General features: G+C 46.1%; 1 protein-coding gene across 10 annotated transcripts; it reads right to left on the bottom strand.

Moving 5' to 3' along the window:
* Window positions 1-2629: 2629 nt before the first annotated feature.
* RPH3A (rabphilin 3A) lies at window positions 2630-101024 on the bottom strand. Of its 10 annotated transcripts, XM_060311089.1 has the most exons (23): window positions 100521-100888; window positions 100268-100388; window positions 93544-93588; window positions 65152-65240; window positions 61095-61106; window positions 52596-52742; window positions 35526-35655; window positions 34041-34127; window positions 31496-31661; window positions 28231-28269; window positions 27979-28131; window positions 26676-26762; window positions 24907-24969; window positions 23611-23850; window positions 21351-21430; window positions 18573-18647; window positions 16898-17007; window positions 12969-13095; window positions 10890-10946; window positions 10036-10190; window positions 6727-6808; window positions 5312-5408; window positions 2630-4272 (listed from the first exon to the last, which is right to left on the bottom strand). In XM_060311089.1, the coding sequence occupies exons 4-23, from the start codon at window positions 65220-65222 to the stop codon at window positions 4142-4144; spliced, it is 2109 nt and encodes a 702-aa protein (XP_060167072.1). In that variant the 5' UTR covers window positions 65223-65240; window positions 93544-93588; window positions 100268-100388; window positions 100521-100888; the 3' UTR covers window positions 2630-4141. The 10 variants fall into 10 exon arrangements, with proteins under 10 accessions (XP_060167072.1, XP_060167073.1, XP_030716346.1 ...); XM_060311090.1 differs by lacking the exons at window positions 93544-93588; window positions 100521-100888 and adding an exon at window positions 100895-101024; XM_030860486.2 differs by lacking the exon at window positions 93544-93588.
* Window positions 101025-121896: the final 20872 nt, after the last annotated feature.

Genomic DNA, 121896 nt, shown 5'->3' with positions numbered 1-121896 from the left:
GCATAATTGGAAAAATCCAGAATTAGGCCCTCATGTCTTTGCAGGTGACTTTACGTTCTTGTTTTCTTTAAAGAAACAGGAACAGGAAATTATAGATTGCTCATTCTTGTGTGTTTTATGCAAAACACATAATGCAGGACTGCAGTCAGGGGATCTGCCCTCAACGAGGTCTAGGTCTTCTTTGAATGACTGGGAAATGAAGGCATTATGAGTGGGCCCGGGGGACCACAAACGATGTCCTGCCTATACAGTTGAAGACCCACAGGAGGAAGGGACTTGCTCAAGCTCACATATCGTCCCCATTTTCCAGATGAGGAAACCGAGACTCAGAGAGGTTAGGCTCCACAGCTAGTAAGTGACAGTCAGGATCTGAATGTTGCACTGAGTGGATTAAAAAGCTGGTGTGCTTTTCTGGTCAGGTGATTTCTACCACACCACATTGCCTCTTACACTATGTTTGGTTTCAGTGGGGAAAAAAAGAAAATTAGTCAAGTTAGGTGTACTGATATTTATGAAAACTTTCCTCATGTGTATTCATCTCAGCCTGTTAAGCATGTCCCACGCCGAGGGAAGGAGATCTACCATTTCAGAGGTGGAAATTAGGCTTCTTCTCAGCTGCCTATGACTGACTGGCGGTGGCTGCCAGGGGTAGACTGCTGTGTTGAGAAGAATGCAGATGCTGCTAGTGGGTTCTGTGGGAAAAATGCCATATTGATTAGTGATCCACCATGAGCACAGGGAAAGAGCACAGCAAGTAGGGTTTCCTGCCATTCCGAAAGGCCTGTGTGGCCCTAGCTGGCACCCCTCTCCACTTAGTGGCAGCTGACTGAATCGTAGGTAAAATGATGGGCTTTTAGGGCAGTGGTTTGCAAAGTCACGATAGAGGTGGGAAGCCCAAGCCATCAACCAGGAAATATTTTCAAATATACCTCTGGTCCCCGGGGTGTAGCAGAATCTGCAGGAAGGGGCGATGGTGGCAGGGAGAGCATGGGTAGTTTGAAAAATATATCTCCCCAGGTGATTCTAATATGCCAACTTCTGCCCCCAACAGTGAGAACCACCCTTCTGGGAGTGAGAAAAGGAAATTGCCTCAAACTTGGCATGGAAGAGAAATTTCCGTTGGATGGAATTGTCAGCTCCTTCTGAGAAGCAACCGATCTTCCTGATGAGTTGCTTAAGCTCTTTTGATGTAAGCTGAAAATCTCACTTGTAGTGAGTTTAAAAATCCTTCTGGAAAGTTAGTTACTCACTAGCTCACTTTCAGGACTGTTGAGAATCTCAAGTAAGGGGTCATTTCTGAAAAGGCTCATCGCAGGATGGAAAGTGCTTCAATATAAAAGAGGTGTTTGGTGATCTGCCTTCTTATCATCAGTGCGTTAAGAGCATTGCACAGGGGATCCAACGATCTAGCTCCTTTCCTGGCACTGCAGCCATGAGATGTTGGATGTGCCCATTCCCTTCTCTGGGCTTTGGGTTATTCATCTGTCAGATAAGTGAGCTGACTGAACCAGGCTCTGGCTCAACTCTGTGGTCTCTTTCAGCCTTGAAATTATCTCATTCCATGACCACTAGGGAGTTTTCCCCAAGGTTAGGTTAGTCGGGAAAAGATGAGGATGCTGCCTTCTTATTGGGTGGACACCAGCAAAAAGCATTCTTCCAGGAGGGCGTGAGGTCAGTCAAGTTGGCTGGAGCCCACCTTTCCAAGATGATATCCATCAGAAAGCAAACTTCACGGGGGCAGGGACCGCATCTGCCTTGTTTACTGCTGTATCCCCAGTGGCTGGAACATGGTAGATGCTCATTAACTACTGACTATCCAGGTACGTCATGTGTGTTGGTGGGGAGAAAAAGCTTCCAGAAACCAGAGAGGAAAAACCCAGGCCATCAGTTTTCCTGGATAGTCCTACTTTATTTTTGGCTACATCATCACAAAGAAAGGCGATGGGTGGTTCTGCATGCACCAGAGGGCGTGTGTGTGTATGTGTGTAGTGTGTGTGTGTGTGTGTGTGTGTGTGTGTATGTGTGTAGTGTGTGTGTGTGTATGTGTGTAGTGTGTGTGTGTGTGTGTGTGTGTGTGTGTGTGTTCTAGCAGGAAGGTGCTTACACTTACCAGGGAGGGGGCGCGCCTGGACAGAGGCACTGTGAGCTAGCCGCATGCTGAGTCCAGCACCAATGCCAGCGTTAGGCCTGGGAGACACAGCCAGCATGCTTTCTCCTAAGGGCAAACCATGAACAGGAGGCGGGCTGAGAGTGGGCACTCCAAGGGGGCCACTGGAGAGAGAGGGTCAGGAGGGAAGATGGCAGCCAGGAAGCTGCTGGCCATCGTGGAGAAGGCGAAATACCTGGGGTCTAGAAAATGGTTATTCAAGGCAAGAAATCAATGACTTCCAATGACTTGTCAAGGGAGCTAGGGGTGGAGGGCCCAGAAATGGAAGGTTAAAAGATGTGTGTTTGGAGAAAGTGAGAGTTTTAGTGTCCCTCTGGCTACTTCTATAGATAATGGTGGGGTACTGGGGGGGGGCAATTTTCATGAAGGAAGACTGACTGGAAATTGGGAAAAATCAAACCTTTCTCACAGGGCACTGAAGATGACCTAACCGTGAACCTTATAATGTTTGTCCTCGTTGCCTTTTCCTCCTTTGAAAAAAAAATTTTTTTTCTTAATTTTTAGGAAGAAAGACTGAACAATTCATGATGGAACAAAAGCCTTTGGTGTCAGGATCTGTCACTCTCTAAAGTTTTATGTCCATGATGGTGTTTTGTTCTCCTGACACAATGAAGAGGGTGCAAGAGATAGAGAGACAGAGAGACCAGAGGCGATTCTGAGTGAGAGACAGGATGCAAGAGAGTCTGAGAGAGAGAGAGAGAGAGAGAGAGAGAGAGAGAGGGGTGGGGGTGGGGGTGGGGGTCATTTGTTCATTTAGCTAAGAGCAAAGGAAGGAGAAAGGCTAGGGGCTTTGGAGAGGCCTCCTGGAACCCAGACCTCTGGTTTAAGCACGTTCTGCGCCCACTTGGGGAGGCCAGGGGCTGAGAAAGCCCCTCTACGGGGTGTCTACACAGCTTGCAGGATGCTGCCATGCACCCAGGGCAGCGCCAGCAGCAGCCCAAGGCCCGAGGACACCCGGCTCTGCCAAGGGGAGAAGTGGGTGGTTGTAGAAGCTTAGACCTACATGGAAGTTCAGGGATTTGCCAGTTTCTCAGCATTTGCTGGTCAGGCTGATGAGAGGCGGCGAGGAGGCGAGGCTGTGTTAAGATACACTTTTCTGCTTTTGCTATTTTACCCCCTCAGAGAGGGAGAAAGGAGAAGGGGCAAGAGGTGGGAGTAGAGAGAAGAGGTGAGAGGGTGAGGAAGGGAGCGGTGAACGTGCCCTTGGGCTAAGGGAAGGGGAAAGAGGAGAGGGGGGGAGGTGGGTGGTAGAGAATGGGAGCTCGTTTCTGCTAGGAAGCAAATAGGGGACATCCTGAAAGGGGGGGGGGGGCTACCCAGTTCCTTTGGGTATTCTGCATGGTCACTTCTTGATGCACCTGGAGCCGGGAGGGTGTGTTCCTAGTCACCGGGGAGTTTAAACATGGGGGTCTGTTTTGTGGCAATTGGGGTGTATGATGTGAAGAGGTGGAGGGACCTGAGATGCTCTATTTCTGCCCAAATGCTTATCCTCACAGCCTTGTCTGGCTCTGCTGACAACTGAGGGTATAGGTGGATGTCGACATAGGAAACAAGTTGTGCGTGTGTGTGTGTGTGTGTGTGTGTGTGTGTGTGTGTGTTATGTGCGTGTGTCCAAGGCCAGGAGGGTCTAAAAACAGTCCTAAATGATGAAGAGCCTCTGTAATTTACCCAGGCTGAGAGGTTGTTAAATTAACAACCTCCTTGTGAAAAATCTCCCCATCCCCATCCCTATGGCTCCATCCTGGAGGGATCAGAGAGGGGCTGCATTCAGAGCCCGCATCGCAGTGTTGAGGAGAGGGGAGGTTTTTGGTGGCAATGTCCAAGGTGCGGGGGAGACTTCAAAGGCAGGCTCCAGGAGTGATGGGGTTGGGGGAAGCGTAGAGAAGAGAGACCAGAGTGCAACGGGCAGCTGGGACAGGCTGTGGGGTGACGGGGCATGGGCTGGGGCATGGAGGTGGGGACCTGGGCGCCATCCTAATCGCTTGACACGTGGTTCTCATTCTGTAGCTGGTGCCAGCGTTCTATCTTCTTGTCCTTGTTTTTCAGACACTCGTACCAGTGTTTTAAGCGCTCTCCCTTGGCTGAGATCCCCAGCTGGCAGCCTCCTGGAGGACAAGATGGGAAGATAGGGGCAGGCAGTCAGAGTGGAAGGATGCACGGGAATCTCATTCTGGACCCAAGTGTCTAGTTGGGGAAAAACTGCCACCAAGCAGTGACCCACCCCCGCTCCAGCCACTTGGGATCCATTCTCTCTGGAGGTTGTGGTTATGATGTTATTATTACTACTGGCTTTCTCTGCCTACAGACTACCTATCAAGAACCTGCAATGGCTCCCTACTGTGGCATCAAGTCACAACTTCATTGTCTATTTTTAAAGACCTTCTTTAAGTCATCAACCCACTCACTGAAATTCTCTCGCACTACTTCTGGTACTCATCATCTATTTCCAGAGTCAGTTTCATCACCCTGCTCAATCCTGCCTGCACATCTTTGCTCTTGCTGTATCCGTTGTCTGGAATTCCCTCCCTACTCCACCTGTAATGACTCCTACTCCACCTCATTATTTGGAGGGGGACTGGGAACAGGAGAACCTTCATTCTGGACTTGCAAATAGATTAAGGAGACTTCATTTGCACCCTATTTTCTCTTTTCCTTTTTCTTTTTTTTTTTTTTGCGGTATGCGGGCCTCTCACTGTCGTGGCCTCTCCCTTTGCGGAGCACAGGCTCCGGATGCACAGGCTCAGCGGCCATGGCTCACGGGCCCAGCCGCTCCGCGGCATGTGGGATCTTCCCGGACCGGGGCATAAACCCGTGTCCCCTGCATTGGCAGGCGGACTCTCAACCACTGCGCCACCAGGGAAGCCCTACACCCTATTTTCTGCAGAGGCCACACGCTCCACTCTTCTGTAATTTAATTATTCTGCTGGAGGTGATTTGTTCAGCAAATAACCAATCGTGATCCAATCTTCCCAGCTTTGTAAGCCAAATTGGACCCAAGTGAGGACCATGGGTCCCGACTTAGCGTTTGGACAATGTAATTACCAAAGTAAAGCAGTGCCCTCAACCCTGTGCATCCCTGGGTAAGGCTCCCCCCTCCTGGGAGGATAGAGGATAGGGTTTTCCCCGGGAGCTGGGAGCACTCACCGATGTAATCATTGGACTTGCCAATGTCATAGTCCCAGACTGAGATGTCCAGTGACTTCTTCGCCAGGTCACTATGTTTGATGTCGTAGAAAAATTCCTAGATGCAGCAGAGGAAGACATGTGAGTGACAGGGTCCTCTGAGCCTTCGGCATCGGAAGCTAAGAGGCTGAGTCTTAGGGGTTCATGGACCAAGAGGAGGACCTTGTACTGGGTATCTGGAATCAAAGGGGCCTTTACCCCAGGCCTGAAGAACCCCTCTCAACTAACACTCCGTATAATAAAGCCCCCCAGACCCTATAATTCTCTTTTCAATGACACTGCTTGAAGTTGAGAAGACTGGTGGGGTGTTTCTAAGAGGGCTGGTCCTGGTCAAGTTTCCTTAAAGGCAGATAGCCATGAACTCAGTCCTTCCATTCTGATAGCTTCTGAAGTGGTTTTCCTCACTCTCCATTGTTCAGAGATTAAAGGTAGTTGAGGGTTAGGTGCCTATGTTTTCAGATAATCTGATTTTGTCAATAACTCTTCTGCCTAATCACAAAATTCATTCCTGTTCATCTTTAAAACGAACAAGGAAGCAAAAAAAAAAAAAAAACCCCACAAAAACCCATAACCAAAAACTTGTTATCTATCTACCCAAGAATGACCACTGTCAACATTCCCCATGTGTGACCATACTGGTGTCTGTTTTGAAAAATTAATATGAATTTTATACCATATGAAATATATGAATATTGTATTATAGAAATATAATATGAATATACTGTACTGTGGCTTCCTTTTTCCATTTTATAACATATGGTAAAAACCAACTTTGTATGTTAGCAGGTTTTTTTTCCTACATCACCACTTTATTTTTATTTTTAATTGTTTTTCTGCATCACCACTTTTATGGCTTTGTCTAAGAGCTGTGTGGCTGGACCTAACCTAGTGCTCAACATTTGAGTATTTAGATGCCTGACAAGTCAACAGTGTGAATACAGAGGAATAAGCACATTCAATGGGTATCTAATAGTGGCTTTAGCAGGACTGGATGCACTGAGGATGGAGGGAGAGGGAGAGGGAGAGGGCAGTGGCAACTGGGTGGGTGGTAAAGGGGACAACTGCCCCTATTTATTTGCTCAAATATCAGTATTATATACTATTAGAGTTGGTAAAGACATTGGTAAAAGACATTAATTCATTCTCTCTCCAAATATAGTGTCTTCCCTATGACATTCCAAATCTATAGGCTTTTGTTTTAGGCTTGATTTCCTCCAATGATGAGGAACTCATTCCTTCTTTAGATAATTCAAGCTGATCTATGTAAGAAAAAATTTTTTTTTTTTTTGTGCTTTACAACTTTCTAGCAGGGAATTTGTTCCTCCCTCACATATAGGAACTATCCCAGAGCATGGCAAAAAATGGGGCAGCCTTACCTCATTAAATTCAGGATTCAACGTTTTCTTCTTAATTTGAGTCTTATGTTTGGCTTTCTTTCCCATATCTGGTTTCAGCCAGCTGAGAGGAGACATGAGAGGCTATTATGGATGAAGTTTAATGAATAAGAACAGCCTCTTAATGACCCCAAAGGTCCTCCCAGTGTCAGGAGAATAATGAACAGATCAGAAAGTGAATCAACATTAATAATGACCAACGTGCATCAGAGCATCTACTTGGTGCCAGGCATTACCTAAGCACCTTATGCATATTTAATCCTCAACAAACCCTAGATGGTACAACCACCCATTTACATATAAGGAAACTGAGCGTTCAGAGTGAAGTTGAGACATGTGCCTCTGGTCACACAGCTGGGGACTCAACCCAGCTGTTGCCTCTGGAGTCTGTGCTCTTAGCTAGGACTTTCTCCCAATGGATCATTGAGAACCTGGAAGACGGTGCCTGGGGCTTCACTACTGATTATCTCTTAAGCTGCCCCCAGGTCCTGGGGAGATGATGAGGATATGGACAAAAGGGAGAAGATGCAAATCTGATTACGATCAGTCTCCTGTTCAAAACTATTCCTGGCTCTCCTTTGACCTAAAAGTGAAGTTCAAAATCCTTAATGTGGCCTTAAGGCTCTACGTGGTTGGGTCCCTGCTCCTGTCCAGCCTGATCTTGTGCCACGTGCTTCACCCCACACCCCATTCACTCTCCTTTCCATCCCAGGGCCTTTGCACATACTATTTCTTCTGCCTAGAAGGCTCTTCCCCCAGTGTAGACACAATGCATGACACGTAGTAGGTGCTCAATCAACATTTTCTGGGCGAATAAATAAAATGGGCTAAAAACTCTTTAAGAGTTAGGACAATTGGATTCTGATGCAAGCTGTCACTAGCTGTGCAACTCTCAACATGAGTGTAATTTCGGCATGCCTCAGCGTCCCAATCTGTAAAGAAGGCAAACTTTTCTTTCTCACTCACAGAACTGCTTTTGAGGATAATCTGAAAGAAGAGATACAAAAGGGGATTTGAAAGGTACCAGATGCTGAACAAAAATAAAGGGCAATTCTGACTTTAAAAAACTTTGTTGGATCTTAAGTTGGTTAATGATCTCCTGTTTTCTTTTTTACAATGCCCACCAGGGCAGCTGATTCACTGGTGACCACTGCAACTCTACTTCTTCTGGAGGGTTGGGTAGATGGGAGAAGGGGTGGTGGGGAGAGTTATTTAAGAAAAACAATTTGCATGTGTCTGGGATTCAGTGGAGTACAGGACAGGAGCCCAGGAGCTAATGTTCTCTATTGGACCATGTGGGAAAATTAGAAAATTACACAAAATTACTCCTAGAAATCAAACGCGTTCCAGACATGTGTGTTCTTTTGTTAACTAAAATCCTCTTTCAAAGAAAATCTGGAGCAAAGTCCACTGTGGCCTGATTTGTAGCCATGACCTTAAGGGAAGCATTGATTTCTATTGTCAGAGGCAGTGCGGATGGGGGAAGGAGTGTCTCCCAGGTTGGAGAGATCATTAATAAACACTCTTTGCCATGAGTAAGATAGTGATAGTAATTATTTATACAATAATGGCAGGTATTTGTTGAGCACCGACTCCATGAAAATGTATCTCTCAGGTCTCCAACTGCAGGGGGAGACTGACAAGCTGCTGGGCTCTGAATTCACCACTATGTTTTCATGTGGCCATGCTCCCCACAGGCTACTCTCAGCAAGTACCTGAGCCAGCAGCGACAGTAGGCAGCCCCATTTCTGGGAGATGCGGGGCTCCTCTAATGGGCGACTGCGCTCAAGGATTCCGCACCACAATGGTTGAAACTTAACAGAACTGCACTGCAGTCTAAGACTCTTCCTGCCCAACCATCCCCCCACTACCCCCCACTACCCCCCAGGAAGCAGACGTGCACCAGGCCTGTTGTCTCTATGGTCCTCCTCCAGCTCTCTCTCAATTTTCCTTCCCAGGCACTTTCCCCAGCAAATCTCTTAGCATCTCATCTAGTCTTGGTGTCTGCTTCTTGGAGGACAGGACCAAATGACCAATACTACTCTTCCCATTTCATAGATGAAGACATAGAGGCCCAGAGATGTTAAGGCATGAGCCCAAGGTCACACAGCTGGAGAATATTGAAGACTATTGGATCTGGGATTCAAACCCGGGCAGTCTGGATCCAGACCTCAGGCTCTCAACAACAACCACATAAACACACATTTTACTGCCACAAGCAAGGCAGAATTCTATTCAGAGTAGCTAAATGTTTCTGTACCAGGCGTAATTTTATTCCTTTTATATGGTATCTCATTTGAGCCTTATGGCCACTCTTGGAAATAAGTGGACTTGTTTTTTCCACTTTACCAATGAAGAATCTGAGGCTCAGAGACATCACATAACTTGCTTACAGTTACATAGCTGGTAGCTGGCAGAGATGGGAGGTGCATCCCATGTCTGATTCAATGGCGGCTTGGAGAATGTGCCTGAAGGACCTCCAACTACAGGGAACATAAATGACCAAGGCCCCAGCTGCCACGCTTGGAAATCCATGCCATGTTTGTGCCAAGCCACACTCCCAGCTGACTACCGAACATGGCAGGGATACCTATGGCAGGCCTACTCCTAGGAGACATGGGCCTCATGTGATGGCCAATTTTGGCTTGAGGACTTCCTGATGGCTTTGCTGAACTTGCATCTGGGATGCTTCCACCCATCCCTCCCTCCCTTGTCCCCTCACTTAGGGTCAGACTCGAATGGCCGTCTAACTGCTGTCCCATTTCCCCTGACTCTCCCCCTACTTTCCCTCACACAGGCATTTCTCCTCTGTTTAATCCCCTCTTGGCATCTTCTCAGAGGACCCAGAACACAAAGTCTCTCTTATTCCCCATGACTGAGATAACTGGAATAACCCCAAAGCCTAAGGTCTTTTCTTTGAGCATTTCCAGACTGAATCCAGAAAAAGTCAGGTTGCTTCTTTGGTGGTGGGGCTCTGGACTCTGGAGGGATGTGTTGCTGATTCCCAGGTGCTACAAATGGGATTACTGTAACCTTGCTGACCACTCCTCTCCCACAGGAGGAGAGCCACAAAACTTCTCACATGGGTGGGTGACACACCAGGCTGACTGAGACTCCAGACTCACACTCACCGGTTCTGGGCATCCGTCTCACTGTGTGACCTTGGGCAGGTTCTTTGCCCTCTCTGGGCCTCAATGTACAATGATCTTGGGGAAGCTCTCTGGTTCTCTCTTTGCAAGGATCTAGGACCCCCCTCTGGGGCCCATTTACAGTCCCCAGACATTGACTCACAGCTTGACGAATGGATCTGAGTAGCCATTGGCGTCCATGGCCGCCAGGTGCACGCAGCGTATGATGCCCACAATGAGGCCTCCCTGCTGTGTGCTGTACATGAGGGACACCAGGATCTTGCCGCGTTCCTCTGTGTCACCAATACGCTCCACCTGCTGCAGTAGGAGAAGAGGGTGTGTGGGCCTAGGAGGGAAGGGGTCTGGGCAACGTGGATGGCGATCATTAAAGAGAGAGTCTGTGGAAAGTAGGAGGAGGTGGGCCAGTGCTAGTGCAATCAGCACTACAGACAGAAGACACCCCAGACTCCAGGGAGGAGCAAATGATGAAAGCCACGGGGCCCAGTCCTAGGCACATGGGGGCCAATGGCTTTACTCTTAGACACGGACTGACCCTGACTCTGATCATAGGCTGAGCTTGACCCTGATTCCAACGTGACTCAGCTCAGACTCCCCCCATCCACCCAGTTTTCTCAAAAGTGCAGTTCTTGGGGCCGAGGGCATGGTTGTGAAGCCAAACTCCAGCCTCTGCCAGACACACAGCTCAGAGAACCTACCCTACATCCCCATGGAGGGAGCGTGGCATTGCTCGAGTGCAGCAGAACTGCCAGCAGAGCTTCTGCCAAGGTCAAGGGTGTTTCTCGGTTATGAGAGGATGGGGCTTCCCCCACCTTGGGGGCTCCAGGTGTGAAAAGCATGCTCCTGGTCTCATGTTCTAATGCCTTGGGCAAGGGCACCTCTCATGGTGAACCAACAGGCAGGTGGTTTGGGGTAAAAGAGTGGGAAAGGGGCCAGGGAGGGAGAGAAAAGGGAGATGCCAGACCCCGACTGTGGCTTCAACACCCACTCAGCGCTCACCTCCTCCTCATAAAGGGCCATGCCTCGGGCTGACCCGGTGGTTCCAGCACGCTTCATCTTGAGGAAGGAGACAGAAAGGAAAAATAACATTGTCAATGGGGCTCATCTCCCTACACAAGAAAAACCAGAAACACCTTCTCCCCTCCACTGGCATCCAGAGCCATGAGGATGGGTTCTCCAAGCTTCTGTGGCCCTCCAGCTTTCCCCCATTCAGCTAAAATGTATATAACATTAACCATTTGAGAGACCATGTTAATGCACAACAGCCTATTGACGTAGGTTGTATTACTATCCCCATTTTACAGATGATGACACTGAGGGTCACAGTGGTTAAACCACTTGCCACAACCAATAAGTGGCAAAGTAGCCCATACACAAAACAGATAAGATTTTGTCTGCTCTGGATGAAGTGGCACAGGGGCCACCAGGTGCTTCTTCCCCCATGGCTCCTAAGGCCTTTTGCAGGATTCTAAGGCTCTGGGGAACACAATGTGAAAAGCACTGGTTAAATCCAACCTCTCCACTTTAGAAATGAGGAAAACTGAAGTCCAGAGGAGAGGGGTCAGAGCTTATGAGGTCCCTGTCCTTAGTGGGGCGTAAGAGGGGAGTTGGTGGTGGGAGGTTTAAGAGCAAAGGAGATGATCAGCAGGGTTGTGGGGCCAGTGCGGGCCTGTCCTGCCACCTCTGTGCCTCTGAGGCTGGCTGCGTCCATCACAGTGAGATGGCAGACCCAGGAGCTGACCAACTGGACTCACTGAGTGACGGAAGGATGACAAAGCCTGAAGAGCCAACTGTTACCAGGCAAAGACCCAGAGGAAAGGCTTCATCCCTAGGCACATCTAATGATTTATTGGGAGCCTGGCATTCGGTGTAAATTCTTCCTTGCAATTCTCCCTGTTGTGTCTTCCTTTGTCTGTGCTATAAAATATGGTGCAGCACACAGATAGTCCATCCTCAGGCTGGCCATCTGGTGGGAGGATGCTGCAGGAGTCCCCCTCCCACCCCCCACGGCTTCCCAATGGGGCGCTGGCCCACTGCCCAGGGGGAGCAGGCACGCAGGTCATTGCAAGAAAGCTGGGCTCTGGCTGGTGCCTGAGAACACGGTCCCTGACTTGCGGTATGACCTTGGCAACTCGCTCCTCTTTTTGGGCCCCAGGTGGCTCAGATGTAAAAAAGGGTAGGTTGGATTATGTCTAAAAATACAGATTGCTAGGTCTCACCCTATCTTGCTAAGTCAGAATATCCAGGGAGATCCCCCACAGAATCTATTTTGTAAACTCTGGTTTTAAAATCTCTAGTTGATTCTGAGGTGTAGCCCAATTGGACAACCTCGATTTGGTTCTTGTTCTTTCTCAAAAGGTGAGTATCACATCTAACAATAACAGTTTTAATGCTTTACATGTACTTTTACATTAATCCTTAAAAGACCCTATGAGGTTGGTACTATATTATCCCATTTTACAGACAAGAAAACTGAGGCACAGATAGGTTAAGTCATTTGACTCAAGTTATACTATAAGTGGCAGAAACTGGGACTCAATCCCAGTCTGGCTCCAGAGCCCATGCTCTTACGTGCTATGGTATCCTGCCTCCTGTGTATCTCTATGATTCTTTATGACTTCTTGACTGACAGGTGGCTAAGGCAGTATTATTTACTATAATAACAACAGTTAATTTATGAGTGCTTATTAGGTACTAGGTTCTGCCTCCTATGAGGCAGGTGCTGTTGTAACACCCATTTTAGAGACAAGAAAAACTGAGGCCCAGAATAGTTCAGACCCTTGGTGAAGGCCAGGGAGCAGGGAAACGGCAGAGCTGGCTTTGAACCCAGGCAGGCCACTCTGCCACACCACTCTGACCTTCAGAAGTGATGCTAACACAGGGTTGGTAGAAGGCATAGCCAGGATGCAACCCCCATGTTCTGACCTGAAATCTTCACCCTCCCTCCAACAGCTGCCAAAGCCCCTCTCCTGTCTGGCACCCTACAGATCTATCACATCCTTTACAGCCCCAAAAGAAGGCAGCACCCACCTCTCCAACTCTTCTTCCCCATTGAACCCTTGGGGCAAAGGCACTCACCGGGATCACCCGCTCCAGACAGATATTGAAGTTCTTCCTCTGGTTGGGCTTCAATTTTTTGAGCGAGAATCTGGTCTCACCAATAAACTCGTTATGGCCAAATTTGTCCTCATCACAGACAGAGATCCTGCGATTGACATAAAGGATGGAGAAAGAAAGAAGAGCATATATTGAGCTCCTACTATGTACCAAGAGCTCTGATTGATGCTGGCAAGGAACGTGTAATGTGCACAGGAATAATACAACTTCATATTTATTGAGCACTAGGCCAGGTACTTCTAATTTCTTCTTGATCACAGTATAACTTAACAAGCAATAACATACACAAATCTTAAATTTCTAGCTTGTTGGATTTTTGAATTTGCATACACCCATGTAACTACCACTCAGATAGATCAAGATATAGAACACTCCAGCTCCCAGAAGACCCTCATGATCCCTCCTAGTCACTACCTCCCTCAGAGATAATCACTATCTTGTTCTCTTGGCAAGATTCAGTGTCTTGTTTTTGACTTACATTTAAATAAAATCAGATGTATACCCTTTTACATTTGGTTTCTTTTGTTCAACATTATGTCTGTGAGATTCATCCATGTCTATAGTTATTTGTCCCTTTTTTGGTTGTATAGTATTCTATTGTGTAAATACGTTGTAATAATTTTGCTAATTATGGGCATTTGGTTTTGAGCCATTTCTAGCTGTTATGAATAAAGCTGCAATGGAACATTCATGTTCATGTCTTTTCTATATGCATAGATACATATTTCTGTTAGGTATCTTCCTAGGAGCAGAATTGCTGAGCCATGGACTACACACAAGTTTAACCTCAGTAGAAACTTCTAAACAGTTTTCCAAAGTGATTCCACCAGTTACACTCCCACCAGCAGTTTATGCAGGCTCTGGTTGCTCTTCATTCTAACTTCGATTTTGTCGGTCTTTAATTTTAGCCATTCTGAGTGGGCCATAGTATCTCCTTGTAGTATTAATTTATTAGTATTCCATAAGATGTTCTGGAAAAAACCCAAATGAACTTTTTGGCCAACCCAATACATTTCCCTGATGATTAATGAAGTTCAGCCCCCTTTACATCTACTTTATGGTCATTTCAGCATCATCTGTTGCAAACTTAGGCTAGGAACTTAGCTGACTCTTCTCATTTAATTCTTTCTCCCCCCAGACCTCTGAGTTTCCCACTTTGGAGAGGAGACTGGGGCCCAGATATGTTGAATAATTTTTCCCCAGTAAGGGGCAGAACCAGAATTTGAAGCTCCTGATTTCCAGAACACTATATTGTCTTTTGCTATCTACTTTGCACAGCATTGAGTAGACCAGAGGCACAAAAAGGGGCAGGTCATGAGAAAGGTCCCTCAGGAGGCCAAAAGGACCAATCGAGGCATGATAATTCATCCTGACATATACTAAGAGGAAGAAAGGACTTTTCCCCCCATGGGGGACAGACAGGAACTAACAGCACCTTGCTTCTTGGCCATTAACATTTGTTGAACAAGGTTCAAAGTTCTGAAGGGTCAGAACACCCTCCTGCTGAGCCCCACACTGTACACAACTGGAGAAAGAAATTGTCTCCATTCAGCCAGTGGGGGTGTAAACACCACCATCCTTTCTGCAGGACAGTATGTCTCCAAAGACTCACGAATAATCACCATTTTTGACCTAGTAACGCCACTTCTAGGAATTTACCTTGAAGACATAAGTGAAAAAATACGTAACTACAAAGATCTTTACCACAGTTTTGTTTATAGTTGTGAAAAAGCAGAAATAACATAAGTATTCTATAATGGGGGGACTTCTCAAGAAAATTATGAAGTAACCCTAAAAATGTAACAGTATGCATTGAAAATAATGTTGTAATTGCTCATCAGGGAAATGCAAAACCACAATGCGACACCATTACACAACCGCCAGAGTGGCCAAAATGGAAAAGTGTTGATGAGGATGTGAAGCAACTGGAACTCCCAGACATTGCCGGTAGCAGTGTAAATTGGTGCAATCACTATGGAAAACTGGCAGTTTCTAATAAAGCTAAACATATACATACACCATGGCTCAGCCATTACACTCCCAGATGTATATACAACAGAAATGTATGCAAGAAATAGCTACTAGAATGTTCCCAGCAGCACTATTTGTAATAGCCCCAAACAGAAAACCAACCAAATGCCAATTAACGGTAGAATGAATAAATAATATCGTGTTATATTCACACAATGGAATACTAAATAGCAATGAGAAAGAACAACCTACAAGTACCCACAACTCGGATGAGTATCACAAATATACTATTAACTGAAAGAAGACAGACATAAAGGAATTATGTGGTATGATTTCATTTGTATAAAGTACAGAACTAGATGAAATTAATTTTTCCTGTTAGCAGTTAGGGTAGTGAATCCCCTGGGGGAAAAGGTCCTCACTGGAAGGGGGCACAAGGGGAGGGCTTCTGTAGCCTGGGAATGTTCTGTTCTCTTAACCCAGTGTGTTCACTTGGTGAAAATTCATCAATCTGTACACTTTTTCTGTGTGCACTTTTCTAAATGCATGTTATTACATTGCAATAAAAATGTTTATGTTTCCTTAAAATAATATTGTAGCTGATAGGAATGTACTTGGAACAGCCCAGTTTGTATGCCTTGCCAAATTAAAAAGACCCACACTCCATATTCTGTAATCCAGCAAATATCCCTTCTTAGTTTCTGTCCTAAGGAAATACTCATATGAACACAAGGAAGCATGAAGAATGCTCATCGCAAATTTGTTTGTAATAGAAAAAAGGTAGAAGCTATCTAAATGTCTGTCCACAGGGAACTGGATAAAGTGGTAAACAGTTACATAAAATTTTAAGACATGCCAACAATACCATATATTGTTTATAGATACATAATTAAGTAGCTGAAGCATAGGACACACTTGGAAATGATACCCATAGAATTCAGGATAGTGTTTCGCCCTGGGGAGGAAAGAAGAGAAAGGGGTGGGGGATGAAGTATACAAAAGGAGCTTCAATTTGCATCTGTAGTGCTTTATTCCTTACAAAAAAGAGCTGAAGCAAATACAACAAATATTAAGATTTTTGAAAGACTGAGTATTGGGTTCACGGGTATTTGTTTTTATTATATCCTATATTTTTCTGTATATTCATAACACTTAATAATAAAACACTAAAAAAATCTGTGATAGACCCATGCTATGGAGTACTCTGAAGCAGTTAAAAATTAGGTAGATCTAAATGTCTTCTCATGGCCACAGCCCCAAGATATATTGTTAAGGAAAAAGACACGTTCCAGATATATTCAACATGATATTTCTTATATTGTAAACGACAGTGTGTGCGTGTGTATATACACACACACATATATAGGGTATGCATGTATATAATGAATATACACACGCTCACAGAAGGAGAAAGGCAACCCAGGCTGAGGGAGGGGCTAGCATTTGAAAGCAGCTTTGTTTTCTCAATAATTCTTTACAAGAACAATGTACTCATTTATTACTTATATAATTTAAAATGCATTTTAATACACTGTAGAAGAATATGAAGTGGCGTCAGTATATTGTTAAGTGAAACTGGCTGATTACTTAATAGGATGGTCCATCTTTATAAACACTTTTAAAAACACTCAACTTTATTAAAAAAAAAAACTTGCGCACACACACACACACACACACACACAAACACATACACACAAATATAGACACACGCTAAACCCAAATGTCCAGACACCAAGATGTTAACAGTTTCACTTATCTGTATTTTCAAAAGTGTCTATCAGGAATATATATTGCTTTTTAGAAGAAAAAAAGAAACAAAAAACTACTCTGAGATGTTTTAAAGCGCTGCCCCCAGGAACCACGCATGCCTCAGTCTGCCCAGCCTCAGGCCCCTCTCTGCCCACCCTCCCGGCAAGCACCTGAGGGTCTTCCTCTGCATGTCTTCATCCGTGATGCCATGATAGACCAGAGTCTCATTCCAGATGGGATTTCGGGTGTTCCGCAGGGTTTTTGTACGAAGCTTGTTGGACTAGAACCCAGACAGACATCTGTCTCAGTGGGGAGTCAGCCCTGCAGCTCCATCCCTTGGGCTCATTTGCGATGGGTGGGTGACTTAGGAGTCCACTTCCCTCAGGAGTGTCCAGGGGCTCTGTTGCTCCCAAATGCATGTTCTCAGGGAGTGGGGTCATCTTCTAGGGTGCATCACCAACACTGGATACTGGGCCAGCCCTCCCTCCAGGCACTGGGCCCCCTCTTTGAACTCTTTATAAAGATTAGAAAGCAAAGATATTTTTCTTTGAGAAAAAGTATTGTTTCTAGGCCAGGGAAGCAGAAATGAGAGTCTCCCATTCCTAGGCAGTGAAGAAATAATTTCTGGGGATATTGGGATGGTCCCCTCTGTTTCCCCAGATAGCATCCTCCATGCCTGAAATTCCTTAGAGAGGACAAAATTTTTCATTTTACTCTAAGAGAGAAGGTTAGAAACGCACCTGGTAGCCTGGTGTGAAATCTAATTCATACTAACATGTAAGTGACTGATTGGATTCTTTGGCAAAGCAGGTTTGGATTTAGGAGTGGGCAAAGAAGTGGGTCAAGGAGAAGCAAACGTCGCTGGGGAGTCAGAAGGAGTCGTGGCCAACAAGTTTGGCCATGGCCAGGTGGGACTGTCTTTCCTTGATCCAAACAAAAAAAGAGATAAAGTATATGTGCCCGTGCGTGTGCGTGTGTGTGTGTCCTTTTTTGTCTTATGGGGCATTTGATACTTGCAGAGATTTTTTTTTTTTTTTTTTTTTTGCGGTATGCGGGCCTCTTACCACTGTGGCCTCTCCCGCCACGGAGCACAGGCTCCGGATGCGCAGGCCCAGCGGCCATGGCTCATGGGCCCAGCCGCTCCGTGGCATATGGGATCTTCCCAGACTGGGGCACGAACCCGTGTCCCCTGCATTGGCAGGCGGACTCCCAACCACTGCGCCACCAGGGAAGCCCTTGCAGAGATTTTTGAAAGGCATTTTTCTAAGATCATGTAACCAAGTATATAGGCAGCCTTGTTTTTAGGACATCCATGTCAAATTAACACAACAAAGCAAAAAATAAAGCCCAAGAAGGCACACGTCCATTTCTAGCCATGTGCTCTGAGTGGGTCAATCCAAAGAAAGGAGAATTAATCTCACTTTCCCTCCCAGAAAGGTGGAAGGGATGGGGGTAAATTTTCTCTTAATAATAGAACCTTTTCTCAAGTTATCTGGAAAGAGTTAGTCATTTCTGTTGAGAGATGTTTGGCTGGGGCAAAAAATGGGTGGGGGAGGTGGACCATGGTCAGCACTGGGGAGCCCTGAAGGTGTTTGAGCAGGTCAAGGGCATAATCGGGGTATCTGCTTCTCTCCTGGATCCCAGGTTTCTGAGTTAGAGAAATGAGCAGAGCCCCTGCCTCTTGAAGGAGAATGGCTCTGGCCCATCCCTTACCCCTTGTAAGAACTTTGCCAATCAGGGAAGAGGGGGTTTGGGGAGGGCTATTTTAGGCTCTAAGCTGGGAACCTTGGGTGCTTTCCAGAGCCCATGTGCCCCCCTTGCCAAGAGGCCCAGGCCATATGGTACCTTGCTGGCTCCCGGCAGGAGGTGCAGCTTAACGTAGGGATCGGCCAAGCCATTGGAATCCATGGGCTTCAGTCCCTGTAAGAGAAGAAGGCAGTGGCGTGAGGGCCTGGGGAGGGCTGGGCGCTCAGCTATCACAGGCAATGGGCACAGCTATCACCCCATCCTGTGTGCTTCCTCTTGCAAAGAAAGAGAAGGGAAATGCAGTATCTTGAAATGAGCACTGGAATCCGGCAGACGGGGTTTAAAGCCTGGCCAAGTCACTTACTGGATGTGTGACCTTAGGCAAGTTTCTTAACCTCTCTGAGTCTCATTTTCCTCACCTGTCAAATGGGATGCTTCATGGGCTGGTGAGATTTAAACGTGATCCCACCGCTAAAGTGCTTGGCACAGTACCTGGCACACAGGAAGTGCTCCAACAAGGCTGGATTGTTATTGCTGGGATGGGAGGACATGTCCCAGAATGGGTGGGAGAGGAGGAAAGGCCAGCGAAAGGAGGCCTGAGTTCTGGCCCTGGCCCTTGCACTCACTTCTGAGACCGCAGTTTCTCCATCCGTATGATGGGGATCACAATCTCTGCCTGGCCCCCCTCACAGAGCTGGCTAAAATGGCTAAAATGAGCCACTGTGGGGGAGAGCAGTTTGTCCGGGGTAGGAGTTAAGCTGGGCTTGTTAACATGAGCAGTTCCAAAATTCCTGGGGCTCAGATACGCTCTGCCCATCCCCCTAGGCCCTGGCTGAGGCAGGTGTCTTATCTCTGGGCTCCCACTCTCTTCTCTCACAGCACTAATCCCCAATCCCATGTATCGTGCCCTGTGATCTCCGGGGACTTCAGTTTCCTCAGCTGTTCAGTGGGGCTGATCACAGACCCTGCTTCATGGGATTCTTGGAGGGTAAAATGAGATCTCACCTGTGAAGGCTGAACTCTGGCCCTGGCACAAGTTCAGTATGAACAACGTTTGCTACTACTAGGTGGGGAGAGGAGGCCACAAAGTGGGGTGCAAGGGGGAAATCTGGCCGGGTAGCCTAGAAGGTAAGAGCATAGGCTTTTGAGCTGGACAACACTGGTTCAAATCCCAGCTCCACCACTTCCTGGCTGTGTGATTTGGGCAAGTCCCTTAATCTCTCTGTGCCTCAATTTCCCCATCTATAAAATGAGAACGATGATGAAACCTTCCTCATAGGTTTGTTGTGAAGATTAAATGGGAAGAAATAACTTGTAGAAAGCCCCAGAGGGTATACTATACTCAGGAGATGCTATAGTGCTGGGTTCTTGTCCATTTCTCCATGAGGGCACAGTCTATTCTCGCTCATTTTAACATTCCCCAACATTTAGGGTAGTTCCTGGTACAGAGTAGGTACTTAATAAACATGTCTGGAATGTCTGTCTGGATTGGGAGGTTACAAATTGGCAGACGCTGTGTTTTTCAAATTTGAACTTGAACATCTTTGTTTGGGTCCTGCTCACATCAGTTTAGTTTACCAAAGTTACTACCATTCCCTAATGTCTCACATGTTTTTCTCATCTCTTTACCAGCCCAGCCCCTGAGCCGTTGAGTTTTCTGTACCCCTGTCGCAAGGAGGCTGTAATGGTGTGGCTTTCCCCCATTTCTGGAGCTGGAGATGGTTACATCTGGATTCAAATCCAGCTCTATCCCTTACCAGCTGAGTGGCCTCAGGCTTTAACTTTCTAAGCCTCAGTTTTCCCATCTGTACAATGGGGCTAATAATAATCTCTTCCTCAGAGGTTCCTATGAAGATGAAATAAGATAACGTAGGGCCTTACCTCACTGTGCTATTGGAGGGCACGTGTAAATGCATCTAAGTGCCTGCTGAAGAAGTGACCTGGGTACGTTGATCTAGAAGTTGTGTTAAGCATTTCATACATTATTGATCATCCAAACTGGGACATTTTGTGAGTGGAAAGGAGAGTTCTTAATTATTTCATCAAGGCAACAGGCATAGCTGGGGACCATCTGTGCAAACTGGGACACCCCGCCACCTTCCACGTAACACTCACCAACATCCTCATGGGAGAGACTCTATTATTATCCCTGAGGCACAGAGAGGTTAACTTCCCCCAAATCCCACAGCTAGGAGGGGCGGAGCTGGTATTTGAACCCAGGAAGTCTGGTTCCTGAACCTTGCTTGTTATTTTCTATAGACCAGACTTGGGGCAGGGGGAGATCCTGGTCAACTACTTCCTGGGATTAGCATTGGCATCATCCAGCTTTCTTTGCGGGCTGCAGTAAAGTTGGCTCACTGCCCCTGGAGCCTGTAGCATGGAGATGCTCTTCCAATCTGGTTTGCCTCGCCCCCGCTCCCCACCCCAGAAGCCCAGATTACTGTCCTTGTATCTGCAACAATAAGTCCTGACTCAGTCTGTAGCTCCAGCTTGACAGCCCCGTCTATAGAAGGAGCTGTTCAGTGGCATGTCAGCTGTCAAGTTAGGCTTTCACTGCTCCCAGGTGACACCTCTGAGATCCCCTCCAGAGGGTGTGGATGGGGCTGGGCAGATCTTGGCTCTGCCCTTGAAGCTTGGTTTCCTCCACTCCCAGGAGGCAGCTGCAGTTAAGTGAAACCCCTCTGGGACCTTCCCCGGAGGAAGTCCTCCCTGCAAAGGAATTGGCCGTGGCTAATTCCTGCTCTTTCCTCATCACTGTCACTGTCACAGATAGACAAGGCAATGACAGGAAACAGACATGGTCACCCATGCCCTCCCCAAGTCCCCTAGAAATGCCAGAACATCCTAAGTGGTCCCCAGCTTGGCCCCCTTACCCACCTTGGCCTTTATGATGGTGCAGTGCAGGGAGCTGTTGTCCTGGTCGTAGAGAAGGCTGAACTCCAGGGCACCCAGGGTGGCTGAAGAAGACAGAGGCAGGTACCAAGAGGACATTAATTCATTCAACAAACATTTCCTGAGCACTTACCGTGTGCCCAGTCTGGGCTAGCCATTGAGCCTACAGAGGAGAGGAAGACTCAGTCCCTCTGGACTCCCCATCCTGGTAGACTCTCCTCTTCTTTGGAACCCTCAGCACACCTGTGATCAGTTAATCATTTGTGCAATTGCCTACTTAATGACTTCCATCTGCTAGGTTGAGAGTCCCATGAGGGCAAGGCTGTGACTGCCCTGTTCACTGCTATGTCCCCGCTGGGCACAGTGCAGGGCACACAGTTTGTGCTCACTTACTTGCTGAAGGAATAAATGAGTCTCAGCATTTGCTGTTGCCTCTGTCTGGAATGCTCTCTCTCTAGATCCTCACATGGCTAGTGCCTTTTCATTATCCACATCACAGCTTAAATGTCACCTCCTCAGAGAAACCCTCCCTGATTGCTCCATCTAAAGCAGCCACCCTCATGGTCATTCGCCCTATTTTATTTCCTTCACGGTGCTCTGTCTTTATTTGAAATGAACTCATTGGTATGTTTCTCTCCACTAGAATATTAGTCCCATTAGATCAGCCATCTTGTCTGTTATTATTTTTTTTCTTTTTTTGCCATGGTAACCCTAGCACTTAGAATAGTTTGGGGGCACCTCGTAGGTGCTCAATAAATACTTGTCAAATATAGAGATGAGTGAGGGAGGGAGTTGAATACAGAGACAGGCTTGTTATAAATCACTAGGGACAGCTCCTAACAGGGACATACACCGGCTGGGAGGGATCTTCTAGGCTTGGCAGGTCAGCAAAGAGACACTTAAGGCAGATGGAAGGAGCAGTGGCCACTGCTCCAGGCAGAAGGACCAGGATGTGGAAAGCCAGGAAGGTGGGATAGACATGGTGCATTTCCAGGGCAGAAACAGCCCCCAGCCAGCGAGGTGGGGGTAGGCTCCGCAGACTCCTTTCCCCTGAGCCTGCAGACTCATGACCCCTGTGAGAGACAGGACAGCTGATATTCCCTCCAGGTCTGGCCTCTGGCCTGCTGCAGCAATGAGACTGTCAGTCCCTCCACTCACTGGCCATATGAACTTGGACAAGTCCCTGAACCTCTCCGAGCCTCTGTCTCCTTATTTGTGAAATTGGAATAGGAAAAGCAACTACTCCCAGGCTCACTGGGATAACTAAATTGAGCATGTGCACGTAACACAGTTAGAAAAGTGCCCGGCACAAAATAAGGGCTCAACAAGTGTTGACTATTATTACCTCAGATGTGCATGTCATATAATAATAATTCCTCACGTGTGTTTCGCACTATATAATAATGATTTCTGGTTTATGAAGCCCTTTCTCAGCAGGTACCTCAGTTTACGACCCCTCAGCCCTGCATGGGAGGTGGTATTTGCTTTCCCTTTTACAACGAGGGGAGGTGACACGATGGGCCAAAGCCATCCCGCCGATTACAGCCCTTGGTCCATTTCTTCTGAGTGGGTCCAGTCTCCCCATCTGACCAGGAGCTCTTAGAACGTTCCCCCAACCCCACAGCATGCATCAGGTCCAGACACAACCCATCTATGCTTCCCTGCAGCTCACAAAGGCCACCCCAGCTCTCCCCTGCTGCTCCCAGCCACACCCAGGAGAAGCGCCACTGGTGTGTGTGTGTGGCACAGAGCAGGCACTTTATAAATCATTGAATGGATGGATGCAAGAGGAAGTGTCAGAAATTTTAAAGTCATGGTTAAAAAATGACTTTTTAGAAGACACACACCAAAGAGTCTGGGAAACAATTAAAATAGATTTCTATCTATATATACACCTAGGAGTGGAATTGCTGAGTCATATGATAGTTCTATGGAACCACCAAATAGAACTTTGTGAATATAGTTGAATTGCACTCTTAAAAAATTATGTAAATGGTTAACGTTGATGTTATGTGTCTTTTACAACAGTGAAAAAATAGATGCGCTTATACTTTAGAAAGCTGATGTCATTTTGTGAATTTAGTAACACGAATTTGTATTTTTATAACTTGGTAAATATGTTTATTAGGTTTGGCATATTGGGGGGCTGGGGATGTACAGAGCTGTCCCCAGAGCCATTCCTATTTCCCTGGGGGCGACCGCTGAAGTGACTTTTCCAGCCACCCCTCCGTTACGCGTCACCTACTTGCTTCATCTGAATCATAGCTGTTGGCTTCCTCCTCCTCCTCCTCCTCCGCTGGGCGTGGGGGCTGGTGGGCTGGGACCACGGCCGGCTGGGGAGCAGCAGCAGACGCTTGGGAATAGGGTGGGTGGCCCGCTCGGTCCTCCCTGGCTCCAAGTGCCGAATAGCCCCCAACTCCCCCCACTCTCTCCTCTCGCGGTGGGGCGGTGGCCCCTGTACAGGCGGGGTCACTCAGAGCCACCTCTGCAGGGGAGATGGGGGGAGAGGGTGGGAAAGAGGCAGCTGAGTCCCTGTGTCATAACGACAGCAGTGACAAATGCTGCAGCATTACCACGAATGATGGGCACCTACTGTGTACCAGGTGCTTGGCGAGCTTTGTGCCAGAATCACCCACTGCCCTGCAATGGGGGACTGCCACTTCCAGTGGACAGGGGGGCCACATCATGCCGTTCACCGGTTCTCAGAATGTTGCCTTTGTCAAAGCCACCCAAGGAAGGCTTGCAAAAATGCAGGTTCCCAGGCTCCATCTAGAATCTGCAGGCCCTGTGGTGGGGCCTTGGAATCTATGTTTTATAACAAGTTCCATGAGCAAAACAGACCTCACTGAGAGCCCTCACTGGTATGGGCTCTGAAGCCAGACAGCCTGGATTTGAATCTCAGCTGGAGCAAGATTACTTATCTCTGGGCCTCAGTTTTCTCACCTGTAAGATGGGAATTTTAAGACCTGAAGGTGCTCAAATAGTATTAGCTATCATTTAAAAAATTTTCTAGTATGTGCACAGCACTTAGCACAGTAGCTGGTGCATTAGAAAGCAATGAATCTGTTGTAGTGATTGGTGCTGCTGCATATATATCATGTGTAATAATCACTGTCACTCGGTGTGGTCTTCATACATTGCAGTCCACGTGCTAAGGTGTTCCATGTATTGGTTTTACTTAATCCTCCCAGCAACTCTGTGAGGTAGGTCCTTGGATTATTCTCCTTTTAGAGATAAGGAAACTGAGGCTCTGGGAAGTTAAGTGACTTGCCCAGGGTCACAGAGATGGGAAGTAAAGAAGCAGTGATTTGAATGCAGGCAGCTTATACTCTTAATCACTGTATGTATTGTCATTTTCTATCTATCTAATCTTAGTACAGACTCTCTAGAGTTTTAGAATTAGGGAATTCCCTTAGAGCTCATCAGATAGGTCTCAGGATGCAGAATGGGCCAATGTCTGGCAGTCCCTGCTCTCTCTCTCTCTCTCAGTCAGTGGAAGAGGTGGTCACCTGCGCAGGCACAGAAAGAGGCGAACACTTGCCTGGTCTCTGATCTGAAAAACGTCCTGCTGGCCCGGGACTGGGTCTGCTGCCTCCTGGGGGTCCTGAGTGGGGCAAAGAGAGAAAGAAGTTTGGAATAGAGAAGGCGGCATCATTTGGGTATTTGCCCTGAGGACCCCTCGTTTCACAGGTGTGGACACAGGCCCAGGGGCAGCAGGTGATGTGCAGAGGTACCCAGGGTTGCAGGAACAGTCCCATTGGGGGATTCTGGTGTTGGAAAGCCCTGGCTTCAAGCCCAAATCCTTCCATTCTGGGCCTCAGCTTCCTCCTCTGTGAAGTGGGGATGAGCAGGTATTACCTGCTCTTCATGTTTTGTTGGCTGTTATGAGGTCGACAAACAAATGGAGCAAGAATCGCTTGCGAGGTAACGGGCAAGTCCAGGCTTTGAGTCCACCATTATTACGGGGTCATTACTGGTCCAGAGGATTCTATATAACTACATTTCCGAAGCTTGGGATGTGGGGGAGAGCCACAGGGATGGGGCATGAAATAACATCCAATGACAGAGTGAGAAAGTCATTCTGGGTTCCCATTGCCTTTCCATACTGATCCCGTCATGGGAAAAGTCTCATCTAGGTGCTACTTTAACACTTCTCTAACCTTTGTAAATGTCCCTTTTGAGCAAAAGAGGACAGGCCTCAGGCTCCGAACCTTCAGCAGGCCAGAGTACTGAGAATGTCATTGCACCTGCAATGTATTTTCAGTACATTAATTTTTATAACAGCCCCCCACAATAGGTTGAATGGTGTTCTCCAAAAAAATGTTCAAGTCCTAACCCCCAGTCCCTGTGAATGTGAATATTTGATCATCTTTGCAGGTAATCAAGTTAAGATGATGTCATTAGGGTGAGCCCTAATCCAATATGACTATGCCCTTATAAAGAGGGGAAATTTGGACACACAGGGACCCATGCATAGAAGGAAGATGATGTGAAGACACATCCACAAGCCAAGGAATGCCCGAGGCCCCCAGAAGCAAGAGGAGAGGCTGGGACAGGAAGGAAGGAACCAACCCTGGCTACACCTTGATTTTGGACTTCTGGCTTCTAGAACTGTGGGACAATACATTTCTGTTATTTTAAGCCACCCAGTTTGTGATATTTGTTATGGCTGCCCTAGCAAACTAATATACTCTCTTTTTCTGGTATGGAATACTGGTTTCCCACTTATGCCATTATTATAGGTTTCTTTTAAAATAACAGATTTTAACTGCACCAATTAGGAATTATTTCCATTGTTTTACACAAGCCATATATGTTCAGATTTTCTCACATTACTAATCTCTTTGCCCACCATTTCTTCCTGAATCTCACATATCTGTCTGAGAACCTTTGCCTTTTCCTTAAAGTCTGAAGTCCTTAAAATTTCCTTGAAAGAGTTTATGATAACTTCTCTCAATTATGTTCTTAAAGGAGGTCAATTTGAAGAAAACATTAAGGAAATAAGAGGGCAGATCATAGGTGCATGTGGTAAAAATTGTGAAATTGGAGTGATGACGTCAGAAGGTGGGAAACAGTGAGGGATGAAGTACTGTCACTTCTTGCATTTAGGTAGATATGATGCTACCCTTCCTCCCACCCCCACCAGCTTCCCAGCCTAGAGTATTATTCATTCTAAAGGTCTTCGAAGAGTTTCGGGTTTGGTGGTGGCTGCAGCTTTGCAGAAAGCCCAGCGGGTTCCGCAAGCAAGGGTGGGAGGTATTGGGGTCACAGCTGAGTGACAGCCTGGGCGGGTGGGTGAGTGGCACGTACCTGGCTGCCCAGGCTGGGGGGGCGCTGGACTCTGTATCAAAGCCGGGGTGGGTCTAGAGGCCTGCACTGAGTTGGCCCGTATCAAACCTGCAGGGGAAAGGAAAGAGCCTGTCATATCGCGCGCACACACACACACTCACACACAGTCAAAGCAGGAAGAAGCCTGGGACCAGTCAGCCGGCATGAGGCATGGTCCTCTGGGTGTGAACTGGATGCAGCCCCCTTACACTTCCAGCTCTCTTTCCAATACTCAGATGCCCCTGGGCAAGTCACTGCAACAACATGGATGTTGAAAAGCTCAGGTTCTGTGACGTTGCTTCCGACATCTGTGACCTTGCACAAATGACCTATCCTCTTTGGGCCTCAGTCTCCTCATCCATCAAATGGGGATAACAGTACTTACCTCATAAGGTTGTGGTGGAGACACAATAATACAATACATGTAAAATGCTCAGAACAGTGCCTGGCATGTAGTAAACACTCAACATCTGGCAGATGTTGATATTACTTTATAATTATTGAAAGACTGTTCTTATCTTCGCATGGACCTAGCTTTGCATCCCAGATTTTTCTTTTATAAGCTGTGTGTCTTTGGGCTGGTCACTTACCCTCTCTGAACTGCAGATGCTTCATGGAGGCAACAACTCTACCCACTTGGTTAACATTTTTAAAAGAACTTATTTCATCTCTACACCCTTTGAGGTGAGTGCTTTATTAGCTCCATTTTACAAACGGGGAAACTGTGGCACAGAGGGGTTAAGGAGCTCACCTAACGTCTCTTGGCTGGTTAGTAGCCGAGCCAGGGTTTGAACTCAGGCATTTGGTCTCCAGAGTCTACCTGAGACTATTAGATGCTACTGCCTCCTGCAGAGCTGCTGGGGGATCAAATGGGGATGATATACACAGCAGTTCCTGGTACTGAGAAAGTATGACATTCCTAGAAGAATACCCTGTCTTCTCTCACCTCACTGGGCTAGATCCCACCTTTCCTGAATCCAAATATTTTTCACTGGAGAGATGCTTGAATGATCATGACAGAAAGTGCTTTGCCACCTCTGGCTGGGGCTTACAAATTCTTGTCCCAGGGTCCTGCATTAGCACTTCCATTTGCTTGTTCATTTGGGTCCTTGTTCATCCATCCATCCATCCATCCATCCACTCACTCACTCACTCACTCATTCAACAAGTGTTCATTGAATGCCTACCGAGCGCCAATGAATAAATGAAAAAAACCACTGTTCTCCCCATTCCTTTTGATTCTCCTCATCCAGGAAGCCTGTCTGGATTTGCCCATCTCTCTCACCTGCTGAGCCCCGGCTGGGGTCACCAGCAGCTCCGCCGTGGCTCTGGTCCCAGCTCTCTGAGTCCCAGCTAGATGAGCTCATTCGTGCCTCCGAGGCCCTGCGCACAGGAGGCCCATAGCTTCCTTGCCCAGGAGCAGAGGCCAGGTCAGGGCCTGAAAGGAAAAGCATGAATTGAAGGGAGAAAAGGCAATGGAGGAATGGGGAAAAGGACTCCTGTCTCAAAAGCAGAAGACAGAGTCGGCAGAACCCACCTGTCTTCTGACCTGGGCCCCTCCTGTCATCAGAGTCACCTGGAGAGAGAGAAAACTGATGAGAAGTATGTATTGGGTTGGCCAAAATGTTCACCTGGGTTTTTCTGTAACATCCTATGGAAAAACCCAAATGAACTATTTGGCAAATCCCCAATATTTGATGTCTTCTGGAGAGCTGACACTTAAGGAGCTCACAAAAGGGCCCATCCACCATTCCCAAGAACTTTAAAAAAAAAATTAAAACTTTCTTTTCCCAACTTCCCCTTTGATATAGAGCCTATCTACAAATTTCACATTATTTCCATTGCAAACAAATTGGGATCATGGGCTACGTACTGTTTCTAGAATGTGCTTTGTTCACTTAATTTGAATTTCCCCAGAATTCACCAAGCATGCTCCAACCTCAAACCCTTTGCACACGGTATTTCCGAAGATTCTATGAGCCCTCTTTATCACCTTGGTCAGGTTTCTCCCCAGATATCATCTCTCAGACAGCCCTTCTCTGGCCATTCTGTCCAACATGAAGCCTCTATCCCCTCTACCTGTTTCATTTTTCTTCCTGGCACTTATCACTACCTGATATTATGTTGTATTTGCATTTGCTGTTTGTTGAGCATCTGTTTCCCCCACTAGAATTTTAATTGCATGAGAGCATGGATCTTATCTGTTCCATTCACTGATTCCCTGGGGCATAGAACAGAGCCTGGAACTCACTAGGTGTTCCGTAACTGTTCATTAAGAGAATATTGAAAGCTCATATCATCGGTATAATTCCAAATCTACAATATACATTTACATCATTCAATTTTTAAAAAATATTTATTTACTTTATTTATTTTCTTTATCATTTTTTTTTGGCTGCATCAGGTCTTAGTTGCAGTACACGGGATCTTTCGTTGCAGCACGCGGGCTTCTCTCTAGTTGCGACATGTTTTCTCTCTCTAGTTGTGGCGCGCAGTCTCCAGGGCACATGGGCTCTGTAGTTTGCGGCACACGGGTTCTCTCGTTGAGGCACACAGGCTCAGTAGTTGTGGTGCGCAGGCTTAGTTGCCCCATGGCATGTGGGATCTTAGTTCCCCTACTGGGGATCGAACCTGCGTTCCCTGCATTGGAAGGCGGATTCTTTACCACTGGACCACTAGGGAAGTCCCTATAGCATTCAATTTTAAAAGATGCTTAATACACCATGGTGTGGATATACCATAATCTATTCAACAATTACCCCGTTAATGAACGCTTAGTTTTTTTCAGTATTTTTGCTACCGTAAACAACGATGCAATAAATACGATTATACATATGTCTTTTACATGGGTACTTTTCTTGCTGTTAAATATATTCCCAGAGGGGGACTGTTGGATCAAATAGTATATACACTTCAAATTTTAATAACCTCTGCCATATTACTTTTGAAGAGGCTGGGGGTGACTTATAGTCTTACCAACAGTTTATACCATCATTTCTCCACATATTCACCAGCACTAGATGTTATTGCCAACAATTGTTTAGGAGTTGCTATGCAATGCAGGTGATGTTACTTCTTTCCAATGAGGTGAATATTTTCAGAGTCATTTGTTTTGACTAGAGTTTATATAATAAGCTAATTCATACCATTTATGTGTGTAAGTGTACGTGTCTGTGTATAGGTGATTAATATTATGTACTATTGGCCAACATTTACTAAGTGCTGCACTCTGCAAAGTACTGTACATGTACAGGCATACCTTGGAGATATTGTAGGTTCAGTTCCAAACCACTGCCATAAAGCGAATATCACAAAAAAAGTGAGTCACGTGAATTTTTTCCCACTGCATATAAAAGTTATGTTTACCCTATACTGTAGTCTATTAAGTGTGAAACAGCATTATGTCTTAAAAATGCACATACCTTAATTTAAAATATTTTATTGTGAAAAAAAAGCCAAAACAATTACAATAGTAACATTGAAGATCACCGATCACAGATCACCATAACAAATATAATAATAATGAAAAAGTTTGAAATACTGTGAGAATTACCAAAATGTGACACAGAGAGACAAAGTGAGCAGGAAAAATGGCACCGACAGACTTGCTTGATGCAGGGTTGCCACAAACCTTCAGTTTATAAAAAATTGCAGTGACTATGAAGTGCAATAAAGCAAAGTGTAATAAAATGAGGTATGCCTGTAGCATCTCATTTAATCTTCAAAATAACCCAGTGAGTTATTAATCTCATTTTATAGATGAGGAAAGAGTTTTAGAGAGGTTAGGTCACTCATCCAAGCTCACATGACTTGTAAGTGGCAGAGCTGGAATTCAAACTCAGGTCTTCCTGGGCTCCCATGTTCAAGATCTTGACAGTAAAGCTACGCAGTCTTCTCAGCCTAGAGGGAGTAATGTTTAACCAGGAAGAAAGATGTTCTAGAGGTGGAAACGTGGGGCTTCTCAGGGATGCAGTATAGGCTGACAATTTGATGAGTCTCTGCAAGGAGCAGAAACTGCTGATGGCTTGCCAGGATGAAAGTATTTGTTGAGTGCCTTTTGACTGCCAGACACTGTAGCGGGCACCTTGAGAAGTTATAGTTGGACACTTCAATTTTTGAGACCTTCAACTATAACCTTCCTTTTAGAAGCACTGACTGCGCTCAAACTCTAGAACTGTCATTCAGACCAGATTTTATCACTTAGCTAATTGAAAGTATTGCAAGGGCTTTATCTGGTCAGTCTTAGTGGCCTTAATATATTAAAATGTGTTTTCATTGGGGTCATATTTTTTCTTTTTATTGCTTTGTCTCTCCCTTTTTTACCATCATTTTAATAATTAATAATAATACTTAGATAATAGTGGTAATGTCCAGAGTAGTGGTAATTTTCTTTTACTAATTTCCTTGCTATTCATCTTTCATTTTTAATCAGGAGCAAAGAAGGCCTTCTCAGCAAGCCCCCTTTCCCCCGCCCCCCAGACTCCAGCGTGTATTTTGATGTTGGGAGTCTTTCTCAGTTCCTAATTTTGATTTCCACCTCTGTTATACCTCTCAATACTCCATCAGGGATGACAACAAAGTCTTTTGACAGCCTGGCATTGCTGGAGAGTTCCCTGAACTATCTTTTTGATAAAGGTTTGTGATGAGCTGTGAAGGAGACACAGGTGACCTAGACCCAAGCCCAGAGGCTGGCTGTCCACCAACTGGGTAGAAACACAAACATGATGTCAGGGCACCCTTCAGGTAGACCAGTTAGCCAAGACCCGTCCTTGGTTCTGAAAGGAGAAGCTGTATTTTCCTACCTCGAGTTGGAGCCCGGGCAGGGTGCTTGGGCTCAGGGGTGGGCTGCTCAGGGGCAGCGGGCTCACTGGCTGGCTGCTGGGGCTTGGTCTTCTTTATGGGCATAGGCTGTGGGAGGACCTGTTTGGGGAAGCCCTTGAAGAACCATGCTCCAGAGCGCTTCCACACCTGGGGGAGGAGAGGTAGAACATGAAGACACGACAGCCAAGCCCTATCGCTCCTGCCTTCACGAGAGCCAATTTTTCACTTTTCTCCCTGCTCACAGAGCACTGACACAATAGGCAGTGCATTTTCTCACCAGTACACAGCTTTCACAAATCTTATTTGATTCACACAATATCCCTGAACACTCAACAGAGAATAACCAACCTCTTGATGGAAACAGTTGAATATCAGAAAGGTTATGAACAGGTATAAGGTTACACAGCCAGAGAGTGGACTGACACCAAGTCTGCCACCTCTTAAATGTGCTGTGCTCCCTACTACACTGGCTGCTGTAAAGACGATGATCCACGTACACCCTCCCCAAGACCTCTGGCCTTTTCCCTGCCTTGTGGATTAGCGTTCCACCTGGGGCAGTGTGTTGGACATCTTCTGTTGCCCCTTCAGATTGGTTCTACATCTTTTTTCACCCTGCTCTGTGCCCCAGGAAGCTGACCAGTAAGGACTACAGTAACTGGAATTTCTTCATCTCTACCTTCCAGGTGGATCTGGTCAAGGAGAGCATCAGTGGGGGATCGGCGGAAAGAAGCTAGTGAGGTCAGGGTACTGAGTCCCTTGGCTCCCTCCTTGCTAGGCAGGCAGTGGCTACATTCCTGCTGGTTGATACCCAGTGTCCAGTCTGGCAGCTGCTCCCTCCTCCACTCCTTCAGTCTCAGGAGTGGTATCAGCAACCCTGCTATTGCTGGTGCTGCGAGCTTCACCACGCCTCGCTGATCTTCCTTATCCAAGCCCAGACCCTTGCAAACAGCACCTTTATCAAAGCTTCCTTGATAATCCTGATGGACTGTGCCATCTGTTCTCCCAGAACCCTGACTGATATTGAGGGAAATATGGTCCTTGCAACAGTCTCCAAGACAGGAATCTGCAGCAGAAGATGAGTGATGAAGAAATTGGGAAAAGGTAAAGGGAGTTAATTGGGACAAAGTGGGTAATAAAAAGCAAGCCTAGGTAAGAGAAAGATTCCATGAGAGAAAAAAACAGAGATAGAGTGAAGACAGTGCAGAGGAAGAAGTGTGAAGGGTGAGAGGCAAAGAGAGAAAGAAGAAAAGGCAGAGGAGATAAGGATGAAAGGGAAAAAAGAGCTCTGAGGAGGAGAGTACAGACGGCCCTCGACTTACAATGGTTTTCTTATGATATTTTTGAATTTACAGTGTTGCAAAATCGATATGCATTCAATAAAAACGATACTTCAAATTTTGATTTTTTTTTTTTTTTTTGGCCACATCATGCAGTATGCAGGATCTTAGTTCCCTGACCAGGGATCGAACCCACGCCCCCTGCAGTGGAAGCTCGGAGTCCTAACCACTGGACTGCCATGGAAGTCCTTTTCGAATTTTGAATTTTGATCTTTTCCTGGGCTAGCAATACTCGATCGGATACTGTCTCGTGATGTTGACCAGGGGCAGGGAGCCACAGCTCCCAGTCAGCCACACGATCACGATGGGAAACAGCTGTACACTGACGATGATTCTGTACCCATGCAGCTATTCTTTTTGTGTGTGTGTGCGGTATGCGGGCCTCTCACTGTTGTGGCTTCTCCCGTTGCAGAGCACAGGCTCCGGACGCGCAGGCTCAGTGGCCATGGCTCACGGGCCCAGCCGCTCTGCGGCATGTGGGACCTTCCCGGGCCGGGGCACGAACCCGTGTCCCCTGCATCGGCAGGCGGACTCTCAACCACTGCGCCACCAGCGAAGCCCCTCTTTTTTTTTTTAACCTTCAGTACAGTATTCAATAAATTACAGGAGATACTCAACACTTATTATAAAATGGGCTTTGTCTTAGATGATTTTGCCCAGCTGTCGGCTAATGTAAATGCCCTGGGCATATTTAAGGTAGGCTAGGCTATGACGTTCACTAGATTAGGTGTATTAAATGCATTTTCCACGTAACGATGGGTTTATTGGGACGCAACCCCATTGTAAGTTGAGGAAGATCTGTACAGGGAAAGAAAAGAAAATGAGGGAAAGTGTGAGACAAGAAGTGAAGTAGAGGGAAAGAGAAGGTGGCAGTAGGGGAAGACCCAGAAGGTGAGAAATGGGGAGTAGGGAACAATGGATGTCAGAGGGCAATGAATAAGAGAGCAGGGAGGGAGAGAAGGAAAAGTCACAGAAGCGAGAGGTGAGAAAAGAAATTCATTCAAATACTGTGTCCTGCCAGTGTTCACAGCTGAGCTGGTTCCTTTTATACCAATCCCTTAAGACATGTGCCTGAGCAGGTTCCCCAGCCCCCCAACTGCCACCTTACTCCCCTAGTTATAGCAAGGAAGGGGGAACCGTACAAAGGAGGGAGGATGCTCCAGGAGCTGAATGGGACCAATCCACTCACCTCTCTCTGCTCGATGCAGATTTTGCAGAGCCACACAGGGTGTGGGCGGCTGTTGAAGGTCTCCACCCCACACTTGGTGCAGACATTCTGGGGACAAAACATAGCCCAGTGCACACTCAGATATGCCAGGCTTGGAGCTGCCGGTGATCAGGAGCAGTGGCTGGCAATGGTGGCAATGAAGCCCTATTCTCCCTTGATGGACATAAAGCAACAGAACTCTCCTTTCCTCACGTCCCTTCCATGACCAAGGCCAGTTAGAATAAAGTTCCAATCTGAGTCTTGATTTTTGATAACAAGAACTGGAGTCATTCCCAAGCGCGGGATGAAGGGATTCTCCAAGAGTCCCTGTGGGGTTGGAGTTTTCAACATCCATACAAGGGAGATCACTGACATGATTTTTTAATCATGAGAGACTGTATATCCATTTTATTACTTTATTTCTTCTTTCTTTCCCAAATGAATCTGAGACACCCTAGACTATGACTACAGGTTCAACTCCTTATGGAGAAAGACGTTATCTGAGTAAATGCCATGACTGTATGATGGAACATTATACTTTTGGCTGAGTTTTCTGGAAGTCAAAACAAATAGGTCACAAAATTCTCACTATCTAGTCAACTACAGAAGGCAAGTTTTTTGGAGTAGATAACCTTTCCCCAATATTCCATTCTAAATGCTAAATGGGACCCCAAGTAGGAGATGCCAAGTGACATTATGGATATCTCCAGCTGGGTCACTCCCCTGAACTCCTTTCCTGGGAATCAGACAGACCCAAGGACAGTTGTATTTCTGTCCTGGAATTGTCAAGTTCAAACAGCTTGAGGAGAGGGTGCAGGGTGGAGAGAGCACAGGGAGACTCCCCTTCAAGAGTGAATGCTTAAGAAGACCAAAGTCTAACTTGGCCTAACTTGGCTAGAGAGGGGCTTTCTAAGTGGCTTGAACTGTACCCCAGGGTAGAGAATGCTGGGTAGGGCTTCCATGTACACGTGTCTTCCATGTAGACACAAGCCCAGCATGCTTTTTTTTTTTGGCCACACTGTGCAGCATGCGGGATCTTAGTTCCCCAACCAGGGATTGAACCCGTGTCCCCTGCAGTGGAAGCGTGGAGTCTTAACCACTGGACCGCCAGGGAATTCCCCCAGCATGCTCTTTAGCCTGACCTATAACTTGCTAAGCCACAACCAGGATACTTGCAGGCTCAACCATAGTTCATGTCCTACTTCAGTCTCCCAAGTTCATCCTGGATGGAGCTGAGCTCCAAGGAGACAGAAGGGTCAGAGTGACTTCTAGGGGAGGAACCAGGATCAGGGTTACCTTGGAATACAGCTGGGCATGGGAGCATCCCAGAAGGAATCATATTCTGGCAACTACCTTTCCCGATCCAAGCTCCATCCCCAAGACCCAAGGCCCCCAAAGGCTGGAGCCCAGGCCTAGCCCCTATGCATGTGATGAGCGGGGAAGTAGGGAAGGGGAGGGCGATGGTACCTTCTTACAGTCCTCACACACTACACAGGCAGAGCCCAGCATCCCCAGCTGTTCTCCACACAGTATGCAGCAGTTCACCCCGTCCCCAGCCACGTTCTTCCTCATGTTCTCCAGACGGTCCACCAGGCGCCTGGAAGCAGAGTCAGGGTTATACGGACCTCAAAGGACCAGGGACCACCAGCTTCTCCCTCATTATCTGGCTGATGGTCTTAACCTTCTTGGAGTCATAGACTCTTGAGTATCTGATAATGACTACTGGACCCCTCCCCAGAAAAAGGCACATACATTCTGATATATTTTCAGAACATCACGAAACCCCTCCGACATCCCCAAAGCCCATCTATTCTACCAACTTCAGATTAAGAACCTTATCTAGTCTTTTCTCATGTCACCTCCTCCAGAAACTGTCTTTGGAGGCCCAGATCTGTTTATCTAATTGTCTGTATGACGTCTTCACTTGGGTCTCAAACTTGTGCTTTCAACTGAACTCTTCATCCTGGCTGCTCTTCATCCTCATCCCCAGCAAACCTGCTCCCATTCTCAGGAAATGGCACCACTATCTGCTAACTTGCTTGAACCAGAAACCTACAGGGTCTTCCTGAGCCCCTCCTCCCAGACATTCAATGACCCAACCAAATCCTATCATGTCTAACGCTCTAACACTTCTGGAATCCACCCATTTCTCTCCGTCTTCACCTCAACCAAGCCACTGACATCTCTCCCCTGGATGACTAACCCCTTAGTCTCCATGCTTTCTTCATTCATGCCTTCTACCGTCTGTTCTCCCCATCACAGCCTTGGTGATATTCCTAAAACATAAATCTGATCATGGCACTCCCACTTCCCTTTAAAACCTTTAGTTGGTTCTCATTCCATGAGGTTTCCATGACCTTACGTGGTCTGGCCCCAGATGAAACCCCAAACCTTTTCGCCCTCTTGGTCTTGCTTCAATGTTCTAGCTCAGTGGTTCACTAAGTGTGATGACCAGACCATCAGCATCAGTGTCACCTGGGAACTTGTTAGAAATGCAAATTCTTGGGCCCCATTCCACAACAACCCTAATCAGAGACTCCGGGGGTGGGGCAGCAATCTGTCTAAACAAGCCTTCCAGGGGATTTTGACAAAAGTTTAAGAACCACTGCTCTGGTTACACTGGCCTTCTTTGAGTTCTAGTTCTCCTAATTGCCTCAGCACTTTTGCACATTCTGGTCCTTGTGCCTGGAATGCAGCATTCCCTCATTACACATATTTGTGATCTCCCTCTCTCTCACACACACACACACAGACACACACACACTTTTCCTGCCTAGATTCTCCTTATCCTTCATATTCTGGTTAAAATATCACCTCCTCTTAGAAGCCTTCTCCAACCATCCATTTTATTTACTTTTTTGGCAACCCTTCTGCATAGCACTTGTCACATTTGTAAGTAATTGTGGAATTGTCTACATTAAGTAATTAGTTAATTGTGAGTCCATACCTGGCTGCCTTCCTAGACTCTGAGCTCCCCTGGGCTGGGGATCTTGTCTGTCCTGTTCCCTGCTGCGTCCTCAGGAACAGAACGGTACCTGGGGTCCACAGTGAGTGCTCACACATGATGGTCGAACCAATGAATGAATGAACAAATGAATGAATGAAGGCAGGCCACTTCCCAAATTTGTATCCAGCAAAAGTAAGCTGAGTTGAATGTCAAGTGACATACAATAGCAGCTTATACTTACATAGTGTTTATTATGGGCCTGGCATGGTATGAAGTGCTTTGGCACCCAACCCTAAGAGACAGGCACTATTAAGAAGCCATTTTACAACTAAGGCAAGTGAGGCACAAGGAAGTTAAATTACTTGTCCAAGGTCACACAGCTAGGAAGTAACAGAGCTAAAACTGGAAGCCAGGTATCCTGTGTATTACACTGGCACTTCTCAAACTCAATGTGCACACAAGTCACACTGGCATCTTGTTAAAACAGATTCTGAAGCATCATGTCTGGGGTGAGGCCTGAGGTGCTACATTCCTAGAAAACTCCCAAGTGATTCCACACGATGCTACTGGCCCAAGGGCACACTCTGAATAGCAAGGCTACACATAATGACTACACCTGTGGGGGCATCCTCCTTCGATCTCAGGTGGGTTGTTTTTGACCCGTCCCACCAGCCTCAAGTCACCTCTTTGCTTTTTCCTCAAACAGAACCTTATTGTTCCTGTTCCAGCCACAGCCAGTGGACCCAGATGGAGCCGGACCCTGCCCACCCCCTCCACGCACTGGCTCTCAGCTGTGGACATCAGCTGTGGGTATCACAGGCTCCAGAAAGTCCCTGGCAGACCTGCTGGCCACCACCTGATGCTGACTCTCCCCACAGGTCCTCCTCGCTCCTGCCATCCCCTCAAAGCATGCTACTCGCTGTGTTATAAACAGCAGCTTCTCCCTCTGTGTTCCATTCAACAGAGGAGCCCAAAGCAGCCTGTAGGCTCTAGCGCCTGCTGTGACCCAGATTGGACAGAGCTGCTTTGAGAGGCAGGATGTGCAGAACCAAAGGCAGCACGCTCTTCTCTTCCTCATCCTCCTCTTCCTCTACCCCAACCTTCCCCACATTTTCCCTAGAAATTGCTTTTATAGGATGATGGGAGGCAGCACAAACCAGGAGCGCCCAGTCCTCAGTCTCAGAACACCAGCAGCCAGTGTCTGCTGAGCAATTTCAATGTGCCAGGCACAGAGATAAGCACTCCACATGGATTTTCTTAATGAATCCTTCCAGCAGCACTATAAGCTAAAGACTATTCTTGTCCCCATTTTCCAAATGAGAAAAGTGAAGCACAGAGAGGTTAAGTGAGGTATCCAAGTCACACAGCGGGGAGGTGGAGAGAGCCTGGGCTCAGACCCAGGCAGTCTGGCTCTCGAGTGCCTGTTCTTCTTCTTCTTTTAAAAGAATTAATTTTTATTGGAATATAGTTGCTTTACAATGTTGTGTTAGTTTCTACTGTACAGCAAAATGAATCAGCTATAGTTCCTGTTCTTAATCAGACCTCACTGCCACTACTGCCAAGCAGAGCCATGGGGACCTTCTTGAACAGTCCAACCTCCACCCTGCTCAATTCCCCTGCTTTGCCCATACCAAGGGACCCTCCATCATTGGTAGGAACCAAGTTGCACACGTGCAGTCACCCCAGCTGCTTCTATCTCACCTGCCTCTGACTTCTCAGAGGTCGGGACAAGACACCCAACAGCTGTGCCATCATCTTGTTCCCCTAAAGAATCCTCAACATAGGGTTGAGAAATCTGGATTTTAGCCCTGAATTTTGCCTCTCTGGGCCTCAGTTTCCTCATCTGTAAAAGGGAAGGTGTTGGGCTAAATTGGTGGTTGTCAAATTGTGCTTTATGGCGCCCCAGGGGTTCTTCAGAGACCATTTTGGGGCCACCCACTATAGAGGTATGGTGGGAGTGATTCTGAGGAACCAAAAAACCCCATTTCGTCCAGAGCATGTCTGCATTTATCTCTTTCATTTGTTTGAGCTGTTGAATTAGATTTCCTTTGGAAAGTTGGTTCCATTGTTTAAAGAAACAGTTTGAAGTCATCTGGAGCAGATGAATTTCAGGTTGCCTTTCAATGCCACAGAATTATGAGACAGTGAGGTAAGCTAACGGGGGCAGGGGATGGAAATTGCACAGTGATATATATTTTCTTTTTCTCTCTTTTTTTGGCACACACCTTTGTTCTCACCTATTTTCTCCTTCATGGACTGACCTAGCCAGAAAGTGGTTAGATTTTGTTCTTCTCATTCTATCAATGGGGGTCCCAAGGCACAGAGTCACTTGGGTCACTCAGCCTGGGCTAGAATCTCATTCTCTGTGTCAGTGAACCACCTTTGCTTTCCTTGGAGTCCCCTCATGGCCTTCTGCCTCAAGTCAAGCTTTGCCCACCCAGCTCAGGAAGACAGCATGGGATAGATGACCCAATTCTAAACTGCAGTGTACTTTGCTCAGGAAACCTACGAGGCTTACTTGTCTCCTCTTGGAAAATAAGGGTGTGGAGTCACCCACCTCTTGCAAACCCACACTCTAGCATCCCTACCAAGATGCCTGTTCCTTCCACCATTCGATCCTCAACTCCAAAAGCCCCCATTAACACGCATTGTACAGGGAGCGTCTCATTAGCTTCTATCAGTGGCAGCAAATGGCATGGAAAAACAACAGATTGAAGATCATTATTCACATCTCTCAGCGTAGAGACCCTTGTGACTTGTGAATTCAGTCCAGACCAATAAAGAGAGAAGGAAGTGGAGTGGGGATGGGCAGACCTTCCTTCTCTGCTCAAAGATCAGGATGAGCGGGGGGTTCCTGGAGCCCGCCCTTTTGGACATCCTCTCTGCAGCCCCGAATACTAGGGCCTCAACAGGGAGGGCCCCAACAGCCAAGTAGCAGAAACTTGGAAATAAAACTTTGCAGGAAGTTAAGTCCAAATTACGTCATGGCAGACCATGAGTCACAGATGGGTCTTTATCCTGGTGATAAAACATTTCAGTTTCTTCACCCCATAAGGAATGTTTGTTGTTACCAGTCTTGGCAGGAGAGACCTATGTGCATTACGAAAGATGCCGGCAACCCTCAACCCATGTTAATGACCCAGAAAGAATTTTTTTAAAATACCAATGCCTGGGGCCCCAGCTCTAAAACTTCTCAGCTATGGATCTGGTTACGCCCAGATACCAGCATTTCAGCATGCAGTCCTGTTGAGAGCCACGGCATGGGGGGATGTTTCCAAAATGTATGGTCCATCTAGATCACCTGGGGAGAGTGTTCAACATTCAGACAATGATTCTATGGGACTGGGGTGTGTCCAGAGTGTGTGCATTTTGAAGTGACTCCCTATATGATCCTGATGCTGGTGAATTCCTGGCCACACTTTGAGAAATGCTTCAGTAAGGAAGGAAGCAGTGGGAGAAATCACATGAGAAAATCCTCTCCTTATTATGTTAAGTGGGGGAAAAAACCCCCAAACCCAGGATGTAGAATTGTGATCATGCTCATCTGAATATCTTCATGGTGTGCACTGGACAAAAAAAAATTAGAAAGGAAACACACTGAAATATTCACAGGGATTATCACCAGGTGGTGGGATTATGAGTAATTTTAATTTCCTTCTATAAAGCTTCTGCTACCCCCTTTCCTAAAGCACCAATTACCTGGACTCCTCATACTTTCTTAACTTTCTACAAGAAACATGCGTTACGTTACATTAGACAATAAAGTGCATTTCTGAAGACAGAGAACATGTAAGCCAAGGGTTAAAAGTCATGGCTTTGAATCCTACCTCTTATCCAGTCAATGACCTTGAAAAGGCTTTGTTCTCTGCGTGCCCTCTTCCCAGACAATAATGTGAGGGGTTAGATGAGACGCACCTCAAGCTTCCTGCCATGGGCAACATTCAGGGATTCTCAGATGCTGAGGCTGAAACATCAAGATTTCCCCTTGTGTTTTGAAACTGAAGGACCTTCAATGACTAAGAGAAGACCTGTCTGCAATGGCAGGATACTTTTGTTTGCCTGTCTAATGTCTCCACATTAAGGGCCCAATTAGCTGGACATTGTAAGTGGCTGTCACTCTCTAGTTAAGTCTTTACACGTCTGATTAACTTTATGGCTCCTACTTGCACCTCAATCCAGGAAACCCATATATCACCAGGCTGGGTGCTTAGGGGAGCTGACGGTTACTCAGTGAAGCTGGGTGGGCATCTCCCATTTCCCAGGATGCTCCCAGAGGCACCAGAAAGGTTATATGTCCCCTCTTCTGAGCACCAACAGATGACCTCTGGAGGGGGTGGGAAGTGGATTCCCAAGTTGCTCTGACCTTGCTGTCCCAATAGATGCAGACGGTCTACTCATTCATTCGACAAATATTTATGGAGAACCTACCGTGTGACAGCAGACAGTGAGGACCCAAGGGGGAGCAAAACAAATGAGGTGCCTGCCATCATGGAGCTGGCATTCTAGTGGGGGACTCAGATGTTACTTAAATGATCACATCGATCATCATAACTACACTCGGAGTAAGTGCTCTGAAGGACAAGTATGGGAAGCTATGAGAACTCACAGAGAGGGACATGAACAGTAAGATGGGGCCTCAGAGGAAGTGACTGTTGAGCTGAGACCTGAGGATAAAGAGGAGCTGGCCCAGTAAAGAGGGTGAGGAAAAGCACTGGAAGAAGAGGGAACAGCATGTGCAAGGGACTTGAGAGATGCTTAGCAGGGCTGGTGGGCTGGATGGTAGAAGATGAGGCTGGAGGGTGGGCAGGGGCCACTCCATGCAGGGTCTTGAGTCTAAGAGTGATGGGACAGCATGAAAGGGCTTTAAGTAGAGGAGACTCAACTTTCCCCATTTTGAGACAACATATGGACATAGGAATGGAGTCCTTGGGAGGCTCGGAGCAGTGAGAGTTTCAAATGCCGCAGTGGTTCCAGGTAGAATGAGGCAGGCAGGTCCCTGGACTTTGTCTACACGTGGGGCTGGACCAGGTCTCTTAAAACTACAAGACTGCCCCAAGTGGGTCTAACTCAGTGGTGGTGAAAGTGTACACTAGCAGGAAGGCCGTGAGAGATGCCATTGCACGCTAGCCAGCTTCAAGGAGTCACTCTGTGTGTTAGCTTCCTAGTGTTGCTGTAACAAATTACAACTTAGTGGCTTATGACAACATATATTATTTACTATCTTAATAGTTCTAGAGATTAGATATCTGACATGGGTTTCACTTAGTCGAGGTGTTGGCAGGCAGGGCTGTGTTCTTTCTGGAAGCTCGAGGGGAAAATCTGTTCCCTTGCCTTTTCTAGTTTCTAGAAGCTGCCCCACATTCCTTGGCTTGTGGCCCCTTCCTCCATCTTCAATCCAGCCGTGTAGCATTTTTCAATCTTGCTGTGACTCTGACCCTCCCGCCTCCCTCCGATAAGGACCCATGTGATTACATTGGGTAATCCAGGATCATCTCCCCATCTCAAGATTCTTAGTCATGCCTGCAGAGTCCCTTTGGCCATGTAAGATAACATATCCACAGGTTCCAGGGATTAGGGTGTGAACATATTTGTGGTGGGGGAGGGCATTATTCTACCCACCACACCCACATTCCCCGCCCCATCTGCCATCTAGGTTCTATTTCCACCTGATTCAGGTCCAGATCAGATTCCAGTCCTCCTCTCCAGAGCAAGGGTTGGGCAATTCCTCCATGCCTTGCTGTGGACGTCAGACAAATCAGACTTTGGACTCTGTGAGGTTCTAATCACCCTCTCCAAGTACAACCCCAGGAAAACATAGACTCTCCATACATACACACACACATCCACACCTACACGCACACACACTTTCAGAAGTTAGAAATAAGAGGCACTTTTTTTTTTTTTTTTAATTTTTGGCCGCACCGCACAGCATGTGGGATCTTAGTTCTCTAACCAGGGATCGATCCTGCGCCCCCTGCATTGGAAGCATGGTGTCTTAACTATTGGACTGCCAGGGAAGTCCCACAAGGCACTTATGATGCAGGTGTTGGGGTGTCCATTCTGGAGTGACCTTGCCTGGGTCCATATTTGCTATTTCCTAGCTCTGTGACCTCAAGGAAGTTACTTAACCTTTCTAAGCCTCTGTTTTTCGTGTGTAAATTAGGGAAAACAAAGTGCTTGTTTCCTAGGATTGTTGCAAAGATAAAATGAGAGTTAAATGGTCATGAAGAACCTAGGGGCAAGATGGGAATAAAGACGTAGACCTACTAGAGAATGGACTTGAGGACACGGGAAGGGGGAAGGGTAAGCTGGGACAAAGTGAGGGAGTGGCATGGACATACATACACTACCAAATGTAAAATAGATAGCTATTTTACTCTGGGAAGCAGCCGCATAGCACAGGGAGATCAGCTCAGTGGTGCTTTGTGACCACCTAGAGGGGTGGGATAGGGAGGGTGGGAGGGAGGGAGACACAAGAGGGAAGAGATATGGGGATATATGTATATGTATAGCTGATTCACTTTGTTATAAAGCAGAAACTAACACACCACTGCAAAGCAATTATACTCCAATAAAGATGTTAAAAAAAATTTTTTTTTTAATGGGAGTGTTTGTAAAATGCCCAGAACATGGTAACTACTCAGTCATGATTGCTGCTAATTATTTCTTCTGGAAATCTGTGGCGTTTATAGCTCCCTATACTCACATTTTTTTCCTATATAACGAGGGTGCTAAAATCTGCCCATGAAATCCGTCTTTCTAAAGCTCTTTTTTTTTTTTTTTTTTTTCAGTACGCGGGTCTCTCACTGTTGTGGCCTCTCCCGTTGCGGAGCACAGTCTCCGGACGCGCAGGCTCAGCAGCCAATGGCTCACGGGCCCAGCCGCTCCGCGGCATGAGGGATCTTCCCGGACCGGGGCATGAACCCGTGTCCCCTGCATCGGCAGGCGGACTCTCAACCACTGCGCTACCAGGGAAGCCCCGTCTTTCTAAAGCTTTTAAAGGGGCTGCAGTGACTAGAAACTGACAGGACTCGTGTGCCCATCTCTAAATACACACACGGATGGCACATATACCCCACACAGGAACAGGTGCATGATCAGCACCCATGTACAGAACACACTTTCACACACACGGCTGTACACACTCTGCTCTTGCAGGGAGCCAAGCCCTAGTTGGCTGCCTTCTGCAGACAAGGATATAAGCCAAATGCAGCTCAGACAGTGCTTACTTGTTAAGCCCAGGCTCCCTCAAAAAAGTTCAAACTGGCCTCAGAAACATTCAGGCAACTGCTTTTGAGCTTTCAAACCAGTATTGCCGCAGTGTCTTGACGAATGCCGAAGAGAAGGCTAATGCATGTACAATTGCTCCAGGAAGTGGGCTTAACGTGGCGAGCTGCAGAGTTGAGGACACCCTACCTGTGAAGGTGTGATGGCTTTATGTGCCGGTTCCTGAATTGGTGAGGGAAATATTGAAAAGCTGGGGTTCCATCACTGATGGTATGAAGCCAGAGCAGCTGCCTTTAGAGCTGTGATTGAGCATGATTACACAATGGTTTGTAAAATGCAGCAAAGTAGGAGAGTGGATGTCATGTTGTCTCTCTGTCTCTCTCTATCTCTGTCTCTCTGTCTCTCAACTTCTCTCTCTCTCTCTCTCTCTCACACACACACACACACACACCATTAATTCCAGAATCATGCCGCTTATCCCGTCACCCTAATTGCCAAGTGGATGTTACCATTAAGTTTATTAAACTCGGCATTTTCTGAAGCCTAGATTGGGCCATCAGCTGTGAACAGGGACATGGCTGCTCTGAAGGGGGGTGGTCTGAACTCCAATGCCAGGGTCTCTCAGGAACCTGTCCTTAAATGACTAAGTTGCTCTGTCATGAAGCCACGCGGCTGGCATGCAGGGTGTGTGCAGTTCAGACTCATTAATTCCCACCGTTGTTTATTACCGTCACTACCTGGGGAGCCGTTGATCGTAATCTCTCTCCTTGATGGATTGGTGAATGGGATTCCTGTCTGGACCTCAGCACTTTGGGGAAGTGGGTCACCCTGGGTCAGAGTTGGAGCCAAGAGAGAAAGACAGCTAGAGGGCTCCACTGGGCTAATGCAGTCAGTCAGGCAAGGAGCTGGGTCATTTAAACCCAATAATAGCAACAGTTATCAGGAGCTGTGCTAAGCATTCCATGTGCATTGTTTTCCTTAAGTCATACAACCTGTGAGGTCAGTTCTATTATTCACTCCCATTTTACAGATGGGGAAACCGAGGCACACTGACAGGGAGTCACTTACCAAAGGCACACAGCTGGCAAGTGGCAGAGATGGGATCGGAGGCTAGGTCTAGCTACCCAGACGCTGTTACCCGCCTTGGAAGAATGAAGCCTTTGTTTCATTTCAGTGCTTATAATTGGGGCTCTTTCTAACCCCTCCACCTGCCCTTTTCTGTTGTGGAAAGCAGAGTTGAGAGAATGTGCTGCTGAGGCCCACAGGGCACAAGGGTCATTGTGGTGGAGAGGGGTGAACTGTCCTATGGTAGGAAGAAGTATGAGACTGAACCAATCAACCTGAGTGAATATGTGAGACACCCTGTAAATTATTGACTTCCCTGAAACTCTGAAGTCATTTGTCAATTGCCATCCTTACCTGCACTGCCAAAAGGCAATAGGATAATGTGGAAAGACAGATTCAAAGTCTGGTTTGGCCATGTAAAAGCTGTGTGCCCCTGGGCAAGTGTCTTAACCTCCATGAACTTCAATAATCTCGTCTGTGAAGCAAAGACAATAGTCTGTCTCTCTGAGAGATTAAAGGAAATACAACATATTTGAAAGTTCCTAATACAATGCTTGGCTATAAATGTTTATCTTTCTATAGAATAGCAGAATAGGACTCTAATCCTGGAGCCAGCCAGCCTGGGTTTGTAATCCCAGTTGTACTGCTTATTAACTGTGTGACCTTGGGCAAGTTGCTTAACCACTCTGTGCCTCAGTTGTCTCATCTGTAAAATGGGAATGATAATAATGCGGCTTAATGCATAGGGTTGTTGTGAGGGTTACATAGATGAATCTACATAAAGCTTTGAGTACAGTGCCAACACATGGTGCTTTGTAAGGGTGGGCTATTATTATTTCTCTAGAAGTTGAGTGTGGTTGCAGGGAAATTCTCATTTGTTTCTTCTTCCTTTCTTGAGCCACTCAACAAAAAGGCTAGAGCAGTGGTTCTCAACAGGGGGTGATTTTGCCCCTCAGGGAGCACGTGGCGATGTCTGGAGTCATTTTGGGTTGTCACAGCTTGGTAACAGCCCCGGTTACTACAGGCACCTAGTTTGTGGGAGATGCTGCTAAAAAATCCTATGGTGCACAGGAAAGCACCCACCACAAAGAATTGTCTGTCCCCAAATGTAAACAGTGCCAAGGTTCAGGAACCTTGGGCTAGAGGGACTTGGAGACCACATGGTCCAACTCCCCATTTTATAGATAAGGTCCGGGAAATCCTGAGGTTAAAAACATTCAATGAGAGGCTTAGTCAGTTGGGTTAAGAATTCATCCAATATGTATTCATTTGCTTTCTCTTTTATGCCAGGCACTGGGCTGCTTAAGGAATTAGGAAGACTTCATTTTCATTTTGTGCAAACAGATTCCATAAATTATTAAGGCTGGATGGACATTAGAAGGCCATCGACCCAATCCCTGAGAAAACTGAGATACTACTCAGTGGTTCTCAACATGGGGGGGGGTTCAGAGTCCCCCCAAACCTGATGAAATCTATGAATATTTCTTCTTAAAAATGGACACAGGGACTTCCCTGGTGGCGCAGTGGTTAGGAATCCACCTGCCAATGCAGGGGACACATGTTCAAGCCCTGGTCTGGGAAGATCCAACATGCCACGGAGCAACTAAGCCCGTGCACCACAACTACTGAGCCTGTGCTCTAGAGCCCGCAAGCCACAACTACTGAGCCCGTGTGCCACAACTACTGAAGCCCGCGTGCCTAGAGCCCGTGCTCCGCAACGAGAGAAGCCACCGCAATGAGAACCCTGTGCATTGCAACGAAGAGTAGTCCCCACTCGCCACTAGAGAAAAGCCTGCATGCAGCAACGAAGACCCAACGCAGCCAAAAGTAAAATAAAAAATAAATAAATTTATTTTTAAAAAAAAGCACACAGACACATGGATGACTATGTCTATAATATCAGGATACCCCAGGAGTTCTACCCACAGAATGTCTAGGACTCCAAGTCAAAAAACAAAAAAAAGGGGCGGGGCGGTAGGGGAATCTTCCTTTGGAAAGAGGAGACTATGATCTGGTTTACTGTCAGCTTGTCAAACCACAGGAAAGATGCCTACCTAATTAGATGTAGCAAATTCCAATCATTATTACTCACTTCTCCCCCTGTCCACATTTTGGAAAAATTCTGTGCCAAAACTATAGGGGATGGTGGAACTGGGATGGGGAGGTGATAGCAATCCAACAGATTCTGTCAACGACAGGTCTCTCTGTGTCTCTTTCACTTCCTCCTCCATCACAGTGTCTGGACACCAAGGTTAATGCCAAATCCTAATTACTTCTTTGGGCCCATCTGTTGAGGGATGTTGACCTCAAATGGAAGCCACCAAGCTGCCTGTCCCCTTGCGGGCAGAATATATGAGTAATGCCTTTGAGAGGCTCTGGATAGAAAGAAATATGATAAAGACATGGAGGAACCTACCACTGGGAAACAAAACAAAAACAAAACCCACACACACAAATTTCCCCAAATGTTTAATTCCATATTTAATATGTTTTAAAAGTCCTGTGGACACCCCCTGGGTGTCCGTTCAATTTACAAAGGCCCTTTGCACTCTCTGGAGTAGCACTCAGCAGCCTTGTTTGTATAGCCTGGCACCTCTGGCCACAGCTGATTGGATGAGGGGCAGCACTCAGGGTGACCTGGACCAATCAGAGTTCCTTCCCCGGGAATTTGGAATTAGGACTAAGAAGAAATATAACAACTAGGAAGGTATAGTATGAGATTATATTTTCTAAGATGTGGGATGAGAAGCAGACCTTTCATGAGACTAGGCTGTGTTCCTGCCCTTGGATCCCTTGAGATACCTCTGAATCCTTATATTAAATTTCCCTTTTGCCTAATGGGGTACAGTCTCCAAAGATGACCACCATTAACATCTTCCTTCCCTGGATGCATAAGTCATTCTTCCAGGAGGAGATGGGATCTATTTCTCCTCTCTAATAGATTGCAGTGGAGCGATGCCTTACCAGTTCTAGGCCTAGCTGTTAAGAATCCTGGAGACTTCCATCCTTGCTCTCTTGGGAGTCAGCTGCCATGTAAAGGAGCTTGGGCCAGACTACTGAATAAGGAAAGATTCCGTGGAGAGAGAGGGGCCATGCAGAGTGCACTGAGGCACAGACAAAGGATTGGAGCTTTCCTGGCCCTTCCAGTCCAACCCAGCCACCCACTGAATGCAGTTGAGTGAGTGACCCCAGGCTATGCCACATGGAGCAAAAATCAACCTAGCAGAGCCCTGTCTAAATTCTTAACCCACAGAATTATGAAAAAGAGTATACTACTGATGCTTGTAGTCAGTAAGTTTTGGGTGGTTTGTTATGCAGTGATAGATAACCGAAACCACCTAGCTGGAACTAATTCCTTTTCTTGCAAGCCAAGTGTCCTCACTAGTATAGAAAATCTACAGCAATCACGTCATGCAAAATAAATTCTGAGATCCCACTTAGCCTTGAATAAGGGATGTGGGGCAAAATGAGGCTCTTTAATGAGTTTCCATCAGCTTTCCTTCTGGGGGTGCTGAAGAGAGCAGAGCTTGGTTGTGGGCTGAGTTACCACTCAGTGAAGGTTTAGACACCACCTTGGGCAAAAGCAGAGGCTCCAAGGTGAGAACCAACTCTGGTCCACTGTATCATCTGGTGCTCCCTGGGGCAGAAACTCTAGCAAAACTGCCCCAGGGAGGCAGCACCTCCTGGGACGCCTTAGGGTGATTCTCCCAGGGAACTCTCCATGGCCTTAGGACCACGGAGACCAGTTCTGGCAGCTTTGGAGGTACAAACAGGTTAATAAGATCACTGGGAAGGAATCACTGGGCCAGCACAGAAGGGATTCTAGCTTGTAGCTCCCCAAATGCCCCCTCCAAACCTGAGCTTTAAAAATGTCCATGTCCTGCAAAGTCTAAGAATTTGAGGCCACACCTTCAGGAAAGATACCTAATAGTTTAGAACATCGTTCTGAGAGCCAGACAGACAGGGACATATATCTTAGCTCTGTGTGACCTTGGACAAGTGACCTAACCTTTCTAAGCCTCAGTTTCCTCACCTGCAAAATAGCACCTACTTGATAGGGTTGAGAGGAGCAGTTAATGAGTTAAATCCATATGAAGTTTTTAGGTTTGATGTTTGGCACATAGTAAGTGCTCAATCACTAAATGGTACCCATTTATAATGATTGTTTACTATGTAAACGATGACTTCACGTGTCTCCCAGATGACTGTTCGGTAATAGAAAAGAAAACTCAGCATCACAGAGCTGGTGTCTAGACCCAGAAGGGGACACAGCTACATCTGCAGTTTTAACACTTAGAAGAGCCAGAAGGAGCTCATTTGCTCTGAGAGGTGCAGCCAACCACAGGGTACAGGGTCCTTCACCAGACACCCCCAAATACTGTAGAGTCGGATCAGGAAGGATCCTGAGACTCAGACTGACCCGCCTCACTGGACAAGTGGAGAACTGAAGCCCCCAAGGCTCATCAACTGAGCCTCAGGTTCTGGAGGGGGAGCCCTGATGGCGCCCCATTTTCAGTCTCGATCCGTGTCTGATATGTCTCTCTCCTTTCATCTGACTTCACTCTGATCCTCTCCCAGGGAAGTGTGAGTAGAACAGGAATGAGGGCAGGTTCAAGGTCATAAGACACAAATAGCATGGGCTTGCCTCTGGCCATGCTACCAGCAAGGGCTGGCAGCTGGAAGGGAGCAGGGGAAAGGGCCTCAGCCAGAATCTTCTAGGACTATCCTCCCCTTTCCAGCAGAAAACATACTCTCTCAGCAAAGGGACACTCTGTCACCATGGGCTTGGCCCCAGCTTCCCTGGAAGGCTCTGAAATCTCCTTCAGGGGAAGCCAGGGGCTTGCCAAACAGGAGTCTCGGGCATGATTCTAGAACGGAGACCTTGGCCAGTGTAAAAAAAATAAGTTTCCTCAGCAAATTTGTCATTAATGATTGTCACCATTAACTGAGCATGCACTCTGTGCCAGGTACCACGATAATCTTTTGAATGTGAATTGAACATTCCCTGGGACATGTGTGCTAACGTTATCCCCATTTTGCAGCTGAGGAGGAGGTAAAGTGCCTTATCTAAGGTCACACAGGGAGTAAGTGGCAGAGCTGGAATTTGAAGCCAGGTCTCTCTGACTCTGGGGTCCCAGGGATTAACCACTGTGCTCTCCCACCATGTCACCAGGTCAGGCAATGTGGCAGGACATGGGGGACAAGGCAGGGAACCCATCAGCCCTGTTCTAGAATGTTCAAGCCAGAATCCGCTCAGTCCACAGAGATCCCCTTAACTTTACACCCAAAGGCAGCCTAGTGGCCACGCTTGCACAATGTAGCCAGCACCTCTGGACACAGTTAACAAGGACAGAATCTGATATAAACATAAGGCAGCCAATCATAGTGTCTTCCCTGGGAATATGGACCCTGGACTACAAAATTCTAAGCTCTCCAGCCTCTTGTTCACAGGAGATGCAGAAAGAAATTGGGGGGCAGCATTGTCTACCATGTTCACTCACTCACTCATCAAATATTTTACTGAACACCTACTGTGTACTAGGACTGGGGATTCTGTGGCAAACAAAACAGGCAAAAATCTCTACACTCAGGAATCTTACAATCTAACGGGGAGAGAGAGATAATCAATGTATAAAATTCAAAGTTAGCTAGTGGAAAGTGCTCCGCAGGAAAAAGGCTGGAAATTCTTGCTTCCAAGCAAGAATTTAACATCTATATTCTTCCTTCCTGCAAGGCTGAGGCTCCTTGTTGGTTGAAGTGAACACACACACACACACACACACACACTCCCACACTCACTTACACACATGCTCACAGACCTCCCGCCTGGACAACTCCTCACTCCTGATGTATCTTTTAAAAAGCAAAATAAAAACTCAACCCTATAAGCAGACCCCTCAAGACCCATCCCTTTAGCAACCTACTGAGGAACCTGACGGAGGGCCGAGCACAAAGCTGACTCCGCCTGTGCCAGGTTATTTGTCATTTGTCAATGGCACCTCTGATCTCCCCAGCCCACTCTGAATAAAATGATCTGCAGACGCTCAAATCAAAGGCACCCACTTCCTGTGTGTTCACAGCATCATTTTCCATCCAAGAATCTTGTTAACCTCCCACTGAGTGGCTGGGTAGGGAGATGAAAGGGCACCCCAGTGCCCAAACCAGTTGGCAAAGGCTGCCCCTTGGAAGAAAGGTCTGGGGAAGGGGTGGCATCTCAGCAGCTCCTCCCATTTCCCATTTGAGGTTCAGTCTTAGAGGATGCCTTGGTGGCCTCCCTGCATCCTAGCAGTGGAAGTTTCCACCCACGCCAAGAGCCCCCCCCCCATACATACGCTCACTCTCCTCTTCTCCCAGACACTCCTCCCCTCTCACTTCCCCACTCCACCCTTCCCAAGCCCACGCACAGAGCCCTCCCTCTCTCTCTAACACTGTCCTGGCTCACTGATACTCTGACACACACACCTTCTTACATCCCATACATGTTTTTTGTTACCTCTGCCCTCCAAACCCCACTTTTTCCCTTCCTCCTACCATTCATTAAGCATGAAGTACGACCAGGCCTGGTCCAGGAACCATACAAGCATCATTTCACTTACTCCTTACAACAATCCTGTGGGACTATTCCTTTTATTTCTCCCATTCTACAAGTGAGCAAACTGAGGCTCAGAGGGTGAAGCAACATGGCCCAGGATCCACAGCCAGCAAGTGGGGGAGCTGTGATGGAAGCCGAGTTCTTAGAGTCCAGACCCAACCTCTGCTACCTCGCTCTCATGCTGGCCTCCCTTCAGGATGGATTTCTCCAATTCTCTCCTATAATTCGTTTCAGATGTGCTCTCTCTTTCACGCACTGTCTCGTTGACATACACTTCCTCCCCCTTACTTCACCCTCGGCTATCGTTCTGGCACCTGCATGGCCAATGTCTCTAGAACATATTCCTATGCAGCTGGAATGGGTATGACACCTGTGCTCACACACGCGTCTCCAGCCTTCAGAGACAATCTCCCATCCCCCTCTCAGAAGATCCTCCCTTCTCCATCTTTAATGCACCCCCAGCCCAGAAGCCCCTCCCCAGCCAGCCCCCAGCCCACTCTCTCCCCTGTTCTCTTTTCTGTCTTCCAGCTCTCGCAGCTCATGCACCAAGGATTCCAGTTCTGCCTGAGCGGGTGGCTTGGCACATCACAGGTCACAAACCCCGAGGGCAGCCCTGCCCCACCACAGCGCACCCGCCCTGAGCAGCACAGCCTCCTGGCGTCTCTGGCTCTCAGGCTGGATGCGGATGCGCGGCGTCAGGCCTCACCCGATGCGCTCCTGCTCCAGCTCTTCCATCTTCTCAGCACGAGCAATCACCCTGTTGATGATCTCCTTCTCCTCATCTGTCAGCTCTTCCTGCTTCCTCCCTCTGTCTGCCTGACCACTGGGGTGAACAGACCATCCCGTCTGGAGCCTGAAAGGCAATATAGGAAGGTGTGAGGCTGCAGACAAAGTCAGCAGTTGCAGAGTGGTGGTTGGGCTCTAGCTCCTGGAGTCTGGTAAACTTCAGTTCAAATCCCTGCTGGGAGACCCTGGGTAAAAGAATCCAATCTCTCAGAGCCTCAGTGTGCTCATCTGTACAACAGGACACACATACCTCCTCCCTCATAAGGTTCTGATGAGTTTATTAAGTGCTTAGCACATGGCAGACACTCTGGAAGTAGCATTTGCAGGAAGTTCATGGAAACCTGGAGGATAATGGTGTTCTCAGGAAAAGAATCTCAACAGTAGACTTCTACAGCAGGAGCGGAAACAATTCTGGGAGGCTTGTCTAAGGCCCTGGATCCCAGGTTGACGCCAGGCCCTGTCTGGCACAAATACATTTGGTGTAGGCCACAGAGTCCTTAAAAAAAAGTTTAAACTAGTGGTCAACTAGTTTTATAAAAATCTCTTGATTTCACATAAACATCTAGCCCTCCTGCCTCCAAAGCTCCTATAGCATTTTGGGTTCCATCCTGTGCTCTCCTTGATCTTTTTTTTTAAAATAAAAAAAGCAAATACTGATGTAGCACCTACTGGCTGCCCACATTTTCTCATTTAATCCTCACAACATTTCCACAAGGCAGGACTGTTATTGTCTATTTTCTGGTGAGGAGACATTAGACCACTTGCCCAAGGTCACATGGCTGGAAGTGGCAGAGGTGGAATTCAGACCTGGGCAGCCTGCACACTTAACCTCCACAGTACGGAGAGAACTGAACGCTGCAGAGGATCAGAGGCTGCTGGGTAGAGAGCTAACGCTGTGGTCTATGGCAAAGTATAGACCTTGGACCTTATCTCCTTGGGCGATGCACCCCAGGGCACTGAGGTGCATCGCCCAAGTGGAATGCAGGGTTCAACACCACTAGAAATTCTTGTCCCTGTTGGGGCAAAAATCAGTAACTATGAATCCCCTGGAGCCAGCACCCCATCAGCTGCCAGCCTCTATTACTTCCACTGCTCTAATCACGTCAGCAGGCATGAAATTCCCTTTTGACACTCAAAGTTGGAAATTAAAGGCCCCATCTTCCTCCCTGCTCCCGTCTCTTCTTCCATCCTCCCACCTTAGTTCGTTTGTTCAGAAGAGCACAGAAGGAAGAGTTTGAAAGCAATGGAAGCAGATGTCTTGGGGGCAAGTCTTGTTGCGAGAAAGGGAAGGAGGGGGTAGCCTGGGGAAATTCTGGTGGAAACACATCTTGCCTTGGATCAGGGGCCTCTGATCCAGGGGATGAACAAACGCTAAACATACTCAAATCCCCTTCCCCGAACCCTCCAATGGCTTCTCATTGATTTAGAATAAAACCCAGGACTACATAGAGGTTGTGGTTGCACAATGTGGTGAATGTGCTTAAATGCCACTGAAGTGTGCACTTTAAAACGGTTAATTGCATGTTAAGTGAATTTTACCTTAATAAAAGTAAAACTTAGTTTCTTGCCTATCTGCAAAGTCCTACCCAATCTGTGCTTTACCTGACTCTCCATCCTTTTCGCCCCCTCTCACTACACTCCAGCTGTACTGGCCTCCCTGCTCAATCTTGAACACTGAAACCTTGTTTTTGTTTCAGGGCCTTTGCACTTGCTGTCCCGGCTTCCAGGATGACTTATCTCCCCAGATCTCCCCCTTCTCATCATTCAGGTCTCAGCTCAAATGTCAGCCTTTCAGAGAGGTCTTCCTTGAGCTCTCATTGCCCAGGTTCACTTGTATCCATCACTAACTGAAATTATCTTTTGAAAGAAGTTTGTTGTTTACCTGTTTGTTGCCTCTCTCCCCCCACCTGAACGTAGGATTCCAGGAGGACAGGGACCCTGTCTGGGTCACTATCATTTCAATGGCATTTAGAATAGTGTCTGAGGGTAAGCACAGAAAGAGTTTTTGAATAAGACACAATACCTTATGGCCAAAAGGGATGATAAATGTCTGATTATAAGTGTGACCCACAGCAAGACTGAAGCAACAGAAGTCACTTATTCTAGGGGACCAAGGAGTGCGCCCTGAGGGAGTGACATCTACTCTGAGACCCTGAAGAGGATTTACTGTGATGCTGGTGGAGCTTAAATTTGGGACCCTTTGTTAGCACAGGCACCTTCCAAGGCCCTGGGAAGAGCTCTCGTAATGATCATCTGTCCTGAAAATTTTGTAAAAGAGAGATATTTTTGTCTTCTTTATTTTGAAGAGGGCTCTCCTAAATTACATAAACTGCAGGCTGCAGAAAGGTATGGCTGGCTCCTACTGAGACCTCAGAGATAAACTAGAGTTGGCGAGAGGAAGGCAGAGGAAGAAACTGAGCCTGACAGAGAAATGGTCTTTGCAAAGGCCTGGAGTTGAGAGAGTGGGCAGTGTGCTTGAGGAGGTGAAGGAAGATCAATATGGTAGCCAGCCTACAAGATGCTCGCCAAGGATCTCTGCCCCCTGGTATTCACACCCTCCCTGTGCCATCCCCTCCCACACAGAATCCCAGCTGGTCCTGTGTGACCAGCTAAATACAATGGGAGTGACCGTGGGTGACTTCCAAGGCTAGGTCACAAGAGACATTGCAACTTCTGCCTTGGTGTCTTGGGTCATGCAGTCTAGGGGAAGTCAGATGCCATGTCATGAGGACACTCAAACATCCCTGTGGAGAGGCCCATGTGGAGAGGAATTAAGGCCCCTGGCAATAGCCAGCACCTAACGTGCCAGCTGTGTGATCCTCTAGCCCTTGTCGAGCCCTTATATGGCTGCAGCCCCAGCTGACGTAAGACTACAACTGTGCCAGACCCACCCAGCCAAGCCACTCTCAAATATCTACCAACAAAAACTGCAAGAAGTAGTAAGTAGTTTCTGTTGTTTAAGCCACTACGTTTGATATGATTTGTTCTGCAGCATTAGATAACTGGAAAAATCAGTCCAGCTGGAGGATAGAGACAGGGTGGCACAAAGCCCCATTGATATTGTCTGTGTTCATTTTCGACTGCTACATAACACGTTATTACAAACTTAGGGGCTTTACACAACACACATTTATTATCTCACAGTTTCCATGTCAGAAGTCCAGGCATGGCTTAGCTGGGTCCTCTGCTCAGCATCTCACAAGGCTGCAATCAGTCGTCAGCTGGGTTGGGTTCTCATCCTGAGCCTTTCTGGGGAAGAATCAGCTTCCAGGCAAATTTGAGTTATTGGCAGAATTCATTTCCTGGCAGCCATGTGACCTAGGACCCCAGCTTTTTGTTGGCTATTAGGAGGAAGTCACCTCCATGTCTTGGAGGCAGCCTGCAATTCCTAACCAAGCAGACTTCTCCAACTTCATCCTGTGGGCCACTTCCTTCATCAAGTATACAAGGTGACTCTCAAGCTCCGGTCAAATGAGACAGGGTCTTATATAACATGATGTAATCACAAGGGTGATGTTCCATCCTGTTTGTCATATTCTATAGGTTAGAAACACATCCCAGGTCCTGCACGCACTCAAGGCGAGGAGGTTACACAAAGGCATGAGGGCCACTGAGGATCACCTGAAAGCCCATCTGGCACAGCCTCCCTCCAGGGGTCTTTCAGCCTTGCTTGAATGCTCCCCGTGATGAAGACCTCACTCTCTCATTAGGAGTCTATGCCATTCTGTTGGAAAGATCTTCCTTACAGTGTGCTAATATCCCTCAGCCTGATGTTTCTTCCCATTAACTGTAAAGGATACATTGGACTCCTGCATAATGAAGACCACCCATCCTTCCCAAAGAGCCTTAGTTATAACCTCATCCAGCCACCTCCCCAGGTCCCTCTGGTTTTCCGTGGAAATGGATGCCTCAACTGCCCCTATTCTTCCTTCCTTCATCCCTTCTTTTCTTCCTTCATTCTCTTCTGATCGCCACCTCCATTTATTTCCTGCCTCTACAAAGTAGCTCAGTGACCAAGACAGAGCACAGGTGAGATGCTGGGCCTCAGACCCAGTGGAGACCCTTTCAAGGGCACATTCCCACAGCTCACAGTCTGGTCATGGGTATGGTCAGCCATGGGTCAGACCTGAAGCCAATGCCTCTCACCCCACCACACAACTCGCTGGAATCAGAATGCACAGGAAATGCACGGCTGCAGAAAGATAAGCAGGAATGGGGGTCCACAGGAGGCCTGCCTAGGATAATTGTCTCCATCTGCAGATGAGCAGAAGGCCTGCTAGAGGCTGCCGGCACCTCTGCAGACCCCCATCCTCTGCTCAAAAACACGCAGTTGACAAACAGTTCATCTAGTGTTTGATAATGTCACTGATTGGTCTCAGTGGGGACTTGAAAGCCTCCTGTGGATTTTCATGTTTTAATCCCAAAAGTAAACAGAGGGAAAGGAGATGGTTTTTCAAACCAAAGCCTTTGCTCTCAAGGGAGAAAATGGGCTTGTCTGGGCCTCCTCTGGGCTGGAGAACACTGTGAGCATGGGGGCCTTAGGAATGCTCCTGTGACAGGACGGTGGCACCCTTGCCAAGGGCCTCTGGGCACAGGATTCCAGCTCCACGTCCTTAAGACCAGAGTCCAGTGTTGGGACCTCGTTAAAAACCAAAGGTGGAGACTAAAGTGTTGCTTCCTTGGACAAGTTACTCAGAGCATTGTATCCAGTCCAGTAAATACCCAGAGGGCCTACTGTGCACCAACTTGAGCCCTCCTTGACCTGGCGGGGTTTAAGATTGGAATCCTGGACCTGTGGCTTATTAGCAGTGTGTACTAGGGCCCTGAGACACTCTGAATGTCAGTTTCCAGATCTGCTAAGTGGGAATGATTTCATGTCTGTTTCCTGCGGGGACCTTCAGAGGCTACTCCTGACCCTCAGTAGCTGCATGAGGAGTGACTCCTGGCTTACTGGCTGAGACAGGGCGAAGAGGGCTGGCCCATCTCTGCTCTCGTTCACATACCTAGGACAATGCTTCCTGGAGAATCACTGAAGGGCACCTGCCTCCTATTTCCCCAAACTGTCTAAGCCATGGTTTTCAAACTATTGTCTGTAGTTCCCTGGAGGGATCTCAAAGGGCTGCAGGTGAGTGGGTCGTAGATGGACAGAGTGGGCAGGGAACCAGGCCCTCCATCCTCATGTCAGCCCAGATGGCAGTGCTGGGTTCCCAACACTAGCAAAGCAAGGATGCCAGTTTTAAAAAAAAGAGAGTGAGAGAAAAATTTTTTTTAAGAATTTAATCTTTGATATTTAATAAAATCATGAGATATAGTTTATTACATTGGTGACCTCAATACTTCACCCTTCTAAGTATCCATGCCCTTTGCCATGTGACTTTGAAATTGATCTCACCAAAAGGTCTGGGTCTTTCTCCCTACCCCTTGAATCCTGCTTGGACTATGGCTTACTTTGGCCAATAAAACACAGGGGAGAGATGTTGTGCCATCTGGGGCTAAGCCTGCAAAAGCCTTGTGTGTTTCTACTTACTCTCTGACTCTCTGTCATCACCATGACAAGAAGCTCAGGACCGCCTGTTGGAGGATGAGAGGCATGTGGATCAGAGCTGAGTCACTCCAGCCACAGCCATCCTAGATCAGACAACCCTTTGATACATGAGAAAGCCCAGCCAAGATCAGCAGAGCCACCAGCTGAGCCCAGGTCCCTGAGAATAAATCATCGTTTTTCTATCCCACTGAGTTTTAAGGTGGTTTGTTACACAGCAAAAGATAACTGACACACTATCTACTGTGGCAACAAAAAAGTGAAGCTTGTTAAACTCCCTACTTTACAGTTTGGTATTATTTTAACTTACAGTTGCACGGTGGTATGTTTAATGCTTTCAGCCATGACAGGTCTTTATCCATCGCCACTCTTTATCTGTCTTATATATTTAGCTTCTGAATAAAACAGTATTCAAAGAAAGAATTTTGCTGCTAATAGAAGTCTAAAGATCACTGCAGTTGACCTGCTCATCTTCCAGATGCTTGACACTCAGAAGAGGGAAGAGAATTGCCAAGAAATTCTCTTGTGTGGGGAGAATATGGTCAGAGGCTCGAGACACCAGCATTCTGGACGTGCTTCATCTGTGACCTGAATGTACTTGTTTAGGTGCATCTAGAGATGGTCAGAAGGAACTCTCCCAACAAACTAGCACCAGTGGCCTCTAACACAAAAGGAAATTAGTCCTGACTGCAGGTGGAAGCCCCTCACAGATGTTTCCCCCTAAAATACTGCAAAAGGCAGATTCCCAGCTCCTTCCTGCCTCCCACCTTGATTCTTCATTTCATGCACACAACAGTCACATAATAAATACCCACTGGATGTCTCTATTAATATATTATAACTCCCAAAAGGAGTGGGATGATGGAAATGCTGTCAGGGCACGAAGGCTCTGAAGCATTAAACAGCGGTGCTGTGCAGAAAATTAATCCTTTTTCTTTCCTTTCTTCTTATCCCCTCCCTTCCCCCAGGATGCCGACAGAAGCAGGTGTCAGCAGGAAGTCTCTTTACAGCTCAGTGAATGAGATTTTAATGAATCCTGAAGGGGAGAGTGTGGAAGGAGGGGCATCCACACCACAAAACACTTTACATAAGCCCTGCTGGTAAAAAGGCCCTTTTTGATGAAATTTACCCCTAACAGACTAAAGAGGGTGCCAAAAGGATGCTGTGGTTCCCCGACTCCCTTCAGAAAGCTAAAGGGATCTCGGGCTCCTGGTAATCTTTTAAGCCAGACTGAGTGCCATTCAGCTTTTCTAAAATCCCATGCTCTCCCTCCTATTTGGACTTTGCACATGCTGTTCCCTTACCTGGAACTCCTCTGTCTCTTCTTTATCTTGTACCTCCTTTACATGGTCTCAGCTTACACATTACTTCTTCCAGGAAGCTCTCCCATCATGACCCCAAAGTTTGGTTAGGTGCCCATCATTGTGCTCCCTTGGCCGCTGTGATTCTGCTATTATAGCTCCTTGCACTATAAAGTGTATTTGTTGGTGACTGACTATTTGTTTGTAAACCCTTCTAGACATCCCCACTCAGACTTTGGCTAACCTTGTATTCTTGGTGCTTAGCACAGTGCATGATATGTGTTTGTTAATGAAGGAAGGAAGGGAGGGAGGGAGAAAGGGGAGAGGAGAGGAGAGGAGGGAGAGGATGAAGGAGGGAGGGAAGGAGGATGGACACACACCCTACCTTTCAGCTTTCAGCATTCAGGAAGCCTGAAGCACTTGGGACCCTCTGAAGTCTTGAACTTCTCTCTTGTGATGTTCATATTTATAATCGCACAACATCTCAGCATCTCTCCCTAGCATGTCTGAATGATATGCTCACAATATTCATAAAGAGACCAAAATCTTACCAGCCAACACAGAGACTGTAGAACACACACCATACATATATGCATGCACACACAATGTATACATACAAGGTATATATATATAAAATACACACAAGGGTAAAGCAAGGTTGTGATCCACACCTTCCTCTGATTTTGGTGCTTTACGGTTTACAAAGCTTTCCCATGCATCTCATTTGACCGTACCACCTCCCAGTGAAGGTGGAAGGGCAGGGTTAACATACCCACATTATGGCCAGGGCTCAAGGAGGTGAAGGGCAGTGCCCCAAGGCCACACTGACATTGAGTCCCAGAGCAGGACTCAGACCTGGGTGTTCTGAGGCTAGACTCGGCGCTCTGGCTGTGGCTCTGTGAACACTTCCCCATCAAGGGGAAGGTAAAAATGACCTCCCATAGTTTCCCAATGTGTACACACAACCAAAGTCCCATCTGCTTTGCAGCCTGACTGTTCATTTGTTAGACCCAGCATCCAATCTGTCATGCATATTTAGGAAATGAATCCAATTTAAAACAAAAGTTATGAGCAAAGATAGGACCTCTGAGTCAAAGGCATTTCACTGGGAAGTCAGGCTGACCTTCCATGATGTGACAGAGACCATGTGTATAGCACATAACTTCCCACAAGCTCTGTTCTACTCATCATCATCTTTGATTAATGATAGTAGTCATTTGAGTTAATATTTTCTTTAAATAAAAACAGTGTTCCCAGGCAAAATGTTGCAGAAACAGAGGCACAGGGCGGTTAATAAGCTTGCTGAATCCCACTAATTGCTAACAAAAATTAAATTGAGGGCTCTCCCAAGGAATATTTTCCAACCTTTTACCAAGATTTTTTTTTGAAATTTCATATTTTTCTTTATCAAGAGGGGTATGTGTTTTTTTTTAACAACTTGAATTTGTTTTTAGATATGTAAAACATGCTAGTTCCTTTTTGAACCATCTCTCTTCATCTATCTTTAAAGCCACTTTAATCAGAAAAGAGATAAAATTCAGTCTGCAGAAAAATAAAAGTATTACAAAATACTCACTGTTCTTTATCACTGAAGGAAGGCAAAGAAAGGAGAGAAAGAACAAAATGAATAAAGTTAGGGGAAAAAATCTCTTAACAATATCAACACTGCCTGGATGCCACAACCGCACAGTTCTGTTTAAATCACAATGACCTACTTCCATTTGTTATCAGTCATTATTATCTTATTCCAGCACATCTAAAACAAGGCTGCAGCAATGTAGGGTTGTATGAGCCACAGCCTTGATTAAAATGACCAATCAGTTCAGCTTATTAATTAACCAATCTGATCATTTATGTATTTGAATAATGTTTTTTGGCACTAAAAAGGAATCACTTAATGATGATAACATTCTTGGTTTCTGTTGTTTCAAACACTGAGGGATAAGGAGCACACTGAGGTAGGCAATGAGCCCTGAACCGTGACTGGATCATCCGAAAGCAGAACTCGCAGTGCCCCAGTTTGGGGAAGCAAGTCCTTCCACTCTAAAAAGGAGACCAGGCTCTTCACTTATTAGACATGCTACCATAGGCAGGTCACATCTCCTCTTTGTGCCTCAGTTTCCACCTCTGATCTCTGGCACTCTCAGGCTTGCAGACTTGAAAACTATAGAGAAGTATCAACTATTGGAGACCAGCATTTCTCCGCATGTATCCCCAACATAGATAGCTGAAGCCCTGTCCTACCGATGCAAGAAACAGATACATTCACTTCTTTCAAACACAACCACAACTGCGTTCCAAACACCATCGTTAGATTCAAGGAGGCTGAGAGAAATCACAAAGGGAGTAAAGAGTATCTGGTTAGCCAGCAGTTAATTAAGACTAGATTTCTTAATTTACTGGAGAAAGACATTTGAAGCGTCTGCATTAGCACATCATCACTGCTGCAGACTAGATAGCATGTGTGATGACTATAATTCACCCATTAGCATTTATTGGAAAATAATTTTAACATCTGAAGAAAACGCAGTAGCAATCAAGCCAGCCGGATGCATTCAGAATGCCAAGATGTTTCACAGGAGCCCAGAAGCACTTTAATGAAACTGCATCCAGACTGTTTGAATAATTCTAATTTAATTGTAAGGCAAATTGTTTGGCTTCATATTGACTAAAGTAAACTCTTATGTATGGGGTTTTAATTAACTGACATTTCTTAAATAAAATAAATATTTTACCCCATTCACCTTCAGGCAACTGTTTATCTTACAGAGACAATTTTTGGCTGATGGAATATTGTCTGCCAAGTAAGGTTGGCTTCAAGAGGACATCATGGGGAGGGCTTGGAAACTAGAAGTTTCCTTTCAAAAAGGAAACCAACAGAGTTCAATAATGTCTTCAAAACTATAAAACTTGTATAACTAGAGGAGGTTTTAGGTAGAAGTAGTAAATAGACAGGGACTTTTGCTTCAAGAATATGAGGGCACTAAATATTCCAAAAGACCCTAGGATTGTTAGAAAATAAGGGAATTCTCCAACAACCCTCCTACTTCGAAACAAATAAACAAAACAGACTTCATCAAAATAAAAAAACTTTTCCTCTTCAAGACTCTGTTATGAAAAAGAAAATGCAAGTTATAGACCAAGAAACATATGTGCAAAATGTGTCTCCAGCAGAGGACTTTTATCTACAACACATGAAAAAAAGCTTAGAAAATTTAATAACAGGAAGATAAATGACCCAGTTTTTAAATGGACAAAGTATTTGAACAGACACTTTAACAAAGAGGTTATACGAATGGCAAAATTACAAAAGAAGACAATCAACATCATTAGTCATTAGGGAAGTGCAAATTAAAATCACAAAACTAATACCACTATGCACACATTAGAATGGTTAAAATGGAAAAGACTAATCATATCAAGTGTTGGTGAGGAGGAAGAGAGATGGAACTCTTGTACACTTCTGGTGGAAACTTAAAGTGGTACAACCAATTTGGAAAATGGGCAGTTTTTTAAAAAGTTAAACATACACCTACTATACATACCACTGAGACATTCTACTCCTAGGTATTTACTCAAGAGAAATGAAAGTATATGTTTATACAAATTTTATTTGTACTAGCCCCAAACTGGAAACAACCCAAATGTTCATCAATAGGTGAACGGATAAACAAATTGTGGTATATCCACACAATGAAATACTATTTAGCAATATAAAGGAATAAACTATTGATATGAAAAACAATATGGATGGATCATGAGATAATTATGCGAAGTGAAAGAAGACATCTCTCAAAAAGGGAGTACATACTGAATGATTCCATTTATAGAAATTCTAAAAAATGCAAACTAATTTATAGTTACAGAAAGAAGATTAGTAATTACTTAGGGATGGGTGGGGAGAGGGAGGGGCAGAAAGGAGAGACTGCAAAGGGGAATGAGTATGCACATATGTGTAAAAATGATCAAACTGTACTTTAAATGTGTACTATTAGAGGTAAATCAATTATACCCCTTTATGAGGCAATTTTTTAAAAAAGAAAAAGAAAACCCAGCAAACTGAATCCAGAACAGGGAGCTGTGAGCAGTAAGCCAATGTAAAAAGCAGCATTATGTTCCAGAGGCTGACTCTGAGCTCCTAACAAGGTGAGGAAGCTGAATCTGAGACCCCCACTTTGAGCTAGGACCCTCTAAGGGAGCTCAGGTCACATCCTGGGTGAGCAGCACACCTGATTCCTGGCAGAAGCAAGTGCAAATCTCTCTGAGGAAAATATTCCCATGGTAGATCCCCAGGATTCTCACAGATTGAGCTAACAATAAAAATTACCAAGCGTTTAAAAAGTAAGACCTTTGAGTGAAAATCTGCAGGGATGATAAACAATAGACTTAGACTGTAAAGGTCTTCAGGCAGTGGTGTGCTGGTAAATGTTTAACAGTTGAACCTCTGGAGAAAAAGCCCCACTGTGGCTGATTTCAAGTACCTATATGATGTCACTAAATGCAGAACTGGGAGGAAACATGCAGTAATGTACTATTATATAGTATTTCACCATACAGGTATCATAGGCACAAATAACATGGAGACTAACAAAACACAGTAAAATAATTAAGAAGTGATGGGGCAGAACAGGAATAAAGACGCAAACATAGAGAATGGACTTGAGGACATGGGGGGGGGGAAGGGTAAGCTGGGACGAAATGAGAGAATGGCATGGACATATATACACTACCAAATGTAAAATAGATAGCTAGTGGGAAGCAGCACAGGGAGATCAGCTCGGTGCTTCGTGACCACCCAGAGGGGTGGATAGGGAGGATGGGAGGGAGACGCAAGAGGGAGGAGATATGGGGATATATGCATAGCTGATTCACTTTGTTATACAGCAGAAACTAACACACCAGTGTAAAGCAATTATACTCCAATAAAGATGTTAAAAAAAATTAAGAAGTGATTAAAGTTAAGTATTCACCACCTTTGTGTTTAATATAATTTAATTGTAAAACTATACAACTTAATTTTTAATACTGGCCATGTTTAACAACTGACTTGCAAAATTCCTGAAAATTTAACATCAGCTCTAAGGAACCACCATGGTACAGACCCAGCACACCACTGATTCAGGTATAATAGTTACTGGAAAGAGTATGTGAAGTTATTTTATGTGAAATTTCCCAATTTTTAAATGATCAGGCCAAAAATAAAAAATAAAAAAAACACATTTCTGCAAGTCAGAGTCAGTTGGTGGCCTGCCAGTTTTCAATCTCTGATCTAGTCCAACTTCCTTATTTAATTGATGAGGAAACCAAGGTTCAAAGAAGGGAAAGAGATTCACCCAGAGTAGCTCAGATCTAGAACCAGAACCAAGTCTGATTCTAACCACCAGGTCAGTGCTGTTTCCATTCCACCAAGCCACCTCTCATTTAGGGCATGGAGCTCAGAATTTAATCTTGTTACTCCAACCTTGCAAAGAAGTAAAATCAGTGAAGTTTCCACGATAAACTCCCACTAGGTTCTTTTTCCTCCACCCCAGGGAGAGAAATTTCTTTCCTTGCTATTCCTCTCCTCCTTCAAGTGTAGATCAGGACCTCATTGCCCCAAAGCAAACAACTCCCAGGAACACCCAGCAACTTACTTTGATTGCTGGGGTCGGTCACTGGGACACATCCAACGGCTAGAGCTGTTGCTGAACACGGTGTCAGTCATGGTAGAAGCCCAGTGCTCCTGGAAAACAACAGCCCAGAAAGGACATCATGCAAACAGTCATTCAATCACCCTTTATTTCTCAGCCCCCTGGTCTATGCCAAGCACTCTGGGGGATACAGAGAAGAAATGGAACTTCACCCAGCTTCTCCGCTTTCCAGATGGGGACTTTCAGGCCCCAAGAGGGAAACTGTCACAGCTCCCTTGTGGCAGAAATGGATCAGAGGGAAGAACTTCCTCCCTTTAATCTGTGTTCGTCCCATTCATTGTTGATGCAAGACCACATATCCAGGAGGGAGGGTCAGAGCTCTTAACTCCAATCCAGGGTCTTTCTACTAGAGGAAGTCATCTGACTCATGTACTAGTTAACTTGGACTTGGTCAGGTCAAAAAGAAAACAAACCCATGTCTCAGAGTTTTGAGGTCCCAAATGCCACAGTCATCCCTGGCTTGCTTTCTTTTTAATACTTTACACCCAAGCCATCAGAAAGTCATGCTGGCTTCACTGTCATAATAGATCCAGAATCTTCCCAATGTTCTGTGCCTAAATTGCTACTATGCTGATCCAAACCACTACTATCCCGGCCTGGCTTACTACAGGAGCCTCTTCACCGGTCTCTCTGCCTCTGCCCTTGGCCCACTTCAGTCCATGCTCTACACAGTGACTAGGGAGATCATCACAAAGTTAAATCACAGCTTGTGAAAACAGCACCATCACGGTTAGAATCTCCCTGCTAAAATGTAAGTCTCTTGCAGAACTCTTTGTTTTGTTCTCTGCTTAATGTCCAATACCCAGCATAGCACCTGGCACATAGAAGGCACTTAATAAATATTTGTTGAATGCGTGAATGAGTCTCCATCAACACTAAGCTTAGTTGAACTCAGCCAAGCTTATGTCCTTTCTGAACTTCCCCTCCTTCCCCCTCCCCCGGGGTCTAAGCAAAGAATAAGGGGAAAGAGGGACTTCCCTGGTGGTCCCGTGGTAAAGAATCCGCCTTGCAATGCAGGGGACGTGGGTTTGATCCCTGATCAGGGAACTAAGATCCCATATGCCGTGGGGCAACTAAGCCCACGTGCCACAACTACTGAGCTCACGCGTCTCAACTAGAGAACCTGTGTGCCACAACCTACAGAGCCCACGCACCCTGGAGCCTGAGCACCACAACCAGAGAAGAGAAAACTCACCGCCACAGCTAGACAGAAGCCCGTGCACCACGATGAAGAGCCCGCACGGTGCAACAAAAGATCCCGCATGCCGCAACTAAGACCCAACACAGCCAAAAATAATAATAATAAGATAAGTAAATAATAAATAAATCTCTAAAAAGAATAAGGGGAAAGAGACCATGGAGATCACATTTAATTTATTTTTTAAAAAAGCCTTAGAAGGTAGGTTACTGTGTCCAGTGGGTTCTGATTTCCCTGAAGGTCTTGGTACAACACAGTGTTTTTTCCTAGGAAGCTGAATAGATGAGCAGTTGGGAGGTGAACAGGGAGAGAACTCTCTTTCCTATTCTACAGCCAGTGCAATTATTAAATCTTCGTGTGGGTGAAGCCGGGGATCGGGGGGCTGATGGTTGGACACAGGGAAGGAAAGGCCCCTTAGAGAAAAGCCATTTCATCTGCTCCCGGGTGGTTAACATAATCTTCCCAGATTAATATGACCATTTCATTGTTTCCATTTTGAAAACAGAAAGAAAGGAGAGATGACTCCTGTTGTGAAGGAAATCTGCTGAAGAGAACCTTAACGTCTCATTATTGCCTGTGCCAAGAGCTGAATGAGGCTGCCCTGGGCCCCCTGGGAACCCCTGGCCCCTGCTGGTACTGAGAGCTTCAGTTCCCGGTAATGAGCGTCCTCAGCTGCCCTTGGTCTGGACAGCGAACGTTCATTTGATTGCCTCGCCTCCTGCTTTGAGGCAGAGAGGCAGCACTGACCTTGGAGGATCCCAGGAGGTGGCGGCTGGCGGGGGTAGCTGGGACAAGGAATACACTGTCCCCTCCCAGGAACTCTGATCTCCAAATTCTGTTGCCCTCAAGGCAGAATGTGGCTTGCCCACCCTCTCCTGCATTCAGCCAGGCATACCGGGAGCTCATTTCCTGTTAAAATTCTGCCTGCAAAGTCCAAACTCACTGGCTGGCCGCCCCATGGAAACCACCCAGCTCTGTCCCTCCAGGCCAGAAGCCACCCTGGACAGCATTGGTTATTTCAGCTTTGCCACCCAGGCCTCTCAGAGTGTAACATCCCAGGATGGGCTCATTGTCCCGGTCAAGCAGCCTGGGCCTGGAGAGGGAAGCCTGAGTAATCAAGGCTATTTGAACAACTGGAGTAACAGCCCAGAGAAAGAAGGTCATGGGTCCACATCTCAGCTGGGGGTGGAGATGCAGGTGGAGGTGAGTGGGTATAGCAGAAATTGTTGATGCCCTTTACAGGTGGTGCTCCCACCCCACCCCCAGCCTCTAGGAGTGTTAGCAACTAGGGGCTTATGGTAGCCCCATTTTACAGAGCATTGCCCTCAGCCAAAGAGAGCAGCTGCCTTGTCCAGAGATATCTAAGAAGCTACCCCCACCCCAGGGAGCAGCCCAGGGCCATGACTAACTGACAGGGGGACCCTCTTACACTGTTGACAGGAATATAAATTGGTGCAGCCACTATGGAAAACAGTATGGAGGTTCCTCAAAAAACTAAAAATAGAGTTACCATATGATCCAGCAATTCTACTCCTGGGCATATATCCGGACAAACCTCTAATTTGAAAAGATACATACACCCAAGTGTTCACAGCAGCACTACTTACAATAGCCAAGACATGGAAACAGCCTAAGTGTCCACTGACAGATGAATGGATAAAGAAGATGTGGTGTATATATATACAATGGAATATCACTCGGCCATAAGAAAGAATGAAATAATGCCATTTGCAGCATCATGGATGGACCTAGAGATTATCATACTAAGCGAATAAGTCAGAAAGAGAAAGAGAAATACCATATGATATCACTTATATGTGAAATCTAAAATATGACACAAATGAACATATCTAAGGAACAAAAACAGACTCACAGAGAACAGATTTGTGGTTGCCAAGGGGGAGCGGGGTGGGGGAGGGAAGTATTGGGAGTTTGGGATTAGCAGATGCAAACTATTATATATAGAACTGGATAAACAACAAGGTCCTACTGTATAGCACATGGAACTATATTCAATATCCTGTGATAAGCTATAATGGAAAAGAATATGAAAAAATATACATATATGTATAACTGAGTCACTTTACAGCAGAAATTAACACAACATTGCAAATCAACTATACTTCAATAAAATTTTTTTAAAAAACCTGTCTCAGGTTCTGCTTCCAGAGAACTTGACTTCATGTGAAAGTAGAGGGGAGAATCTTAGGAAAGCGGGGCTCTGGTCCCGGAGCTCATTATGTCACCCCAGGCAAGCTGCTTAACCATTTCCAATCTGACAGAGCTGGATCCTAACGTATCCCCTGCCTGCCTGCAAATAATACTCCATGAAGTCCAGCCAAGATCTCAAGTTTAAGGGTGAGTTAATAGAAACGGAGGAAGCCCAATGGTGAGCCCCTGACATTTTCAGATCATCCCATCTTTCTCATTGCCCACTACAGAGAAAGCATCACCATAATGGACAGGAAGCCAGGGAGGACCAGCAGAGGGAAACCAACCATTGGTCCCAGGAGCAGAGGTAGAGGTGTGTGTGTGAGGTAAATGTGTGTTCCAGCCCTAGGACCGCAGCAGAACCTTGGGGTCATTGAGATGATGAGTTTAAGCACCTCCACGGTCCCTGATGCACAGTAAGCACTTGTAGAGTGGTAACTCCCTTTTCCTACTTCTCCTAGATCATAGTTTATCCGACAGTAAGGACTAACATTTCTTGGGCATCTACTATGCACCAAATTCCATAGCTTCATTAAATAATGAAACTTTTATCCTTATACTCTTACTCCTAGGTAAGTGGTGTTATCCTCATTTTACAGGCAAGAAAGCTGAGACCCAGAGCGGTTAAGCCACCTGCTCAAAATCACACAGCTACCAAGTAGCAGAGCCAGTCCTTGAACTCTGTCTCCGAAGCCCAGGTGCTTACGCACCACTGTGTTCACACCTGTAGGACACTCCTCCCTGGACTTCAGATTGTCGGGTTCTGACAAGTGTTTGATGGCCATTGGCTCCTAGCTGCATTCCCACCTCAGCCTCAGCAACGAACAGAGACCTGCCCACCCAGACCCCTGCCTGGAGACTCTGAGAGATCACATGCTTCGGCTCCACCAGAGTCAAAGTCCTGGCTTAAATCTAGTGCTGCAGCTGCAAGTTCAGAAAGCATAAAATAATTGCCTCCCCTGGAAGCCAGAGGCTCAGGTCTTTCCTGGGCACAGGGTCCCCCACAGCCTGGGTGTGAGCCCCAAGGAACAGTCTGCTTTTAGGAATGAAAGCAACAACAGCAACAATCGCTAGTTCAAATATCAAGGGCTTGGTACCTGCTAAGTGCCTTTCAGGTTTTATCTCATTTAATCCTCACAATAGCCTTAGAAGGTAGATGTTCTTCTTATTCCATTTCACAGATGAGTAACTGAATCACAGAGAGTTTAAGTGGGCTTCCCAATGACCTGCTTTAGTCAATGAAGCAATCTAAATGCCAAATAACAAGCACTGGCTAGCTGGATGTTGGTGCATCTGTACGGTGGAGGACTGCACAGCTGTAAAGAATAATGAGATGCTTTATGACGGATATGGATTGATCACCAAGATTAACTGTCTAGTGGAAAGGCCAAGATGTAGAACAATATTCCAGAACAACACCATCTGTGTGCACAAGGGCAAGTAGGATATGTGCATGTGATTTTGGGTTGTATCTGCATAAAGTTCTCTGCAAAGAACACACAAGAAATGGACAACATTGTTTGCCTCTATGCAGGGAAACTGGAAGGCTGGGACTGAGATGGGAAGAATTTTCACATGATACCCCTTTGTATTTGCAACCATGTGGATATGTTGGCTATTCAAAAATAAGTGACTTATTTAAAAGATAAATAATAAAGTGCTTCAATGGCTGTCCATTGCATATAAGATTTAAGACTCTCTCCGTGACCTCAAAAAGCTGTCATGACCCTCTGTCTGCTACTCTTGTATATCTTGGACCATGCTCCAGACACGCTGGCTTTTCCAGCTGCCAGGCTTTTGCCTCTGCTGTTTCTCTGAACTGATAGCATCTTCCTCTCACTCTCTCATGGCTGGTTTCTGCTCACACTCTGCTGGTCTCTGCTCAAACGTCACCTCCTCCAAGAAGCCTTCCCTGACTATACTCTCTAAGTCACCTCCTCTTACCCCTTACTTACTCTCACTGCATCCTGTTTGTTTCCTTTATAATAGTTATTGTGATTTGCAATTATCATTTTTTACTTATTCGCTGTTTGTCTCCCCACCTATTCTGTAAGATCCATGAGAGCAGGGCCCGGGTCTGTATTTGTTCAACAGTTGTAACTCCAGTGCATGCAGGGCTAGCTTCATGGCCCTGTGACCTATACTGGTGCACAGGGCCCCATGCATAGAAGGACCCTAAGCTTAGAAGGACCCTCCCTGTACTTAGATAGGCCCACACTTGGCTTAATGCTCTGCTGTCATCATCTTGAAATTCTTTATAATATTTGAACAAGGGGCCCTGCATTTTTCACTTTGCAGCCAGTCCTGAGTGTGGTATATAGTAGATGCTCAATAAATCTTCACACAAGTCACAGAGCTCCATGAGTGCAGTGGGCACTCAATAAATCTGCATGTAAGTGACAGAGCCAGGCCTTATCCCAGATCTGCCCATCTCCACGGCTTGGTACTAATCTTTATGCCACCTGCATCTTAAAATAACACGAACACCCTGTCCCAAGCCCAGAAAAGCCAGATTCCAGAACCCTGCCTTTCTCCCTCTACATTTTGTTCTACCTACTTCTCCCCTGACTCCCTTTAGCACAGTTTGTTAAGGAACAGTGCCTCCATCCCCCAGAACCTCCAAGGTCTTCTGCTGGTTTTAGTTGAACTGAAAAAACAACCCTGAAAATCCATTTAGCTTCAGAGCCACAGTAGGTGTCTAAGAGTGACACGGTGGGCCTGGGCTGGGCTGGCAGGGGCCATACGCAGTACTTCAGGGCGCTGCAGGGAACCAGTGTGAGCTGCAGCTGTCTGCGTAGAGTTCAATGCCACAGTCAGCCTCCCAGCAGGACTATGTTGGAGATGAGAGAACGGTTCAATTTTTCTAGTGGGATAATGGAAAGGAGGCCAGAGAGGTAGGAATCAGTCTATAAAAGCATGATAATTAGTTTCTTATAATTTCTATCAACTTGATCTCTGAGCTACTCAATGAATATTTTTACATTCAAAAAACATACTACAGGGCTTCCCTGGTGGCGCAGTGGTTGAGAGTCCGCCTGCCGATGTGGGGGACACGGGTTCGTGCCCTGGTCCGGGAAGATCCCACGTGAAGTAAGTCAGAAAGAGAAAAACAAATACCGTATGCTAACACATATATATGGAATCTAAGGAAAAAAAAAAAGGTCATGAAGAACCCAGGGGTAAGACGGGAATAAAGACACAGACCTACTAGAGAATGGACTTGAGGATATGGGGAGGGGGAAGGGTAAGCTGTGACAAAGTGAGAGAGTGGCATGGACATATATACACTACCAAACGTAAAATAGATAGCTAGTGGGAAGCAGCCGCATAGCACAGGGAGATCAGCTCGGTGCTTTGTGACCACCTAGAGGGGTGGGATAGGGAGGGTGGGAGGGAGGGAGACGCAAGAGGGAAGAGATATGGGAACATATGTATATGTATAACTGATTCACTTTGTTATAAAGCAGAAACTAACACACCATTGTAAAGTAATTATACTCCAATAAAGATGTTTAAAAAAAAAAAAAAAAAGAACCTGGAAAAAAATCACCTGGACTGTCTGACGGCGTGAGAAATGCAGCTTACGCCGAGGGCACCAAACAAGGGTGGAGTAGGGTTGGGGGGCCTCCACGAACAGCATCCAGGCTGAAATTATGTTTTTGTTTGGCCCAAGCAGTATATTTAAAAGGAAAATTAAGCCAATATTTTAAAAGCACGGAATTTAATTAATAATACAGTCTACCAGCTTCTCTTGAGAAATGGGAAAAATAAAAAAAATATTTATAGAACATCTATTACTATGTGCCAGACACTGTTCTAGACACTGGGGATACAGCATTAAAACAAATAAAAAAGGAAAATCGTTGTCCTCAGGGAGCTTAGCTTCTAGTGGGGAAACAGTAAGTCAAATATAAAGCATGTTAGCTGGTGATGAGTGCTTTAGAGAAAAACAGGGAAGGAGGATCAGTGATTGAGAGGGAAGTTTGATTTTAAGTAGGTGGTCAAGGAATTCCCTGGTGGTCCAGTGGTTAGGACTCGGAGCTCTCGCCACCAGGGGGGCCGGGTTCAATCCCTGGTTGGGGAACTAAGATCCCGTAAGCTGCAAGTCTCGGCAAACACAAAACAAAACAAAACACACAAACAAAAAAGCTGGTCGTGGTCAGATGGGGGCTCACTGAGTAATGATATTTGAGCAAAGACCTGACTGAAGTGGGTTAACGGACTGAGCCACGTGGATATCTGAGGCAGAGCATTCTAAGTTGGGGGGGAAAGCAAGTGCAAAGGCTCTGGGGTGAGTATGTGCTTGGTTAGTTGAAGAAATGACAAGGAGTGCAGAGTGGCTGGAGTAGAGTGAGCAAGGGGGAGGTAAGTGGGAGATGAAGCAGCAGTGGGGGTGGTAAGGGACATCAGATCATTAGGACCATTTAAGCTTCTACTCTGAGTGATGTAGGAGCCACAGAAGGGCTTTGAGAAGTGAACTGAATATATTCTATTCTGCCTCAACCATGCATCCAGCTTTGACCACTTGCCAGGCACTAAGGGTTCCTATACACATTTGCCATGGCAAGAACACTTGGTTCAGCAAAGAGAAAGATGGTGGTCTCCTGCCTTGCCTACTACTGATAGAGCTGAGTGCCCCTCCACACGCCTGCAAGCCTTGCCATTCCAGCTCCCTCTCTCAGAGCCCCAGCATCCCTTACAGGTCCAGCTACATCCAGAGGGTGCAGGCTACTGCTAGCTTCTCTTTGCTCCGAGAGCCAGATGGGACATCCCCAGCCTCCACTGAAGCAGGCCAAAGCTAGAATGACAAGGCCTGACTCCTTCCATGCTGAGCTGGCAGGCATCCAAGACAAGGACAGAGACAGGTCTGAGAGATGCTCGAGATGAAGGCACCTCTGTGCTCCTGGCCTTGAAACAGAGCAAATCTACTGTCACCTCCCTATGGGTCTCCCATCACCATATAGCAATAACAGATGGTTCCTGCCATGAGCCTTCAAGAAATCCCATAGGACAGTCCCCATCTTATGGGTTTTTAAGGGAGGCACAGAGCTCATCCTGCACTGCTCTGCAACTTTGGCAGTTTACAGAGGCCACATTTGTCGGGGGGCCCCATCATAAACTAGCCAGGCCCAGCCAACATACAGGCTGACCACAGACGTGAACAAGCCCAGCCAAGATCATCCAAGTCCGGCCTAGACCAGAAGAACTGCCCAGCTGAACTCAACCCAGTCACTGACTTAAACAATCTTGAGATAAATAAATGGCTTATGAGACTTCCCTGGCAGTCCAGTGGTTAAGACTTCGCCTTCCAATGCAGGGGGTGCGGGTTTGATCCCTGGTCGGGGAGCTAAGATCCCACATGCCTCGTAGCCAAAAAACCAAAACATAAAACAGAAGCAATGTTGTAACAAATTCAATAAAGACTTTAAAAATGGTCCACATCAAAAAAAAAAAAAAAAGGCTGTTGTTCTAAACCACTGTGGGGTGCTTTGTTTGTTATGCAGCAAAAGCTGGCTGATAGTACAGCCCATTGTTGTAGAACAACTGCTGGCCTTGGACTCAGAGTCCTGGGATCCAACCTTAGCTCCACTATTCATTTCCTGGCACATCACTTAGTCATTCTGGGCCTCAGTTTTTGCATCTGTAAAATAAGGACATAAAAATTCCCATCTTTGTCATGCCAACTTCAAAGGGTTGTTGGGAAGAGCTGAAGGGTTAACACATGTGCAGGGGCCTGGTAATATAAAATGCTTTTTAAGTATTATGCAAGGAGGTCACTGTTAGTGTTGTTTTGTTTTGTTTTGTTTTGTTTTTTTGTGGTATGCGGGCCTCTCACTGTTGTGGCCTCTCCCGTTGCGGAGCACAGGCTCCGGACGTGCAGGCTCAGCGGCCATGGCTCACAGGCCCAGCCGCTCCGCGGCATGTGGGATCTTCCCGGACCGGGGCATGAACCAGTGTCCGCTGCTTCAGCAGGCAGACTCTCAACCACTGCGCCACCAGGGAAGCCCCCTGTTAGTGTTATTTGAGGGTGGGGCTGGGGAGGAAAACAAATGTCTAAATTCCAGGTGTTTGTTTAGGCCTGAGTGAGACACTGCAGTGGACACCTGGGGTAGATATTTCTTGTTTTTTGCCTGTCCAGCACTTATCCCTTCTTTTTTTGAGTAACAGCACCCCAATTTTCCTTTGGGAAACCATCCCTCTCTCAGTATCAATTTGTGTGACTCAGATGAGGGGGCACCCAAACCTGGTCCCTAGAGGTGGGCCAATGATCCACCTCTGATCAATCAATGTATGATGCCCCATGGGTTCAGGGATAGGCACATGTCCCAATGTGGACCAATGAAGGCATGCCCTAAGGTTTTTGCTGGAACTATATGGAAAGAAGCACCCTTTTTCCAATGGGATTGCTAAACTGGTAGAACAGAAGCCTGGAGCTGCTACTGGTCACTTTTGCCACCAAATGGCAAAGGTCTGTGAAGGGATGAAAGTAGAGCTGAGAGATGGAGAGGGACTGATTCCTGATGACAATGCTGGATCCAGCCACACCTGAATCAATCCTGGTCTTTTTGGTACCATATGTTGAACATACGAGCCAATATGTTCCTATTTTTTCTCCTGAAGTCAAATTTGAATTGAATTTCTGCCATTGCAACGCTCCTAAGCTCTATGTGTCTTCATAGACCAGCTACCTTGAAGCAAACAGGAATCTCAAAGGCAACCAGAACTGGCTGAGGTATGGAAAAAAAACACACCTGCCTTCAGCCACCCCCAGAATCCCCGCCTACTCTACCTCAGAGACACTGCCACCAAAGCTGAGGTGGTGCAGGAGGACAAGAAACATTTGTAAAGCACCCTCACCAAGGTCTGCTGAGACCCTGCACTGACAATTAAAATTCAGTGAAAATAAACAGCACTATTAAAAGCAAAACTAAGTACTTAATAAGACAAATGAGGTGGCAGTATAAAAAGTTGGGATGAGAGAGCTGGCATTAATTAAAAACAAAGAATAGGGCTTCCCTGGTGGCACAGTGGTTCAGAGTCCGCCTGCCGATGCAGGGGACGGGGGTTCGTGCCCCGGTCCAGGAAGATCCCACATGCCGCGGAGCGGCTGGGCCCGTGAGCCATGGCCGCTGGGCCTGCGCGTCCGGAGCCTGTGCTCTGCAACGGGAGAGGCCACAGCAGTGGGAGGTTGCATACCGCAAAAAAAAAAAACAAAAAAAAAAAAACAAAGAATAATTTCTTCCCTCCTCTAAAAGGACTGTATTGTGAGTGTGAGTGTGAGTGTGTGTGTGTGTGTGTGTGTGTGTGTAGAAAAGGTTTAGATTTATTAATGTACAAAATGCCATGGGAGCAGACAGATTATGGGATTGGCTCTGCCTGGGGGTGGGGGTGGGGGTGGGGTGGGTGTTCCCAAAAAGGGGAATATTGGGGCTGGTCCCTGAAGGATGAGCTGGGGTGTGCAAGACATGAAGGATGGAGGAAAGGATGAGGGAACTGAGTGAGCAAAGGCTCAGAGGCTTCAATGGATGTGGAATATTTAGGGAATGGAGAAATTCATGAGGATGGAGCCTGGGGTGATTGCAGGGCTGAGAAGAGGGGAAAACAGGACAGAAAAGAGTGGATGGGTCCCAGCGATGAACCCCTGTTTCTGTGGGTTTCAACAATGATCATGCATAGTATCTCCAGCACTCTCCACCCAGACAACCACTGCTTCCCCATTTAAAGATCCAGAGTCTAAGACAACATATTCTTAGCAGACAGTTCAGCAAGGCAACTTAGGGTATGGATTTGGGGGCCAAGTCCATTCTGCCATTTATGAGTCCAACAAGTGAATTCACCTTCCTGAGCCTCAGTTTCGTCATCTGTAGAGTGGGGACAATAATAGGACCTATCTCTAAAGAGAACTGTGAGGATTAAATGAGATGATATATGTGAAGTCCTTGGTCTGGGGCCAAGTGGGAGCTATTATTAATTTATGTTATTATTAATAATAATCTCAGGTATGTTTTCTTAAAGAGATGGGAACCCGACTTCGGCACTAGAGGGAAATGTTTCAGGATTCTTGAAGCTAGATTAAGTACATGAAGCATGATAATGATGAATGACAGAAATAAAAACAACAACAAAACATATTCTGTTATTATGATAATGACAATATAATTGTACTAAAGCAAGGGTCATTTGATAGTGCTATGGTTGTCATTAGTGCTGATAACTAAATATTTCTGGCTTTCCACCATGTAATAGGACTGCCCTTCCCTCTCCATGGAAAGCTGGGAGTGGTCACATGACCTGTTTGGCCAATAAAAGTTTCCAGGTGGAAACTCTAAAGCTGGTGCCCACTTTAGCACTTCCCCTTTTTCCTGTCTTGACAATCATGGATGAATGAAGATGAAGCCCCATCCCCACTCAGTCTGGGTCCCTGTGTGAGGACAAATGCAGAGCAGACACCCCCTGCTAACCCACCATATCCAGGGAGCATGAGTGAGCAACAAATCTCTGTTGTTTCAGTCCCTGAAACTTTGAGAATTGTTTGTTACCACAGCACAACCTAACCCATCCTGTCTGTGCTCATTAGGGGCCAGAAACTGCACTAAGTGTTTCACGTGCAACATCTTGTTGGATCTTCGTAACCATCCTAGAAAATAAGACCTTTTATTACCCAGCCTTACAGATCAGGAAACTGAAGCCCAGAGAGGTAAGGTCATTTTTCCAAGGACACACAGCGAGTAAGTCACAACAGTGCATGCATTCGAAATGAGTCCACAGTGGAAAACACATGACACACACTGAAGGCAAGGCAGAGCATCTAGAATTGATCTTCCTGGGGAGAACGTCTCTTGCTGGACAGGGGTACCCTCAACATTTCCTTCTTCCCCTGGGTTATGAATCCCTCTGAGCCCTGAGTCTACAGACCCAACTACTGAACAAAAAAACGCAAAGGCAGACACTGTTAACAGAACACTCTTCAGGGCTCCCTGCACAGTCCAGCCAATTACCTGATTCCTTGATAAAGTGGAAGCTTGCCTTTGTTGTGTTGCTTATGGAGCTTATCTCTGCTCCAACCACATTGTGGTGAGTAAGGAGAAGAGGAAAAGCTCAGGTTTATTTCTGCACTTGAGCACCCATGCACAGACACACTCGGCTCCAAACAAGAAAATGTGATTAGACAGGTCTGAGTATTAAAACAAGTCATTTAGCTTAATGGCCTCCAGCTGCCACCCAGGGTCAAGTTGCAGTGACACTCATTCTGATTAAAACTCAGTTGGAACTGACTTATCTGCAGCCCTAACTATCCTCATGCCACAGAGACCACAGGTGTCACCCTGATCCCTTCTCTGCCTCAGGGATGAAATACTCAGGGTAGAGAGGGGCATTTACCCCTTAAAAGAACAGCATCCTCTCATCTGAGGAGCATTTTCACAAATCACAGATGGGAGATGTAGCATTCCCATTTTACAGATAAGGAAACTGAGGCCCTGGCTTGCCAGGGTCACTTGGTAGCAGGTGGAATATCCAAAGATATTCCTGGACCTGGGTCTTATATAAATGAGCCTTCGGACCACTCTGCTATCTTTTTTTTTTTTTTAACATCTTTATTGGAGTATAATTGCTTTACAATGGTGTGTTAGTTTCTGCTGTATAACAAAGTGAATCAGCTATACGTATACACATACCCCCATATCCCCTCCTTCTTGCAGGTGGGAGAGAGACACCTGCTATCTTGACTGTTGGTGCAAATAATATAATATTTGGTTAAGCATATGCTGGTTTTATATGGCAAATATGGTTTTAAAAAGTGGCATCATCGTGCCAAACTAATAATAAAAAATAGCTTTGCTGAGTATCTTCCATTCACTCTCCAGATCTATTCACCCTTCCACCCTACTCTGTGCCCTGGGAGGTTGGCCTGTGTGGACAGCATCAGTGGTTCCCTTACCCTCTGGTTTCTGGTTGGATTTGTCTAATTGGAGGGATTGCAGATGGTTGGAGGGAAGAAAGAGCAAGCGGCTGGGGTACTTCTTCCCTGGACCCCTCGTGGTGGTCACCACGGGGTGGCTGGGGCCCTACACTAAAGGTGGTAACTCTCATCAGGAGGACCTCTTCATATAACCCTTTCTCTTCTGGGTCCATAACTGTTCCTTCTCCTGCCTCTCCAGGCCTGGAGATGGTGATGGCTTCCTTTGATGGATGCTGGGGTGTTTCAGCACCCTGGTTTCCCTTGACCTTGTTGGTTCCTTCACATGACTATAAATAGTCTCTTAATTAAACTCTCTTCATTTACTCCTTTGGGTATGTGATCAATTTCTGAGTGCTTTCTATATACCAGGCACTGTTCTGGCTACTGAATCACCCAATCCTCACAATGATCTAATAAACAATGACTATTCCCTTTTCACAGGTGATACACCTGGAGTATAGAGAGGTTGGGTAGCTTCTCCCAGGTCACACAGCTAGTAAATGATGGGGCCACATTTAGAATCCTGGCAGTGTGGTTCCAGAGCCTGTGCTCTTGACCAACTCACTCTACTGCCCTGAGGGTCTATACTTAGCAAAGGCAGGGTAGCACAGAAATTAACATCACAAGCCTTCAGGTGCGCAATTTCCATATACCACCTCATTTCATCCTCAACACCAGCCTATGAGGTTATTTCCACTCCTGAGACTCAGAAGGGTGCCTTAATATGCCCAAGGTCCCAGCCAGGACTGGTGGAGCCAACCAGGGTATAAATCCTGGTGTATCTCCCCTTAATACCAACACTCTTGACCACTACTCTGGACAGCCACTCCTATAAGCTGCCTGGTCAGACCCGGCACCAAAATGTGAAAGGTACAGTAAGAGAAAGTCTGGCTTAAGGTAAAGAACAGCTCTCTAACCATCAGAGGTATCAAAAGGAGGATATGCTACTTTGAGAAGTAATGCGTTCCCATTCACTGGAGGTAATCAAGCACGAACAGAAAAACTACTCACTGGGGCTGTTGTAAAAAGGGCAATGTGCTTTTCTGAGATGGCCTCTTTCTGCATTTGGAAAGGAATGGTTCAAGCTCACAGACTCTCCTCTCATATGCAGGCAAAGCTCTTCATCTTTGACTTGGTCTGGCTCTCTTACCAAGCAAGCAGAGCCAGTTTCTGGTTACCAGACAGAAAGAATAAGTACTCTGGCCTTAGATGCTCCCTATCCTGGGAAAATGCATATTTCACTTCATCCTTGGAAGAAGAGGCAATTAGAGCCCAGGGAAGATCTTTGTCTTCTCACCTCAACACACACACACACACACACACACATCTGCTTCAGCCCCATTCCTACCCACCCACACCACACACCTACACTTGCCCATTCCCACTGACAACACGTCCTCATGCCCTCATTCCCACCTACACTCACACTACACGTCCACACGCCGTCCGCCACACACTCCACATGCTTCTGCTCACCTCTCCCCCAGCACCATCCCACCCACAACACACCCACATCTACGCCAGTCACTCCCATACCCACTTCACCTACACCCCAAGCACCTTCAGCTCCAAAACACACACACACACGCACACCACCCTCACTTTCACCCATGGTACAAATGTCATGACAGAATCTTCCGTCAAGAGCTCAGGCTTTGGAGTCACATACACCTGGATTCAACCCCCAGCTAAACTCAAGCTGGGTGAGCCTGGGCAAAATACTTAACATTTCAGAGCGTCGATTTTCTTGTCTGTAAAATAGGGGCTGTAACAGCACCTACTTCATAGGGTTGTTGAGAGGTTGGAGTGGAAAATACAGCAGCAGAGAGTATCAAGGCTAGTTCTGGCGCAAGGTAAACCCTCACTAGGTGTCACCCAGGGGCTCTTGCAGAACCCCACCCTCCAAAATAACATAGGTTACAGGGTCTCTGGCCAGGAAGGATACTTCTTGCCTCATACAGTCCAGCCATGGCTACTTTCCTGGGATGTGGATTCTAAGAAATCTGAGACCACATCAGGAAGTTCCCATGAATAATAAATCTTGAAGACTGGGCTCCATCCCTTCCTCTCTCCCGCCCAGGCCCTCCTGACACCAGGTGGGGGAAAGCAGCAGAAAAATGAATCTTGGTCAGTGCTGGCTGGAGAACATGAATGAACCTCCAAGTTCCTGTTCCTCTCCCTATGTCCCCATGAAAGCAGCCATCAGAACATTAAGTATGGATGGAGCACTCTGCAATTTACAAAGTCCTCGGTCTTCACAATGACCAGGCAGGTGGGCGCTATGTCCCTCATCACTGGAGGCAGGGGAGTGCAGAGGCTGAAAAGTGCCGAGCGGCCAGAGTTCAAATTACAGCTCTGCCTCTTTCTAGCCGTAGGAGGTTAGGACAATTACTAAACCTCTCTGTGCCTCAGTTTCCTCGTATGAAAAACTTCATAATAATAGTGATAATAGTATCTACTTCATAGAGATGTTAAAGGATTAAATGAGTTAATACTTGTAAAGTGCTTAGAAGAGTGTCTGGTACATGGTTAGAATTAAATAGAGAGAAGTACGTTACCCTTGTCACATCTCCAGGATATAAAGGCTGAGAATAACAGCTATAATGGTATTTACCATCTACTGTGTGCCAGGCACCACACTAAGTGATTTACATACATTGGCTCATACAACACTTGCAAAGAGACACCACTGAGTCCGTTTTACAGATAGAAAAATTGATGTTTATAAAGGTTCACTGGCTTTCCCCAAGACTGAATCAGAACCAGTAAGAAGTAGGGTTTCTTTAAACACAGTCCTGATTGACTTTAAATCACCCCCTACCGTCTTCTTCCTCCTCCCCATCCTTCTTCACTGAACCCTTAATAAATATAGAACCTTCATCCTGTTTCAGGCACAGTGCTAAGTGCTTTCCACATGTTGGTACTTAACACAGTATTACCCAACTTAATCCTCAGCTCAATCATTAGCCCCATTTTATACCAAGAAACTGAAGCAGAGAGAGGTTAGGTATTAGCCCAAAGTCACAAACAATGAGCCAGTATTCAAATTCCAGATGTCAGAGATATACATACACCATGCATGTATTACACCACACACACATACACCCTACCTTAAGCTACACCAGATAAGCCACCGTCTATTCCCTGATTTAAGACCTTCTCAAGAGACATTATATCAAAACTACATCTGAAGCTGGTCTAGTTTCTCTTCTCACTCTAGTAAGTGAAATATCTACATTGCACTGGGGCAGACATGGACACACACACCCTCTCAACATCCACTTTCCAGAATCATTTTTTTAATAGGAACTTGCATGAGCTGGCAAAAGGATATGAAGCCAGCAGCAAAAATGTAAAATACTGGCAATGATTCTATCTGTACTGCGGCAGCACGGTAGCCTGTTGGAATGATGTCCTCAATGAACATGCCTCCACATTGTGTAGTCCCTCCCACATTAACTCTGGGTTTAGCATGTGACTTTCTTTCACCAATGGGAAGTCAATAAATATGACACAAACAGAGGCTTGATAAGTGCTTGCCTATTGGGACTTACCCTCTGGAGTGTTCCTACCATCATGTTAGAAATCCAGTCCACTTACATGGAAGAAAACTAAGGCTCCCAGCTAAGAGCCCAGATAATCAACAGATAGGTGAGTGAGACCATCTTGTACTATATAGCTATCAAGCCTCCAGATGACTGTAGCCATATGAGTGACCCCAGGCAAGACCTACAGAAGTACCACCAAACTGATTCTAGCCCAAATTGCAGAATTACAAGTAAATAAATGGTTGTGTGTTAATCCACTAACTTTGGGACTGATTTGTTTTGCAGCAATAGCTAACTGATACTGGTAGTGTGCCATGTCTTCTGCTTGCCCCTCCACATCTACTACCCACGCTTTTCTACTCTGTGGAAGGCTGACTTGTATATATTACTTCAAACAACTCCCTTGTCCTCTGGCTTCCATTCTGATTTTTCTCATGGAGAGCACTAGGGGAGACTGGATGGAGGTAGGAGAGTGAGGTCAGGGCTCCCTTTCTGCAGTGTTGTCATGGGCAGTCAAGGGCTGCCTCCCTTGACAAAGGTCACATCTCTGGTCAGAAGGCCCTGGCCTATAACTACATCTCCAGCTCTCACATGATTCTGGTAATTCTATTTATCTCCCCCTTCAGAACTAGGGGTGGTAACAGCTCCCCATTATTCTTAGCCCCAGGGTACTTCACTAACCATGGCTGGTTTTCCTTAATCCTGCTCATGCTTTTTTCCTCTTAAAAACTGTCCTCAAATTACAGTTTGAATTGCCATCTGTTTCCTGCTGGGATCCTGACTGACACAGGCAGTGTCAACAGCACATATTTTTCATGGAGACAGAAAACAACAGCAGCAACAAACTAGAAGCCCTCATTCCTCAGAAAAGTTGGGGAGATGTCAGCAGAGATTTGGCCAAAGCTATGGTTCAAGACCATAGACAGTGGCACATGTACTTTACTCCCCGTTTTAGTAAATATATGGAAGTGTGTCTCTCTCTCTCTCTCTCTCTCTGTGTGTGTGTGTGTGTGTGTGTGTGTGTGTGTGTGTAGGAATGAAACCAGTAATTGATGCACTTCCTAAAAGTTGGGATCCACCATCCTCTTATGATGTGACTCACACTTTTCTCCCTGAGGTTCATGCAGCAGAAGCTACCAGGATGGTACGGTGTTGAGAAGCCTTTTTCATCCCCTGAAATGTTCCTGCTCCTCCACTTAACACCTCAAATCCCAGTTCAACCCTCACCGTCCCATAATGCCTTCTACAGTCACCTGAGCCCTCTCTTCTCTGAAATTTTAATGTACTTGGAATTCAGAAACTCAGGGCTTAGCCTCCCATAGTTCACAGAAATCATCATCCACAAGACTGAAAATTCCATGGAGGAATGGAACTTCTCCTGTTATCAATGCTCCAATTTTCTTTTAGTGAACCATCCTTTTCCTATCTTATCCATGGGGTTCTGATGGAGCTGACCTCAACTACCAGCTATGGGGCAGTCACGTGACCCTGGTATGGGCAATCAGCATATTCCCCTCTTCTGGTTCAAAGTTGTTTTAGTTACCCAATACAAGACAATTAGACTCAATTCTGCAACTTTTGTTGGAACATCTTAGGAGGGAGATTCTCTGTTTTTTTCCTTACTGGGCTGAAGATGGGAAAATACAAACTTGGACTTGGTGAGGTTCGACCAGGTGGAGAAAGCCTGCCTGCTAGTGAGGCTACCCCAAAGGAAAGCAGAATTAAGAGATGGTTAGAACTCAGTCCTAGAGCCACGGGATCCAGTCACGCCTCAGCTGTGATTTGGACTCTTTGATTACATTGGCCAGTAGATGTCCCTTTGTATCACTTGAATTAGTTTGAGTTAGGTTTGCCATCAGTATTACATAAGGTTTTTTTTTACAGAAACACATAAAACATGGATATGTATGGACTGGTTGATGCAGTGTGACCAGAAGCTTGCAGGAACCTAACCCTGTATTTCCCCTGGGAGCAATGGTTGAGTATTTGCTAATTCAGTGATCATGGTGCTTCACAGAACATAACTACTACAAATAATGATCATCAACTCTCTCTCTCTCCCCCATATATGTATAGATATGTATTGATATATACATACACATACATACATATATACAAGTTATTTGTATATATAAAATAAATAATATATACATAATATGTAATGATGTTATATATCATATATACATACATATGTATTATATGTAAATATATATAAAATACTAGACTAATCAGCAAGCACTCCTACATTTCCACTTTTCCTCTTACAATAAGGACTATTAAGTGGGACAAATGCTTAGTAGTTTGGTCTGTTTTCTATTGTATTTTTCAAGTGTGGTAGAGGCAAAGGGCAGATAATAAGATAATTGATGCAAAGAGGTAATTAGGGAGGAAAACTGCCAAGGAGATACAAAGTACTGTCATTATGGCTTGTTTCCTGGCCAGTTTCTCCCATGCAAAACCAAAGGTGCATTTCAAACCCCATTCCTACACCATCACCATTCTGGGGCAGAATGAGGTGAAGCAGAAGAATAGAAACCAGCCAGGAGTGAACAAATTGACTTGGGGATTCACTGGGGATGGAAAACTTGCAGGAATCATCTAGTACACAGTCCTTCTGGAGCCTAATCAGATAACAAACCAGGGCTGGGAGCAAATGGGTTGGTAAGTACATTTTCAGTCTCTAGCCTCTGCAGAGCATGCTCAGAGGCGGAAGGTTTGCAGTGAGCCAGGGGTAGTTGCAAATGGTTCCTCTCCAGCCAGGCTGCCAGCTCAGTTTCTGCAATAAAATGAGTCACTGATGAGGGCTGATTTGAGGGAGTAGGATGGTCCTCATCTTTCAAAGCTGAGGACAAGTGAGGATTGAGTCCCCTTGGCCCTGATTTCCAGCTCCTTCTTCAGGAAAGCAAGGCAAACTTGAAGGTGATTTCTCTCTAAAAGAGGAGTTAAAGCTTTGCAGTTATTTCTGAGTTTTGGGTCTGGTTTTTGCATGGCCAAGCTGCAAGGAAAATCAAGAAAGGAAACGACAGTGTCCCCAAGAAGGCTTCATGGGACCTGGGGACAGAGAAACCCTGAGTGAAAAACCAAGCTCTTGTGACTTAGAACTGAAGCCAGCAGGAGGCATTGTGTTAAGGGTCTGGATTTAGAGGCAAGAGGAAAGAAGGTGATGTTCAACTCCTACCACTGTCATTTCATCTGGTGCTTCAGAACCTCTCCTCAATAATCACCTCTCCTAGGAAACCAACCTGTGTTCAGTTTAGGGACTCATTGGATATGAAGTATTTAAATCTAGACACTTCACTAGGGCTGGTCCTGGCTCTATCCCTTGCTAGCCTGGGACCTTGGCCCCTCGCTTTCCTGTCCAGAAAATAGGGCTTATCATTGTACCTTCTACTCAGGACCGATGGAAGAACTGGTTGAAACCAGACAACGTAGTGCTCCCAGCATGGTGCTGGCCTACATTAAATGCTCAGTAACTGGCAGCTCTCAATCCAGAGTAATGATAATTCTAATACAAAGTCCTCATTGCCAACCATAGGCTGTAAGGTTTGAACTTATACTCATGTCCTTTTGTTTTTTCTGCCTTCTGCACCTTGTGCTGCCCCTTCCTCTCCCAGGTACAGTAATCTCCATACTGAGGAGCCTCAGTGATCTTTTAGAAAGCTCGGGGGGTGAGCATTCTGTGGCCCTAGATCCCCAAGATGATGAGGGGGGCTGATGGGGCAACCAGAAAGAAGTGGTCAAGAACTGTCAAAAGGCACTGACAGAACCCGGGAGACCCTCATCAACTCTCCTATCTGCATAGCACTTTAACACACTGCAAAGATTTCACAATAGCATCCCTCTTAAGCATCACCATTTCCTTGCAAGTCACGTAAGATAGGAGTTTTAGGGCCCACTTTAAAGATGCCAAAAATGAGGGCACATAAGGTTAAGATGACTCACCAAAGGCACATCAGTGGTAAACAGAGGGACTGCCTTAGAACAAAGTGTCACATCCCTGGCTGCACCCTAGAATCATGGTGGGGGACGAGAGGAATTAATAATGCTAATTCCAGAACCCCAACCAAACCAACTAAAGAAGATGCTCATGGTGGGTACCTACATCATACTTTCTGAAAGTCCACCTGGTGATTATAATGTGCAGCTGGGGCTGAGAACCACTAGCTTAGAACCATGTGCCCCAATCCACACTCTCTCCAGCCTCCCTTTTCTCCAGCCTCCCTTTCCTCCAGCCAGAGCACCTTCAACTTGAATGTACGTCAGAGTCACCTGGAGGGCTCAGGAAAGGAGACCGATGCCCACTTCCCAGCCCCAGAGTTTCTGATTCAGGAAGCCTGGGACAGAGCCCCAAAAGTTGCATTTCTAAGTTCCAGGTGATGTTATGCTGCTGGTCTAGGGGCCACACACACTCTGGGGACCACCCCTGTGTGCAGTGCTAGAAAAACGGAACCCAGGAGACCAAATTTCCTGGTCCATGGTTTCCCTTCTGCCAACAGCATTCTCTTTGTTCTGGGTCAGAGCATATGTTACCAGAAACCAAGGAAGGCCAGGGGCGAGGCTGAATACTTTGGGGCTTTTTCTTCTCTTATTTCTCTCCTTTTAAAAATAATCCACCACTTAAGAGACTGTCACTGAGCATTTGCTGCTTGTTCTTCCACACATGGCCCAAACCCTTCTCCTGCAATGCAGGTCTTCTTAAATATTGAATAAGTCTGCTGCTCCACCAATTGCCACAGCCAGGGCTGAGGTAATGTCGATGTCGACAAAGGCTTAATACGACTAATCAGGTTACAAAGCTCAGGCTGCTGAGCTGGTTTTATAAAAGACCTTCACTTTCTTCCCCATCACCAAAATCTCTGGTGGCTCAACACCTTCCCTGACTGTCCCCCACCCCTTTCAAGATATGGGGATTGTTTTTTCTTTTACTGCTTTTGCTGTTTAATGAACCATAGGATGAGTTACAGCAGCCTGGGGAGTGGGTCAGGTTTCGAACAAGAGCAAGGAGCATTAGCTTGACACTGTCAGTGCTCATTTATCTAACAAATACTACTTATTGAGCACTTACTGTGTGCCGACACTGTGGGATATAGTGTATTGAGCTTACTGTCATAAATAAAACACTCAAATCCTCCTGCGCTGGTGGAACTGACATTCTAGTGAGGGGAGATAGACAACAAATGAAATAAATAAGTAAAATCATGTGTCACATGGTGCTAAGTGCTAGGGAGAAAAATAAAATAAAGAAGGAAGAAGTAGAATTCTGGAGGGGGGTGCAATTTTAAATAAGATGATCCGAAAAGGCCTCACTGTGAAGGTGATGTTTAAGTAAAGTCCAAAAGGAAGTGAGGTAGTGGGCAGAGAGTGGAAAGGATTAAGAGTACCCTCTTTAGAATGTTGAGCTCTGAGATTTCATCATCATCATCATCACCACCATCAAAATAAAAATAACTAATGTTTATTGAGCACCTCTCATGCCTGTTCCAAGCAGAGACTATATATATTGACTTGTTAAATTCCCAAGACAACCCCAGAAGGTAGATGTTATTGTCATCCACATTTTCCAGATGAGGAAACTGAGGTACAGGGAGATTTAGTAACTTGGTCAGTCACAGCAGCAGAGCTGGGATTCAAACCTAGGCAGACTGGCAACTATCCCTACCTCCTCCCTCCACTCTCACCACCCTCATTTTCAAGAAGGGACCCCACACCATGGTTAATTGCAGAACATAATCTCTCCCTGGTTGGGGTCCCACTGTCCTCCTCCTTTCTAGGGAGTCAGTGCTGTAAAGAGGGTGGGGTGCAGGGGGATTGGCCAATACATGAAACTCCTTCTGGGTCAGTTTAGAGTATTTCCTCCCCTGATTGTGAATCCTGTGCTGCAACTAGGGAGCCCTTTTCAAAACAGATCAGATCAGGTCATCCTTTTGCTTGTGAAACTGCATTGTTCTTGGGATAAAGACAAGTTGCCATACCATGGCCCTGCAGGTACTATCAACCTCATCTCACACTGTGCTCCCCCCAAACCTGTGCTCCAGCCATGCTGGCCTTCTTTGATCCTGGAATACCACCACCTCAGGGCCTTGGCACATGCTGTTCTCACTGCCATGAATGTTCTTTTCTCCTCTTTTTACTTGGTTAACTCCTATTCATCCTTCAGCTCCCAGGTCAAATGTCACTTCCTCAGGGAAGCCCTCCCAGATTACATCAGATTTCTTTGTCACATGCTCTCACAGACCTGTGTTCCTCTCTTTAGAACTCTTGCCTCAGGTTCTAATTATACATCCATTTGTATCATGACTGATTTATGTCTACCTCCTTGAGGGAAGGTACCAACTCTAAATTGTTTTCTACTATATCCCAACAGTGAACACAGTGCCTGACAAATACTACTAATGACCAGATAGAAGATAAGGATCCCCCAACCAAATATCCCTCAGAAAACAGAAATCCACCTTCTATCCAGGTCCTTAAAATATTTTTTTACACTGTCAAGTGTCTCTCATTATCTCTCTCAATTTACTTTTTTGAATAATGGAATAGTTTACGTAAATTCTTTCTAAACTTTTCATCCATCAGGCTCCAAATGGTATCTCTTCCTTTTCCTATTCTTCAACAAAAGGTTTTTGCAGTAGATGACTTTTATTAAAGTTATAAAACTTTCCTCATTTTTCTGCTTTGTTGATTTTTTTTCTTTTTTTTTGCGGTATGCGGGCCTCTCACTGCCGTGGCCTCTCCTGTTGCAGAGCACAGGCTCCAGACGCGCAGCAGCCATGGCTCACGGGCCCAGCCGCTCCGCGGCATGTGGGATCCTCCCGGACCGGGGCACGAGCCCGTGTCCCCTGCATCGGCAGGCGGACTCTCAACCACTGCGCCACCAGCAAAGTCCTGTTGATTATTTTTAAAATATGTGTCGGTGGCAGCAAAAATAGTTTTTATGGATTAATTATTTTATATAATATGTGATTTTAAGTATGTTTGTATAATATGATTGATGAATCAAATACTATAAATGGACATTTGACCATTTCATCTACATCCCTAATAGGTTTTGTTTTCTTTCTTTCAGCTCCTAACAGATTATTTTTTAAAGTCTGGCTAACCATTTTGTGCAAGTTACGAGGGACTGCTTTTTTTTTTTTTTTGCGGTACGCGGGCCTCTCACTGTTGTGGCCTCTCCCGCTGCGGAGCACAGGCTCCGGACGCGCAGGCTCAGCGGCCATGGCTCACGGGCCTAGCTGCTCCGCGGCATGTGGGATCTTCCCGGACCAGGGCATGAACCCGTGTCCCCTGCATCGGCAGGCGGACTCTCAACCACTGCGCCACCAGGGAAGCCCGGAGGGACTGATTTTACTGGAAAAATGTGGAAATTGAAGGTCAACCTTGTATTTGGGGCCATCTGACCTACATGGTAGTAGATAGTCAATAAATATCTATTAACTGAATAGTGATGATTATATGTTGAATGAATAAAATGATTGTATGTTGACTGAGGTGACCCCTAACTTCAATGCAGAGAAGATTAGACATTCTTTTCTGAATTATCCCCCTAACAAAAACGAACTCAGATTTATAGCTTCATGCAATCACCTCCTAATGTGCACTTAACTCTTACAGATCATGTTCTGTCTTAGGATTTTTATTTCTTCAGTTTGGCTCCAGAAGGTAAAATGATCAGGAGCGACAGGAGCCAGATCAAAGTTAACACCAGGAAGGACAATCATGCTGATCAGACCTGTCCAGCAATGTGTGGAATGACTTTGTAGGTGCTGAGCCAACCACCATGGAGGCATTCAAGCCCATTGGCCTAGGAGTGATGAAGAGGATTCACCCACGGGAAAGAGCAGCGTTCCTCCCAGAATGACCCAAGGACCGGCTGCAACCAAATCGGTCAGGAAACTCTTTACCCTGCAGGTTCCTGGGTACAACCCTGAATCTTCTGAATCACAATTTCTAAGGATGGGCCTTGAGAATTAAAAAAAGTACCCCAGGAGATTCTTTTTTTTTTTTGCGGTACGCGGGCCTCTCACTGTTGTGGCCTCTCCCACTGCGGAGCACAGGCTCTGGACACGCAGGCTCAGCGGCCATGGCTCACGGGCCCAGCCGCTCCGCGGCATGTGGGATCTTCCCGGACGGGCGCACGAACCCGTGTCCCCTGCATCGGCAGGCGGACTCTCAACCTCTGCGCCACCAGGGAAGCCCCAGGAGATTCTTGAATACGGTAAAATTTGATAACCCCTGAAGTTAATGACTAGGCAAAATTAGCGCCCAGACATTTGGATTTCTCAAGTGAGTAAAATTCTCTTCCAAATTTTAGGGGAGCCCTCCCTAGGGTTGTCAACTTTTGTTGCTGTTGTTACTTTCCAAGGAAGGGCACTAAAATATTTTTTTAAAGAAAGAAACTACCATCAACTATTGCCAATGTTTCATTTTTAAAGAACATATTTTAACATTAAATGAGCAGAAAAGACAATGTCAGACTAAAGGAAAATCCGTTCTAGGAAAATTTAGCTGGCAATATTTTGCCTATCTATAAAGGCCTAATTTTCCTTCTTTCATCAAGGCCAGTGGGAACTTTATAACAGGCCAGATGCATGTTTGGAAACCACTAGCATAAGCAAGTGATCTCCAAGAGCCTTCCTGAACTAGGCAGATCCAAAGATCTTAGAACGAGTTTGTATCGGCTACTATGAAATAACAACAATGGTGACGATAGGGTCCTGGGATCTCTGCCCATATGAACCAATTTGATCCTTATGAGAACCCTATAAAATACATGTTGTCGTTAACAGCATCCCCATTTTATAGTTGGGAAAAAACCCTGAGGTACAGGGAGCTTTGGTAACTGGGCAAGTCTGTACAGTTAGAAAGGGATGAAGTGCAGATTTGAACCCAAGGAGTCTTAGCTGTCATTGCGGGGCCCTTACTGCTGGGCTATCCCACAAGCAAGTCAGGTTTTACAAATGCCTGGTACACACACACCCCTGGCTTGAGCCAACCAACTGGTGGTGCTGAAGAACAAAGAGCCCAGAGGTTTGCTCATGGCACACGCAGCGGGGTGAAGACAGAAGCTGAGGGAGAGGGAGATACCCAACTTCCCCCAAAGCATGAGAAGTAGCCTACAGAACCCTGTATGTTTACCCTGGGGCTCCCAGCTCCCCATGGGAATCAGCCACCTGCCGGTAGCCAGGTGTTCTGTGACTTGGAGCACCCACCTGGAAGCGCTCACAGCCCCAGCTGCTGGGGCCCCACCAGGAAGGATGCTGAGGGCACAATTTTAACTGTCTGCTTTTTCCAGCATTTTGTCACATTCTGTTGGTTTTAGGCTTTGTCGCTGCCTTTTCCTCTGGGGAGGGGGGGATGGTGCACGTTAACCGGGTGGGAAGGGAATTTGCAGACCTCACTGAAAGGCCCCTCCCTCTGAACACCCTGTTGGTCTTGCCTCTTAACCCACTGGCCCCTCTCCACATCCCCAGAATCACAACCGCTGAACCACTGCCAAGAAGGGAGGGTCCCATCCCCTGGTGTGGGCCCTGGTTCCTCCCTCTCCCCCATATCTGACCTGACTGAGCTACTGCCGAAGCCCCCCACCTCGGATCTTACCACCGTCTTTCTTCCACCGCTTGGCCCAGGCGCCATCGTTGCTCCCCATCACCGGTCTCCTGGCTTCCACCCCACCTCCTGCAGTCCTTTCTCCACTCAGAAACCAAAGTGATCATTACCAAAATTGTAAATTAGGTCATGTCACTCTCCCGATTAAATCCCCCTTCCCAGTGAAATAAAATCCAGACTCCTTGCCTACCCTGGCAGGTCCTGCAGTCCCCAGGGCCCTCCGACCTCATCCCCCTCACTTTCCCCTCATCCCACTACACTGGCCTTCTTGCTATTCCCTCAAGACACCACAGGTGTCTCTGCCTTTGCACTTGCTGTTCCTCCAGCCTGGATCCTGCTGGCTCCTTCTAGAAACTCAGCTCTCAATCCAAATGTTACCATCTCCCCTGGCCATCCTTTTTATAACTAAATTGTAATAACTAAATTCTCTCTCTTCCCCCACCATTTATCACTCTCGATCATGTCATACCATTTCCTTCATAGCACTTAACATGGTCTAAAACCATCTTATTTGTGTGTTTCCTTGTTTATTGCCTTTGTTCCCCACTAGACTGCAAGCTCTAGGAAGGCAGGGAACTCTGTCTCATTCACTGCTGAGTCCCCAGTGCCTGGCACATGGCAGTATACAATAAATATTTGAGAATGAATGAATGATGGAGCAAATAAATGAAAGGGAATGAGTTTGCAGAAAGCAGTGATTCTCAAAGTGGGGTTCCTGGAGCAGCAGAATCCACATCACCTGCGAGTGATGTGTTAGACATGCAAATTCTTGGGCCCCACCCACTGAATCAGAAACTCTGTTTTAACAGCCCTCTAAGGGATTCTGACACAGGCTTAGGTGTGCGAATCTCTGCCATAGAACCACCTACAGTCTCTCACTGGATCCCCTCTTATGACTAAAAGTGCATAACTAACTGACTGGGTGGTCAGTCTTGTCGGTGGAAGGAAGTAGGGAAGGAGGAAGGAGTCAGCCCTGTGCCCTTGACTGACAACTGGCCTCTGCATGCCCAGGTAGTCTTCAGGCCCCAGAGCCATGCAGAGCACACCAAGGCTGGGAAGGGCTTCAGAGACCACTGTGTCCCTCCCCAGAGCAGAAGGGCCGGCAATTTGCCCAGAAAGCCACATCTCTGGCCTTTTGAAAGCTCCACAGAATCCCAAGCATTTGATCTCGCAGTAAGATGACCACCTCGTCCTGGTCTGCCTGAGTCTCTCCCAGTTTGAACACAGAAAGTCCTGCCTGCCAAAAATCCCCTCAGTCCCAGGCTAACTGGGACAGCTGGTCATCCTACCTGGAGGCCTGACTTGGGGTCTTGGGACTCACAAATGCATTCCCTTCCCAAGTCACTTTGGTATATCTGCATGGACAAGACTAAAGAAGGGATGGGGAAGGGCAGGGGTTAGGACAGGAAGATAAAAAGATTGGGAGAAAATGCCAGTGGAAGGGAGACAGGAGAGGTCAGATGAGGGGGGGAAAAAGGGGAGGAAAGATGAACCACAGGAAGAAAGAAAGGGAATTTTTAAAGGATGGGAAAGATGGGGAAGGGGATGGGTTGGGGGTGTGAAAAGCGGAGAGAGAAAGACAGAGACAGACTTAGAGACACAGCGCTATGGTGACAGAGGAAAAACTGACAGGTAGAGGGGGAGGGGATGGGGGCAGGCACAGGCTATGGGGCAGAATGGACCACACAGATGCCTTTTGGCAGCATCTCGCATGGAGGGCCTCCCAACAAACTTCAAGAAATCATCTCTCTTCTCAGCAGCCCCGGAATGCAGCCTCATCATCAATGGCTGGCACCAAACCTGCTTACCAAATCTATTCTCTACTGAAAGCTTCTTCCATTCACAAGTTGCCGCTTGTCATGGTGTAGATGCATTAGAAGAGGAAAGAAAGGAGAGAAAGGGAGAGAGAGGAAGGAAAGAAGGAAGGAAGGAAGGGAGGAAGGAAGGAAGGGAGGGAGGGAGGGAGGGAGGGAGGGAGGGAGAGAGGAAGAAGTTAGGAAGGGAGAGAGAGAGAGAGACAGAGAGAGAAGAAAGAAAAAGGCAGGTGAATGAACTTAGAAGATTATATTAAGAGATGTGGAGAAATTTTTTTTTCTTCCACTCTGCAAATAAATCCTTCACAAACCAAACACCATAATGATGCTGTCAGATGAATTTCCCCTTGTTGATTAATTGCAGAGTGGTGGGCAAAACCCCAGCTTCTTGAGGCATGTTATCTTGCTCACTAGCTGGATTCCTAAGACAGAGTCTGACACAGCTCCATTGCAATGAGATTTAAGTGTGCATTATATGTCATTAAAAGTAATGACGGCAAGACAATTACTTTGAAGAAACCACAGTGACACATTGCATATGGCAGTCTGGTGCCTCGGCACTGCACAGTGGTGTCCCACATTTCCCTGGCCCAAATGGGAAGCTGTGTTGGGCTAAGAGGAACCAGGTCTGTTCCCTGGCCAGGCTGGAGGGCTGACTCTTGACGCCTTGACAATGAGCCATCCTATAACCTGAATCCCTGGGTGCTGCCTGAGAAAGAAGCAGCCCTCTGGAGCACTCAGGTTAGCAGGGAATGGGGTCAAACCTGGTAGGTCCAGCTCGTGCTCCCGTGCGAAACAGAGGGATCCAGTAGCAAAAAGTAAATGATGTGTGCTGAGGAGGCAACAGACCTCAGCCCCTCGGGGGATGATGAGGGTGGGGGACCTTGGCAAAAATTCTGAAGCTCACAACACACCCAGAACTGTTATAACTAACACCTGTAAAAGTGTTTTGCATTTCAAAAACTTCTTTATAGCACTGGAGGCTTAGGAAAACAGATCCCAGGGCCCTGCACTCAGAGTTTCTGATGGGACAGGTCCAGAATATAACGCAAGAATTTGCCTTTCTAACAAGTTCTCAGGTGATGCCGATACCACGGGGGGGGGGGGGGGGGGAGGAGAGGGGGAGGGGGGAGGGGGAGGGGGGCGGGGAGGTGGCCAGGACCACAGTCTGAGAACCACTGAGTTAGATGAACCACCCAATTCAGGCGAATCAGTCTTGAGCATTGAGAGCTTTTTACAGCAGAATGTGAATCCAGCAGTGTTTGTCTTTCTTTGCATTTTGCCCTCTCAGGTGAAACCTCAAGCTTAGTATGTGCAAACTCCACTCCCCATTCCCAAAAAGCACTCCCCTCGGACTTCCCTGGTGGCGCAGTGGTTGGGAGTCCGCCTGCCGATGCAGGGGACACGGGTTCGTGCCCCGGTCCGGGAAGATCCCACATGCCGCGGAGCGGCTGGGCCCGTGAGCCATGGCCGCTGAGCCTGCACGTCCTCCGCAACGGAAGAGGCCACAACAGTGAGAGGCCCACGTACCGCAAAAATAAAAATTAAAAAAAAAAGCACTCCCCTCACTTTTCAGAGAGGATTTTACAACTCCTCCTCACTGAAGTGTAAATGACTAATAAGGCTGGATGCATTATTCCACCCAAAAGCATCTTTATCCAAGAGCAAAGCCTAAAGACAAAGGATGAAACTTTAATGATGGAATTTCACATATCAGTGAACTGAGTGCTTTAGGGTGACAAAGGAAGCCCTCTTTGTACCAGCCCCCCAAAAGATCACATTTTGTAGGCAGCTGCTTACTTTATCTAAGTCCCAAAGGGATTATGTCTTTGTCACTATTTTTTGCCAATGCCCGCCATGGTACCAGGCATACTGTAAGTACTCCATAAATGTATGACACATGAATAAATGTCAATTAACACTCTTGACAGGAGGAGAGAGAGGCCAGTCCTTTGCCTGTAGCAGATCTGAGATGAAAGCCAAGCCCTTTTAAACTCTTCACCAATGACTCATCATAATCAACAAACAGTAACTAAGCACCTACTGTATGCAGCTCTCTTGCTGGACCATAGGCCAAAGGCACCTCCCCAAACTGACCAGTTCACTAGTCAATCCAGGTTTCATTCATTCATTCATTCATGCAAGTCATTGCTGAGCATTTGCTGTGTGCTAAATCTGACTCCAAAAAGGAAGACGGCACAGCCTTGGCCTGCAAGGATCTCGCCTTGTAGCATCTCAGGAGCCGTATGCAGGAGCATCGTGGCAGGGAAAGCACCATAGCAGGGAAGGGAGGGAAAGCTCAGGTCTCCTAGGAAAAATCCTCGGGCTCCGAGCTGGTGAGTTGAGATGATTCAGCAAAAGCCTCCCAAGGATTTGGAGGAACGAAAGACTCAGAGTAGTCAGGAGGGCTTCTCCTCCTGAACTCCTTCCTCCAGGGCCTACCCACCACACTCACAACTGCCCTGTTTCCTCAGGGCCTCACAGGCTTAAAGAAAGGAGGTCATTATGCCCATTTCATGGGTGAATAAAATGAGGTCTGGGGACCCTCAGCAACTGCACAAAGACCACATACGGAATAGTGGGACTGGAAGTCTACTGTCTCCAAGCCACGTCCTCTTTCTCCTGGGTCCCAGAGCTGTATGCCTGGCACAAAGGATTCACCTTCCTCTATCCTAGCCCAGTCGTACTTTGGTCGGGGTGATTTCACTGTTACCATCACCAACAGCATCTCCATCACTCACATTTGTTGGACACTTACTCCTTGCCAGGCTCAGTACTAAGCACACTGCAAACATTAACTCAAAATTCTCACAGTTCCTTTACTATCCTTACTTTAAAGATGGAGAAACTGAAGCCCAGAGCGATGATACGACATAACTATAAAGTGTTAGAACCAGGATCTAAACCCAAGAGATCTATTTCCAGAGCCCACACTCTTCACCACCACACTGCACCTGAGGAAAACGAGGCTGAGAGAGGTTTAGGGTCTTGCCTGAAGTCACACAGCAAGGAAGCATTGGAGCCAGGATTCAAACTCAGGTCTGGCTGCTCCCAGGGACCCACACTGCAGCGCCTGGAGGCTAAAAAGGCTGTTAATGAAGCAGACAGGGGTGGGGAACAGGAAGGAGAGGGGGCTATTTCTGTGGTGCCTCCTTCACTCTCCCAGCACATCAAGGATCTCCATCCTGGGTGGCAGCTGAATAATTTAAGCTCATCGGCTCCAGCCCACCACTACTGGGTCCCAGATTTATTTTTATCCCAGGTTACAGCCACAGTGCTTAACAGAAATAAACCATGCTGTTCGCTTCTCATCGCCTTTACATCAACTCCGATTTGTCTGCATTCATGATCAGCTCCCCTCTTGAAGGCGATAAAGAACAGAAGACAGGTCCATATGTCATGGTGGTTTTTGTTAGAAAGTCACAAACTCTCTATGACCCACAGAGAGAGAGAGAAAGAAAGAGAGGGTTAAATAAAAGTAAATACCACAGCCTACAAATAAACCACCCTAACCAGACCCACAGCCTTAGACAGGCAGCCAGGATGTGTACAGGCAGCAAGAAAAGAGAAAAGGCAGAGCAAGCTGGGGAGACTGACTTCCCAGGCCACCGCTCTGGACTGCAGAATCTCTGGCCGCTGCCTCCCTCCCACCAGCGAGAAAGGAAATGTCCACATTTGTCTCCACGGTTATGCTTCCTGATTACCAGCACAGGATGGAGAGGAGCTGCTGAAAGTCCTCCCCCTGCACGCTGGCTGGGTGGGGGGAGTGGGGGCTGCTGGAGCCAGGAATGAAAGCATAATGCCTTGTCTTTTATGTTGCTGTGAATGACTTACTGTGTGGTCTTGGGCAAGTTTCTTTCCCTCTCTGGGGCCTGTGAAGGGTCAGACTAGATCAGACGTTCCGAACTTGAGGTGCTCAGGTGGGCTATAGGGTATATGCATCTTTTCAGAGTGGAGGTTCTCAAAGGGGTCCTTGGTGTCTCCCTGGGATAAATCTCTATAAGGACTGCAAGTGCTGCCAAACCTGGGTGTCTACGCAACTGAAGCCATAAACAAAGAAGACCCCTCTCCAGCTGAGCATAGGATTCTAGGAACTAGCAAAGTTCTCGGAGGGTTGATCCCCATCCTGACTCACCCAAACAAAACCTCCTCAACACATAGGATAAATTCCCAAACACAGTGCTAACCATTCCTAGAACCGTGAGTGTGTGCACACACATGCACACTCATCACATAGTCATAGAACCTCAGAGCTGGAAGGGGCCTTGGGGTCACATAGACCAACTACCTCATTGCAAAGATGGAGAAACTGAGGCCCAGAAAGGGGGGGCAGAGCTGGGGCTGGAACCCAGGTCTCCTGATCGAAGTCCAAGGCTCTTTCCAGAAGATTGTTTCCCTTTCCCTGGTGCACCATAATGCACCAATTCAAATGTGATGAGGGAGGAGGGAGGGCAGCCTCTTGGATCTTAACCACCCCCAAGGAAGTAAGGCTGGGAGGCAGCAAGTAGATGTTCAAAAACACCCACGTGTGGACAGCCCAGTCCCAGCTACCTCAGGCGGGCTGGCATGCACTGCATGGCTGAACCAGTTGTTATAATATGTATGTATAACTGAATCACTTTGTTGTACACCTGAAACTCACACAGCACTGTAAGTCAACTATACTTATCTATATATAGATATATAAAAACACATAAATTCTACATATTATATACTCTATATATTCTACATATTATATATTAGAATATTAGATATATATATTACATATCCTAATATATAATATATAATATTCTTCTATAATGTATTATATATATATATTAATACCCCTGCACTGTATGGTTATATTGCACTGAGGCCCCTGTGGTTCCCTTGATACTCCCCTGTCCCCCTAAACCTCCCCATAATCCAGCAATTAAAGAGTTAACACTCAGCACAGCAGGGGACCCCTAAGATCCCCCACTCCAGGGCCCCAGCCATGGTCCAGTCTGACCAGTTAATGGAAAGTTCAATATTTTAAATATCGCCCATGGACAGATCCGTGGCTCCTGATTTGAACCAAATTTCCCCACATTCATCCTTCACACTTAGGCTTCCCAGGGAGGAAACGAAGGCAACTTCCTCCTCAAGGTCACCCGACGAGGAAAGCCTAGGATTTTGAGGACCAAATCTTTGGTACTAACCACCAAGCATCCCTCCCCCTCTGCCTCACATATCTTTCCTGAGCAGTCATATGCCCTGGGATTTTGGTGTCCCCACTTGGCTCTGGGGCTGGAGAAAATGACTGAGTGGACTCTGCTTACACTTGCCAGTCTCTGGGGCTGATTTTTTTTTTTTTTTTTTTGCAGTACGTTGGCCTCTCACTGTTGTGGCCTCTCCCATTGCGGAGCACAGGCTCCGGACGCGCATGCTCAGCGGCCATGGCTCACGGGCCCAGCCGCTCCACGGCATGTGGGATCTTCCCGGACCGGGACACGAACCCGTGTCCCCTGCATCGGCAAGCGGACTCGCAACCACTGTGCCACCAGGGAAGCCCTGGGGCTGATATTTTATTCCTCCCACCTCCAAGACCAAGAACTGAAAGAGGAAATCCTTGGGGGTGCAGAACACTGAAGTGGCCCATGAGATAATAGCGAAGATGCTAAAAATAAGGACATTCATTTCCAGAAAGATAGATGTAATCAAAGCAGGAAGCAAAGAAAATCCCCTTTTGATGGGTCACAGATTAGCAGCAAAGGCATTTAAAATTAAATGTGAGCTTTGGATTCAGTTACAAGGGACCTCCCCTTCCCACTCACTAACAGGTTGGTGAGGCTTATTCCACCAGAATAAAGAAACTAGAGCAGGGTATGGTCTGCCCTGGAACAGATCTGAAGCTGGAGCCTGGAGCCTGGAGCCTGAAGCCCTTCCCCAGAATCTGAACAAACACTGTTCCCTTCTTTCCCTACTCTGAGACAGACTCAAGGATAAAGTCCCCTGGGCTGGTGCACCCTCTATACAATCACTTACAGGTTATACCACCTGTGAAAATAAAACATTGTCTGCTCAGCAGACAGCTGACTGCTCCCCTCTGGCCTGCCTGACCACTCATTCCAAGCAAAATGTGGTCCTTTCATGTCTCCCAGTTCTCTCATTTCAGGAAGCTTATAACAGCCAAGCTTGCAAAAGAAAAAACCACCACAATTAAATTATTCAGCTCTCCCTGGAAGATGGTACTCTCTGAGCCCAGTCCTATGCAAGACTCACTTGGTATGCCTAGGTTACCCTAGGCAAGGGTGAACCCTTCAGCCTTAGGTGACCGTTTCTCATCCAGAGTCAAAGTGCCCACCCACTAGATCAGAACACCCAGTGATCCCCCCCCCATGCCAGGCTGGCCAGCCCCACAAAGGGTTAACTCACTCAGAGAACTGCCAGCTACTTCCAACAGCTTCTGCTGCAAGGGAGAAGACAAATTGGGCAGAAGCCACAATTTTGATCGCATTACCTAAAACATTAGCATATTTTACCCTCACCCTGGGCAGTGAGCAGAAATCTCATTTGGCTTTGGGGTGTTGCTTAGGCGATCAAACACTGCAGAATGTGGGCAAACAAACGTGGTCATTCCTCAACATCCCTCCCCTCCCACCAGCCCTCTATCCCACAAGCTCATGTACACATCTCCTCGCAACTGGGATTCCAATACCCCTAGCCCATTTGCACAGTTAAGAAGAATATCACTTACCGAGACACCAGAGGATTGCAGGGGGAATGGGTGAGCCAAATTCTTGCCAACTCCTCTCTTCCCTGCCGGGTGGGAAAATGCTAACTCCGGATGACTTGGTTTGAAAGCTCAGCGGAGATGCCTGAAAGAAAATTGTTCATTTGACTCTCCTACTCTTCCCAAAATAAAATCGAAGCAACTGCGCGCACACACACACACACACACACACACCAACTACCCCTAAATCATGCAGGTCCATGATGAAAAGAAATACCACTGCCAGAAGAGGAGGAAACTCAGACCACTCAGTGGACACAGTGGCTCTCTCAGACTGCCCTCCACATGGATGAAGGTTTTTGCTCTGTGAATCAATCTCTCTCTCTCTCTCCTCTCTTTCTCTCTCTCTTCCTGTTTCTCTCTGTCGTCCGCGTAGACGACTCCGCGCTGCTGGCAGTAGACGTATCAATTGCTTCCCCAGTGCCGGAATCAGTGGCAGCTGCCGCCACTGCTGCAAAACCCGGTGTGAGCAAGGGAGGGGGCAGCAGCTTCCAGGCGCAAGGGGAACCGAGCCTGCCTTCCACCCGTGATTTAAGTGTGAGGTGCCTGGAGAAAGAGAGGTAGGAGGCCGCGAGGAGAGATTGGGCGCACCAGAGATCCTAGCTGGTCGAAACGGCAATCAGGAGATTGGCGATCAGCACCGCGGACAGCGCTAAAACGCGGCGGCGGATGGGATGGGCGGGAAGCGAACCCTTAGGCTTCGAAGTCAAGTTATTGGATGGTAAGAGCAGAAAAGGGGGAGAGTCCAGGGGAGGTGGGGGGGGGGGACAGGACTTCTCAACATCACACAGTGAAGTCAGTGACAGCCTACCTACCACACACTTGTTCTAATCTTGTCGCTCACTCTCGGTGCAAAGAAGCTGTAACTTCACAGCCCCTTTCCCACACACGCCCCCAGACCTTCACTGCTCATCTCTGCTCAGAAAAGAGTTTGACCCCAGTGTGGGAGCCTCAAAGTGGCTTCTCCCCCCACCCCACAAATCAGCCCAGTTGACCTGTCTTCACCCACATTGCTGCAGATTTCTGACCTATACCTCAGATGCCTCAGAATTCAGAGCAGGAAGATGAGGCTTAGGAAATGGAAATTTCTATGGGGCAGAATGGCTTAGTTGAAATAGCACTTTACAGGTTTCTGGAACCAAGTCTAGCCCCCATACAACCTTGGAAAAGTCACTGAACGTCTCCAAGTCTTATCTGCGAAATGAGCATATGACTATCTGATTTTCCTCAAGACAGGAAGCAAGAAGTTAAAAAGCAACAATAAGAACACCCAAGTTGTGGGTTGGTATAATCCCATGATCCATAACCTGTCCTGTGATTCAAATGTCTTGACAAAAGGAGAAAGGAAATGACAGCCAATCCAGAATGGTATGTGCCAGCCTCACCTTTCAGCTTATGGTTTGAGTAGGATGAAGTTGGGAGATTACAGAAGGTCTAAATCAGACAGTTGAGCCATAGCCAAAGACCTATCCCCAAAAGACCCAGATTCATCTTCTGAAGTGAAACCACTATATGGACAAGAAAATAAAATCATTAAAAGGAGAAATATACAAAGAGAAATTGATTCCCATGGCTTCCAATGTTCCAGATCTCAAGGGTCTTATTCCTGCTTAATGTGAGGAAAGGGCAGGAAATCTCAAATAGGTCAAGATCTGTTTAGAACTTCTCTGCAAAGTAAATAAGAACCCTCTTTACTGGGGACCCTCCTCTAAACGGTCCCACTTAGATGGCCCAGGGTGAGCCACCACATTTGTCACTTAATCCCCCTCCCCACCTTGAAAAGTAGAACTTAAAATGTCAGGATCTTAGGGATCATTTACAGCTTCACTTTATAGATGATCATGATGATGGTGGTGGTGATGGTCTTGTGGTGATGGTGGTGGCGATGCTGGTGGTAGTGATGATGATGGCAGCCATCATTTATCGAGAATCAACTACACACCAGCCCTTCTGCTAGGAACTTTACATGTGTCATCTCCTTGAATCCTCACCACGACCTTTTGAGGGAACTATGATTATCTCCACTTTACAGATGAGGAAACTCAAGAAATTAATTATCTTGCATAAGTTTATACAGTAGGTGGCAGACACAGGATTGAAACCCAGGGTTGTATGATTCCAAAGCCCATGCTTCAGAATGTCTCTCTCAGAGTCAAGTTCAAATGCATTCTACAATTTTTTGGCAGGACTTCATTGAATCTTTTCTAGGAAGATCCTCTGACATAGGTTCAATGCCCTCACTGTACACATGGAGAAACTGGGGACCAGAGAGGGACAGTGACTTGCTCATAGCCAAAGAGCTAGAAAGTGGCAGAGTTGAGTCTAGAACTCAGGCTTTTCAGATGCCAGGTCCTGTGTTCCAGTGTCTAGCATAATGTCAGGTAATATGGTAGGCCCTCAATAAACATCTGAAGGGTGATTCAAGAAGCCCACATAGGATGCTGGTGGTGGAATCAGAATCCGATTAGTTCCAGGCCTTTTGGCTCCCAGTCCCAAGGAATCTCTACCCGTACCTCACAGCTTCCCTGGCATTAGGCACGTGTTCTGGGAGGGTCTGTCATGAATTCAGATAGCCTTTAGGGAATGAAAATAGCTACAACCTGCTAAATGTCTAGACACCTACCACCTGTATTTAGCATCTTACAGTTGCCACTTCCAGTCTTCATAACTACGAGATGGGTGCTATTATTGTCCCATTTTCAGTTGTTGAGACTGAGACTCAGACACGTGAAGGAAAGCCCTGAAACTCACACAGGCAAGGAGAGGCACAGGCAGGGATGCAAATCCTGGGTCTGTCTGACTCCAAGGCCTCTGTTTTTGCCACCCTGCTAGTTTTTTCCTCAGACTGCCCGCCCCCCTCACCCCCCCCCCACACCCGCACCCCCCACCCAAGAGGCCCCTGTTGGAGTGTAAATGAGGCCTGAGTTCCCCCCTCCCCCACCCCTGGTTTCAACCTGAGCAGTTGTGCTTTTAAATGTTTTGCATACTGGGCAGCTGCCCAAGCCTTCACTGGAACAGAGCTTTGCAGCAAAATTAAAAAGTAATAATATGGTTGAAACCAGAGCTCTGCACCTTCCCTGGTGACCATGCCATCTAGGAACTAGCTCTGCCTTCTCAGGGAATCTTGCCTCCAGCCTTCCTACCTCCCTGTTCACCATCTTCAAACCCCTCTTCTGTTCTGAGAGCTTCTGGAGAACTCTTCATTCAAAGAACCAGCTGCTGCTGTAAGCTCTGACAGCTCTGCCGCAGGGAGATGCCTGGAAACCAGACACCCCAAGGCTGAGCCCAACCAGGCTCTGGTCCTCTCAAGGATGGAGCACTGCAAAGGGATTTCTCAGTGCCTTGGATTCAGCAAGCTGCCCTGTCCGGTCCTTGCTCTGCTGAGGCCAGAGGCAGCCCATTAAGACTCTCCATCACCCCCAGAGTAGACAAGCAGTGACGATGGTGGTAATAACTATAACAAAACTACCTACTATGTTCTGGGTGACTTGTGTGCACCATGCTGTTATTTCATCCTCACAAGAATCCTATGTGTTAAGATGGTAATCGTTTTATTTCCATTTTACAAATGAGAAAACTGAGACTCAGTTGCCTAAAACAACTAGCCCATTAGTTCATAAGTGGTGGCATTGGGATTTGAACGAAGGTCCTCTAAGTTTATAACTATTATGCTATATGGCATCCTAGTTATAATTGCCTCTTCCATTTATTTTGGGTGCTTATGATTCAGCAGGTGACATGTTTTTATCACCCCAGCACTATTCATGACTTATAACAGTGAAATGAAGTTGCATTACATTATTTGCCTACCTTAGAGATGAGGAAATTAGACACAAAGAGGCCAGGTGATGTGCCTAACGTAATACAGCTAAGAAGAGAGGGTAGAGCAGGGTGCAAATCTGCACAGTTTATCTCAGGGCCCACGTGCTCTACTGTCTCCCAAAGAAATGGTGTTGAATTTGCCCAGAAAGAAAGAATGTTCCCATTTCACTTGGCAAGTGGGGTAGAATAATGGCCCCCAAAGATGTCCACAACCTCATCCTCAGAAGTGGTGAACATGTTACCTTACATGGCAAACAGCACTTTACAGGTTTGATTAAGTTAAGGATCTTGAGATAAAGAGAGTACCCTGAGTTATCTGGGTGGGCCCAACGTAATCATAAAAATTCTTATAAGAGGACAGGGAGGCAGGAGGGTCAGAGAGGAGCAGTGATAATGGAGTGTAGGATTGAGAGAGAGAACCTATGTTATTGGCCTTGAAGATGGAGGAAGAGGCCACAAGCCAAGGAATGAGGGAAGCCTCTAAAAGCTAGTAAAGGCAAGGAAACAGATTCTCCCTTAGAGCCTCCAGAAGGAGCACAGCCCGCCAGCACCTTGATTTTAGGACTTCTGCCCTCCAAAACTGTAAGATAATAAATCCGTGTTGTTGCAAGCCCCTAAGTTTGTTGTTATTTGTTACAGAAGCCATAGGAAACCAACAGCAAGCTTGCCAGAGGACCCTACAAAGAGAAGCCCATAGCACATCAACCTTAGGAATCACGACTGAGCTCCCTTTTGGCCAGAGGATCCAGTGCTTTAATCATAACACTGCCTGTTCTAAACAATACAGTGTACATGTATGTGCATGTGTGTGCACGTGCACACGCACCTGCACATGTGTGCACACAGAAAGAGACCGTACAAGAGGAAAGATTCATACTCAAAGCCTCAGCCTGACCACCAAGCTCTGTCGCTGGATGGCACTGCCAGGGCACAACATGCTTTATTCACTTCCTTCTTCTCTTTAAGAGCCTCCAGGGAAATGTTATCATCAGGAACACAAAAGAGAAGAAATGTCACAGCGCAGCTTTCCAGGAGCACAACTCATCACAGGGGATCAGTCAAAGACAAAACAAGCAGATGGAGCAAAGAGACAGGAGAGCAAGAAAAAGAGAATGAGCTAAAGAGGGAGAGAGCAAACTGCTGTGTCCCTGAGGTTGGCCTTTGTGCCCCAACAGATCCCATCTCACCGGGAAAGGGGCAAGTCTTGGGAAAGCCCATTAGCCCCCTTAGGAGAAAATAGGGTAATTACAGAGAAGATGTTGCAGGACTTGGCGAAACAAGCTTTTACGATAAGTCAACAAGGATTATTTACTAATCAGTCAATCCAGTAATATCAGGCAGGGTACTTCTAGGGGAAAGAAACTTGGACTTGCCTTCTGGTGCTCTGAGCTTGATCCTTGGCTCCCCCACTCACCAGCTGTGTGACCTTGGGCATGTCACTTGCATGTTGTGAACCTCAGTTTTGTCAACTGTGAAGTGGGACTGCAACACCTTTCCCACCTACCTACCAATGTGGCTAGGACGTTTCATTGAGCTAATGGATGTGGATGAGTGTTGTATCCTCTAAACAACAAGTAGCAGCTACCATTTATTAAGCACCTACTGTGTGCTGGGTGCTTAACTAGGCTTTCTTCCTCAAGGAGTGTAGTTAAGCATCCAGCCCCAAACTACCACTGGTGCTGGAGGAAGGAGCATCAGCAGAGACAGTATAATGAAATGGTTAAAAAGCCAGGTTTTATGGTAAGGTTACCTAGGTTCCAATCTGGCTCTACCACATACTAACCCCCTCTGTGCCTCAGTATCCCCATAAGTGAGGCGGAGGTTATAACAGTACTTCCTCATATGGTTGTCATGAGGATCAAATTAGCTAACGTATGTAAATCACTTAGAAGAGTTCCTGGCATATAGGAAGCCCTATGTGTATCATCTTTGTTTATTATCGTTACTATTGTGATGATGATTATTACTGAAGAGAGCTGTTTTCCAAAGGGTGACACATGCTGTGCTGAGAAACAAAACATGATGTTAGGTGGCCTATAGACACATTTTTTTTAAGGTTTTAATGTTACTTATTTATTTTAAAGTGCATTAGAAAAAAATATTGTATTTCCAATAGTGACATAATGTTTTCTTCTATTCAAGTATACTTAAGTTGCTGTAATGTAAGGCAAAAATAAGTTTGATTTTCTCTTTTATTCCCAGCACCTGAAGAGCATTATCTGCCCTGAGTCTGTCCTCTAGGTATGCTGGATTTACCCAACCTCCCCGCCACACACACACCCCCTTAGCAACTGTATCTCTCAGGGGTGTGGTTTCCCAGTTACTCCAGGAAATCCAGAAGCATGGTCTAATGCCAAGAAAATCAAGGAAGCGTGCAGAATCTTTGCGCACCCAAGTCCCCTCCAGAATCTGCTCCTGGTCTACAACAAATAAATAACTAACACTTATCAAAGACTAACCATTTGTTTGTCCCTCGTCTGAGCTCCCGAAATACAGCCTAACCTTCTCCCTGGATCCAGCCTACATTATAATCGGTTCTCCCATCAGACTGAATATTCCAAGAACACAGTTCAGTCTTGTGTATCTCTAAGTTCTCAGGGCCCAGAACCAATGTGATGTCTGGTCGATGCTGAATAAGTGAGTTATTCTTAGAATGTTTAATGTTTGTATATTTTATCTTACCGTAATCTCAGGAAGGGGGCATCTGACCACCTGAAATTGCATGGTTAGTCATCATAAATGGGATATGCCAGCAGTTTGTGGGATTCTGCAAGGAGCCCCATATCTTCAAGATGCTGCTAGCTTTGAACAATTTTAGGAGGACCTGGGCTAGACCATCATCCAAGTTGATCAATGCCAGAGTTGCTGGCTACAGGGAGAAAGCAGAACAAGCTAGAAGAGGCCAGGAAACTCGCCTGAGGAGTGAGATTCGAGCTGGTTGAATTTAGACAAGTGGAAAGAGAAGAGTAGAGTGAGGAAGAGCAGCTTGAGAAAAAAAGCTCAGCTGTCCTGACGCCCACCAAGGCGTGAAGGGTGGAGGAGACTGACATTTGCTAGAAGAATCCATACTTTCATAAGAAGCGTTAAGCTCTGACTTAAAAAAAACACATGAATCCATAATGGCGGGATCCCAGGCACTCTGACTGGAGGTGGGGAGGTCAGGAGAGGCAGAACTATATCTCGTTAGGTCTTTCAAAGCACACCTCTAAGAAGACCCTCTCAAAACCCCAGTCTGGCTTTTCCCTTGAAATAAATAAACCAGATTCCTCACTTCTGCTGGGAACAGATATCTTTTGGCGTCTCCCAGTCATTAGCTAGTATTAGGGAGGGAGCAAAGGGAAAGCTGTCTCCTCATGAAGTGACTTAGATACTCAGCAAGCACCTAGCAGAATGACTGAGAGGGAGTTGGCCTTGAGTCCCACCTTTTCCACTCACTGGCTATGTGACCTTGGGCAAGTCACTTCACCTCTCTGAGCCTTAGCATCCTCATCTGTATGGGGATAATAATAATACCTACAGCATAGGTTTATGGGAATCATTCAATGAGATAAAATATGTAAAGGGTCTGGTACAGTCTGTAAAGTGCCTGGCACATAGTAAGTGCTCAACACATTAGTTGTTGCTATTATTAGTACTGTCCTCATTTTATTGTTTTTTATCATTACCTTCTGCCAGATGCTGGGGATACTGAAATGAATAAGATTCTACCCCTCCATCCTACAGGCCAGCCAGAGAGATAGAAAAGAATCCCCCAAATTACAAAATAGTGTGTGACAAGCACTATAAAAGAGACGTGAGAGGCATACTACAGAGAGGACACTTATTTCTGTTCTGTGTGTGCGGTGGGGAGAGGCAGAACAAGGTTACCTCCACAGGAACCCAGGGAAGTGGATGGGTGGCGGGGGGGGCATGCCACATGACCAACCTCTCAGTGTCCCAAGCTTTCCTCCCTCCCTACTCCAGTACTTGCTTCAACATCTGGGGAGCATCTCTCCTCCAAGGAGATTTCTCAACATCACATTTATGTAATCCTAACAAGACACGACAGATATCCAGCGGGCTTGAAAAAGGAAGAGGCTAGCTCTCCCCACCAATCCCATTTGGCCAAGTAGGCAAGGCAGTGAAAAGTGCTATGGAAATAGTGAGAGGCCGCCTCTCAGGAAGCAGACTGGCGATCAGATTAGCTGATTGGTAGGTGGCAACATACGTTGGCACAGCCTTCCTGGAGGGTGATCTAGCTCTATGTGTCCAAAACCTTAAAAATTATATACACCTACCATTTTGACCCATGAGACTCTCTTGAAAAATTTAACCTAAAGAAATAATTAGATGAATGTACAGAGATTATCATCACGGCAATGCTTATAATGGTGACAAATTGGAAACAACCTAAATGTCCAACAATAGGAGGGTCATTTAAATAAATGTGGCATATTCCATACCAGGGGAGGTATACCACCCATACCTTGATAGTCTTGGTATAACCCTAAAAAGATGTAATCTCCCTATTTTTTAAAAAACCCTGCAAAATGGTATATATGGTTTGACCCCATTAATAAATATGGTCCCTGGGAAGAGAGAAATGCTAGAAAGGTCCTTCTACATGCACATTATATCCCTCCTTCGAAGTTCTGGCCAGGCATTCATTTATTCATTCAACAAACATGCTGAGAACCAACTTATGTGCCAGACGCTGGGGATACAGAAGGATGCAAAAGTAATACCATCCCTGCTCTTGCCAAGCTTAGAGACTCAAAGGTCACTTCTTCCAGGGAGACCCCTCTGATAGTTCCTCTTTTCTGATCCCTGATCATCCCCCCAGAATTTATGAAGGTTGATAACAGCAATTTCCTAAGACCTTAGCTAAGTTCTTTACATGCAGGATATTGTTTAATGATTACAGCAACCCTGGAAAATAAAGAACCTAGACTAGATCATCATCCCAGAAAATCAATGCCAGAGTTGCTAGCTACATCCAGATAGCAGTTCCTTGAGGACAGGGGACTATACCTGTCTTATGTACCTAACAGGATAAATACTAAATAAACAGCTGAATGAATGAATGAAAAAGGGCATAATTTTTGCTAGCCATTTATTTCCTGGATAAAAGGATTTTCCCCTGGGCTGGATGCCTACAGCTCACTGAGCCTTCCACGATCATCACCACACCCAGGAAACTGCAAAGAAATTGAGCAGAAACTCAGTCCACCCATTCACCCAGGGCCCCTCTCATGGACCTGGAACACACTGAAGAGGAGGACTGGAGGAAAGATGGGGAGTGATGGTTGTGGAGGAGGTCAGCTGCAGATCTCCTGCCCCAGAGCTGATGCTTCTAAAGCTGCAGCCACATGGGACATTCCTGCTCATTCAGACAGCAAACACAGGAAACTCACGCCAACCCTTTCTAGCACAGGAAACAAAGAGAGAGAAAGCCACAGGGGACACGAGTCTGGCTGCATTTGAAAATGCCTACTGTTTTTTCAGGGGAACCAGATAAGTTCAAGAGGGTACTTTTCATAAGAATTTATATGTCATTCTCTAGTCAACCTTATGGGGCATCAAAGCACAAAATCATTTCTCCTCCTTGGCCCATTCTGATATTGCCATAATTCATTGCAGGGAAAAGGAGAGGAGATTCTGAGCCTCTCCACCCTCACCTGTAAAATGGGAGTAAGGGTATCTACCTTCCTAGATGTTTATAAAGATCAAAGGGGACTGAAACACATGAAAGGACCCAGTAAAAAGCTCAGCAAATAGTAAGAGTTCAAAGAATGCCTATTCAGGGACTTCCCTGGTGGCGCAGTGGTTAAGACTCCACGCTCCCAATGCAGGGGGCCTAGGTTCGATCCCTGGTCAGGGAACTAGATCCCACATGCATGCTGCAACTAAGAGTTCACATGCCACAACTAAGGAGCCTGCCTGTGGCAACTAAGACTGGGCACAACCAAATATAAATAAATAAATAAATAAAAAGAATGCCTGTTCAGTCTGAAGGCAGTAAAAATCACCACAGAAACGCCACTGTTATCTGGAAAAATACTCCTTTCCAATGTATTGAGATTACATTTATCACCCTATCCTTCTCAAGAGACTTGATTGAATGGACATGGGGCAGGTAAGTTTTTTTTTTTTTTTTTTGCAGTATGCGGACCTCTCACCGTTGTGGCCTCTCCCATTGTGGAGCACAGGCTCCGGACGCGCAGGCTCAGCGGCCATGGCTCACGGGCCCAGCCACTCCGCGGCATGTGGGATCTTCCCGGACCAGGGCACGAACCCGTGTCCCCTGCATCGGCAGGCGGACTCTCAACCACTGCGCCACCAGGGGAGCCCTAGGACAGGTAAGTTTTAAATAAAGAAGAGAAAAATGAGGGATCGTGAGGTGTTTTCTCAGAGGTCAGGCCAAAGTGAGCCCCACGAAGAGAAATATTATGAGAGTTCTAGCTACACAGAGAGGAGAAAAGGGGGGAGAGACAAGGAATAAGAAAAGTAAGACATATTAACAGAAAAGGCTTTGCTAACTTTACAGAAGACCTCACAGCACAGTGGGGAAACATGAGATGTGGCATCAGAAGACCTGAGTTATAATCAGTGCATATGTGGCTGCAAGAAACAGAAACCCCTCCAAGTAGCTGGAGTGAAAAGAGAGGCTTATTGTAAAGACGGATCTCATTGAGTCCAATCTCCAGCCTCTTAGCCATTATCAACTCACCAGCAAACTTCAGTTGCCTCCTCCAAGCCTATGTCCTTACAGTGCATTCTCTGCATACAACCAAAGGCATATCTTCAAAATCAAACCAGAACATGTCATTCCCTCTCCTAAAATCCCCTCTGGTATCTCCCCACTGTACTTTTTTTAAAAAAAGATTTTACCTGCCCTATAGGTCCTGTATCATCTGCCCCCTACTCCTACTCTGTGCTTCTCTGCTCTCACCTCCTACTACCCTTCCCTCTCTCACTATGCTTCGGCCTCAGGCCTTTGTTCTGTTTATCGAACACCCAAACTTGTTCCCACCCCAGGGCCTTTGCACCAGCCATTCCTTCTGCCTGGACTGCACTTCCTCCTGTTCTTTGCATGGCAGGTTTCCTTGTCCGTCAGGTACAGTTTAAGTCACTTCCTCAGAGAGGCCTTCTCTGATCACCTCCCCCTCATTGCCTATTTTGGTTTTCTGCATAGCAGTTATCACCATCTGATGGTTTATTATTAAACTGTGTAGACACATAGTCTGTTCTTCTTATAAGAATATAAGTTTCATGAGATCAGACACCTAAGAGCCTTTACAGCTATATCCCTAAAACCTAGAATAGTATCTGATATATAATAGATAATCAATAAGAATTTGTTGGATGGATGGATAGATGGATGAATGGGAGGGTGGATGGATGGATGGACAGATATATCCAGGGACAGGATATGAAATTTAGACAGATCTCATATGATTTGAAAGAGGTACATCATAAACTAAGGTTTCTCTCTATCTCTGAGTGGCCCCAAAGTATTTCTTTGCTTTTGCTTCTCTGTCTCTTGTCTCTTTTTTTAAATAAACTTTTTAATTTTGTCAAAACTAAGAAGTTAACATTGGTACAACACTGACTTCATTGGATTTTACTTATGTCTTTTTTGGTCATTCTAGGATCCAACATTGCATTTAGTCATCTCACCTCTTAAACTCCTCCAATCTGTGAATTTCTCAGTCTTTCCTTGTTCCATGACCATGACACTTTTGATGAGTACTGATCAGATATTCTGTATAATACCTCCCCAATTTGGGTTTTTTTTGATGATTCTCATGATTATACTGGAGTTATGGACTTTGAGCAAGAATCCCTTCTTATCACATCCCATCAGGGGGTATACGGTATCAACATGACTATGTCTCTTTTTCAGACACTATCCTTGGACTTGCATATGACGCAAATCTTCCTGGCCCAGCATTTCTATGCCTCTACTAATTAACCACAGACTCCGTGGCTTTGGATTTATCCAATCAGAAACGCCCATGGTGCTGGGTGGGGGGCAGAGTCACACAGCATGAACAGAGAGGGGAACCAGAGGGGTGACAGGTTCTTTTAAGAGGGTGTGTCAGTGTCCTAGGGCCACCATAACAAATTACCACTAACTGGTTGGCTAAAACCACAGACTTATTCTCTCACAGTTCTGGAGGCTAAAAGTCCAAATCAAGGTGTCAACAAGGCCATGCTCTCTCTTGAAGGCTGTAGAGAAGAACCTGTTCCATGACTCTCTCCTACCGTTTGGTGGTTGCTGACAATCCTTGGTAATCCTTGGCTTGTGGCTACATCACTCCAATCTCTACCTCTGTCACCACATGGCCTTCTCCCCTCTGTCTCTTCTGTGGCTGGGTCCTCATCTCTTCTTCTTAGAAGGACACCAGTCACACTGGATTTAGAGCCCACCATAATCCAGCATGGCCTCATCTTAACGTAACTAATTATATCTGCAAAGACTCTATTTCTAAATAAGGTTACATTCTGAGGTTCCAGGTGGACATGAATTTGGGGGATGCAATTCAACTGAGTGCAGAGGGGTTATGATAGGTAAGGAGGCAGGTCAGGGTCTGAGTCCAGCTCTTCACTAACTAGTGGAGCGCCTTGGACAAATCATCACCTCTCCTGTATTACCTTCCCCATCTGTAAAATGGGAGAAGGTGATGACAATATTATTTGTATCAAGGGCATTAACTAAGCCAAGACCTATTATAGCACCTTTTAATCTATGATATACTTTATAAATATGAGTTATTATCTGTGAGAGCCATGAGAACGTGCCTTATAGAACTTCAGCTACAGGAAGCGTAATTGACTGAGGGCCCCAGCTGCTGTGCTCTCAAATCCATTGGTGCAAACAAGGCCACGCTTCTCATGGGCTGTTCCCAGCCAGTAACTGAACACAGCAGAAATACTAAAACAGGCCTAATCAGGGAGACATGGGACTCCTCTGACAGAGACTGTCAGGAGAGGCCTCCTGACGCCTTGCTGAAACTTCCTTACAATGCACGGGAGTCTAGGACACTCCCACTGAATCTTCCTTCCCTCTCCCCTTCACTCAGGGTCTGATGGCTCTACAAGCCTTCCCAGCTCCCTTTCTATTTTCTCCCATAGGTGTATCCCTTAATTAAATCCTTGCATATTTAATCCCGTCTTGGTGTCTGCTTCCTGAAGGACCCAGACTAGCACATGATCCCAAAATCATCTGTTACCGTTGCCCAAGCAGCACACGTTTCCCTGCTCCTGACTGCCTTTCAAGTAAATTACTTCTCCCCCACAGTTGGTCCAATGAGGTCTGGGTGGAGCTGATGCCTCCCTCTACTCCAGGGGCTGGCACATGCCCAAGCCTGACCAATTTGTCTATTGGATTGGCCATAATAGCCAGTGTTTGGTACAGAGAAGGGCATGTGACCCCATGCAAGCCAATGAGATTCCTATCTGAAATTTTGCTAGTGCCCTTAGGAAGAAGGCATACCTTCTACATTGGATTGCTAAGCTGGTAGAATGTAAATCTGGAGCTGCTGAAGGGAATCTCTGCCTCCCTCCAGCCTGAGACTGAAGTCTGTACAAAAGGGAGAGCAATGTTGGGCTTCCCTGGTGGCGCAGTGGTTGAGAGTCCGCCTGCTGATGCAGGGGACGCAGGTTCGGTCGCAGGACTCCCGGTCCGGGAGGATCCCACATGCTGCGGAGCGGCTGGGCCCATGAGCCATGGCCACTGAGCCTGCGCATCTGGAGCCTGTGCTCCGCAATGGGAGAGGCCACAACAGTGAGAGGCCCGCGTACCGCAAAAAAAAAAAAAAAAAGAGAGAGCGACGTGAGAAACTGATTCCTGATGCTATTATTTGAGTGCCTGGATCCAGCCATGCCTGAAGCTCCTACACTTGTCCATAATATAAGCCAATATATTCCTTTCTTGTTTTTTGTTTTGATGGTTTTTTTTTTTTTTTTGCTTTAGCCTATTTGAGTGTTCCAACTAAAAAAATTAAATTCATAATTTTCCCGACATCACTCTTCAAAGTGAGGGCCAGAAGATGAGATTGGAGCTTCTAGAGAGGAACTACAAAGTCAAGTAAACATCAAGGATGGACAAAATGGATTCCTTTAATTCCATGTGTGAACTACTTTCAGAGTGTCAGAAGGATTAAAGAAAAAAAAGAAACAACCAAAGAAGCATCAGTGGGAGCCAGTTTGGCTTTAGGCTGCTTTTTAAAGAAAGCCTCTCCACAATTAGGATTTCCAAATATAATCCCTCTCTCATTTGACAGAACCCAGTACCTAGACAGCTACTTCTAAAAGTAAGAGAAATAAAACCTGTCTGTTTTCTGATGAATCACAAACACATTTCATCTCTGGCTCTTCTGTTTTGGGGTAGACCTCAAAAGAAGGTGTTTCCCTTCTTTAAAAAAATTAAAATATGTGGAGGTTTATATCAATAAATTTGTTCTGCTCTTCTCCCTACATGTAGATTCTTTTTTGCAAATGCGGGTGCCTCCCATTTGGAAAGGAGGCTGATGTCAGGCCCATAATATCAACCACGTTGAGGTTTATCCCACATGGTGAAAAGCATCTTGGCCATTCTTTCCTTGGCAATAAACAAGAGCCCCAACAAAGCCAAGACTCAATGATCCCTTTTCTCTTACCTCAACTAGGAGCACCCAGCCTGCTTGAGGCATTGTGAGCAGGACTATAGAATTTAGCAAAACTGCAGCCTGTGAGGCATTTCTAACTGGGGGCTCAATCTCTCTCCTTTGCAAATAAAAGCAAATAACAAACCACTAACATTTGGCTGCGGCATCATTAATTAACATGAGGAGACCAAACCTCATTAGGCAATTAATTCCACTTTCTTGAGTAAATGCAGATGGCAAACGAAGGTCTGTCTTATATCAGGACCCTTCTGCCCCTGTTTTAGATGTGTCTCTTTCCCTGATGGCAAAAAGCAAAGGCACCTACGTGTTCTTTAAATAGATCTCTGCCCTGGCTGCCTTGACAGCTAATGGCCAAAGGATGCTAACACACAGTGGCGTCTGTGTTCGCAAAATTAAGGAAATTTTCCATCAACTGACTTGCTCCTTTATTAAGCGGAAAAGCAATCAGGTATGCAGGAGCAAAGCTTGGCTCGGGGATCTGAACCTCTGAACTGCACTGAGCAGATTGCCCGGGGATGAGGAGGACTCAGATCAATAATAATAATAACATTAATGATCCCAACAACAACGGCAGCAGAAATGGCTATTATTTGCTGAGCCCTTCCAGCAAGTCTGGCTCAAAATCACTGCTTTGCATGCATGGTCTCACCGAATTCTCACAATAACTCTAAGAAGTAGGTGTTAATATTACCTCAGCATAACAAGAAGCTTGTAGCAGATTGGTTGCAAAAATGGCCCTAATTCTTCCTTTCCCTGTACCCACAGCCCTTGCAATGTGACTTCACATGGCAATGAGGTTTTGCATCTCTGTCCATCAAGAGATGGAACAATTTCTCTACTCCTTGAATCAGCTTGCCCTGTGTCTTACTTTGACCAATAGAATGCCAGGAGCCTAGACATCAGGGAGCCTTGCAACTTCTACTTCGTCTCTTGAACTCCTGCCCAGTAATAAACCCAAACTGTCCTGCTGGAAGATGAGAGAGGTCACATGAGACACAACTAAGCCCAGCTTAGGCTATCTGTGACCAGCCGGCTCCCCGAGACCCATAGCCCCTATGCAAGCCCAGAAAGACTAGCCAAGCCCTGTCCTGATTGGCATTTCCACCCAGGCTACCTACAGAATAGTGAGCAGTAATAAATGTTTATTGTTATGTGCCACTGGGGTTTTGTGACTGTTTCTTACATAACATTAGCATAGGAAGAGATAACTGATACAATGAGGAAACTAAGTCATGGAGAGATTAAAGCAACTTCCCAGCAAATTTCTTAGCACATAGCTGGTATTCAATAAATATTAGTTAAGTGAGTGAATGAATGACTAAATGAATTGGAATCCCAGTCCAGGTCTGTCTGACACCACAGTCTCAGTGTTTGACTAATAGTCTATACCAGAATGAACATTTCTATCCTAAACAAGTTTGTTCCCTTTCAAAACCACCCAGCCCAGACCTGACTCAATAGATGCCCTCTCATTTCTTTTCTCTGCCACCCTTGATTTCTCTCCAGCCAATTTAACTCAATCCCAGCTTTATTATGAAGTCCCTAGAGAAAGTGGGAAATGAAAGTAGTGATAAAAGATGTTGGACACAATTATAATCCACCCCCAGGAGGAAAAACATATCTCAACTCAACCTTTCTCTGTTTTTATGTGTTAGATATACTGGATTCTCCCCACTCTCCATCTCTGATCTCTATCTTTTTTTTTAATCTTTTTTTTTTTTTGGCCATGCCACATGGCTTGTAGGATCTTAGTTTCCTGACCAGGGATTGAACCTGAGCCACAGTAGTGAAAGCGCCGAGTCCTAACCACTGGACCACTAGGGAATTCCCTGATCACTATCTTGTAACTAGCAAGTTTAGACCATTTATATTTATTATGATTACTGAGATATTTGAATTTTTCTCTACCATCTTATTTTGTGCTTTCTGTTTACCCTGCTTTTTGCATGGTCCTCCCTCTGCCTCTCCTGCCTCCTATTTCCCCCACTGCTAATAGGAAAGTTATATACTCTTTCTATTCTTTCAGTGGCTACCTTCCCCTTTTAACATGCATATGGGACTTAATCTAAAATGAATCCATTTCTCTATCCTCCTCCAAGACAGTATCTTAGAATAAATTTTAATCTCTATCAACTGTCTTACACATCAAGCACTGTTTCTCTCTCTCCCTCAAAGTAGTCAGTTACCCCTGTATCCCCAGGGCCTAGCACAATGCCTGGCACGCTGTACCTAGACAATAAATCTTCCTGTATGAATTTGCTTATTATTATGCTTTAAACATATACTATGTTCTTTATACAACTTTTATACTCTTCAAAGGATTTTCATACTCATTAACCCAAACCTTGCAAGGGAAGCAGTAGACACAGTATAATCAAGATACGAGGCTGAGAAGACGCAATGTTTTGAAAGGGTGACAAACCAAAGAGGAATTTCCAAAGGGTGAAGCCAGTTCTCTGGACTCTCAACTCAGTGGTCTCTGAAGTCTCCAGGGCACTGGCAACTGGGCAAGGTTTAGTGTTCCCTCATCATAAATATTTTATTCACATTTAATAATCATAACACTTTGTACGCAGTGACAGTCTGAAACCTTGACTCTCATGCTTGAGAGAGTTCTCCATTCATGCCAAACTCTTTGCCCTTATTAAAAATTTGTTAATCCAAAATACCTATTTATATATATATATATCTGTATATCTATGTCTATCTCTATAGAGATCTGTCCCTATAGTTAAATTAATCCATAGATATCTAAAGATAGAGAAGATATATATTTTTTCACAACATGGTTGGTTCCTTTGTTAGGACGTGCTTTGGTACATCTTCTTGGTATCCTTCCCTTCCCTTGTGCCTTTCTTTATGAAGCAAACTTGTTATTTGATTTTCCTTTCCAGTACTCTCAGTCCTCCCCCAACCCCTGCTTCTCCTTTCACTATGGCCTGGCAGTAATGTGGGAAACAAAATGATTCTATCCACTGATACCAGGAAATGAAGGAAGATTCTGTGGAATGCTGAACATCAACATTAATTTTTAAAAAATACACCCCTCCCCTCTGTAAAGAGTTTTAATCTTTCTCATCAGGGGATTAAAACATTTCAAAGTAGCAAATGAAAACTAATTTAATCTCTCCATTCAAGTATGTTCCATCAGCCGATAGATTATTTTTCTGAAAAAAAGATGACAGTGTTGAAAGTGAGAAAAATAAATAAACTCAATTTGTACTAGCAATCAAAATTTCAAAGCTGGGGTCAAGCCTCATAATGGAAAAGAAATGAAAGATCTTTTCCACACCAGGGAACCAATTCCACCATCATTATATTTTACCTCGTTTTGCTTCTGCAAAGCCCCATCCCTCAAAGAAAGGTCTTATTTATTTTCTCCTCCTCTTCAAATTTCTGTACAAGCCTAGGAGAACAATGTCCCAATGACAGTACTAATAAGAGCTAGCAATTATTGAGCACTCGCCATGTGTCAATCACTTGTCTAAGTACTTGACATGCTATATAACACATTCGATGGCCCACACAACAACTGGGCACCATTATTATTCCCACTTTATAGATGAGGAAACTGAGGCAGAGAGAAGTGACACACTTAGGAGGTGGAAGAGCAGGATCTAAACCCAGGAACATTGCCTCTGGCACCCATGGTCTTCTTTTTTTTTTTTTTTAATGATCATATGGGGTTTTTTTAACATCTTTATTGGAGTATAATTGCTTTACAATGGTGTGTTAGTTTCTGCTATATAACAAAGTGAATCAGCTATACGTATACACATATCCCCATATCTCCTCCCTCTTGCGTCTCCCTCCCACCTTCACTATCCCATCGAGCTGATCTCCCTGGCATCCATGTTCTTAACCACTCTATTCCATGGCCTCTCAAGGCTACACCATTACTGTCCCCTAAGAAAAATCCCTGTCCCAGTCAACTCTGTTTCTCCTTCAGAGCACTCTCCACCCCTGTCCACCCTGCTCTGTACGGACTGAGCATACAGGAGGCTGACCTATATAGACTGCATCATTGGGCTCCCTTGCCCATTGGGTTCGGCTAAGGGGAGGCCCTGGCAGGAGGTCAGGGGATAGGAGGAGAGAGAGCTGGCGTATTTATTCCCATGCCCCCCTCTGGTGGAGTCACCATGGGTTGGCCAAGTCCCTTAGCCAAAAGCCACCCTGCCCCTGTCAGGTGGAGCTCTCCACAACTTTCTCTCTCAAGCTTCAGGTAACTTGTCCCACCCCTCGTCCCTTAATACCTAGAGCTGTAACCTCCTGCTGGTTCAAGCCCCCTAGTTGCTGCACAATATTTGGAAGATTCCCTAAACCCTGCCTTCCATAGATCTCCTGGGTTTATCTCCTGGGTTGAATGTGCCTCTGTTTCTGGCCTGTTCCTGCCATGCCCCTGGCTGATACGCCTGCCTAGGACAATTCACCAGAATTTCCTCAGGCTATCATTTCGCAGACGGCAAAGAGCCTCTCACCAAAGGAGGCAGAGTCATTCAATACCCTTAGGATATGGTCATTGGTCCATCAGTACCTCCTCTGATACTAAACGAGAACATATATAAATCATTCTTTCTAGAAATATCTACGGATTGCCTTCTAGATATTAGACACCACACTGGGGATACATCTGTGGATGGGACAACCGGGGTCCCTGCCCTAGTGGAGAAGCATAAACACTAAAGGGAGATTCAGGTCATATACCGAATAAATGAGAAATAGAATAGCACTGCAATTGTGCAGAGTGAGATGGAGGGAAAGAGCTTCTAACAGGGGAGACCTCCTGAAATGAGTGGCACTTAGACCTGAAGGATAAATAGAGGAAATGGCCAAGCTGGCGGGGTGGGGGTGGGGGCGGGAATTGGGGGCCTAGAGTGTTGCAAACAGAGGAAACAGCACATCTGAAGGCTCTAAGGCAGGAAGGACTTTAAAGCAAAGGTGACTGAGAAAATTTGTTCAAGTACAGCTACAGCCATTGTTTCCACCACCCCAGAACCGGCAGCAAGACTTTCCATTGGGGATGGTACAGTCTCCTAGGGGGAACTCAGAAATGTAGAGAAGGGGCATTTTTTTTAATTGCAGGGGCTAGGAGGATGTGCCTGGCATTTAGTGTCTGGGGCCAAGGATTCTAAACGCCCTGTAATGTACAGGACAGTTCCTCACCAGAAAGGCTGATGTACTCTGAATGTAAATAGCTTCCTTTTTGTGAAACAAATCAACTCACACCTGACATGAGGTGAGGTGGGCTCGGGTGACAGAAGGGAGACGGGCTGAAGTGAATTTGCATCAGGATATTTTTCTCAAAGGACAGGATGAGAGAAGAAAGGGAAAGGGAAACTGCAAGGAAGAGAGGATTTGGGAGATTTTCTTTTTTTTAAGTTTAGAGTGAGAGTTGAGAATGAGAGAAGATTGTTCTAGAAAGTAGCCGCCATCACCGTAGAGCAATCTTTTTCAAACTCTTTAGACGAAGACCCATGGTAAAAACTATGTTTTACATCACAACCCAGTTCATATACACACACACACATACCCAGATGTGTGACCAAAGCAGAAGTTTCACAAAACAACACTTCCCCTTATCAAAAAGGATGTTCTCGGGGCTTCCCTGGTGGCGCAGCGGTTGAGAATCTGCCTGCCAATGCAGGGGGCACGGGTTCGAGCCCTGGTCTGGGAGGATCCCACATGCCGCGGAGCAACTGGGCCCGTGAACCACAACTACTGAGCCTGCGCGTCTGGAGCCTGTGCTCCGCAACAAGAGAGGCCACGACAGCGAGAGGCCTGCGCACCGCGATGAAGAGTGGACCCCGCTTGCCACAACTAGAGAAAGCCCTCGCATAGAAACGAAGACCCAACACAGCCAAAAATAAAAAATAAAATAAATTAATTAAAAGAAGGCTCAACATTTTAAAAAAAAAAAAAAGGATGTTCTCTCTTATGTTCTATTCTATCCTATGCTGACTTCTACCCATTAAATTGACTTCACAACCTACTAAATAGATCTCACTTCTCGGTTTGAAAAACACGGCTGAAGACATAACCAGGGAGTATTTTAAAGATAAAAAATGTGATAATACATCATGTTGATGAGCATGAGGGGAAATGAACACTCTCATATACTACAAGTGAGAGCAAGAATTAATGCAATTCCATTAGTGGGCCATTTGGCAATCTGTATCAATAGTCGAAATGCATTCGCCTTTGACTCCGCAATTTCACTTCGAGGAATTTCTTACAGATTTTTTCCCATATGTGCGCAAAGAGGGATGTAAAAGAATATTCACTGCTGCATTGTTTGTAGTGACATAAGATTAGAAACTATATAAATGTCCATCAACAGGACACTGGTAAAGTGAATTATGGGATGTCTTGCTATAGAATCCTAAGCAACCATGAAAATAAATGAGGCAAGTTTGCACAAACTGAAATGGAATCAGGTCCAAGATGTATAATATAGTTGAAAAAGCAAGGGCAATGTCCTGGTAATTGTTCAGCTGAATGATGAGTACAGAGGGATTTAGCATATCGTTCTCTTTACTTCTGTTTATGTTTGAATTTTTCCATAGGTAAAAAATTAAAAAGACAAGTGTCCGAACTATGTTCAGTACGGCACCATTTGTGTTTAAGCCAATTTGCTTTCATAGACAAGAGGATATATAAGAGACCAGAATGAGTGCATGTCTCTGGCAAGAGAACTAGGGAACAGATGTGGGAGGGAGGATTTTAACCTCATATCCTTTTCTGTCTTTTAATTTGTAACTATGTATACCTCTTATCTATGTGCGCATTTATCATTCAAATGGAAAGAAAACTGGTTTGCCAACCTCCATAAGGATAAACACAATTCTACCTGAAATCAAAAGAATCAAAATAATACTTGGGACTTCCCTGGTGCTGCAGTGGTTAAGAATCCGCCTGCCAACGCAGATGACACGCGTTCAAGCCCTGGTCTGGGAAGATCCCACATGTCGCGGAGCAACTAAGCCCGTGTGCCACAACCACTGAGCCTGTGCTCTAGAGCCCACAAGCTACAACTACTGAAGCCCGCGCACCTAGAGCCTGTCTCCGCAACAAGAGAAGCCCGCGCACGGCAATGAAGAGTAGCCCCAGCTCGCAACTAGA

This window comes from Globicephala melas, chromosome 13, assembly GCF_963455315.2.
Source record: "Globicephala melas chromosome 13, mGloMel1.2, whole genome shotgun sequence".
NCBI lineage: Eukaryota > Metazoa > Chordata > Mammalia > Artiodactyla > Delphinidae > Globicephala > Globicephala melas.
Note: the sequence above shows the minus strand (reverse complement) of the source record. Positions and strands in the feature narration are given on the sequence as shown.

What these genes read in the sequence shown, in the direction of transcription:
- RPH3A (XM_060311088.1), bottom strand. Translation starts at nt 91,762, where the DNA reads ATGGCGCCTGGGCCAAGCGGTGGAAGAAAGACGGTG. An exon ending in GGGCCCAGGTCAGAAGACAG is followed by an intron (nt 28,132 to 28,230) that starts GTGGGTTCTGCC and finishes TTTTCCTTTCAG; the next exon opens with GCCCTGACCTGGCCTCTGCT. An exon ending in TGAATCCTGAATTTAATGAG is followed by an intron (nt 5,409 to 6,726) that starts GTAAGGCTGCCC and finishes TGCTGCATCTAG; the next exon opens with GAATTTTTCTACGACATCAA.